Genomic DNA, 123,861 nt, shown 5'->3' with positions numbered 1-123,861 from the left:
TTTTGAAGCTAGCCACTAGAACATGGTGGGCTCCGCGGTGGGTACACAGTGAGAGACAGTGATTCCTCCGTCTCTTAGAATCTATCAATAGCAAATGGTTTCAGAAGTAAATGGTATGGGCCCCACGAGCCTCTCCGCCCACCTTGACTATTAATGAGGCCCATGTTAGATGGACCCAGTGCAGGTAACAAGATTTGAGTTAATAATTACAGTGATGTATCTAGTCTAAAAAATGTCATTTTGGAACCCCTCATCCCATCTTCCAGCTCTTAATAAATTTCTGTAATGCTTCATAAGCCTTGGAGGGCTGGTATAATTGTCTTCTTTAGGGCTGGGGGTCAGAACTGTGTCTTGGGAAGGCATGATTCTCTGTATTCACCATCATTCATTGCAAAGGGAGAATTCTGTGATTAAGGCTGGGAACCTTTTTGTTTGTGGGTGTAAGTATAGATATTTAAAAGCCTGTTTGCTGCTATGTCAATTTAGAGAACCATCAGTGTCAGTTTAACCACTAATAATAAGTTCTCCACATGGCCTTACTGCCCAGGTCTAGGTGGTTTGCAGGGCTTACAGTACCAGGAATGGTCCCTCAACACCCTTCCCTTCTTTATGGCGTGGACATGGAGCATATTTTGGATGGTACAAACCAATCACTGCTTTCCATTTACATCTAAACAAAAATTGTAAGGATAAGTTTATACAATAAAGTGGCATATTTTAAAGATTTTAAACATTTCATTCTACCTAAACATGAAAAACTATGATTAAACTTGTCAAATCACAACCATCTTATTTTACATAAATCCAGACATAAAAGATTTCCCTAATTGCATTGAATAACTTGGACACTTCAACAGGATACCCAGTAGAACATTATTTTAGAATTCTTGCCATTGAGGGATAATATTCAGATCAGCTATCAAAAACAAAAATCAACACGTTATTTAACATGTGGGGCTTAAAAATGGAATGTTTTCCTTAGGACAATAAACAAGGTTTAGGAAAATTTGAAGTGACCTTCAACTAGGAATCATATGGTTTATAATAAAGGAAGTAGATACAGATTCTCAAAATATGGATCTCTTACATGCTGTATGCTATATTACAGCAAGAGAAAAAATAAAAAGGCCTAACATGACAGTTCTCCAGAGGACAGTCCACAGTGACACCTGAGCAGCATGCTCAGCAGAAAGCACGGCCACACTGGAGGACAGCAGCAGAACCCAGCTAAATACTGCACAGTAAAAATGACTTGAGTCACGCAAGCCTTTAATCCCAGCACTTGGGAGGCAGAGGCAGGCGGATTTCTGAGTTCAAGGCCCAGCCTGGTCTACAGAGTGAGTTCCAGGACAGCCAGGGCTACACAGAGAAACCCTGTCTCAAAAACAAAAAAAAAAACAAAAAACAAACAAACAAAACAAAAAACCTTGAAACTATTGGATAAGTGGTGTTTACGGGGCAATGTAGAAGACAAGCCCATAGCTATTAGTTCAGGAAGAGCAATGTAAAAAATTTAGCCACACTAATGTCACTTTGCTCAGCATGCACAATGCTAAAAATGAGTTTGTGACAGATAATACTAGAGCACCTATATATGAGGAAATAAAGGTCGTATAGCCGCCTTTCCAGTCTATTGAGAGCAGAAGTAGCACTGTATTCAACAGTTTGAATGTGGGAGGCCTCTTCTCTAACTGTCAAAGACGGCTTTTATCTTAAGTCTTTTACAAATTTATTGCAATATCAAAATAATGGGTACCTCTTCCCCTTTTTTCCTCTTAGAACTGACTTTTACAAAGACATTAATTTGTGTTTGTCATGCTAGTATAAGGAGCTGAGTCAGACCTACAAACTCACACAAAAAGCCAGCATTCAACAGTGCATGCTGCCATCCCCGCATCAGAAAGGAGACAGGAGGTCTCCGGGGCTTAATGCCATCACGTATCACTTAACTGGCAAGTTATTGATTCAGTGAGAAATTGGCTCAAAAAATAATGCTGACCTCTGGCTGGTTTATATACATACACCTACACACACACACACACACACACACACACACACACACACACACACATATACTACTGCATATACCATACATATACACACACTTGGAGGGTGAGAATGGGGAGAAACTGGAGATACTGATTTTTATAATAAAAACACAACCCCGAAAGCAAGCAAGTGAAAATGCACACCGAAAACCCATTCTTTAATTTTAGGCAAAAGTGTATGTGCCAGTATTAGTTTAGAAAAATAAGTTATTCCTTTGGTCTAAACATTTTCACAGTTTGAAAAGGCAATCAGTTTTCACAGTGTCTTCCAGAGTATCCACAACACGATCATCAATCATCCTCAATCATCCTTCCGTACCCTGCTGCTCAGAAGTATACTTTCGGAGTGGCATCTGTTCCGAATCCGAATCCGTTTTCCTTTTCCTTTTCTTTTCTGAAGCAGGGGACTTTGTGTCCGTGTTTTCTTCTTTTTCTTCAGGCAGCTGAGAGGATTGGGGGCCCCCCCCCCACCTTCTTTTCTTCGCCCTTTCTCCTCAGTTCAGGGTTTCCTCACCAAGCCTTGCTCCTCCTTGAGTTGCTTGATACTTTGTTTCTCGTGCACTGAGACCAGCTGGCCTGCCTCCACCGCCTTCACAAAGGCTACTGTTCTGGGAGAAGGCTTGTCCAACACTATAGTGTTCTGAATTATGAACATTAGAGGAATCCGGAGTTTTCTTGACTTTCACAGCTAAGATTTTTTTACTGATCCTATAAAAAAGGAAAGGGATTTAATTCTCAATCAAATTTAGGAACATAGAATTAAGTTTCTATTAAAAACGGCTAGATGGGAAACAAAGACTACCATTTTCTTTCTCAGAATGATATGTTTTATTAATCAAAGTGTATCTTTATAGAGGAGAGAGCATAAAGACTAAGGTGAAGAATGGTATGCAACAGCAATCTGGGCTGGATCAGTCAATACTCTGGGCCCATGAATTAGCAATTAATGCAAAAAGTAAATACATTAGGAAGTTTCTCTTGCTTTGTCACTAAGATTTCTCACTAAACATTGACAAGGGTCAATAAGCTGATTCCAAAATCATTCTGAAAGTGTAGCTGAGCAAATCTGCAAGTGAGTGTTTTACTATCTACTCAGTCCTCTCCTTTTGCCTCCCAGTCTTTAAATACCGTCAACATTCCATGTTGTGTTAGGTTTTTTTTTTTTTTAAACGTTTTATTTATTTTTATATGTACAGAGGTTTGCACCATGCTCTTGAGAAACAGTCTGAACTTAGGAACATGCTAACAGTTACAAGAACAGAAGGCAGAGACTCTGCCTGACTTCTCCCTGCCTGAAGAAGCGTGAAGCAATCAACACACTACTGCAACAGCTCACTCAGCTTCTAGAAGGAAACTTCGGAAAGAAAAAAATCCCTGAATTTAAACTTTTCTCCTTATATGTTCAAGTAAGTGCCTTTATTGATTCCATTTTAAAATGTGCATTTTTAAAATTCCAAACAATGAAACATGGACTATAGCTAAGTGAATGGAATCTTTTCTAATACACCACAGTAAATAAACAAAACTTCAAACACTATATTATCTCTCCACTTTTTTTTTTTTTTTTTTTTTTTTTTTTTTTTAAAGAGAGTAGTTAAAAACTGCCTATAGTTTTGAAAGTCACATTACCTGTGTGGCCACAAAATAATGGTGAGGGTCCCCTCATCCACCATGGACAGGAGACATTCAGCAGATCACTCACTGCACTCTTGAAATGAGGACAGTTTCGAACCTGGCATTTCTGTGCAATCAGTTTTGCTCCATATAATTCCTTTCCCAGTGTTTCTAACTCCTTTAACACACATCTGAGGAGAAAAAAAGGCATTTGAAATCCAGAATCACAACTGATACATTCCTTCTGTTTATACAAAGCAAGCATAAACACAATACTCAAGTTTTTAAAGTGAAAAAAAAAAAAAAATACCATAAAAATTTAATTACAGTATGGCTGCCATTTTCTTCTTAATGAAGACTTGAAAAATACATACTCCAAGGAGAGGCAGGAAGAATGCCAATGTCAGAAGAATATACTAAGCACTTGTGTGTACAGGAAGCATGCAAGTTGCTTTTCACTATATTATTGCTTAACCTCAAATGACTGGTAAAGCTAGGTGATAGACTGAATACATTTCTAACTTATCCTCAAATCTGTACCTCTTAGAGGTACCAGATACAATGAGCTGTCCACCTACTGGGTTACCTCATCCTGTCTTGATGAGGGTTTGGAACCACTCTTATTTCATCTTGTTATATGCCATGTTCAGTTGATATCCCTGGAAGGCCTGCTCTTTTCTGAAGAGAAACGGAGGAAGAGTAGATCTTGTAGGATGAGGGGATGAGGGAACTGTAGTTGGGATGGACTGTATGAGAGAAGATTAAAAAAAAAAAAAAAAAAGGTTTTCCATAATAAACAGCAAAGAATTACAAGCAGGTGCTCTAACTCTGCCATAAGGAAGTAGGGAAGAGATGGGGTCCACAAGAATGAGCACTGTGGGACCTGCAAATGCTGGGTATCAGTGTCTCAAATTCTGTGTTGTTTGAAAAATTCCCAAAGTAGCTGGGTGGTGGTTGTGTACACCTTTAATCCCAGCACTTGGGGAGCAGAGACAGAAGCAAAAGCAGGTGGATCTCTGAGTTTAAAGTCAGCCTGGTCTATAGAGCATGTTTCAGAACAGTCAGGGCTACACCGAGAAACCCTGTTCAAAACAAACAAAAAACAAAAATAAAAGACCCAAACCAAATTACAAAACAAAACAAAAAAACAAACCTAAAAACAAAACACAAACAAACAAACAAACAAAAACCACACAACCCCCCCCCCCCCCCCCAGGATTCGAAAAGTAAAGGGTTGTTCTCTTTCTTCCTCCTCCTCCTCCTCCTCCTCCTTGAGACAGGCTCTTGTCAGGTCTACTTCAAATTCTTTATGGTGCTCCTCCTGACTCAGCCTCTCGGAGTATTTGTATTACAGGAGTAACTTACCTTGAGTGACTCAGAAGTTAAACTCCTTGGGGAAATATGACACGTGTGCATGTAGCACTTCTCAACAGCACGCATCACAGCACTGTACGATTAATATTTGTATGGCACATGGGAGTAAACAAACTACTTACATTCTGAAGCAACGAATTCAGGGGCATAGGCTGTTAAAAGCTGTACAGGCAGCTCTTAAGTCTAAAGGGATCAATTCAGACTATGGGATCCATACAACATTTAAAAGTTTGTATGTGTTGGGTGGAGTGATGGTGGACCCACCCACCTGTAATCCCAGATTTCAGGAGGAAGAGGCAGGCAAATCTGAGTTCAAGGACAACCTGGTCTACAGAGTGAGTTCTAGAACAGCCAGGGCTATACAGAAAAAAACCTGTCTTGAAACCACCACCCTACCTCCAAAAAGAAACAAACAAACAAACAAAAAACCATTTTTGTATGTATATGCAGTGGTCTGCTTCAGAGGCCAGAAGAGGGTGTTGGATCCCCTGGAGCTGGGGTTACCAGCAATTTTGAGACCCCTGACACAGACGCTAGGAACCCATCTTAAGTCCTCTGGAAGAACAGGAAGCATACTTAACCACTGAACCGTATTCCCAGCGTGAGATTAACGTTTTGAGGTTATCTGTAACTCAGAAAGGGCATTACTTAAGAAATTGTAAATGTGGAAGGCTGTTTACTGCAAGATAGAACATTAACAGCACACAGCACAGCTTGATTTGTTCGAATGTGTAAAGAACGCTCTAACTGGCTATTTATGCACAATAGTAGTTTAACTCATTTTAACTTATTTGCTTAAGCAAATAATCCACAATGCAAAAACTACTAAAATTCTTGTTCGTGGTCTAGCTTCAGTTCACCTTTTCCTTGCTCTCATGTCCCATAATATTAGATAAAATCTCTTCTTCAGGCATCAACCAACTCTATTTGTTCAAAAGTTCTCTCAAACAATAACATTACTATTTCTATCATTAAAAACTAACGTTTCCTCCTCAATCCCAAACAAGCCTCGGGGGGGGGGGGGTTCAAACATCGATTCTATTAAACCTTTTAAGTAACCACCACCCGCACCCAACCCCCCAACCACACCTGCTCCTGATGTTCTATCCCAAGAGTGCTCACTTACATGAAGTGAGGAGGCACAGATGTGTAATGAAAACAGCCATCAAGAGTTGACTTTACAGCCCATGTAGGCTAGGGCTTGCCCACTAAAGTATCCTCCGTGTCTGGAGCAATGCTTGCCATTTGGCTGGTTTTTTTTTTTGGGGGGGGGGGAGTTCGAGACAGGGTTTCTCTGTATAGCCCTGGCTATCCTGGAACTCACTCTGTAGACCAGGCTGGCCTCGAACTCAGAAATCCGCCTGCCTCTGCCTCCCAAGTGCTGGGATTAAAGGCGTGCGCCACCACCGCCCGGCTTGGCTGGTACTTAAAAGTGGCCATGGGCAAAGTTTTCAATCTCCTGCCTTGATTTCTTTTTCTAGGAATTGAAGATAAGACCTCATTGGCAGTTGAAAGGCTCGAAAACCTTTGGGTTAAACTTAAACGTAAAAACTGCTATAGAAAGGGTGTTAGCCTTTGGATGTTGAAAAATGTCCTATGTACATGATACCTCATCTGACCTTATATCAACTATGAAGAAGTTATGCTCTCTACTTCACAACTACGCCACTTCTTGCCAGAGACCACACAGCCGGTTTTGACTGGAACCAGGAGTCAAAGTCAGGTCTATCTGTTACAGAATCCCTGTTCTGATTTTTCGCAGAAACAACGGAATATTCACAGGGCACAAGACCATCTGCCTGACTTCTCGGTCAGTTACCGCCCATGGTAGCTTACTTTCTGATTGCACCTGGACGAATTCTAGGCCACACCCACGACCCCGCCCCGCAGGCCCACCTCGTGGTGCACAGCTGGGTCTCTCCCATGAGGTAGCGGGGCAGCTGGTCCCGCAGCTGGATGCGACCCCGCAGCGCCGCCTGGCAGAAAGTGCCGTCCAGAAGGATCTGGTAGGGCTCGCGGACTCCAAAATTGTTGCGGAAAAAGCCAAGATGCTTCTTGGCGTGTTTCTGCCTGGTGATCTTCATGCCTGCTTAAGCAAGCGGACCGACCGGCACCAGCCTCACTTCCGCACTCCTAGACGTCTAGTCCCCGGAAAAAAAAAAAAAAAAAGCGCCTTCGACCCGGAAGTACACGCCCTATGTCCACGGCCCCGCCTCTCTGGAGTCGGTGGTTCTCAGAGGAACGCCCACTTCCACCTCCAAGCACAAGCTTTAGGGGGCGGAGCTTAGGTCTGTGCCAAGGAGCCGCTGAGTAAGCAAATTCCGCTCAGGTTGGCACATGCGTGGTCTGTTTTGTGTAGCTCGTTGCCTGGCACTTAGCAAGTCTCTAAAAGACTAGTAAATATGAGATAACTAATGATGGTAACATTGACCCAGGCACTCTGTAATTTGCCACTCACCATGTATCATTCCCATGAATGTTTGTTATTTCCAAGTGAGGAAAATGAGCCAATGTTGGGACGTAGGAGGTTTTGCTGCTTGCTCATCTTCAAGGAAGCAAGGCACTTTTTGCTAAGGGCACTCAATTCCTAAGCGTCTGGAACTCGCATGACGCCCGATGTCAAGGTATTACAACACCTTATAAATGAATTTGACGCTATGGTAAATGTTACCCAACTTGACAGCACAGTCTCTAACCCATAAACCATCCTGGAGAACCCAATTGAAATACCCAAATTTGCTAGTTGTGGTGGCGCACACATCTTTACTCCCAGGAGGCAGAGGCAGGAAGATCTCTGTGAGTTCAAGGAGAGCCTGATTTACTGAGTGAATTCCAAGACGGCCAGAACTACATATTGAAATCCTCTCTTAGAAAACAAATAACTAAACAAAACAGCCAAATTAATAGTAAAAAGGATTTTGCTTAGTGTGGCCAAATGAAGGTGCCAGTCATTATGGCAGTCAATCTCTGAGGTTCTAAAGTGAAATTAACAGGCACATAGATAGCCAGGGATATGAATATCTAACTCAGTGGTTCTCGAACTTTCTAATACTATAGCCCTATAATATCATTCCTCATGTGTGGTGAGCGCCAATCATAAATTCAATTTCATTGCTACTTCATATCTGTAAAGTGCTACTGTTAAGAATCATAATGTAAATATCTTTGTTTTCTGATAATATTAGACGACCCTTGTGAAACCTCAAGGGGTTGGGACCCACAGGTTAAGGAATGCTGAATTCTAACCACTCTTGGTTAATATGTGGTAATGTCCACATTGACCCATCATTTTCTGGACTTCAGTCCTAATCCTGGAAGGTGTTCTAACAAGGCATTAAGACTGTGAAATCTCTTTCCCCAGAAGACAAATTGAGTTCCCCCTTGGTGTCAGGCCCTGAGCCTTTTCCTTCTTCCAGCATGAAATTCCCATTTCTTAGGGTCAGTTGTTTCAATTGAGGAGCAGGAATGAATATCTTCTATTTCTGCCAGGCCAGTTATAGAGTCATTATTTGTATCTCTTCATCCTAACACCAAGCCCGAGTGACTCAGTGTTTTATAAGAACTTCCAAGAGTTTCATTTTCCGAATGTCTGTTGAGTTAGAGGCCTGATCCCAATTTTATAGAGGTTTTTCTGTCCATAGTTTCTGACATAGGAAAAATGCATACTGGGTTGAAAATAGGAAGACACACACATACACACAGACACACACACACACACACACACACACACACCTAATTTAAATACTTTAGGAATTACTTAATCAATTTAGTTAAATGAAGAGAATGAACCAGGAGTTTCAAATTTGATTAACTGTGTAGGGTATCCATTTTAAGGTAAAAGAATCAAAGACTAAAGAGTATGGAGTTTACATTTTTGTCTCTGGCTGGAATCTGTCCCAGATCTACTTTTGGCCAATTTGACCAAAGATTGAAGGAACCATTTTTTTTTAATGACTTATAATGTGATTGAAATGTATTGCTTGCATTTGGCCTTTTATTTCAAGGTGTAGGTTTATGGAATTGAACTAAGGTACTCTGTAACATTAGTCCTGACCTGAAACCCAGTACTATCATGAGATGGCTGCTTTCATTTAACAGAAAATAAAATTAGGGGTTTGAAATCATGAGACGCTGTAATAGGACTGGTTTGATAGTCTTTAAGCAAAATTGCCCACTATTTTTTCCTCCAATTCTTTCTTTATCCCTGTATGCACACTCCCTGTCCTGAATGTACTCTCATGACAAATATCATCCCAACCTCATAAAACAATAAAAAGCTTTAAAGAAATAGACTCAAGTCTTTCCACTAGAACTAACTTATAGTCACATGTGGGATGCTAATTTGAATCATGTTCTAGGGTGTTTTGTTGTTGTTGTTTTTAATTTTAATTTACTGAACTACAACATAATCTTTTTTGAATTCTATGTTTGACTGCCAATTTGCACACTTATTCTTCTTATGAAGTACAAAAGAGTTTTATACAGTGATCATCAAGTTTGAAATCCTTTTCTATTGATTTAAAAAACATCGTCTCTGGGTATGGAGAAAAAGTCTTGGGTGCTAACCAGAACAAGGCTTGCTGGAGAAATTCTAGGGCAGGTTTGCGTTCTTAGACTCTCCCAGGTAGCACCTGAAGTATGCATAGTAGTGAAGTCTATAGAGACTGGGTTTTTTCTAATAGATACAGCCTGTGATAAATTTTAACTCATAAATTAATCATAGCAGGAAACTGGCAACACCGATAAAACAAAGCAGCTAACTCTGGAATAAGACTTATGTGGAGGTCTCTTGTCCATGCCTCTCTGTGTACGATCAGATTTTTAGTTTCAACTTCCAGCTACCACCTACGTGACTAACAGGTAGGTAGTATTCAGACAGAAAGGCACATTTATTATGAAAATTTCTCCAAGTCATTGCTATGTTTTTAGTGTTCCTGACTGACCTTTTACAGGGAAACACTACTGTTTATCCAATATAATATTTTCATTAAGCGGTCTACCAAAAATATTTTTGCACAGATGCCAAATGACCTAGTATTAATGGCAAGTCAATATTTGGTTACAGCCAAGGCAGAAGCTCAATATTGCCACTATTCAATAACGTATTAGGATATAGGTTTAGTACTTTAAAAAATAAAAAAAAAACTAAGTAATTCTTTTGAAGAAATATTGTGACATCATTTTAAGAACTACAATAGTCTTTGAAAGATATGATCTTATAGTGCAAAAACAATAATGCTTTATCATTGCTATCCATTGGCTTTGATTTGGAGTGCTGGACTGGGTCCTTTCTATGCCAGACATTTACATTCATCTGAGGTGGGTGGAAAATTGGTTTAATTTTCTTTACTGTTAAAATACTCTTGATATTCATTATTGTGCCTGGATCGAATATAATTTATAATGTGACATTATTGTACATGGTCTTGGAGGTTTTTTCTTCATGAAAGTTTGATGAAGTCAAGGTGACATGAGAATGATTTATTTTTGGAAGGTGTGACTAATACCCAAATAGGACTGTTTCATGAAAAATTCATGGTCCAAATGGAATTAAATAGGTAAACATTAAGTTCAGTTTATAAAAGTTATTTTGTTTCCCTCATGAATGTTGGTATAATTTTATTTAACTTCATGGACAACAAGGGGTCCATGTAACATATCTATTGTAATATTATCTCCCTTATGTTCATATTTAAATATTTATAAACTTTTGTTAACATGGCATTAACTCAAAAAGAATTTTACTTTTCTCCTAAATTATGCCTGACATTCTATCTAAATAAACAATTTAGCTAAATAAATTGCATTTTAAAACAAGTTAGGTAAACTGCCACATAGTGAGGTCCTATTAAGACCTTCACTGTATAGAGAGGTAGAAATATTTCATTCTGTAGTATAGAATCCATGTGGGCTACCTGACTGTGGAATTTCCTACCTGTCTGAAGGTGTTATTAAGATTAAATATAAAGGTGAGACTTTTTTTTTTTTTTTTTTGGGTTTTTCGAGACAGGGTTTCTCTGAGTAGCCCTGGCTGTCCTGGAACTCACTCTGTAGACTAGGTTGGCCTCAAACTCAGAAATTCGCCTGCCTCTGCCTCTGCCTCTCAAGTGCTGGGATTAAAGGCGTGCGCCACCAGCCTTCAAAATTACTCATGTTAGCCATAACAAGTACAACAATAAATATAAGATGTTAACTCCCATTGTGTGGCAAAACTTTTCTTGGGGAGACACAACATACATCTACTCACCCAGATAGGAAACCCAGGACAGACCAAAATATGGATACTATCAAAGTCCAGCTTTATTGATGAACCAATAAGTTTTATTGCTGTTATAGAAATATAGATGAGGGTTTACTTACAGGAGGAGAAATGATTCAAAAACAAGTACATCACCAAAAGTCCACCCCAGCCTTGGTGACAGCTCACAAAAGCTGGGAACCTGGAGCACACTACACAGCCTGTAGGCAGCTCTACTGGCTTGAAAGTGACCTTTCCAGGTGCCCCAGTTGGTCTAAATCAATTCTGGACAGCACTTGTCTGAGAGTCTTCTTTGCAGCTGGCCTCTGTTTACTCTAGCAGGGAGGAACCTGGTGAAACTAGTCAACTTCATGGAGTCCTTGAATGTAGACTTAAGTTTTTCACAACCTACTTTAATAAGGGTTCTTAAATGCTTTAACCTCCCTTCTAGCCCACCACCCACCAGAGGTAGTAAAAAGAATAGGTTAATAGGACAAGACCTGTTTAGAAATAGTTCTTTGGGGGTGATTCCAATCTTCTTTGTCAGAATATTGACAAGTCAGTTCACGTGATTCAGCAGTGGTAGCTCAATCCACTCACAAACACCATTCACAAATCAGCAGCAGCAGTTTGATCCAGAAGAAACCACGAGGCTCTGTCAAATGGCCCAAGTCTGTGTAGAATGAACAAGAGCCACCAGAACACCACCAGTTCTTTGGTGCATTTCCCTCTACGAAGTCAGGACAAACGATGATCAGCAAAGAAGGCAAGGTGAACCAATGTAACAGCATCATCATCGAAGATCAGTGTCAGCAAAGCCCAACAAAGACCAGCCAAGAGCGTCAAGGTGAACCAATACCACAGTGTTGTCCACTGTCTGTTGGGTTATATTTATATCTTTTCCAAACATCATGTGTCCACTCAAGTGTCTGCTATAGCAAAATACCATATGGTCTTTTTCCAGGCAGTTTCCAGAAAAACACCGCTTGTATGTTCTCAGCAAAATATCCTCCTACACGTCTGCTTCAGCCAAAACATCATCTTATAAGAAACATAATGTGACACAACTGAGTCTCTGAAGAAACCAGAAATTTCCACTTCTCTTGGAAGCTATGATCATCATAACAATTATCATTATTATTATTTGTTTTTTTTACCACCCTGCTTAAGGAGCTACCCTACAGGATGGAATGTTTTAATCCAGGAGGAGACTGTTACACAACAACACTTTTCCCCCTTATCTAGATAGCATACCAACAAACTAGCGTGAATTCTGCAATATTTCCATATAAATATGTGGAGCATGTGACCACCTCTTCATGATAATGAGGCATCTCAATATCTTAGCTTTCAGTCAATGATTTTTTTCCGCCCTGGATATTCTCACCCTCAAAACTACATAACCCTTGGTTCACTCCAATGAAGTGTATGCATTCAAACTCACCTCCAATAAGGAAATACAAGTAAGCTAAGTGGCTCAGAGAGCTGCTTCATTAAAGACCATCAGAGAAGGCCTTCACCAGGCAGTAGTGACTGACACCCCAAACACCTGTCCTCTCCAAGCCAATGAAACGATATATCCACAGCTCCCAGACACCCCAGAGGAGAGGCAGAACGTACATATATTCATCTATCACTTGCATTTGTTTTCATATGCCTATGTAGTCTCCACAAAACTAAAATCACATTTTACCCCTTCTATAGACTTTCTTTTCTCTTTCTTTCTTTCTTTCTTTCTTTCTTTTTTTTTTTTTTTTTGAAATAGGACCTTGGTCTCACCATGGTTAGCCTGAAACATGCTATGTAGACCAAGCTGACTGTGAGCTTACAGAAATCTGCATGCTTCCACCTTCTAAATGCTGGGATTGAAGGTGGGACTACATTTGTTTTTCTTGCTTAACAATCTTGAAGAAATGACCTTGACCTGAGGGAGGTACACAGAGATCTAGTTTATTATTTTCAGTGATTGTATGCCATCTCCCACAAAACCAAGGCTAATATAGTAGATGTAGCATAGGCTGACTTTCCACCTAATACTTCTCTTTTTATAGTTTTTAGGGTTTTTTTGTTTGTTGTTGTTGTTTTCAAAACAGGGTTTCTCTGTCCTGGAACTCACTCTGTAGACCAGGCTGGCTTCGAACTCAGAAATCTGCCTGCCTCTGCCTCCCAAGCGCTGGGATTAAAGGCGTGTACCACCACTGCCCTATAGTTTTTAAATTTTATTTGTTTTTTTGTTTTATGTGCATTGATGTTTTTCCTGCATGGATGTCTGTGTGAGGGTGTTGAATCTGAATTTACAGACTACACAGGTGGTGAGATGTTGTGAGCTGCCATGTGGGTGTTAGTAACTGGCCCCTGGGTCCTCTGGAAGAGCAGTCAGTGCTCACGACCACTGAGCCATGTCTCCAGCCCCTCTTTCTTATAATTTTAGAATTCTGGCATTACTTTAGACAGTAATGTACTGGAAAAGAGATGGATTTAACTAAAGATACATGTGTGTAAAGTAATATTAGGACAGTAGAGAAGGCTGACAAAGGAAGTTGACAAAGCTTGGCAATAGACACCTGTGTTTTCCCCTCCTTTCTTTCTATGGAATGTATATGTGATGGATGCCATCCCAGCAGCCTAAATTAAGCTGTGATGTCACCGCCAAGAGAGAAGCCATGAACTAAGCTGGGAGAGCAAAAAGAGCAAGCTTATGTAGCTTGCAGCAATGGAAATAACTCCCAAACCTAGACTTCTATTTTTTATTTTATTTTATTTTTTATTATTATTTTTGTTTGTTTGTTTTTCGAGACAGGGTTTCTCTGTGTAGCCTTGGCTGTCCTGGAACTCACTCTGTAGACCAGGTTGGCCTTGAACTCAGAAATCTGCCTGCCTGGGCCTCCCAAGTGCTGGGATTAAAGGCATGTGCCACCACTGCCCAGCCAAACCTAGACTTCTAGGATCAGTCCTCAAACAACTCTTGTCTCAAGACTATAAAATTAGATCAGAGAGTTTAGTTGAACAAAGTCATACGATATTACTGCCCACTTGACTAAACTGAGTGTAATTCAGTTTTCCACTGTAGTTTGGAGGGTTTTCTTCATTGGAATCGCACTACAGAATCTTTAATTTTACTCTATAAAGGTATGGGGTGGGGGGAGAAGAGAGAAAAGAAGAAACAAAAGATTTCATAGAGAAGAGTGAAAGGTTCAGAAGTAGCAGCCATTTTTAGTTTTTCCTGTTAAAAATGAAGCAGCTGCAATAAGAAAAAGGTTTGCCTTGATGGAAACACATTGCCATTTGAAATTTAATTACATGATAACTAAAATGGATCAAAAAATTTCACATTGTAAGTGAGGTATCATTTTTAAACCATCAAAGCATTTTAGAGATTAATGAATCCCTTAGAAATTACTCTAGGTAGGCAAATATTAGTCCTGTTACTTAAATGACCTTCAAGATCGAAAATTATCTCAGATTACAACTTTAAAAGGATTTTCTAGCACCCTTATTTATTTATATAGAGCAGAATGTTGGAGACAACTTTTTCTCTCAGGGTTCTGTGTATATTTTTAAGCAGCAAGAAAACTTGAACTCCTGGAGGCAAGAAAAATAAGTGTGCTTTATTAATCCAGTAGAATATTATTACAAAGTCTAGTAATTATAATTGAGTTACACCAATATGAGGTATTAATTACAGAATATTATACAAAATAAGTTAAGTCTTGGAATCTTTGATATTTTCTCAATGTGAGCTCAATTTGTTTTAATACTAGTCAGTAAGTCATAAATCAACATTCTGGGAGAGAAAGGCTGAAGGTCATTTAAAACATTATTATTTTAGCAAACTTATAGAAAATAGCCACATTCTGAGTCTCGTGGAAGTGAATATCATTTTCTTTTTAATGGTTCTTACTTTACCCTTCACCTACCTCTTCAAAGCATAATCTCCCATGGTGGTGCACAGGGGACAAAAAAGGAGGAATGTGGGTTAAGTTAATAACAAGCAGAGAGCAGAGAAAGCCTTTTCCTGTGGTTGGCGTTGCGGTTTGAATATGAAGTGTCCCCCATACACTTGGGTGTTTGAATACTTAGTCTCCAGCTGGTGGTACTGCTTTGGAAGGTTCTGGAACCTTTAGATGGTAGAGCTGAAGGAAACGGGTCACCGCTGCAGGACTTCGAGTGTTTTGTTTGTTTGTTTGCTTGTTTGCTTGTTTGTTTGTTTAGTTTGGCTCCTGTCTTGTCAACTTCCTGCCCCACTGGGATGTAAGGAATTTAGGAATCCCACATCAGCCTTTTGCCATCAGGGAACTGCCTGTCGCCACGCCTTCTGTTACAGATGGACTGTATTCTGCCCGACTGTGAGCCAAGCTCTTTACCCTTCAGTTATCTTTCATTTTTAAAAGACAGAAGCCTTTTGGAGAGATGTTTTATGCTCTTACGTTTCTAAAAATCTTTTAAGGAGCTAGGATTCTCTCTCTCTCTCTCTCTCTCTCTCTCTCTCTCTCTCTCTCTCTCTCTCTTCCCAAGGAAACAAGTGAAGATTATAAACTGTTGTTTTTTTCTTCATCTCACAAACTGAAATAAAAATGTAAAAAGCCAGAAAAGGGATGCCTTTTTCCTCACAGCGTGATTGGCACAGATGAGAAAATAATATAAAACCCTGAGATTATATCTTGTTAGACATTTCATTGTCTGGCAACAGTGCTCCTTCACCTCAGCTTGTACTTGGCAGTATAAAACACAGTCCACCTCAGAACTATGGCAGTGTCTTTGGGAATAGGAGTAGGACATGGAGTGTCTGATCGCAACATGCCCGGTTCCATCACACCAAGGCTAAGTTGGTGCTATAAAGGTTGGCCTGGAGCCGCAGGCAGACGCATCCCTTATCTTTCTGCCCCATCACCAAACGTGTTGCTTAGAACCAAGCTGGCAGGATTCCAGGGACAAAGGCATGGTGACCTTGTCCTGCTCTCAAGGAAAGCAGCCACAACCAAACAGGAACATGCTAGAAGAACGTTCCTATAGTGAAGTAACATGCAGTGATGTTTAACAAGGCATAGTTGGTCCATCTTCAGTATTTTCTATTCTTTCATTTTATTGGTTTGAAAGGGGTCTCAGTGAAGTCTTAGAAAGGAAGGGAAAGCAAGTAGGACCGTAAGGCTGGCACTCACTGGGTTGTGCTTTCCTGCTGGTGAGAACTGTTCTGCAAAACCAGTCAGACTTTTTGTTGTTATTTTGTTTTGTTTCACTTTTTTTTTGCTCAGCCTTTCTGTGATTCCTGTCCCCAGGCAGGACTCACCCATCTGCAGGGTCCCTGGGTTAGAAGACTCTCAGTGCTCACCCTCATCCTCCACTTCTTCCTCTCTCTCTTCCCTTCCCCATACGTGTAATTAAATCTGCAATATTTCAGCAAATAGAGAAGTTTTTTTTTTTTTTTAAATTTCTATATTTGAGTACTGGCAAGGAAGTCAGTGTCTGCAATAGTAAACTGTCTCCTAGGGGCAAGGGAAATATAATGCGACTATTGTGGCCAACCATGTTTGGGTGATGCTTTGTATTCCTGTTTAATTTATTATTCATCAGCAGGCTCAGACATTTAGCTATAACTTCCCTCTCAACACTAATATTTTCTACAAATGTCGATATTTTATATATCCTTTATTTATGTAGTATATATATAGTGTCTGTGTGTGTACATGAGTGTGCAGTTTTGTGTGGCTGCATGCTTGTGTGTGTGTACATGAGTGCCCAAGTATGTGTGCATTAGTTCAGGTGTGTGTGTGTGTGTGTATGTTAGTATGCAGGTATATGGATATGAGTGTACAGGTTGTGTGTATGTGTGTGTGCGTGTGTATTTGTGCGTGTGTTTATGACAGAGGGAAACCTCAGGAATTCTTCCTCAGGCACCCTTGCCTTTAAAAAAAAATTAAAATGATACTCATTTATCGTGGGGGTGTGTATGTCTGTGAGCATTATGGAGATCAGAGGACAACTTGCGGCAAGTTCTATGTGGATTTGGGGGACTGAATTCAGGGTGTCAGGATTAGCAACAGGTGCCTTTACCCCCATATCTATCTCACAGACCCCATTTTTTTCTGAGGCAGCATTTTTCACTGGCCTGGAACTGGGCAAGAAGGCCAAGCCAGTCTGGCTTGTCCAGCAGACCTCAAGAATCCATCTGTCTCTGCTTCCCTGATACTAGGATATGCTCCATTTTGAGGCTCAAATGCATGACTTCATGTTTGTGTGGCAAATACTTTATGAGCTGAGCAGTCTCTCTAGCCCCGCATTTTACTACCAACATGTTTAATCATTGTGTCTGAAGTGAGTGTCTTCTGGTCATTTATGATTAGGTTTTATGTTTATATATCTTATCTTTTGGTCTTGTAATTGATGTATCAAAGAACACTTATATTATTATAATTATATAATATTATAATTATATGTATAATTATATAATATTATAATATAATATTAATATATATATTATATGTAGCTACTTATACATTTAGCCTTAGGCCTGCCATTTAACTTCATAAGGAAAGCAACTCGATGCAGCTTGTCACTTTTTATTCCATTATTTATTTCCAATTTACTATCTCTATTTTAATTTCTTTTGTCCTTTCTGTGTTCTTCAGGATAATTTAAATATCTTTGAAACCTATTGTGAGATATTTTCTCATCGTGTAGGCCATCTTGACCTGCCTAGAACTTCCTATCTTGCTTTAGGTTCCGCAGTTCTAGACTTAGGTTTGTACAACCATACCTTATTCTGTCAGTACTTCATATTAATTACCTATGGTATTTTAGCTTATTGTTTTGTAAATCTTTTCAGTCCCTCCTCTAGGTTTTATAACTTATCACAGCATAATTAAGGTAACTAGCTTAAGTATTTGTAATATACATTTTAACTATAGTCACCAATTTTTAAATTTTTTTGCTTTAACCCTTAAACTATTTTAGAAATTTCCAAAGATAAGAAAAATCTTACTTTTATTTTTTATGTTTTTAATGAGCATGCTATTTCTTCCTTCATCAAGGTCCCAAATTTTTTCTTTTGTTCTTCTCTCTCTCTCTCTCTCTCTCTCTCTCTCTCTCTCTCTCTCTCTCTCTCTCCTCTCCATGGTTTCTTTGTGTAGCCCTGTCTGTCCTGTCTTAAAACTCACTCTGTAGACCAGGCTGGCCTCGAACTCAGAAATCCGCCTGCCTCTGCCTCCCAAGTGCTGGGATCAAAGGCATGTGCCACCACTGCCCAGCTTCATTTTCTTAATAGGGAACTTCTTTGATCATTCTTTTAAAATTGATCATGGGGAAGGGAGATGGGTTGAGGGAGGAAATGCTGGGAGAGACAGCTCAAATTGAGGGATATTTGAGGGGTGATATGGAAACCCAATGCAGTGGGAACTTCCTAAATATATGAAGGCAATCCTAATGACATCTCCAAATAATGGGAGACGCAGGTTCAATTGGCTATCTCTTGTTACCAAATAAATATTTGAGTTCTGGGACTGGGTTACATCCAATTGAGCTGTTCCAATTCCCAAACGACCCAGGCTTTTGCCAAGACAGTAGGTTGCTCTCCACAAACTGACACTGAAACCCCCATTGCCGAGGACAACACCCACACAACTCATTGACCATGGAGAGGTTGAGCGGGTGGCTATATAGAGCCTACATTCCTACATTCTTGTGTCTTTGGTATAGGAAGGTAAGTACTCTAGAGGCTACCAAAAGAGAAACACCAGCCCAGACACAACCCCTTTGGTCTATACTGTTGTCCTATCTGTAAAATATGCTAGGGCACTGGTAGTGTCTGATTTGGCTTAAGGGCTACTCAGATGGAACTCATAACAAACACTTCTTGGGTTACCAAGAACCAAAGACCAGAGAACCAGAGATCTAAAGTAAAACCAAATATTACTGGTCTTAGAAACAACAACAACAACACCCCAAAAACCAAAAGGAACGTTGGGAGTTGGTAGCACATGCCTATAATCCTTCCCCTCGGGAGGCAGAGGCAGGCAAATCTCTGTGAGTTCAAGGCCAGCTGGCCTACACATGCTTGAGGCTACACTGAGAAACCGTCTTGAAAAACAAAACAAAACAAAAAAAAAAAAACCAAACAGATTAATAAAATGACTCCTATGATATTCGGCTATACTCACAGATCGGTGTTTTATTCAGTCATTATCAGAGAAGCTTCCTCCTGCAGCAGATGGGAACAAATTCAGGAATCCACAGCCAGACATTACACAAAGACTCAGACACAGTATGTTGTAGGGGTAGAGGAGAGATAGAGGCAGCCAGGGATAGATCCTGGAATGCATAGCTTTAAAAGAGGTGTCTTCATTAAATACCTCCAATAGGAGCTAAGGGAAATCCCATGGAACAGGAAGCAGAAAAAAATAAGAGTCAGAGTTAGAGACTTCTCTGAAGGCACTCTAATCAGCCCCAGCACTGCAGGCATGGATCTATCAGGCCTTGCCCTTCTTCCCCCATTCCCTCTGCCTTGCTAAACCAAACTAAACTGAACCGAACCAAACCGAACTGAAACATTAGATTCCATTCCTAAAGCTAGCCAACAAGGTCATTCCCTTATTAGTTCACTTTCTCCTCCTGAGGGTTACTATCAAAGTCCAGCTATCATAAAGTATTGAATTCCAGTACTCAACCCCTCCCTCTTGGCTCACCTAATTAACATGCCCAATTAAAATTAAGCACTTTGTCCTAATATGGGGTTTCCCCCTTTATGTTTATAAACTGCCATTTTCCTATAGACCATATATATCTCCTTTTAATCCAGAGGTAATGTCGTGTCAAACTATGTACGTTGTAGGATTAGCTAGTTGATTTTATTCTTTATAAATGCCACAGTTTTAACTCCCATTTAATCCCTTTGAGAGTTTTATTTCTGTTTTTTAACATCGTGTTGCTGGTTTCTAGTGTGAGATTTTCTCTGTGAGCCCTGATGTTAATATTCCTTACAGAGTCGAAGAAGTGGACATTGAATCATTAGTGACATTGTAATCTATGCTGTCGGATTGATGTATAACAGACCCCAAATAATAGCAACAACAAAAATTAAAACATCAGCACACAATATTTTCTGCCATAGCGGGACCATTTCATTACTTTTAAATACAGAGCAAGGAATACTTATTGTAAAAATAAGGACTGGGGGAAAAAGTCACTCTAAAGCAGAGAATTACATACAATAGCTTCCTACAAGAGACGCAGGGTTTTGCAGGCATGATAGTATGCATTTCAGAGCTCATGTTATAGGTCAACATTACTTGTAGAGACTGCATTCTGAATACTTACCATAACATCAACTTCAACACTACAACACTACAGAAAAGAACTTCTCCAGTATTTTACTCTGGCAAATCTTTCATTCTGGAGACTGACCAGAGTTAACCTTTATTTAAGTATTTTCTGTATATTCGGAGTAGTTATAGAATAATGGCTCTTGCTTCTAAGATCTTTCTCTGGAGTCAGTGTGATCCTCATGAATTACTGAATTTTTTGTTGTTTTTGTTTGTGTTTGTTTTTTGATACAGGGCTTTTCTGTGTAGCCCTGGTCATTCCTGAAACTAACTCTGTAGACCAGGATGAACTTGAACTCACCTGCTTCTGCCTCCTGAGTGCTGGGATTAAGACTTAAAATATTTTCTGAGTGTTGAAATGGTACTTCTACAAGTCTACCCACTGACTAATTTACAATCTTTAAACAGGTATTATTCATTCCTAAAGGCACCTGCCTCAAAAAGCCATTGAAGCTCAAACTGTCAGCTAAGTAAACAAGGTAACATTGCTTTTTCAAAGTGTTGTGCAAATGATATTTAGGTGGTGGGTTAGAGCTTCCCAAACTTAAGCACTTCCCTGCATCTTTCAAACTCTGACATCCACATTGACATTGACATTGCAGTCAATAATAAGCACAGCTTACAGTCTCACATCCTCAGCACAGTCACCACATAAAGGTTTGTCTCATAATCCAAAAGAAACACCAACGTGTAACTTTCTCACTCCCTTTTGAACACATGAAGTAATTGAGGCTGATAATTTAAAACTGTAATCTAAAACGTCATAAGGAAAGCAACTCGATGCAGCTTGTCACTTTTTAACGGTGTCACGTTGTCTCAGGCTCCTTGACGGTGAGAAGAGTTGGAATTAAATTAGCAGCAAAGGCATTTTTCATTCTAATGCTCTCCCAAGTGAACTAATTAGGTCCTGCCCAAGTGAAGACATTTTTACACGGGAGACGCTACAGAAATAAGATAGCAGTCTGCCTATTGGAGAGCAAGTCCATATTTAAAAGGCACACTTGGGTTTCAAGTAATGAACGACTGACCCCATAACACGAACGCTACTGGCTAGACAAACCACGCACGCGCGCAGAGGATTCCAGCAAACGCTGGAAGGGGCTGGGCCAGGAACACCAACTGGGGAGGCGTGGCCCTACCCCGGCGGCACTTCCAGACCCCGCCCCTCAGCCTTACGACATTGTCGCGGAACTTCGTAGTTCCGCTTCCGGTACCACACGCTTCTCTTTCTTCCTGTCTGGCTGGAAACATGGCGTCGCGCAAGGAAGGCACCGGCTCCACCGCCACCTCTTCCAGCTCCGCTGGCGTTGCGGTGGGGAAGGGCAAAGGCAAAGGCGGCTCTGGAGATTCGGCCGTGAAGCAGGTGCAGATCGACGGCCTGGTGAGTGCGGGTCGCGGCCACCGGCCCACTCCGGGCGCTGGTCCCTGCCGGGCGCGCTTCCTGCCGCTTTCCTCATGAGCAGGCTGACCGCGCTCTCCCCTCAGCGCCCTTGCCCTTCATCTTCACTTTTGCTCGAAAGACACCACAGCCGTCCCTGTTTTCCGATGAGAGAGCTAGGGGCTGAGAAAAGGAGCCGGAATAGGGGTCTGAGACAGGTTTTAGATGCTCAGGAGAGGACTGCTTACAACCAGATGACAGTTGTGGGGACAGGGATTTAGGGTTCTGTTTGGGGTTCTAGGAAGGGGAGAGAGGGGAAAGGATACACCTTGGCTTCCCGGAGAGGCTTTTTGAAGTGCATTCTCGAGATATTTATTTACTGCCATGCTTTAAAGCACCACTTTACCTAAAAATGCAAAACTGGGGTAAACTCTAAGGCAGAGTTCAGTGTGAACCACAAGAAGCCATAGAAAATAGCCGTAAGTATATTTCTGGATAAGGTCCGTGATCTAGGTTATCTGTGGAAGCTCAGTATAAGGAAATGGACTGAAGAGAAAAGATGCGAAGCTAAAATGATGTGAGATTTCAAGCTTTAGGAACATAACCCCTGGAGGTTGTGGTGGCAAATGTCTTTACTCCCAGCACAGGTGAGGCACAGGCAGGCAGAGCTCCACGAGTTTGAGACCATTTGGGACTGAGATCCTGTCTCAAAAAGAAAAGCAGAGAGAACAGAAAAGGGCATTCTTTGTTTTGTTTGTTTGTTTGTTTTGTTTTTTCAAAAGCATCCTTTTCTCTCAAACCAGTTTTTAGGTATTTTCTGTAAGCAAAGACCCTTGTAGTGGGGATTTTTCAATTCATGTGGAAATTGTCATTGCAACAGGCGTTGTATAAGTGGAAATCATTAGTAATTTCACGTTGGAATATAGTTGTTTGTTAGATTGACATGAGATTTTTTGCTTTTGTTTTTTAAATATAACCTGATGTTTATAGGCTCAGCTTTTTCAGTTCTGTCATATGTCAACAGTGTGGTCCTAAGAAATTTTTCCTTAACCAGCTTAATTCCCTCATATGTTCAGATGAGAGTGAGAAGTAGTTACACGTTGGTGTTTCTTTTGGATTATGAGACAAACCTTTATGTGGTGACTGTGGTGAGGATGTGAGACTGTAAGCTGTGCTTATTATTGACTGCAATGTCAATGTGGATGTCAGAGTTTGAAAGATGCAGGGAAGTGCTTAAGTTTGGGAAGCTCTAACCCACCACTTAAATATCATTTGCACAACACTTTGAAAAAGCAATGTTACCTTGTTTACTTAGCTGACAGTTTGAGCTTCAATGGCTTTTTGAGGCAGGTGCCTTTAGGAATGAATAATACCTGTTTAAAGATTGTAAATTAGTCGGTGGGTAGACTTGTAGAAGTACCATTTCAACACTTGGAAAGTATTTGAAGTCTTAAGAACTTATGCCTTACTGAATTTTTGTATAATTTGAAACCACTCTTTGAATTACTTGGTTTCTAGAGTTGTAAAAGTCAACAGGTAGGTGTTATAAATCTGTTTGGTAGATGTAATTACAAGTAAGTATTTTAGGGCTGGGATTGGGCATGGTTGTAATCCCAGCACTTGGGAAAGTACAGCAGGATTGTGCAGAGTTGTCTATCAGCCTGGGTTACACAGTGAGACTGTCAAACAAGACACTGTGAAACATACTTTTAGCACAGTTTAGAGCAGTCTTGTAACTGCCGAGCTGTCTAACAAGGGCCAGGGCTATAATCTCAGCAGGAATAGTGTTAGGGTGTCTTAAGATACTTGAAGCAATGAGATTGCTGCAGGTGGGAACAGATGGGGTCATTTGAGTTCAACAAGCAGGCAGTAGGCCTAGGAAAATCAAGACATTCTCAATTTCTGGATTCATGTATCACTGTTTTCTTTTATCTGGGGACTGATTACTGCTCTGAGGTGTTGATAATTTACTATGAAGATACACTTTTCAGTGATAAAGTACTCAGGTCTTCAGTCAAAAGGGCCTCTTAAGTATCAGGTGTCCTGGCAAATCATATGTGACTCAGAAGCTTCTGAGTGACCCTAATGACCTATAAAAGGGGGCACTCAAAATGTAAAACACCTTTACTTGTTGAGCCATCATGCTATGGTGGCCCTTAGTTCAAATCTTGATATCTCTTTAATTTTTTCTCATTTAAATTTTAAAATTTAAAAGTTCAGATCCTGACTCTCTGTTCATTAGATGTCTTCAGTGAATTCCAGGTCTACTGAGGAGTAGTTTTTGCTTCTTGTGTTCTTGGTTGTGTTCAGGTCATTTTCCTGTTTTTTCTTCACTTTGTCCAGAAGGATGTTCAGTTACCTGTGACCAGTTAGCTATTCCCTCACTAGGTCCTGCCGGGTGTCTTTTTTTTTTTTTGTCTGTGGCAATCCTCTTTTCCTCCTTGTCATGTAAAATATTACCACATGTGGCTTAATATAGCTATAGTTTTAATTTATAGTTTAATTTGAATCTGTATACTTCAGATATGTTCTGTTCTTGATTTGTTTAGAATTCATAGACTATCCTTTTTGTTTGTTTGTTTGTTTGCTTTTTTTGTGACAGGGTCTCTCTGTGTAGTTTTGGCTGTCCTAGAACTATGTATGTAGACCAGTCTGGCCTTGAATTCTGAAAGCTCCACCTGCCTCCGCCTCCCCTACCGTGCCCAAGTCAGCCGTGGGTTACCTATCTTTAGTTACATCTAGCTCTCCCAGATGCTGACAGTCTTGGTGAGTAATGTAGACATGCTCCAATCCTACCGCCATGACTGTAGTCATGTCTATAGCCATGCATAGCATGGGTGAACCCAGATAGTAATTTCATACTGGTTATGTTTGTTTCTGGAACATGGCTAGTGGCTACAACCAGTTAGTATTATCCCTAGGAATATAAGCTCCTGATTCATATTGGAGGATAGTTTTTAAGAATGCCTTGAGGTATTTTATAATCGATGTATTCAATTTTATAATCAGTGTTATCAATAAATACATGGAATTTAGGTGCCTTGAATAGTTTTATCTTCCTAGTTGTCTTTTTGCTGTTGGATTTATCTGCTTCTTATCTCTTGGAGCTCTAACTTTATTTTGTGAATGAAAGACCATTTAAAGAGTCTTATTAGAATTATCTCTAACCTTTTAGAGTAAGTGTATCTGAATGAAGATTAAGAATGCAGTCAGATAGACTGCTTAGATTTTTTTTTTTCCTCCACCAAGACAAGGTGTTATTGCTTGCATTAATGTTTGTAGTAGGGAAAAAAAAAAGCTTTCGAAAGTAACCCCAGCTTTCGAGTGCTGGTGACTGTGATAGCCAGGACATGGACGGTAATTTGCAGCACTCCTTCCCATCGTTTGCCACTTCAGTTCTTTCTTCCTTCCTCCTCTGTGATGTTCCCTGAGCCTCAGTGGTAGTGGGGTTCCGTTCAGAGCTGAACATTCAGTCTTGAAGTCTCACACACTAACCAGTTATGTATTTCTCTATTGACCAGGCTACTACCAAAAAAGCTTTAAATACCAGCTTGAGAGCAGCTCAAGTCTGTGGGTATACACATAGCTTTACTTTTTACCTTGTGACAGGCTCTTATTATACTAGCCTTTGGCTGTCCAGAGACTCACTCTGTAGATCGGTGATCTGCCTTCTGTCTCCTAGTGTTGTGATTAAAGGTGTATGTCACCATTCCTGGCCAAGCATAAATTGTTGGAAGGCAAATTGACCATGTCCATTCAGCAAAATGTCAAGAGCAGATTCTATTTTAGGCTTTTGATCAAGATTCTAGTATCGGTCATTAAGTTTGTGCCTGTGAAGCAGGCCTCTAATCCAGTCGGAAGACAGTTAGGTCCCCCGTAGAAGGTATGCTACTTACCAGTAGGCACATCTTGTCTGTCAGGTTGGCATTGCAGCATGTAGAGTGTAGTCTTGGATAAGCCTGTCCATTTAAAGCAGGGACTTGCTGATTAAGTTGGGGTGATTGATGGGCCAGAGTTACAGGAATGCAGTGCTCTTTTCTCCCTAGGACTAGAATGTTGGATACAGGCACCAAGCCTGACCTTTTAGGGTGAATACTGAAGCTTGAATTCAGGTCCTCAGCTTGTGTGGCAAAGCACTTTGTTTAGCAGTTGAGCTCTCCTCCCTAGCTCCTGTTACTAAGAGTAGTATACACATGCTCCTTAACAGCAGAGTTACGTCCCCATTAACCTATGGTAAACTGAGAATGTTGTTAATAGAATTACATTTCAGCTGAGAATGGTAGCATTCCAGCATTTGGGGTGCAGGTAGAAGGATCAGGAGTTCAAAGTCATTCTTAGTTATATAGCAGTTTGAAAGCAGATGGGCTACGTGAGATTCCTCCTCACTAGCTGGCTCACTTGCAGGCGGGAGTTGGAGTGCCTGCTACTGACTATTATTCGGAAGTACCTTACTGCAAGCCATTAGCCCATGAGAAGTCCAAAATTCGGAATTACATGCTTGAATTTTGATTGCTTTCATACCAGGTGGGGTAAGGTAAAAAAAAAAAAATTAAGAACATTTTATGGTCATCTTTATGATTATAGTGTGAAGTAGATTTGCTCCTAGGCAGTAGACAGAACTAAGGTGGGAGCTGTAGGAAAACGGGGCTTGGTCATACAAGCTTGTAACCCCAGTACTTGGGAAGCAGCACTGAAGCTAGGGAGAAGCTGAATAAATTTGTCACAGTCTCACAGAAGTAGTAGAGCCAAGGCTTAAACCCTTTCTAGTCAGTGCCTTGTTAATATTAGTACTGCCCTTTGAGGCAAGGTGAACATGTGATTGGATTGAAGAGAAAAAGCTCTGGTCGGCTCAGGAACTTTTTGGTAACTACATTAGCTAATATTTCAACACTGCACACACCTCTTAACAAGGGCACTTCCTCAGCCTTCCCAGGAACCAACAGATGTCTTCCAGGTTTCCTGTTTGATGCCATCCAGTGGACCTGCTTTGAGGTCTAGATGCAGCAGAGCCATTGGATAATTAGTGATGGAAGAAAAAGCTAAAAGAACAGCAGCCAGTACCGCACTTCACCAACTGCCCCACAGTGGCGACCATGGTGTTTTTACCAGCTAGAGGCAAGACCTACATCTCTGTGAAGCTATCTTGCTATCTTAACTGGATAGACAAAGCAACTCAAGTGCTTAATTTAGTATTGATGAGAGGCAGTGAGCTACAGGAACTATGAATTCTTTCCCCCAGACAACATGAAGGTCCAACTTATCAGGAAGCAGTATGCTGCAGCAGCCTTAAAGGATATCTCAGCCCTGAGGAAGGTTACTTTGTGGTTTTTGATGCTGCCAACAGTTCCAGAAAACAGTGATCCCTGATTCTGCAGTTTGCTAAAGAACATGGCCACAGGGTCTTTAGTGAGTCTGTTTGTAATGTCCTGGACATCCCTGCAGAAAACAAAGATGGGGGAACAGGAGAGAAATACTGGAGATTAGCTGGTGCCACAGGCTGGGGCAGGCAGAGCAAGCCTGAGACAACCCCCAGTTCAGTTGTGGGGCCCAGGCAGTCAGCCCACCTGAGATCATCTCCCCTATGGGACCTGGGTGGGCAGACTACGCCCCAGACGACCTAGACACTCAGTGGCCCCAGGTTGCCACTAAGATGAACAAGTAAGCAGTGGAGAGATGGAAGAGAACGAGAAGCAGAATGATGTGTGCACAGTGAAGAGAAGCGGAAATGGAGACTTTTAAGGGAGTGAGAAACAGCCTGGTGTGAGTAGCCAGCATTAGAGTGGGAGAGCTGAGGAGAGCTGCCCCTGCCCCCTCCCTGTCAGCTCCAGTATTGCATGAGCTATCAGGGCAGTACTGGTGTTTGTTTTGGTGGTGTGGTTACAGGGGAGCAGGCAGGCTGTCTACCCAGGCCCAGATCCAGGACTTTGAGTTTGCCCACCCCAGAATCTACCCCAGCTATGAGTTGCTGGAAGGTGTGAAGAGGCAGGTCCTACAGATCCAAAGCTGCAGAATCTCCATGACACAAGGCATCCAAGAGGAGGCCCAGTGAGGATCCAGTGTTGATAGGTTAGGATAAACCAGAGGACTTGAATCAGACCAGTGACTCATTATAGTGAACATTTATAAGTAAAGAAGTGTGGACAAAGGGCATGCTGTGGGATCCCCATGACGTCACAGCTTCCACTGCGAGATCCCCCCCCTACCCCGTTGGTAAGGAGCTTGCAAGGCAGCGGGCAGGCACAAAGGGAGTAGATTCAGTAGCTCTCAGGTAGAAGTGGTGATACTATCCTCATATAAACCAGGAAACTAAACGCAGATCATGGCTCTTGATATATGCTAAGGTAGGGAAATAAATTCTGTTTACAACAGTGGTTCTCAACCTGTGGGGTGTGACCCCTTTAGGGTTCAAACAGGCATTTCACAGGGTGACGTAAGGCCATAGGAAAACACAGATATTTATATTATGATTCATAACAGTAGCAAAATGATAGTTATGAAGTAGCAACAAAAGTAATTTTATGGTTGGTGGTCACTACAACATGAGGAACTGCATTAAAAGTTTGCGGCATTAGGAAGGTTAGACCCACTGATTTAGAAATTATATACAAAATAATGTATTCCTTGTTCAGTTGTTAGAAAACAGTTTCCAAAAATTTGGTCTCTTATGTGTGAGATTTTTCTGACTTCTTTTTCATATACCTTAGATTGTTCTTAGATGAATGTCTGATTTCCGCAGTTATGTGAGAGCTGATTGTGTTTTTTTTTTTTTTTTCAAAAGTAGTTCATAGTTATTTCTTTGTATGTTTTTTAGTCGGTAGTACTTGGACGTATCTCATTTGGCAAGGTTTGTGGTGGTATATTTAAGACCTGTTTCTGTAAGCTGCTATTAGATGGTCCCTCTCTAAAGGGGCTGCATCTAGTGGCGATGGAAAGATGAAAGTGAAGAGGTCGGAAAGGGATACTTACATATGCCAGCGTAGTAGTCTGTATTAGTACCAAGACCAAGCATATAAAAATTTATATCCAGAAAAATAGTGGTAATTCAGCTTAACATAGAAAAATAGTAGTAATTCAGCTTAACGTAGTCAAAATATGAAGCTTCTACCACTTGAGTTGGAATATCAGCTACATAGTTATTATAAAATTTTATTTTCTTCCCAGGTAAAGTTTCTAAATATCACTAGTACTCACTGGATCCTGACGATTGTGTGAGGTTTTGTTTTGGACTTCTTGTGCCTTCTCTTATCCCTGTCTACAACTAGCTTCATATGTAAGCGACAGATGCTCCCTGTGACACGTTCCATAAAGTACAGTTTTTAAGAGAGAAGCTCCGAACAGTCATTGTAAGGGAGGTTTGGAAAAAATCACAAGGAAGAAAATTAATTTGGGTTGGGGCTTATTAATGAAAAGTTGGGGATTATTCTAGTGTTTTTACTATTTTTTTAAAACAGATATGTAGGGTGGACGTCAGTGGAGTCTGAGGCTCTTGTGTTTGTAATGGCTGAGCGTCTGCCCCATTGCCTTCCTCAGTGGTCCTGTAGTGAGTGCCGTTGCCTCTCCCACCTGCAGAGAATTCCAGTCTCATTTTTGGCTCCACTGTCTACTGAACGTTACTATCTTTAAAAAATTTTCTCCACTTTTAAAATGAGGTGTTCTTGTTAGTATGTGTGTTGCAGTGATTCAGTTGATTTCTGTTATTAGTGAGTCCACTCCGCCTAAGTGACTCAAGCTTGGGGACCATCTTTGATGATTCCTAGAGGTGTCATTGGAACCTCTGAAGATCACGTCTTAGAGCTCTGAGTTACAGCTGTATTGCCCTTGTTTGCATTGGCTGTTGTTTTTTGTCTGTCCCAGACAATGCTGTTGAATAAACTTTCTTATAGGACACCTGTAGCACTAAAACTCAAAAACCCTGTGGGAAAATCACTGCTATATCCAAAGTATACGCCCTTCACTGTGTGGCGTTTAATTCCTCTTTCTGATTTGGAGAGAGACTCACCTCACATTCTATGCGGGCATACAGAATCATCAGCTCACTGAGCGTAACCCCGGGCAGGAAGATGAGCAGCTGCCTTAGGAGCTTACTATAGTATTCTCCCCACCCTACAGGACAGGCTCTCTTCATGTAGCAGCACTGGCTGCACTGGGACTCTCTTATACTAGACTAAATTCAGATCCAGTCGATTTTCCTCTGCTTACGGAGTGCTGGGATAAAAGGTGTGCACCACCTTGTTTAATTCATAGTTTGTTTTAATGTTGAAAGCAGAAGGTCTGTTAATCTGCACACCCATTGCACTGAGTGACTAATATGTGCACATAGAACACAGACCATGAGAAAAATGAGCAAGTAAAGAAACTGAGCCACCCCGAGTTCCATCCATCTTTCCCAGACAGCCATAATTAACTACTCTTTGACTGTCAGGGTTACCTACCCTGTTTTCTGTGCCTTGCTTAGCAAGTACCAAAGCACTTGATAATCCTAGTGCCCCCAAATTCCAGAATGGCTTTTTAAGTAGTAGTCAAGCGCATTTGAATGTACTGCAGTAGTTTAAGGAATAGACATTTTGTTACATTTCTGGAATTTTATTTATTATTGCTTTGTATGAGAGAAGAAATAAGCTGGGCAGTAGTGGTGCACACCTTTAATCCCAGCACTTGAGGGGCAGAGGCAGGCGGATTTCTGAGTTTGAGGCCAGCCTGGTCTACAGAGTGAGTTCCAGGACAGCCAGGGCTACACAGAGAAACCCTGTGGAGAGGGGGAGGGGGAGGGGGAGGGGGAGGGGGAGGGGAGAGAGAGAGAGAGAGAGAGAGAGAGATTTTGAGAGATTGATTTTGTTCCAGATAAGCCTTTCTATCACTAATCTTACTTTCGAATAATTATCTTCCAGCTATACCTGGGAAAAGTTCCAGGTTAGTGTTCCGTATGATATTATAAAAGCTTGTGAATTAAGCATGCTCATTGGTTAACATTTACTTTTGCTTGTATACGTGAACATTTGGTTGTACCTTTGTGTTCCCTGTAGGATTAATGGTAGAACGAGAGAACTGTGACTCAGAAGAGTTTCATGAAGCTGTGCTTCCGGTCTGCTTTTGACAGCAATTAGTTGATTTAACTTTAACAGTGTGAATCGTCAGTAAGCATAGATCAAGAGCATGATGATGAATCGGGCTCTTTTTAAATGAAATCTCATAGGGGTGATATTGATGAGCTAGAGTGGAGGTTGTAACCAGTCTCATGTGTCAGGCCGAATAGCTTCCCTCACCATTGAAGTCACCGAGGTTTATTCACATCAAGCCTTAACAGCAATGATTTAAATCCCATTTCTTCTTCTGACTCAGCCAGTTGTGAAATTGTGAAATGGAACTTCTATCCCACTTGAGCTGTAAAATGTGTTAAATTTAAGACTAATGCAGCTTTCTGCTTTTTGAGTTTACATTTTGGCAATAACTACCTTCTTTGTTCGGTGTTAGAAAAAAATGGTCTAGGCTTAACCAAATAAGAAAACTGCCAAGTCCACAGATCTGGCAGTGAAAGAAGCCAGATTAAATGAAAGTCTAGATATTGACTTTACAGAATATGCTAAGGGGAGATTTTGTGACATTACACTTTCCTTGAGCATAAAGTTCTTCTACAGTAATAGCTGTTCTTTGACGGAGATTGATGTGAGAAGTTCAGGCTGTGGGCCTTACCTCCCAGTAGCTACAGAACCCAGGAGAGCCAGCTAGGGATTGTGTATGTCGCTTGAGCTCTTCAGCAGCCAGTGCCTGGGGCAGCTTAGGCCTGCTGCTTTGCTTTGAACTTTTAAAGAATAGAGTGAACATCACCATGGTTTGTAGCTAGGAAAAGTGATCTCTTAAATGAGACTGTGTATAACAAATACAGAATATTTTGAGTAAAGTGGCTTAACACTCCTATTTATTTTTCTGAGATGGTGTAATGGAGACCAGGCTGATTCCAACCAAGCTTGCTGTGTAGCCAAGGCTGGCCTTGTGCTCCTGATCCTCCTGCCTCCTCCTTCCTAAGTGCTGGGGTTATTCACCTACACCCTCATCCCTGGCTTAGGTGCCCTCTAAATTTTTAAATTCAGATTTTAAATAAGGACGTTTATGGTAATGGGCATTATAAGAGCTTTCACAGACCACCCCCTCTCCTGAGCAGTGCTGCTTCAGTGTGCTGTCAGGCAGTTTTTGTTGTTGGTTGTTGTTTCATTTTTTGGTAGGTTTTTTGTTTTTTTGTTTTTTGGTTTATTTTTGGGTTTTGTTTTTTTGAGACCAGGTTTCTCTGCATAACTGAGCTCTGGCTGTCCTGGAATGCAATCTGTAGGCCAGGCTAGCTGTGAACCCACGTAGATCCATCCATCCCCCTCTGCTGGCATTAAAGACAAACACCACCACCTTCCAGCTCAAGTAGATGATTTTTAATAGCTACAATTTACATTTTGTCATACTTGAAGAAAAGCTCTGGGGAATGTGAGCATTTTAGAGGCATAGCAGATCTTACATGCTTCTCAGTGACTGACTGCTTGCTGGGTACAGACGAATAAGAATAGGTGGGCTATTTATTGTGGTGTAGCCATTGTAATGTTGCTAGTGCTTATGAAGGACTCCTTGGTGTGTGCTGTGTGATAGGCAGTTAGGGTGGAGTAGGTGAGCCCTGAGTGTCTCAGGCCCTCATTACAGCAGCTGAAGAGAGTGCTTAGATTTGGAAATGCTGAGCTTCCAGCTGGGTTTATTTTATTTATTGGATGAATATGGCACTGTCTTACCTCTGTGGTAGAGAACTTGGAACTCAAGGAGGGACCTTGCTGTGGAAGGAGATTTATTTTCACTCCTTGTACAAATACACTGTGCAGACCAGCTGAGGGAATAATGGGAATGACCTCAGTGGAAGAGAATGCATTTATAAGCAGCCGTGGGACTGGTAGAGAAAACCGGGAGCTTGGTAGTCACGCAGTTGGAAGTTCACACCTATTGAGTTGCTGGCGGTATTTTGAGAAACTTTATTTTTGTGAAATAAAGTGTTTGATTCTAAATAGCTAAGTGTGGGGGTCTGGAGTAATGGCTGAATGGTTAAGAGCTTCCATTGATGTTGCAGAAGACTGTAGTTCGGTTCGAAGCACACACATTGGGTAGTTCACAGCCGCATGTAACTCCTTGTCCAGGGGATCCAACACCTCTGGTCTCTGGACAGCTGCACGTTCTCTCTTCACTCTCTTAAAAAAGCCAAAAAAGCTAGGACTGATGTATGATCTTGTAATCTCAGCACTTTGGAGACAGAGGCAGGGACGAAGGCAGCTGGGGTTGTTTATATGGAGAAGACTCTTTTCTCAAAAGCTCCAACCAGAATCACGTAGAAGGTGAAGAACACACTGCTCAGCTTTGGGGTGTGGTCTGCGAGGCTGGTCTGTGTGAGCTGAGTGAGTGTTAAGGACCTTCTGTAGGTAGCTGTTTGGCCCTGCTGTGCAGTTGAAGTGTGTCATCCCTGGGCTTGTGCTTTCTCTTTCTGAAGGGAAGTATCCCCCCACCCCCATTTCCCTAAAGTGCCAGGCTGTGGTAAACAGTGGGAATGTATTCTTCACAGACTGCTCCAGGTGTACTGTAAGAAACTATTTTCATACCTAGTTCAGGGTGTAGTTTCTTTTTCTAACCACCAGTGTAGCATTATTTAATATAAGTATGATGTAATAAAATAATGTGATCATTTAATACCACCAGATATACTTTTTAAGTTAGTTTGGGTGGTTAAAATACCTTAACAATTTTAGTGTGTGTGTGTGTGTGTGGGGGGGTGCTGTTTTACACTGTTGCCTGAATGAGTATTTCCATGTTTGTTTACTCTAGCTACACAGGGCGGGTTACCCAGCACTCCCCATGAGCTCTGCCCTGTAAAGGATGTAGCACAACAGATGCTCTCTTAGTTAGGGTTTTACTGCTGTGAACAGACACCATGACCACGGCAAGTCTTATAAAGGACAACATTTAATTGGGACTGGCTTACAGGTTCAGAGGTTCAGTCCATTATCATCATGGCAGGAACGTGGCAGCATCCAGGTAGGCATGGTGCAGGAGGATGTGAGAGTCCTACATCTCCTTGTGAAGGCTGCTAGCAGAATACTGGCTCCCAGGCAGCTAGGACAAGGGTATCAAAGCCCACACCCACAGGGCCACACCTACTCCAACAAGGCCACACCTTCCAACAGTGCCATTCCCTGGCCAAGCATATTCAAATCATCACAGATGCTATAGGTTAACAACTAACCACTTAGGCGTCAACAGTTTCTTTGTAAGAACAGTCAGAACCTGTTTTTTCTGGTGTTATTACTTATTTTTAGCTTACTTGCTAATCAGTTTAGTTCTTTGTGCTGCTAGCAGAGATGGGACCTTGGGCTATGTGTGTGCTAGGCAAGTGCTATACCTCTATCTACCACCCTACTTCCTTTTGAATATTGTAGTACAAAGTCAAATGGCTAGTTTGCAGAATCATACTTGACTCAGGTTAGATTTCTCTTAAACAGGTCACCCTGCTATTGGAAGCCAGTCTCTGTATTCCGAAGATTTTTGTGCATGACATTTGAATAGGATTGTAAAACAATCACATGAAAAAGAGGTGTCCTATACAAAGCAGTATAGACAACCAAGGAATGCTGAGAGTGGGAGAAATACTTGTTTCTCCTTGGGGAAGAGCACACCAAATGGTCATCCTATACCACATTGTCAGCCCTGAAAACATACATTGAAGTAGTATGCGTAGAGAGCAGATTACAGTGTTAGGTATTTAGGAATCGCTCTGTGTACATGTGGGTGGGTAAGGATAGAGGGTTCTATGGGAGGGAAGGGAAGGAAGGGAGAATGATTTATATAATCTCGAAAAAGAAATTCCAAGAAAAGGGTAGAATTTAGTCAAATATAATTTTGGCTTTAGTATTGTGGATTATTTTTCATTCTTTTAGGACTAGGACTACTTAATTGTACTTTTATTTAATTGATATTTTACTAGCAAACTATGGTGGTTTGAATAAAAATGGCCCGCATTGGCCCATAGGGAGTGGCATTATTAGGAGGTGTGGCCTTGTTGGAGTAGTTGTGGCTTTCTTGGAGGAAGTCACTAGACTTTGCAGACTCTACCTCAAGCAAGGCCTAGGGTCCCAGTCTCTTATGTTGCCTGTGGATCCCGATGTAGAACTCAGCTCCTTCTCCAGCACCGTGTCTGCCTGTGTGCCACCATACTTCCCTCTATGATAATGGACTAAACCTGAACCTGTAAGTCAGCCCCAGTTAAATGCTTTCCTTTATAAGAGGTGACGTAGTTCAGGTCTTGTCTTGTCTTGTCTTGTCTTTTCTTTTCTTAAGCTCTGTGTATCCTTGGCTGTCCTGGGACTTGCTCTGTAAGCCAGGCTGGCCTCCAGCTCACAGAAATCCCATTGCCTCCTAGTGCTGGGACTAAAGGTGTGCACACCTATTGCCCAGATACTAACAAACTTTTATTTAGCTGATACGTTACTAACAACAGAACTGGTTAATTTGATGTCAACTTGACACAAGCTAGAAGGAATCTTAGTTGAGAAACTGTCCTACCAGACTGGTCTGTAGACAAATCTATAGGTCATTTTCTTGGTTGATGATTGATGTGGGAGGACTCAGCTCACCATGGATGGTCTGTGTCCGGGGCAAGTTGTCTTTGAAGGTATAGGAAGACAGGCTGAGCAAGCCAGTAAGGAGCACTCCTCCATGGTCTCTGCATCAGCCTCTGAGCCCACGTTTCTGCCTTGAGCTCATGCTGTGATTTTCCTGGATAATGGACTGTAAGCTGTAAGGCAAAATAAAACCCTATCTTCCCCCAACTTGCCTTAAAGTAGCAATAAAAACCCATGACACCTCAAAGGTGTTGAAGATGTCCCATGCACATCTTACTCTGTCAGCTCGGCACTGTCCAGAAAGGAAATTGAATTTGTTCTGTTTCGTGAAGCTTCAAGTAACAAGTCACAGTAACTGCTGTATTTTAAAATCCCCCTCTTCACTTTTCATATTTGCTATCTTTTGAGTAGAAAACAAACATATGCTTATTATAATTAATGATACAGATATCCTAAAAGGATTCTTATTCATCAAAGCACATAGCTACATTCACATAATAGGTGTTTTACTTTTTAAACTTTCTGTTTTAGATGTCATGGGCATTCTCTTTTGGGTATTCATCGAATGTCTGAGATATTTTGGTTTATGATTTTTTTGTGTTTTGTGTATCACATGCTAGGCAAGTGTACTCACCCTATCTAATACCCCGTCTTTTTTTTTTTATATATATATATATACTTCTTATTTATTTACCTATTTGTTTATACTAGGAACTGAACTTGGCATCCCCAACCCCACCTCCCTTCTTCCCTCCCTTCCTTTCTTCCTTCCTTTCTTTATTTGTGCTAGGAATTGAACTTGCGGAAGCTTTCTATCACCGAGGTGTAGTTCTAGCCTTTTGCTTAATTTCATACAATCTCACTAAATTACTTACGCTGGCCTCTAATTTGTGATCCTTGTGTTTCAGATTCCTGACTATCTGGGGTTGTAGGCATTAAATTCCATCATCTCTAGGTGGTTTTTGATGTCTTTAAAATACACTTTACAGGGGCTGGATAGATGACTCAGTAAGTAGTTAAGAAGACTGGTTGCTTTTTGCAGAGGACTCAGACTTGGTTTCTAGCGCCCACATGGCAGTTCACAACCATCTGTAGTCCATTTCCAGGGGCTCCAACATCCTCTTCTGACCTCCACAGGCCTCAAGCACACATGTTGTGTATAGGCATAGCTGCAGGCAAATACTTGATACATGTACATTTTAAAAAATAAAAATAAAAAATCCAACTTACATATTTTATGAAAAGCAGATGTAGGCAATTTAAGCAGGGTCCCAAAGGGTGCAGTGCTGTGTTCTATGTCCTCAGGTTTTCCCTGGGTGATTGCTTCTTCAGCTCGTTTTGCATGTGGTCTTTCTGCACCCCCTAGTGAAGCCCACTTTCTTGTCTCTCATTGCACCACCTGCTTTCTGTAATTATTTTTTCACAAACTAATCATGATCTGTTTTCCTTATTGTCATTAACGTCTTGTTTTAAAAAGTCTCCAGGGTCAAACTTTTCATAATACATAACCTTCCTTTGCCAGCTTGCTCTGGAGTCCTTCCTGAGTATTCAGCAGAGGTCCCAGATGCTCAGTGATAAGCGATAGAAAAAAGAGTGAATACAAAGGCAGGCATAATCCAACTGCTTTCTACAAAAATAAAGCATTAAAAAGATTTATGAAATGTAAAAACAGTGTGATTTTCCTTTTCTGAATAAAATATTTTTTTAAAATTAACTTTTTCCCCAAAGTCTAAAAAGTGTCATTTTTTTGACCTGTGAGTAAATATTTTTGTTTTGGAAAAGCTATTTTTCATAAGTATATAGTTTATTCATTATTGTTTTAAAATAATGAATATAGTATATTCACTATTGTTTTTTAAAGAGAAATGTCAGAATTTCTCAGTTTCATTTTCTGACATGAAATTATCAGTACTAAAGTTTTGGGTTCCTCAATTTTAAGACCTTAGAGGTTTAGAAGAGGACTTTGGAACCTGAGTGAGTTTAGTTTTTGTTCTCATTTTCTGTCCCAGAGCTTCTCCAACTCTTAGGGCTTTGTTCATACTCAGTGCTCTGATGACATAGGAGTTTGTGTTAATGAGGTGATTTAGGATGAGGCTGGTCTCCATAAAGAGGTCTCAGTGCTTGGACTTGGCTCCACTGACTTCTGGGAAGGAGTTGGGTCAGCTGGAGATGAGTCTAATCTACTAAAAGATCAGTGAAAACAAGACAAAACAACCCCCCACCCCCAAAGCTGCAAGCCTTGCTGAATGTAGGAATCTAATGGTTAGAGTCCTGGGAGAGTGGGTGGCTCAGAGCCCCACCGCTCCTGCTTCTGGCCCTTGCCCTGACTATTTCTTTGACTTTTGTTTTTTAAAAATGAACCAGGAAACCTTAAGCAATATGCTTTGTTTTTTGTTTTTTTTTTTTTTTCTGTAAACCTTTTTAAACAGGTGGTTAAACCTGAGAGGGATATTGTAGGAACCCCTGACTTATAGTTGATGGTCAGAAGTGCCTGAGGTCTGAAGTGAGGATGGTGGTGTGGGATGGAGCTCTTACCTGTTGGGATCTGATACTAACTTCAGGTAGAATTGCCTTAAAGTCACACATACTAAGGTGCTGGGGAGAGAACTGGAGACTTGCTTGGTGTGGGACATCTCACATTTCCAGTGAGAACAAAGGGAACCTGTATTTGAGACATTCTGTTCTAAAAATTGGAACTTCATGAAAGCATAGACTTTATTCATTTGGCTTCATTTTATATTCCCAGGGTATTAAAGAGGTGTCTTGGCTCTAGAACTAAGTCAGTAAATATCTGAGCAGATAAATTAATGAGGGAGTGATACAAGCCTGGTAAGTCTATGCAGAAGAAGCAAGTCCTCTCTAGGTAGTGTTCTTCAAAGACCTGAATTTGATGGAAAACAGTTATTTGTCCAAAAGCGTTATCAGTGTTTTGGTAAGATTTAAAGTCTTCCCTCTTAGGACATTAAAAAAACCCATCCTTACCCCTGTTTTCAGATAAGGTCTTATGTAGCCTAGGTTGATGACTGACTTTATGTAGATGACCTAGAATTCCTAGTATTACACATTCCCTGGGAAAGCTTCGAATATATTTACAGGGAGGTCTTAGGGAATCATGGGAAATTTATTCATCTTTGTTAACACATTAAATTTAAGCATTATTGATTGCTAGTGTAATAACTTACTTAGCTATTTTTCAGTGGTATATATATTTCCCCCTATATGTTTTAAACATTTTGTTTGCATGTATGTATGTATGTATGTATGTATGTATGTATGTATTTATGGGACTTTTATGTAGTTCTGGCTGTCTTGGAACTCACTATGTAGACCAGCCTGACCTCGAATTTACAAAGATCTGCCTGCCTCTGCCTCCTAAGCACTGGGACTAAAGGTGTGTGCCACCACTGCCTAGCTTGTTTTTGACATTTTATTGAAAAAAATATTTTGTACAATTTGTTTTGATTATGTTTCCCTCACCCTGGTCCCCAGATCTTTGTTACCTCCCTACTCACCCAGCTCTTTCTTGCTGTGTTTTAAAAGAAAACAAAAACAAGAACCAGACTACAAAACACAAAAATGGAAATCAAAAGATCAGTAAGACAGAAAAGCCCAAAGCAAAACAAGACAGAAAAACTAAGACTGCTGCTGAGTTGGTTTTCACTGCTCCTGGAGACAGGGCCTGCACTGAAGGGCGGTTAGTTAATGTACTCAGTGAGACTGTGAGTTCAAATGTGTATCAGTCCTGTTGTGTCTAGAAGACACTGTCCTTGGAGTCCTCCATCACTCCTGGCTCTTACAGTCTTTCCACTTCCTCTTCTGCATAGATCCCTGAGCTTTGAGGGCACCCATACTTTTGAGAATACTGCTATCTTAAATGAAATCATTTGTAGTTTTTAGAATTTGAATGCTTGTGTTCTGTTTCTTTCTTTTTTTTTTTTTTTTTTTTTTTTTTTTTCTTTTGTTTTTTGTTTTTTCGAGACAGGGTTTCTCTGTGTAGTCCTGGCTATCCTGGAACTCACTCTTCAGACCAAACTGGCCTCGAACTCAGAAATCCGCCTGCCTCTGCCTCCCAAGTGCTGGGATTAAAGGCGTGTGCCACCACCGCCTGGCTCTGTTTCATTTTTAAAGCCAGGCAGCTTGTTAAATGTTCCTCTTAGGTTCCTTGAAGATTAGTTGATAGCCTGCCTGTTTTGTTCTTTTACAGTGTGCATTAGTGATAGAGACAAAAGTGTTTCCTTTAGGGTTGTCTGAGCAGTACCTTGCTGGTAGGATTCCTTGCCTTAGTTTATATCATGCAAACCTCAGAAGTCTTCAAGATGGTTCTAGAGACAACTCAATAATTCTGAGAATAGCAGTTGGACACTTGGTGGGCAGGGTTAACCATTCAGACTCTGAGCATGATGACATTTCAAAGTCTTAGAAGACTGTTGTGCATAGTTTCTCTAGTTTATCTCTCCCAGGCAGAGTTTATAGCAGAATGTCCATCGTGCTCATTAAAGGATTCTAGTCAGCACTGGTTCTTGTCTTGGTCAGCTCGTAGCCCCGAGACTTACTGACCAGAGAAAACTAGTGTCTCTGCTGTTCTCATCCCTCTTCTGTACTGTAATGATATTCCAAGGAGACCTGAGCTGCTTTATTAAGCTAAGGGTGATATTTTTGCTTTTATAAATAAAACATTCACATTTGATTGCTATTTTTCACTGTCTGCACTTTTTTTGGAAAAAAATGAAGCCGGGCAGTGGTGGCGCATGCCTTTAATCCCAGCACTTGGGAGCCAGAGGCAGGTGGATTTCTGAGTTCCAGGGCAGCCTGGTCTACAGAGTGAGTTCCAGGACAGCCAGGGCTACACAGAGAAACCCTGTCTGGGGGTTGGGGGGTGGGGGGAGACAATGAAAAGTCTTAGACAAAAGAAAGCTCATGAGATTACAGTCTTTTGAAGAGTTAAAACAAAATAAAGACAAAGGAAAGCTGGATCATGTTCATTAAAAGTTAGACTAGGACTGGAGGAGAGATGGTGTAGCTGCTAAGAGCACTCACTGCTCTTGCAGAGGACCCAAGTTTTGTTCCCAGCACCCACAGCAGGTGGCTCACAACCACATGTAACTCCAGGTCTGGGGGATCCAGTGACTTCTGGCATTCACACTCATGGGCAGATACCTACACACAGACACATACACCTACATAAAAGTTAAATTATAATTAACATATTAGAGTAAAGTCAGACATATGGAGAATCTAAATGCAAAAACTCCCCCAAAAGTATATACCTCTAGCTCAGATCAGTTAATTCTGAAATCAGATTAGGATTGGACACAAGTGTATGTTACAGCTCCCTAAAAGCTCTTAGTAAGAACTTAGTATGGAGGCATTTATTTATTCTGGAAAAGTTGGTTTCGTTTATTTGTTAAGCTACGAGTGATGTAGGGCTCCAGCGTGAGTGGGGTCATTTGTGACACATTAAAACCAAAATATATTATGGGAGTATGTTTTGTTTTAGAGACTTCCATGCATCAGTTTTGAAAGTAAGAACAGGGAGCCTTGACATTGATAAATAGGATTAATTAAATATATCATCACGGTTTTTTGGAAAGAAACATGGGTGGTTCAAGGCAAAGAAAGTGAGCACTTGAACCTGGATGAAAATGGGATTATTGTGGGTGGACATTCCCAACTCGCAACTGCTGAGGCTGCTGCCTGGAGATTACAGCTGCCTCGCATGCCTAGAACAGTGGAACACTTGTTCAGGGACCAGGGCATCATTTGATCATCATTACTATGTCTACACAGATTTCTGCTGCCTGACCTTGTCAGCCTGCCCTCCATTCGTCAGCCCCTTAGTGTGTAGCCCTAGTTACAGGGACACCTCCTAGAGATGCCGACGTTGCATCATAACTGTCTAGCCTTGTTATAAACACGGATAGCACACCTACACTTTCTCAGTTACTGTGAAGTACCTTAAAGTGCCAAGGCTTACCTAAACAATCATTTTAGGTCAGCTTACCTGTTTCTTAGAGAAGATAGGAAAATAGTATAATTGGCTTTAAAAAAAGGTAGCTATAAGGATTAAGTCATTCATTGCATGTAAGACACTAAGCAGAGGGCTGGTGCATCAAAAATTACTGATAATATTTATTATCCATTTCTTGAGCAAACTACATTTGGAGTAGCTTTCATGTGTCAGTGTCTGTGGTAGTGTTGAAGGTATAACTGAGTAAAATAGCCCTCCGTTTGTATGAGCCTTTAAGAGGGACTGCAGTAAGCAGAATGGTGGTACTTCCAGATCCCATGTATATATAAAAGTTTTAAACACATGTATATGACATATTCTTGGTTTTGTAGAATTATAAAATATGTGCTCCAATTTGTTATAGTCAGGAATTTCTGGTTTTTTTTTTTTTCCTTTTGTTCATTCAATTGTTCTTTTTCTTTTTTTCCAGTTTTTTCAAATAATTTAGAGGGGCTGGAGAAATGACTCAGCCGTTAAGAGGGCTTATTGCTCTTGCAAAGGACCTGTGCTTGGTTTCCAACACCTACAAGGGGGCTCACACTAGTTGCTGGGGATCTGCTGCTCTCCGTGGTTACTCTCCATTAGTTACTGTCACCATGGGCTCCTGTGTACACATATGATGCACATAAAATCACAAAGACACACATAAAATAATAAATATTAAAATACAATTTACAGATAAGACAATGTAAGAAATTGGGACGAAATAGGTTTCTCATGAAAGAAATACTTTTTTTTAATCCCCTTTTTTTCTTTTTGTTTCTTTTTTTTTTTTTTTTTTTTTGTTTGTATTCTAATTTCAAGTTTGCGAAGGATTTCTACTATACTACTTGAATAAAACATTTGATAGTTCAATACTCTTATCGTTTAGGTATGAAGTGTCTTTCCAAAAGCTTTCATGGTCAAAGTTGAATTGCCCCCCTGATGGAGCTTTGGGATATGATTGGGTCACGAGGGTTCTGGCTTAATCAGTTAATCTTCTTTTGGATTCATTGATGGTGTTGTTGAGAAGAAGTGGAGACCACGAGGTGGGACTTGGCTAGAGAACATAACTATCTGAGGGCCTGCTTTTTCTTTTTCTATTTGCTGCCACGGAGACATTAGCTCAGGCAGCTCCACTATGCTATCCAGATGATGCTCTGCCTCACTCTCTGGAACATGTGTTGGAAACTCTGAAACTGTGAACTGAAATCAGCTATCCTTCAAAGTTGTTTATCAGGCAGCTTGCCACAGCAACACAAAATTTTGTGCAGGTGTATTACCTTGCATTGATCTGACAAATACCAGAGAAAAACAACTTAGAGGAGGAAGTTCTTGGCTTCAGAGGTTCAGTTTGTGATTGCATGGCCCTGAGTGTTCGAATAGAGCACCATCATGGTGGCATGTTCACCTCATGAAGGAAGAGAAACCCTGTAAGGAAGGGACTGGGGACCAGGTCTACATTTCATTCTCTCTGGAACCTGTATCTTCCAGTTAAGTCCAACCTCTAGAACCTTCAGAAATTCCCATCACTGATGGAGGCACAGCGTTAGCACAGGAGTCTGGGGCCATTCATACACCACAGCAGTAAGGAAACAGGAAGACCATACAGTTTCAGATGATGCTCAGGGTTGACAAGGATTGGTTTTGATTTGTCTTTGAATGCTTTATTTCATGAGATTGAAATGGCAAGATCATATACATTTATTACTTTGGTGATAGAGTCTTTTTATTCTGGCAAGTTCTTGAATGCTGTAGGTAATATATTCTTAAATTTGAAATAGTAGTATTTATTGAAATGAACACTAGAGATTCCCAGCCTTATCTTTATGGAGACTAATGGTCTGTTACCTGGTAATCCTTTGCTACTCAACAGATACTCTTTGTGAGTACTTCACCAATTTACTGAGCCCAATTAGTCCTCATCAAGACTTTTAAGCTTTCTCTCCTTGTCCTTGGTCTTTTTAAAGAAACAAGTTGAGGTGGTTCAGGAATGGTAGAGAGAGTGTGAGGTAGTCTTTTGATGCTTCACCTGCAACTGCTTGTTTAAATACTTTAATAGCCTTCTTCAGCCTTACTTGTTCTATGAAAGGAAATAAGGTTATTCTGACCTGGCTTTTTGGTGAAAATACAGTGGATTCTGGGCACTAACACGCACCTTTCACATATGTAGATACTGGCTTCTAAGGAATTCATTGTAAACTTTCTTCTAAAAAATCTACATTAACTTCCCCTGTCTCCTGATATCTGTTTTAACAAAGGTCTAGTGATCTCATTAATAGGGTTAAGTATCTAAGAACCTCATGTGAGCTTTATTTAAGTAAGGCTAAAGGAAATGATTTGCACAAGTATGTATTTTTGTGGTTGTGCAAACTTACTAGTGGCTTTTATTTTTCCTTTAGAAATAAATAAAACACAAAATAGTATTTTTTAAGTTCTCTTGTGTATTTTCTTCTAGGTAGTATTAAAGATAATCAAACATTATCAAGAAGAAGGACAAGGAACTGAGGTTGTTCAAGGAGTGCTCCTGGGTCTGGTTGTAGAAGATCGACTAGAGATTACCAATTGTTTCCCATTTCCCCAGCACACAGAAGATGATGCTGACTTTGATGAAGGTAAGGCTAGGAACCGCTGCTGAGTGTGTCTTTGCAGTGTATACAAATAATGTTAGCTCATTTGCCAGTGTAACTTTAATCTCTTACTGGTTAACTTACCATGTTTTTTAAGTTTCTGGGAAAAATGACATGTCTGTACAATGAGAATTTGTATAAAAAAGTTTATTACTTTGTCCTGTTTGGCATCCATGGTTTTCTGTTTTTAGGTGTTTAAGAAGAGGTATATATTGCTAGCTGTTTTAGGAAGATTATCCTTGTAGTTTAAAGATTATACCAGACACAAACACTTAGGAGGCAGAGGCAGAGGCAGGTAGATCTTTGTGAGTTTGAGGCCAGCCTGGTCTATAGATCAGTCTGTAAAACTGATCTATAGGTATAGACATAAGTATTTAGAAGGCAGTTTGACAGTATGTTCATTTAGCCACAGTTGTAGGTTCCCACTAGCTCTATAGTCTCCAGAGCCTTGGGCTTTTGACCAGGTTTCTAGAACTAGTGGTGAGTTCCTTTCTGTCATAAAGTTTTTGCCTCTTCCCACACTCATGCATCTATTACACCAGCAGGCACATCCTGCCTGGAAAATTGGTATTGTAGAATTCAGGGTCCAGCCCTGAGGAATGCTGTGTTTTCTCTCAGTGGCCTGCACCGCACCTTTTGATAAACACTAATGCTAAACTACTTTCTGTATCTAACAATTCCTTGCTTTCTATTAGGGATTGGTTTTAGGATACCCCCTTAAATATAAAATTTCTTGGATCCTCAACTCCTTTTATGTCAAGCAGTATAGTATTTACATGCCACCTATGAACATCCTTCTGTACTTGAAATCATTGCTTTACTCAGTTGCCTAATATGTGAGTGGTTGTTTACAGTACATTACTGAAAGAATAATGAACAGGAAAAGTCTATAAATGTACATTGTAGACACAAACTCTTTCCCACATACTTCTGATCTGAGATAGGTTGAATTCCTAGTTGTGAGTCCTGTAGATATGGAGGCTTATTCTATTTGATGGCTTAACCTTTTCCCATTTTAAAGTTAAATATTTAAAATCAATTTGCAACTCTATAGTTATTAGAGAGACAATCACTGCACATATCATTTGTTTTGTGGGGTGCCTTTTCTCTCTGTTGATTGTTTCCCCCTTTGCTCTCTATGCTTGTAACGTTTGATATAAGTTTGTCTGTTTTCACTTTTGAGGACTGTTTATTTAGTTACATTGTAGAAACTATTGACAAATTTAATATGAAACTTTTTTCCTGTTTTGTTTTAGGAATTTTATGGTTTTAAATATTAAATTAAGCTATTTGTATGATTAGTGTTAACATTTGCCTGTATGTAAAGTAAGGGTGCAGATTTGGTCTTTTTGAAGAAGACACTCCTTTTTCCATTGAGTGGTCTTGGTATCATGGCTGATCATTTGACCATCTCTAAGGCTAGGACTCGACTTTCAGACTGTTTTCTGTTGACCTGTTTTAGATGTCCTCATGCTACTAATCTCACCGAACACAAGTAAAGATCATTCATTACTTAAGTTATCTCACCAAATTATGCAAGCTTTATTCTCTGTCAGGTGAAGTTATCTCCCTAAAGTGGGGTTGGAAAAATTAGCATTGAACACAGTAACCAGTGGGGCTTGTATAACCCCTCCAAAACTGCAAGACTAGGGGTTTCAAGGGTTGTGGGATTTCCACGGAGTTTTGTTTACATAGGAACTTGCTGACCACTTGGAATTGTTGGACACAGCACCTGATCAGGATGGAGGTGTAGGTGGAGGACAGGGTTAGGATGTGGGACATAAAATTCCAGGAAATGGGTCAAGACCTGCTCAAATCCAAGATTTACAGGAAACAGGACTGGATTTATTTTGACCTTGTAATAAGATGGCTTCTATTCTTGAAATGGAGTCAGGCTGGTCCAGCAATACAAACACTTTAGGTTACTTAGTTTTGTGATGTCTTTTTGTTTTGCTTTATTGTTTTTTGAGACAAGGTTTCTCTGCTGTGTAGCCTTAGCTATCCTGAAACTCTCTGTAGTCCAGGCTGACCTTGAATTCACAGAAATTGGTCCTCTGCCTCCTGTGTGCTGGGATTAAAGGTGTGTGCCACACCTAAAAACTAAAATTTTGATAGGGATTACATTGAACACATAAGGTCATTGAGTAGTGATGGCAAATCTTTTGTCTCCTTGGTTAAATTTATTCGTAAATATATTTATGATGAGGTGAAGTGGATAGATCTTTTTAGTTTTCTTACAAATTTTTAAAAATGGGACTTAAAAAAAAAATAACTATTATCGGGAGGCACACATGCCACAGAATGAGTGTCAGAGGTCAGTTTTGCCTGTCCACCCCCATGGACTCTGGAGATCACTTCAGGCTGTTGGGCCTGCATGGTGAGCCATTGGTTTCTCTCTCAGACTGTTTATATAACTTTTAGCTGGTTGCTTTTAACTTAACTGTCACTATTTTACTTAGAGGAGCAGCTTGAACATACAAATATAAGGGGTCTTTTTGCAGAGGCTGAATCACTCTATAGTCCCATCGTTCTCTGGAAATCAGTTTTCATTAAGTTAGTATCTCTGGAAAAATGACGGACCTGCTTTTGTTTCAGATACGCAACTGCTTAGGTGTCATTTTTAAATTTCTGTATAAAATGCATTTTTTTTTTTCTGTTTTAAACAGGCCAGTTTTCATCTGGATTACTGTAAACTTAAACACCTTTGCTAGGATTAATGTTGGGGTTTGTGTGTAGTCTGTACTAGCATTACCAGAGAGATCAATCTCTCTATTTGGCATACCTGGAAATAATTATAATTTAATATTCACTATTTCAGGACTGGGGGCCAAGTGGTTGGTTGTTGACACAGTTGTTTTCTCTCACAAATGAGTTGTAGAGTTTTGTAAAAGCAGTGTGGCTGGTGAGAGCACAAACCATCTCAGAATATACAATGCTGCCACCTGGGTTTGATGGGTGGTTGTTATTTTTTAAGTAAAATTCTTTAGAGTATAAAGAAATGATGCTTAGTACAATTATGCTGTGTAGTATTTTAATAATTATTTTTAGAATTTGATCACTTATGAGTTTGAGATAGTTAGCTAGTGAACGTGTTCTTTAAGAAGCTTGTTTAAGGTTTTAACAGCTTTAAGTCAAGAAGAGACCTTATTTATTAGCATTTAGTAAAACTAATAATGCTTAAATCCTGGACATTACATCCTGTTCTGCTCAGTTTAAGATTTCTATCAGTCCTATTTTCTGCATTAGGAAACTGAAGTATGTGTCAGAGATTAAAATATATTAAATATAAAACAGCATAATTCCATATCTAAAGTCTAGGTTTCAATTGCTTGGTTTACTCTTAAGAGCTAATAAGGGGGCTGGGAAGTTGGCTCAGTCTGGTAAGTGCCTGTCACACAGCGTTGAGAACCCAAGTTTAGATCTCTGGCACTCACATAAAAGCTTGGCTCCGTGTGTGTGTGTGTGTGTGTGTGTGTGTGTGTGTGTGTGTGTGTGTGTGTGTGTGTGTGTGTAATCCTAAATCTCAGCAAGGGCCCAGGGCCGAGAGAGAAGGATCCGGACACTGCATTGAGCACCAGTGAAGCTCAATTGATGAGCTTCAGGCTCAGTGAGAGAGACCCCAAAACATACGGGTGAACCCACCTGCCATTGACACACACACACACACACACACACACACACACACACACACCCAGTGAGATTCATCACTTTCGTTATACAAGTGAAAGTATAACATAACACTCTGTATTTCTTCATAGCCTTAGGTGAGACATTTGAATTTCAGTTCAGTTATCTAAACTCATTTATTTTTTTAATAATCATCAGAATGTGGTCACCATTAGATTTTAAAATCAAACGTGTGCTTGAGTATGTTAGGATAGTCCTAGATGTCTATTATTTTGTGTCATGTTACAGGCATCTTGTTTTACTCATGTGCTGTCCATTGTTCAGTGCCTCCTCAAATCAGTATTTATTAAGATAAACGTCTTTTCTCTGGCCACCAACCTTATGAAACTGAAATATCAAGTTTTTCATAGTTATGGCATTATGTAACTTGAGTTTCTTAAGAGCTTTTGTGTTGGAATATGGGCTTGATTTTTTTTTTTTTTTTTGGTGCCTTTTGTAAAGTGAGGAATTTTAATCTGCTACAAATGAAATATTAGTAAATTCTTTAAACTGGGTTGACAAACTGATTCCTATACCTGCTGTTGTAAACAAAGTTTTATTGGAAAGCTGTCTTATTTGTTTCTGTATTATTAGCTATATCCCTGCTACAGTTGTTAGGTCTATACAGGTAGCCATGTTGGTCTCTAGCCTAAACGTTATGTTTGGGCTCTTTGAAAACTTGTGACTGGTAATAGAACTTTATTACTTTTTGTTCTCTTCCTTTTGTTTGGATACAGAATATGATGATGGTTTATATATTTTAAATTTGTGCTTAGCTGTAGTTGTTCAGTGCTTATGTCTTCTGGATGTTGCACTTAGTGTTGCCCAAGTTCCGAATGTAGTGTGTTCAGAATACCAAAGTGAAAGTTCTAGTACTGTTGGGTTCACTTCTCTGACAACCCTGGAAAGTATCACAGTAGGTAGCTCTTGCTTTAATATCATGTCTTTTCTTTTAAAGAAAACAACACGCACTGAGTTGTTGTTTAGGGGAACTAACTGTAGAAAATAGTTTAGGGCGACATGATTCATAGGTGTCAACTTGTGACTGTGTTGTGAAAGGGTTGTGCTGGAGCTCCTGCAATGGTAAATAACCCACAAGCCAGTTCCTGTCACATTCTATAATGTCTTTCATTTGGCAGATGCTGATTGCTCCTTTAGTGAGTACCAGAAACATGGTGAAGACAGTGTCCTTGGGATAAAACTGCTTGCCTAGTGGTTTCTTGGATTATGTGTTAGAGGACAATATAAAACCTAGAAATGTGTCTTTGGTTCTGTTATTCCCAGGGTTTTGTTTTTTTAATTCAACATAGGTAGCTTTTTGAATGGTCCACTTTTGCTAAACTTATGTTCTAGAATTTGCTTTTTGGTTATAGTAAGGTAACCTTACTCAGAGAATATATGGCTTTTTAAAAAATGTGAGTTAAAAACCCTCAAGTTAAAATTCCCATTAGGGGGCACTATTATCAAGCTTAGAAGAACTGGAGACTAATTTGTTTTCTCAGACATACAACCCGAGGCTTGCTAACAGCAAAAAATATTTTCATCTGATAAGATTCAGATCCTGTTTTATACAACTGAATTCTTTAAATATGTTATAAAGTGTACTGGATTAAACATAGATTCAATAACTCACTGTCTTGTTTTTTAGCAGACTTAATCAATTTAATATTGCAGGTGTTATAAAAAACTTATCTTTTTTGCATCAGAGCCAAATTAATAATTTTTATATTTGGAACAGACAAACTTAATGTTGCTTGCCTTAGGTTAGTCACAGAGAGTGGTCATTGGCCTCCAAAATCTGCCTCCTTACAGAGGAAGTAGGGAAATGTGGAAGGGAATCGACTTAGATTGTTCTACTGTGTGTAGTCAGTCTGCAATTACAGCATCAGCATAGCAAGTCCATGCGATGCCTGAGACCCTCACTGAGCTTTTTGGTCAGTTTTCATTGTAGCAAAATTGTTTTCTTTTGCTAAAAGTTTAAATGTTAACTTAAGTACAGAATTATCTCAAAATAAAAGCTAAAACAGAAAGTGTTACCAGGTCTCTTGAAAGGATTAAAAATCAGTTTAATGAGTAAGAGGCTTTCAGAGGAATTTCTTGACTCTGGTGCTGCTTGTGTCACTGGGTTGGGAGAGGGCGACCTGTGGCTGTGAGACTTGCAGTATAAGATGTGAGAGTCCGCGCTGGATGGGAGAGGCAGGCTTGCTCTAATTACTTGTTGCCTGCTTACCTCCCTTCCTTGGTTGTCTGAAGCCAGAACTGTTAGAAACCTACCCAGCCACTCTTCCTTCACTTTTGTGCTGCCTCAGAATTCAGAGCATGGTTGGGGCAAAACGTGTCCTGTTCATAATTTTCAGACATATGGAGACATTTTATGGAAAGATGTGATATTCTCTTAATGTTTCATTGCCTATCTGCAGTTAGTAATTATTATGGTCTGTTTAATACATCTATTCTAAAAAAAAATCTATCTTTTTTTTTTTTAAATAAAGAACCTTTTGGGTAGAAATATTAGACAATTTTCTTGGTAGAACTATTAGACACTTTGAGGGGTATGCTTGAAGCTTGTTGGAAAGATAAAGTGAAAGTATGATAAAACGCTTCATATATTCCAGGGGAAAAAGATTACCCACAGTAATTTATTTCAGCATTTATGCAGAAATGACATTGAACAGATAGTGAAAAAAAACAGAAAGATAGCAAATCCTAGTTATAGCTGTGAAAGGGTTTAAGTGGGAGAGACAAGTGTGTAAATAAAGTGTGAAGTGTACTTGATACATCTGAGATGAGGTGGAGAGAAGGGTAGGAGCGAGTGGATGTCAGGATGCTTTCTTATTTGTGATGACCTCACAGAAGTGATGCTTAAGCAATTGTCGGGGTTGTATGTTCTTTACGTATTCTAACTGTCCACATTTCTGGGACATAGTAAGTAATGTATACATCTCAAGAAATGAAGAGCAATCTGCTGTGATTATTTGACTTGGCATTTATTCGGAGAAAGTTCGAGTCCTTGGCTTGAGATGTGGCTGCTCCTGTAGTATGTAGGCCTCAAAGCTCTGGAGGGGTGTGCCTGTGACAAGCCGGTCTTAGTGCTGTGCCAGTCTCAGCTTTGTGGACATTTAGGCCATAGTACTGATAGCTCTATTTAAAACATCTAGTAAAATGTTGGGTACATTTAACTATTGAATAAATAGTTCATTTTACAAGTTGTCTAGGCAGCAGACCATGACACAATTTATAGTTCTGGTTTTGTTGTTACTCACGGTACTGTTGGAAATGTTAAAACAAGCATCTGATGATTTTGTGGTGACCATTGAGAGCAATGAGCTAATTTAGATTAATGCCTAACCAAATTATTTTTGATCACTCAGACTGTGAGTAAAACTTCAAAATGATACATTTTGTTTTTGGTTTGTGAGGTGGTTAGAAAATAAGACATAAAATCTAAATGTGAAACTGAAATCTCAGTATATTCAGATCTTTCTGTTCTTGAGTATTTTTTTAAGGAGTACCTATAAAAGTGTGGGCAAAAATCTGGCTTCATTTTAAAACTTTCAACAGTGTCATTGTGTTTATTTCATGTCTTAAATTTCACTTTTTAAAAATGAGTTGAGAAACTCCATTGCGTGGAAAACGCACTGTTGAAAATTCAGTCCATGTGAAAGGGTTCTCTGCTTAAAGGAACGAAAGCGCTCTACGCTGTCCTCCCGCCGTCCCCAAGGGTAAGTGCTATGGTTTGGAAAGAGGCCAAGCAAAACCTGTTTGAATTTTGTGCAGACTTAAAGTAATACGGTAAGATTTGAAAATTACAGGTGGATATAGTACTTAAATAGTATTTAAAATTCCTAAGTTTCCCAAGTCTAAAAACGTAATCCTTAAATTACCATTCCCAGTGGTTTACATTTTAATTAAATAAAAACTGTTTTACTTTTGACCCACAACAACTTTAGGTGAAGATATTTGAATTTTTTACTAAGGTTCAAGCTGATAACCATTAAGAATGAACTATTTAACACTAATTAAAATGTCAAAAAGCCACAATTAGACCACGCAAGCAAAGGCCCTTGTTTCTGTTTTTCTATAAACCGTTTCCTAAGAAGCAAGTTTAAACTCAGTTTCTATTTCGCCTAGAAGTGTTGGCTAATTTCAGTCCTCCAACTGACTGTATTACTTTATCTGTTAAGTTTTATGTATATAGCTAGATTAATTATAATTAGGTTTGATGTTTTTGATGCTGGTGTTGCATTTTCCAAAGAGACATAAAATTTGTTTGTAGATTAACCTTTCTGCTTGAGTTTGCTCCGAGTGAGCTTTTCACACCTTTACCACTTTCTAACTCGAGTCTTATTACCTGTGTAGAAATCAGTAAGCTTCATTGGTACGTTTTATCTGCTTTCTGATGTAGTGAAACACAAAAGCAGTGTTTATTTTGACCTAATATTGTATAGACTTATATACCTTGGATCACTTCCTGGCCATGCCCCTGTGTACATTTACCCTTGTTTTCTCCACCATCTAACCTTTAGACATTGTTTAATATGTAGGCAGCCTGTGCTTGAGTAAGGAGAGGGTTGCATGTTCATTTCAGCAGTCTTTGCAGAAGTCTGTCCACATTATTTCTATTTGACAGAACTAGATAGGTGCTGATGCTGTACAGGCATGTTTTGTAGCAGGGCATGGCAGCAGGAGTCTGGCTGCAGAGCTAGTTGGAACTCTTGGGATTTGTGACCTGCCATTAGCCTGAGCAGGCGGCAAGGATAACAGCAGTAGCTCCAGCTGGACCTCTGCCAGTTGTCCTTACTGAGGCTTGAGAGCTTTCAAACTGCATTTGTATTCTCATCCCCCCATCTCTCATTAAATTGATATTTGAGTGAAAACTATATACCTGGGAGTTTTGATGGCCATAGCTTACCACATCTTACTATGAGTTGTTTTGGGGAAGAGGAGGATTGCAGGGTCTGTTACTTAAGGAACTTAGCTGTTTGAGCAGCACATTTGGCTTGAAGCACTAGGACGCATAAGAGATGATGTTAGTTAGGTGTTATATGATGTTAGAGGACAAAGTGAAGACTCTAGATTCATATATTCATATTCTCTCTCTCCTCTCTCCTCTCTCCTCTCTTCTCTCTCCTCTCTCCTCCCTCCCTCCCTCCCTCCCTCCCTCCCTCTCTCTCTCTCTTCCCCCCCATTTAAAGTAGAATGATGAATCTGCAAAGCTGTACACTAATTCTGTATTTTAAAATGACAATATATAACAAAATAGTTTATTCTTGAAACTTTAAAAATTGGATCACTCTTGCATTGTATTATTAAACATGTATTTTATTTCTTCTTCTCACCTCATTTGTTAACAACTCCCAGTGCTTTAAATGTGCTTTGTGGGTTGTTGTTTGTTTTTTTGAGACAGGACCTAATGTAGCCGAGGATCTCCTCAAACTTGTCATCCTCCTGTCTACTTCCTCGGTGCTAGGACTGCAAACAGGAGATGTAACACCAGCTGTATTCACATAGTTTTTAAGTGTATTACTAAGGTTCCTAGTATTGTGAATTATTTCTCCTTACAATTTTATATTTTGCTTCATCATATTTCTATCAACTCACCTTGAGCTCAGTTCCACCTCCAAACATTGCTAAAAACAAAACAGTAGAAAGATTTTGCTGCTAGAATAGTGTGAAGGATTAGGTGAATGAAGAATAGTGATGCCGTGCCTTGATAGCTACTAGTCTTTTTCCTCTGGTGCTTCAGTAAGGAAAGGGATATAGTACAGACAAGGTGTGGCATACTAAGACCTTAATGAGTCCAGGTGCTTCCTACTGCTTCACAGATACTGGGTGTGAGTGGCAGGCGAGACTGCTGCTGTTTCTTCAGAGTCGTGCTTTGTTTCTTTTCAGATTGTCTCCTACAGGGCATTGACTAGGAAAAACACTAGTAGCTAATTATGGGAGCCGTACAGATAGACTTAGAGGTCTCACTTGGGAACTATGCATTCCCATTGCCAGCGTTTGAGAGGCACGGAAAGGAAGGAGGTCCAGACTGAGCGTCTCAGTAGTTCTGGTTTTCCCCTGCTGGTTTGCACATTTGTGATATGGATCATGATTTGGAGTTTTGTGACTCTTTATTAAGTAGGGAATTGAGGAAAGAAACACAAGGTTAAGTTAGTAGCAGATCTAGAGATGGGAGCTCCAGCTAACGTGCATGCACACCGAGATCAGTTTAAGAGAGCTGGAGTGATCCTGCTAGTTTGTCAGAGTTGCTGTCAGTGAGTGATACAGACCCAGAAATCAGCCTACAGCATTCACTTAAAACACTGCTTGGTGTTATCACTTACTGTTGGCACAGCTGAAGTCCATGTTGTTGAGATTAACCTAGATTTCAGAAAATTTAGTAAGTTTATATTATGTGTACTGTACACATTAAAGATCCAGGGCGGCTCTAAGCTTTACATGAACCATAAATTAGTGGTGGTTGAATGAAGTCAGCTCAGGCATTCTGAGCATGGTTGCTGGAAGTCAACATAGCCTCTGGTATTGCTACACAGAATGGAGAAACTAATGGACGTATAGATTGAGCGGAGTCGGCCACGTTCTTATTAAATGCCACTGGCTGCATCTGCAAATAGCCCCGATAGATGGTTTCGTTTAACGGAAGAAGTCGGTGGCTGACTGATGGCACAGGCTTTCTAGAATACATTGCTCTGCAGATGACTTAAACAGACAGTACTGATAAAGCCTGTCGTGTGAATTTCCTTCTTTACTGAGTACACAGTATGGTTAAGTGATATGTTGTGCAATGCTTCCAATCTGCTGCTTCTGCCATCTGGGCAAACAGGATGAAAGAAAGGAAAGCAGGGAGAGAAATGGATCCCTCTGCTGTAAGGAGTCTGTGCGAACACTGGGTGCCACTCGTGGCACACTGAGCTTTGGCAACTGTCTTTGTGACCAGTGTAGGAAGCTATGTGCAAAAATGGAGGTCTGTAACATAACCAGCTCTCACTGTCCCTTTGGATGGCCTGGAACCCGTGGTTAAGACACAGCAGAGCAGCAACTAAAGCATTCACACCCAGAGGAAAAGATAGACATCGGCGCATAACATCACTGTTTTCAGCCAATCCTTCACCCTATTCTATCCTAGCTTCCTAATGATTGGTTTTACCCATGTTTTAGGGGGGTAGGGTTGAGCTGGTGAAAGAAGGCAGATAAATTAAAATAATGTCTTCTTTTTTAAAATCCAGTCCTTGGAACAAATGTTGAGGTAGGTGTAATATCCACTGGCACTTTAGCTTCACCTTTGTGCAGTCTTTATGGAAGCAAATTATGCTCTAAAGTAAATTCCCTAAGACGTTTAGTTCCCATTTTAAAAGGCAGCAGTACCTACAGATGGGAAAATTGCTCCAAACCTTATAAGTTGTACTGATGTGGAACCTTTGAATGATGGGGTTGTATTTGGAGCAAGTGTACACTTTGTCAGCGGCAACGTCTCTTATTTGAATCTTTAGGGTTGTAAAGCAGGTTTTTGTGCTTATGCTTTTCATGCTTCTGCCTCTTGTTATCATAAACATGTGAGCCCTTACTATTCTGTACTAACCGTGGTCTTCTGGTGCCTCCTCAGGAGTTAGCATGGCCTTGAAGAGATGGCTAATAGTACAAAGCCACTGTGGTTTTTGAGGCTTGCCAGTCATGGCTTCAGTTATAAAACATTCAAAAGAAAACCCATTCTTTCTTTTTACTTTTTTACTTTTTTTTTTTTTTTTTTGAAAAAGAGCTGTCTTATCAGAAAACATGGAAACTTCAGCAGATCCATAATGGGGAGGAATTAATAACAGAAAGTGGTTGTTGATACCAGGAAGTAGGTTAAATAGTGCAGTGTGGTAATGAGGACCATATATGATAAGGCTAAGCCACCTGGGTTTTATTAGGCTGCTTGATACTTTGATCACAATATTATTTCAAGGCTTGTCTATTTAAATTGCTAAGGTTTCTTGTCATCATCATGATTTAGACCACAATTTCTTTCATTGCAAAGAGCTTTCTGGCCAAGCCAAAATTTGGAGGGAGTGCAAGTTCAACAGCTAGAAGAACTTTTGAACAAGAAAGCCATTACATAGAGACTTGAAAGCCACCGGATACCAGGTCCATCTGACCTCTCCATAGTTTTTGCTTAGACCATAATTATACTTCATATGGTAGGGAATGCTATAAAGATGACTGGTATAATTCAATTAATTATTGTTTGATATAAATATACACATTTGAGACTTATTTCGTGTTTTGAGACGGCACTGGGGCTCTCAACTTTCACTCCCAACTGCTTACTAGTTTGATGAACACTTCAAGAACGTATGGAATTATTTTTAACTGCTTCAGCCATAATGACTGAATTATAGTAATCACAGAACTTAACTTGCTTGATAAATTGTCTTGCCTTTGAACCTGGAATCTTTAAACTTTAGTTAGCTTAATGTCAGTAAATGAAGTTTTTGCTCATCGGAATCATCAGAATTTCCTTCCACTAATTTTCTTTATCATAGAAATAGTCTTTCACTAATATTTAATGGTTGGTTTGTTATGTGTTACAGCAAATGCCTTAGCTTGAAGAAACATTTATTTTGAGTAGTGAACAGAGGACAGGGAAGATTTAATAATTTAAGATACTGTTGTTATTAGCTTAGTAGTAACTATGGTCATTCAGCAATGTTTAAGCATTTATATGTAATATGCTTTGTGCATTTATTCACATTCCCACTAATTATCATTGTTTTGATATTTGAGTACCCTGTTAAAACTGCTATAATTTTACTTCGGTGTTTCCATTTCCCTGTGTAACTTAAGCCTTGTTAAAAGCATTTAAGAATTTAAGTATTCTTTGATTTGCCCTTGGTATGTGGAATTGACATTCAGTATTATTCTTTTCTTAATGAGAATTAAAAAAGAGGAAAAAGTAAAATAAGTAAAAGACTTGAGTATTGGAAAGATTGCTTACCAAGAGCTATGATATTCTTGTTTTGAAAGTAGGGCCCTATTTTAACTTGTCATGTACAACTTGTTGAGTCAGGAAAGATGAACTTGAACAAAGGATAGAGGCAGAGATTAGGGACATACATGTGATACAAGCATAGAATGGGAAGATCTGTCAGTGGAAGCAGTGATTTATTTACCTTGGAAATGGGCTGAAAAAAAAAATAGTAGGTAGAGTCAGCTTCTGGGATGCTTGAAAACACAGTAGTCAGTCTGCATCCTCTGGCAGGGTGTGCAGGGTAGACCAGCATTCTGTGGCTTAGGGAGGGACACCAGAAAGGAAAGGAAAGCTTGAACAAAATAGCTAACAACCATAGGCGAATAGCAGGAGACAGAGGAGCAGATGGTGGACTGGAGGTTTGCTACCAAGTAACTCCAGGGTCCAGAGTTCCAGAAGAGTTAAATTTGTGTTCATTATCTCCTTTTAAGATATTTCCTGTAAAACACCTACCCAGTGATAATGGTGTGTGTTAAAGATCAGATATGTAATAAATGTAAGCTGGTGGTGACAGGACAGGAGGGTCATATATTTCTTACTAACTGTCATCTTTACTGAAATGAGGTATTTTAAATTCAGTAATTGTAGAGAGTTGTTTAGGTAATTTAAAATACGTAGAGAATGTGGGATAGTCAGTGTGGTGTGGATGAGAGGTGATATTTTTAAGGCTATCTCATCTTCTAGGAAGATGATTATTAAACTTCAAGCAGAGCTCAGACCTACTAAACAGAGGGGTGATGCTACTCCTCAGTTGTGCCCCCTCAGGTGCAGTGTTCACAACTTGTTGCCCTGACTGAGGTGTCGAATGGGTGTTTTAGTATGCCATCCATCTTAAAACCTTTTCGATGTTGGGGGATTCCACAGTCAAGTGGAAGGGAAAACATAACATTTACAAGATTGCCTAAATAATACTGGAGATGCTTTCCTTAAAGTGGACGGTTTTCATGAGTAGTTGAAACTTTTCAGTCAGCTGTCTTTCAGTTAAAAAATAGGAAAGGCAATTAGAATCACTCTTTTGATTTCCCTTTCTCTTTTGATTTCTTCAATATTTGTTTAGCTGTTGATTCCAGGGATCTCCTCATTTGTTAATTTGTAAGATAGAGGTAAGATTTAATTAGGAAAAATTAAGGTAAATAACCACGATAGAAGGCAGCTCAGGTTGACCATTAGTTTGAACTGTGTAGTACTTCTCCTCTGAGAAGTACTCTGGATCTTGGAGGTGTGTGTTTTGTTTTGTGAATGTATGAATAGATGCTACAGAATTCAAAATCTGAAATGTTCCTAAAGCATTTGAGCACTGATAAGACCCTCTTATTGGTAGTGTTTGACCTACATGCATCTGAGTCGTGAGCTTGATCCCTAGTGCAACTGCCACAACCAGGAGGGGTGGGGCAGTTTCACATTTTATAGTATTTCTAATGCTGGACTGTTGGGTGAGATGCTCTCAGTACATGGTTGTGATGAAGTGACAGGCTTGAGAGACACAATTGAGTAAAGGTGGTCATTTCAGCAGAAGGGTGGTGTGTTTGGTCTACCTAGGATTTCATTGAGCTGGGTCTTGCAGACAGGTGGTTCCTGTTCTTACCTCATTTCTCTCCTTATTCTGCCAGTTGTACTGAAGCATTTGTTTACCCTACAAGTCCAGAGTCTACCTTGTTCCTAGACAGTGATTACCTTAGCCCCTCTACCCCCAGCTAATTAACTCCTGTTTCTATTTCAGGACTCCGTTTAGATATTATCCCTAGACCCCACACACATAACCTCGAGGCAAGTTTGGGCTACATGCTCACAGATCATATGCTTACCCCACAGTGGTGCTTAACTCCTTACATATACTGAAAGCCTTTATTCTGAAATTGGATTTACAGAGGTTGCAAAGATGGTATGTACACTCCTGGCATACCCTTTAGTCAGCACATGGAGATGCTCTTTATTTCTGACTCCTCTAATTTGGGGATGGAGGTGTTGAAGAATAGCACAGGCTGGCTTTGAACTTGATATTCCTGCCTGAATCTCCAGAGTCCTAAAGTTGCAGGTCGTGATGACATCGAAAGGTCCATGCTCCTAAAATGACCCAGTTATCATTGGGTTCCTGATGACATGGTCAGCAAATTAATATGTGCCCACCCAAGTAAGAGATTATTGGTGTATTACCAGAAACTAAACTATAACTTTTATGTAGATTTCCCCAGATTTTCTCCCTCAAGTTTTCCCTGTCCTTTAGCTGTTACAGAGTACTGTCTAAGATACTGTGTGGTATTTTGTATTTAGTCATTATGTTTCTTGTGTGCTCCAGTCTGTGCATTCTTCCTTTTCCTGAACTTGCCACATTTTGAGGAGTACTTGTCAGCTCTGTAGTATGTTGTAGTATCGGCAGTTTGGGTTTGTCTGTTTTCTCCTAGTTAGTGTCGATACGGATTTGGTGGAGAGAGTGATGAAGTGCTCCTCCTCATTGCTCACATCCTTGGTGATACTTCTCAGCACAGATTGACGTTAAGTCACTCAGTCACGTGGTTTTGGCCTGACTCTTAGGTTTCTGCACTGAACAGTGGTTTTCTTTGTTCATACCCAGGACGAGGTTTACATTCCGTGTTTTGTGGGAGGAATATCAGAGACCTAGAGATCCATGAAAAGCGCTCCATAATTAATAAACATTATGAGGACTGTCAGATCCTATCTCTTCAGTTATTTCTCAGTTCTGCTAGACCAGGTTCTCATTGAACTCATGGGTCAACACTTATTTACTGTGTGCAGAACAGTAGAATGAACTAAATGCAAATAAAATAGCTGCTGAGTGGAAAGCTGGCGACTGTGAGTTGCGGACACGCAAAGGTGTGGAACTTGACACACAGGTAGGTGATAGGTGCCGTGGCTGATCTGCCCTCTGACATACATGGACTCCTTGGTTTGACTTGAGCAGTTTTCCTATTCTGTAGTTTTTTTGTGATTGATTGATTGATTGATTGATTGGAGACAGGATTTCTCTGTGTAGCCCTGGTTGCCCTACAACTTGTTCTGTAGACCAGCCTGGCCTTGAACTCAGAGATTCCCCTGCTTCTGCCTCCCTAGTGCTGGGAGTAAAGGTGCATGCCACCACTGCCCTGCTGTTCTCTAATTTTAATATACTCTTTTTTTTTTTCTCAGTTTTCAAGGACAACTGAGTAAAGCCTTTTGACACTATAAGTAGGCTAAAAAATCTGATGATTAAACACTGCTGGTTGAATGATTTGAGAATACCATGTGTTTTAGAAGGGTGGGTTAAACATTGGAAAGCTCATAATTTGTAAGTAATTAGCAGTGATAGAAAATTTTCTCTCTGCATCCCCCACCCCCCAAGTGTTTAAAAGTATCAGTGCTGTGTTTAGCCCAGCTTTTACAATATAAATGGACTCCCTGGACCTCAGGTCCACTAAATTTAACTTCTCTGGTAGATGCTAGCTTTCCTTGTGGGTGCTGTCTGGCTTCTTTTCAAACTGCACTTATCTTTTTGGTTTTCTTTCTTTCTTTTGGAAAAGCCTGTTGGTTGACCCACTAGGAACAGAAACAATAAACCATGTTTGTATGTAACATTTGTTTTGTTTTGTTTGTTTGTTTGTTTTCTTCAACTAAGCAGCAACTAAAACCTAAAGAGAATTTCCTTAAGAACATGACTGGAGCCAGGCAATGTTGGGCAAGGGTTTAATCCCAGCACTTGGGGAGGTGGAGATAGAGACAAATGAATCTTTGAGTTTGAGGCCAGCTTGTTCTGTATAGCTAATCCCAGGGCTACATAGTTCTAAAAAAAAAACAAAAAACAAAGCACATGAAAACTGCAGGTGTTTGCTAAGTGGTTGTAGTCTTTTGTTTTGGCAGCCATTTTCTTTTCTGTCTACTTTCCTTCAATGGGAGTTAAACTGCAGTTAATGCTTGGAGTCATCAGTAGTCATGAGTGGTGGCCACTGAAGACTGGTCAGATACGTTACCTTCTGTTTCATTGTTTCCATTGAAGGATTCTTCATTGTCATCTGCTTTTAAACACCCTACCCTTAGAGAATTATCAGAGATCCACATGTCTATTTAAATTAGCTGCTATAATGTTGGGCATGGTGGTGCACAACTCTAATCCCAGCCCTCTGCAGTCTGAGACTGGCAGATGGCCAGCCTGGTCTACATAGTGAGTTCCAGGACAGCCTCCCAGTTCTCAGCATCTCAGTTGCTTTTCAGGGTATCAGTCACCCCTGCACACATGCGTGCATATAATGAATATATTGATACAATTTAACATATACACATAATTTAACCCTAGTGTACTTTGACCTGTATTGTTAACGTCTTCATGGTGTTTACTTGGTAAATTACTGCTTAGCATCAGTCTTCAACACTGACTTTCTTAGTATTGGTTAAACCGCAGTATTTTGAGCCTTAGTCTTGAGAGGAGGTTTTAAAAGATGAAACATTCTATATTAAAGACATATCTATAAATTTCTATTTACACGACAGCTAAGTTGTGACAGTGAAGATTTATTCTTATGTTCAGATTGGGATTAGTGAAGTGTTAGCGAATTGGCCTCACGGGCTGCTCTGCTCAGCATTCACTGTCCACTTGCAATGCAGCACTGGTTTTGCTGCTCATCATCATTGTGTGTGGTGCCATTTGAAAGTGTTTTCAACTTCATTTCTAGGGGAAAAATCGGCTGCCAAAAAATGGCAGCCCCTAGTCTGAGGGAAGATTATGTTAAACTATACTCAAGTCATGAAGAGGCAAATAACTAAAGTTTCCAACATAAAAATGATTAGGGTTAAAAATACAGTTTTCTTCAAATTAAGCATTGTGGTTTTGGGTTTACTTTAACTGTATTTGGTTATGTAGTGCAAGTAAATTTAGTATTTTGGTTTCCTTAGATATTACTCCATCAATGTCATATCAAGTCCTAACACCTTAGTTCTCATGAGACATCATTTCTGCGTAATTGTGTGCTTTCTAAACACAAGCCCTCAGTATTTAAAGACTACAAAGTTATTTGAACATATAGATCATCTCCATTTTATTCCTAAGCAGAAATAGGCACATAGGAAATACTTTATTGCTACATAGTTAACTTAAGTTTTCTGCTTGATTGAAGAATTTTGAGTTTTATGAAGAAGATACATTCCCTATAGGTTATAAAGACCAGTTGAAGGCCCGATGTTCTGTTTGTATCTCTCAAATGATATTAAAACTGCCAAAATTAAACCAACCAAGAATTAAAATCCACCTGTTTCAGAACAAAGGCAGTTACATTTATTTGGAGCTGATTGGCATTTGCAGTCTAGTGCAACTCAGATCGTCACAATGTGCTCCATGGTTTTATAGACTGGTGGTGAAGAAAGTGTAAACCTTCAGCTGTGTGCTGCTCCGTGTACATTTACCTCCTGGAGTTGGCAGAATCAAGCTGTCTTAGAAGAAAAGGATTGGGTCTTAACTGCTTCGGTCTCTAGGTACTTAGAGAATTGTAATTGGTTAAGGAAAGCTAGGGGGTTGGGTGTAGCTCAGGCTGACGGTCTTTGTGCACATTTCCATGTGTACAGTGATCTGGTGATGTGACTGAAGGCTAGCTTTGCAGTAAGTAGCCTCTTGATTCTCTTTCAGTGTCCGAACCAGTGACACCGCTAATTTGGTTTTCTTCCGTGACACTGGTATTTTAGTTTTTGAATGAATTCACTAAGTGTAATTATATGAACATGGTCTTTTAAATAAATGTTTTAGTGCCATAGTGTGAGATGTAAATAGAAAGAGGCTATGAGAAATAGGTTTTCTTTTTTTCTTTCTTTCTTTCTTTCTTTCTTTTTTTTTTTTTTTTTTTTTTTTTTTTTTTTTGGTTTTTCGAGACAGGGTTTCTCTGTGTAGCCCTGGCTGTCCTGGAACTCACTCTGTAGACCAGGCTGGCCTCGAACTCAGAAATCCGCCTGCCTCTGCCTCCCAAGTGCTGGGATTAAAGGCGTGCGCCACCACTGCCTGGCAGGTTTTCTTTTTCAAAGACAGCTTTTACTTTTCCTGATTTCGCCTTAATTGTTCTACAGAATCCAGTTTTAATATGTCCTAGTCACTTTTCTCTCCACGTGTGCTAAGTTCTAGTTAGGTTGGACTATAAAACAATATTTACTTTTTTTTTTAATATAATAGGGTAGTTTGTCCTTTTTTTGTATTATAATATTTATTTGGTCCTTGCCATATCACTGCTTTTTCTTTGGTATTTGAAAATATATGTAGTTAGTAATCTTGTCATCCAAAGGACTCTTGGGGAAGTGTTTATAATATGTAGGTGAATGGCTCTTTTCTCCTGATTTTATATATTTCATGTTACGGGAATTGTATAAAACTTTTCCTGAATTTAGGTAGTTTGCATGTGATACACACGATACTTTTTTATCTGAGGAGGATACATGCCAATACTTTTATCCATATCTGAAACCAGGCTTAGTGTTGACTGTATATACTTGTCTTAATGTCTGCGCTTGTGATGAACTAGGCACAGTAAGAGATAACAAGCAACAATGAAGAAGAACATCTGTTGCTATGTACTGTTATCAGTGACAGTCATCTGGTAACTGAAAAGGCTGAAGTTCCCAGAAAACATAAAACACATCTATTTTAAGAGTCTACAATGCTGATTCACCCACTGGGACATGGTCGTAGACTTGTAGTATTACAGAGTCAGAGCCAAAGTTATCTTGGGCTGTCTTTATTTTCCTTCAGAGAATCTGGTGCTTACATTCAGCATTTAACCTAATGCCATCGATTCTGCAAACTCCAAAGTAAAGAATGTTATCACAGTCCCTGAAACCCCGGCTACTTTGCTGTAGCCCATCTGCCTATCCCCACTGCTGTGTTTGGAGACAGTGTTGACACATAGCCTTTTGTTCTGTAACTGTAAAGTGTTCATGGAAGCCCAGCAGGGAATGCACCGTAACCCGTAGTCAGTTACAGCAGATATATCAGTGTACAGATGTGTGACAGTCATTCTTTAACATGATGAACCAGAATTTCTGGACCACAGTCACTCATATTTGTTTCAGAAAAAATTCTTTCTTACCTGTAGGTGAGAGCTACATTTGGGCTTGTTGATAGTTGTTCCACACAGTGGGATGGTTCCTACACAGAAAGGCATGAAAATTAAAATGTAAATGATTTCGGGGCTTTTTCATTTAATATTTTATACAGACGGGGATTATTATGTCTTTGCTTATACCATTGTCATGTACTTTTTCAACAGGTAAGGGGGGGTAGTACTAGGAAGGATTTATGGGGAGGTTGTAAGAAGTACAGCTGTATGAAGTCATGAAAAAGAAGAGATTTTATGTTAGTGTTTGCACCAGATGTTGACACATCTCTCTGCTCAGAGTGGGGTAATGTGCACGGTCATCGTGTATAATCTGTCGGACCTTAAAAATCAGAGTAGAAACTGAAGATATCTTCTGTCCTCTTTCAGGTAGGAAGGACATTGCTTTTGGAGTATTTTCCTCCTTTTTTGAGATAGTTCTGATTACTGAGAATATAGCATGTGATGGAAAGGATTAGCCTATGCTAAAAGACCAAAAGGACAGGCACTTACTCCTTACATTTGGGGTTTCTTAGAGTGTCCTTAGCACTTGTCAAGAAGCTTCCATCCCCACACTCACTTCATTGAGGGCTTGGGGGAGGGAATATAAGTCAACAGGTGGCACTTTGAGTTATTAACACTGTGGTGTCTCTGTTGGCGGACGGGTGGACACAGTCTACAAGGACACAGTCTACAAATGGTGGTTGTTTATGGGAAGACAAGGAAAGCCATTCTTTTTCTGAGTGCTTCTGCTTGCTCTCCTTATGAATCTCCCACTCTGCATGATCGCAGTGAGGCAGAGATGCTGCTTAGATCTGGAACAGCAGGACAGTTTATGTGGGTGATCAGGTTGAGGCTGAGAGACACACTGGTGTCAGTCATTTACATGGGATTGGACTCAGCTGGGATGTGCGACTCATTCACTTGCTTATCAGGCTCTTCACTGTGGAGAGAAGTGGACTTCTTATTCATTTACATAATGTAACATTCTTAAATTATTTCCTACCTGTTTCTGCTGTCTCTGTTCTATTTAAAATGATTATAAGAATTGAATATTTGCTGAGTCTGATTATATAGACTTTTCCATCTACTGAGACTAAGAAATATAGCTCATTAGAATTTACTGTAATTCAAACCTAGAAATGGTAGTAAGGATCAAAGTAATATTGCAGCAACTTGGAAGGATTGATAAAACCAGCTCTTCCTTTCTTAGGCTTAATTCTCACAGAGCAGCCTTTTCAGAGTGCACCTCAGCCTAGAACATTACATCCTCATGGGATTTTCTGAGTTTATTTCTGGGTGTGTTGGGTGGTATTGGGTAAAGGAATTGAGAGAGATGAAGGAAGGGATAAAGGGTTAAAGGGATAAAGGAAGAGTAGTTTTCCTTTAACTGCACCAACTGTTCGTGTTCACTCTTTCATGTGGCTTGTATCCGTAACAGACCCTGTGATTCCTGTGATAGCTGTTGGTGGTTCGTCAGAGTTCTGTTCTAGGTCAGCCCTTTCTGTTTACTCCAGGCAAATAGAATATTAGGAGACAAAAGAATGAATGGAGGTCCATCATAGAGAAAGACCTGGGCTTGGGATCTTCAAAGTCTGATTTAATTTCTCTTGCTGTGAATTTGCTTTTATTTCATGTGTGGGCACTCATGTAACGTTGGTCCGAGTATGCTTTGCTTCTCTGATTTTTCATGGTTTGTCCTGTGGCAGAGTCTCAAAAAGAACTCAGATGCCTGAGCAGAGTTTATGTCATGTAATCTGTTCGTTCATCACTTGTTTGGTGAATGTGGATGTTGGCAGCAGTGTAGCTAGCTGTAAGCACTTGTTAGAGGAAGATTGTGTGGATATTGTGCTTTCATTTCCCTTTAGTATATCTCTAAGATACATGTACCTGTAACTAAGGAACTACTAGGTTGTCTCCTAGAGTAACTGTACCATTTACACATTGTAAAACTGAGATAGACTTTTGTCCATTAGTTTTTGATCTGCCTGCCTGCCTGCCTGCCTGCCTGCCTGCCTGCCTGCCTGCCTGCCTGCCTGCCTGCCTGCCTGCCTGCCTGCCTGCCTGCCTGCCTGCCTGCCTTCCTTCCTTCCTTCCTTCCTTCCTTCCTTCCTTCCTTCCTTCCTTCCTTCCTTCCTTCCTTCCTTCCTTCCTGAGTCAGGGTTTCTCTGTGTAGCCCTGGCTGTCCTGGAACTCACTCTGTGGACTAGGCTGGCCTCAAACTCAGAAATCCGCCTGCCTCTGCCTCCCAAGTGCTGGGATTAAAAGCGTACGCCACCACTGCCTGGCTAGTTTTTGACCTTCTTGACACAACTTCCTTGCTGATGTTATAGTATACATAGTTTCTGTGGTATTGAATCTCAGTTCCAGAACCTCATGTTTTCTAGGTAGGCAGCAGGCCAGCCGAGCTACATCCAGGCCCCAACTTCCATGTTTCAGGTCATAACACTTGATTTCAGAAGCTAGATTCCAAAATATGCTGAGGTTTGTATAGACTAGGGCTTTTCCCCTATTGTTCATCCGAGTAGTAGAAGGATGGGAGTGCTGTGCTCAGTAGTGATTCCATGCATATGGTGGTTGTGTTCTCTTTACTGTCAGTGAAGCTTGCTGCACCAAATGCAAGGGAATCCCTTTTCTTTCTCCTGAGGAGCATGGGCAAGTGGCTGGTGGCAGGAGGCGATGGAGACTGTTCTGAGTAGTTTCTAATCTGGGCTTGGTTTCTCTTACTCTATGAGACAGGTCCTTCATAGCTGTCAGGAAATCTAAGTGGGTTCCTCTCCTGCTGTGCAGATCATTACTTGTTGAGGAACCTTTCATGGCACAGCTGGGGCTCTTAAAAGTGCCTTACAGAAATGTAAGGCAGTATATTCTGCAGCAAGCATATATATTTTTTGTTGTTGCTGTTTATGGCACAAAATTGAAAGCTAGAGTTAAATGGAGAAGTGCTGTGAGCATAGTTGGCCTTCTGTGAGTTAATAATGAATGCCATCTCTTCTGGTCATCTGGACTTTCTCACTTTTGCTTTGCTGTTTTTCCCCCAACCTAGATTCTTTTATTTATAAGTTACAGAACAACAAAAAGAGCAAGGTATATTGAATCACAGACAAGATGCAGCATACATTCAGCTTGATTGGTGCCTAGATTGATGGACATGGCGTAGGGATGTAGTCAGCAGCCATGGAGTAGCAGAAGCAGTGTTTGAACACCTACATGCCTGGAAGGACTTTGCAGGAGTATTGCTCCAAGTTCTCTCTGAGCCTCAGTTGTTAGCACATTGCCAAGGGGGTGGGAAAGAAAGACAGTACACTATGGCTGAAGAGAGTCTTCCTCACACGTGTTTATTTTTCATTGTGCTTTTACTGTCTTGCATGGAGTTGCAACTGTTACTGGACTCTAACTGCAGCAGATGTGATCCTTGGGCATGTATCATGCTTCACCAGATGCTCTGCTTCACCCTACTGCTGCCCCCTGGTCAGTTGCTCTCATCACACACTGCTTAGAACACAGGGTTTCCACTTTATTTCAAACAGGTAAGAGGAGTTCTGTGATACGACTGATAACAAAAATGTGCTGCAGTCACGTCTTGTCACTATCTTCCTGACATAGCTATATTCTGCATGAAAGAGCTTGAGAAAATGTATTTCAGGAGTGTCCTCAATGAGTGTATGACAGAGTATGAATTACATACCCTTCTGAAAAAGGAAATAAATATTTCTTGTTAATTTAAAAACTTAAAACATTTTATAATTGAGCAAATTTTGAATTTGCTTTATCCTAGCAGCTGCAGGATGCTGATTTATAACCCTGTCAAGCGCGGTGTGGCTTTCATGCTATGCATATTCTGCAGTGTGTATTTACAGTTCAAAGGAATTCTTTTCTTATCTGTGTCCTCCAATCTTGGAATTTTAGCACCGATCATAATTCAGAGTGTGGAAAAGATTGAAAGCATTACAAATTTCCCTGATTTTTCTTCCATTGGGAATAGTGTAACTATTGTTTTATTAAGGACTCATGCCTTAAAAAAATATGTAGCTAAGAATGCAGAAGTGCATCACTTTATTGGTAATAATAGGAATAAGTTAGCTACAAGATAATCTAAAGGTTCCCCCTGGAAACATTGCTTTAAAATTGTGCTTCTCCTTGATATCTGTTTCAAAGGGGCCAGCAGGAGCAGCCTGCTCATGGGTGTACTGTAGAGTGTAATGGAGAGTGTACTGTAGAGTGTAATGTTTCTGCTAGTTTGAATCAGAGTTTGGGAGAAAGGCCCGTGTCTGGAAGTTTTCATCTGGGGAGAACTCCATCCACCTCTGCCTTGTTTCAACTTGGTCCTCCAGTGGTTGTACTGGAACAGTTTCTCTTTGGAATTAAAATACCTGACAGGGATGACTAGATGACTGGCCTGGTAAAAGGCGCTTGTTATGTAAACCTGGAGACCGTAGTTCTGTCCCTGGAGTCCATGAAAAGAGCCAAGTACAGGAAGTTGTCTTCTGATTACCACATGAGCGCTGCGGTGTGTGGACCCTGTCCCTCACACACACACACATGCATCTACAAAAATAAAAATGAAACTCACATACACAGGGAGGCTCCACCCTTTTTTGTTAGTAGTCAAATGAAGGTCTTTGGATCCTTTCTAGATGCTGAAGTTGTTCATGTAGACTAGTTAGGTAGCACTTCATCTTTTTCTTCTGAAAAGTGGGAGCAGTAACTATTTGTCAGACTTGGATCTGTTTGGAGGATCAGCATAAATATATGGCAAGTGCCTGATACTTTTACTATCTTCTTACTAAACTAAGAATAAATGTAGGGTATTGTTGATCATTCTGTGTCTTTATATATAGTTAAGGAGGAATTGAGCATCTCCAACTTGCCTTGGAAATCTCCATGTGATGCTGTGACATTTAGACTTTATTGAGTGTCGATAAACAGAGATGGTATTTTTACTTTCCCAACTCGTACTATTTCTAATAACGTCTTTTCTATGAATATCGATATTGTCATCTTATAGTAATTATGATTTAAATAAGATTAATTGATGTCAGTCACCACATATCTACATAGTAGCTTAGAGAAAATTGAATTTGGAAGTTGCAGACTAAATGTTTATGTCTTCCTCAGTACCTACCCTCCACAGTGTTGAACTTTTAACTTGCAATACAGTCATTTGTGGGAATGGGCCTTTGGAGGGCCATCGGGGTTAGATGAGATTATGAGGGGGACTAAGTCATACATCCGTGTGTAAATTCTGAGCATGATTAGAAGGCCACCTTCTGAAAGCCAAAAGAGTCATGTTTTCATGTTTTAATCTTGATCTTTCCAGGATCCAGTTCTGTGAAAAAATAAACACCCATTATTTAAGCTGCCTGATTCGTGGTGGTTTGTAATGATAGCCTAAGAAGATCAATGAACAAGTGAAGTTCATAATTGGAGTACATAGATCGGCCAGCTATATGATACAATGGAATTAAATTTGTCATGAGACATTGCAATAATGAAGTTCTTCTACTCAGTGTGTGGGATGTGTCGTTATTTAGGCACCATTCTTGATAGCACATATGTTTGTTGAAGGTTCTGTTTTATGAAGCCATCTGTAAAATGTTACTGTAGGTGGTAGGTACCCTAGATGTTTTGATCTTTAACTTTTGTGTAACTTTAATTGATTTTTCTCTGGACTTGCACTGAGTGTACTAGGCATAATTTAGTGTCAGATGATTATCTTCTAAGCAGAGTTTTTTTAGGAAAAACTTCATGGGTTACAACCATAGCAAGGCCATCCATGTATTACAGCCTTGTACTATGTATGTTCTCTTGATTAGGGTGCTGGATAGACGAAAAAGGGGTAGTACTCTAGATACTAGTAATATAGATATTACTTTATATTAATAAACTCATTTTAATTTTGTGTGAAAAGTAAGTGTTTTTGGTACAGAGCAGAGCAAACTAGTTTTTATTTGTGTTTTGAGTCTTTCATCTGGCGTTTAAGTGTCTGTATGTGCATGGGTGTGGTGTGTGGATGTCTAGAGGCCAGAAGGTACACTTGGTCTTCCCAGTATAGTTCTTCCACAGTATCATTTTTGAGCTGCCTAGTGAGTTCCAGGGGTCTTCCTGTCTTCCCAGCCCTGAGATCATACACACGCACCAAAGTGCCCTGCTTTTGACGTGGTTGGTTAAGACCAGAATTCGGGTCCTCATGGTTTGCATAGCAAGACACCCTCCCTTATAGACTGAGCCACTTCCCCACCCTCCTTACATGACTCTCTTGGTCTCAGCCTTGACCTGCTTGCCAGTCTTCATTGCTCCATGAAGTACTTGAGAAAACAGTCTTCTCATATTGCCAGTGCTTTCTTTTAATCAGCCTTCAACTGATATTAATTTGACTTTTGCTGAAAGTGTAGCGTGGCTGTATCCTCCCTGGATGGGCAGTTCTGTAGTGGGTGGACCTTACTTTTATGCCTTTTTTATGCATACTTTTTTTTTTTTAATCTAAACATAGCCTTTGACCGTCTGAATTTCTGTCTTCGGAATCATCTGCTGAAGCTCCATAGGGATATCTGCTTTATTTACCTCTCGTTCTGTTTGCATCTCTCTTGCTCTTCTATTCTTACCTTATTTGTTCCTTTAAACTTTGCTAGGGTAGGGTAGGGTAGAAGGTAGCACTGCAGTACATTCACTTAGAGCATGGACTGTAGTTAAACTTTTAAGTCCTTGCTGTAAGTTTTATTTGTAGATACCTTTCGAATGATACAATTAGAAAATATTTTAGAGAATTTTTGAAAAAGAAACTATATCTTATATTATCTTAGATTGTTTTATTTCATGTGTATATGTGTTTTATCAGGATGTATGTGTTTACCATGTGTGTAGTGTACATGTGCTTGTGTTCATGGAAGCTAGAAAAGGACATGGAATCTCCTGGGATTGGAGTACAGATGATTGTGAGACTCTGTGGGTGCTAGTAGGTGAACCTAGTTGTTCTGGAAGAGTAGGCACTGTTCTTAACTGCTGAGCCGTCTCTCCAGAGTATTTCTTATGTTATCTTGACTACAGCAGTTATTAGTTTGGTGCATTTTATCTGAACTTTAAAAATATATTACATTTTACCTGTTTAACCTTTTGTATATGTTTTAAATAAACCCCACATTCTTCTGTAAATGAAATCTTCATCACTGTCATTATTACAGTGATACTAAAAACTCTTGAAGGTATGCATACATTATAGTTTATTGACATTATTGTCATTAGACATTAGTTTGTGGGTGGGGCTATTCACGTAGATTCATATACGTACATTTGAATATATGTGAAGGCTAAGCATTGATGTTGGGTGACTGCCTGGATTTTCTCTACCTTATGTTTTCAGATAGTTTTTCTCCCTCCCTAGAGCTCATTGTGTTACAGGCACACACTGCCACACTACACTGCCTGTTTCTTATGCTTCCACACCAGACTTTTTACTTCATTGCTGGAAGTCTGAACTCATGTTTGAACAGCAGGCCCTTTATGAACAAAGACATCTCCTCAGCTGCTGGGTTTTTGTTTGTTTGTTTTTTGTTATAAACACTTACTGTTTTTACACAAGGTTAAGATCAAGGCTCTTGCTCTAGTAGGAGTACTTATGCTTTTGTCCATAGAGGAAAAACACTTTCATAACTGGATACGATGTAAAGATCAGAAGATCGTGGGAGCTCAGCCCCAGTGGATACATCTTTGCCACAGCTCTTGCATCTGTGGCTCAGGGGACATACTGGAAGAGGGGACCAAAAGACTGTAAGAGCCTGAATGCCAGAAGATCTGCTGTGAGACAGCGACCTAAAATAGCTACATCAGAAGATTAGAATAGCAGTATCAGTGGGCATGTTATCATGGAAGGGGAACTTTCATGGGGTCCTACCCCTAGACAAAGAACTATCAGCCACTAACTGCCATAAGAATTACCCTCTTCCAGAGATCAGCACCTTTATTGGTTGTTCAGTGCAGAGTGGTCAGCCTTGAAACCTTATACACACAAACAACAAAAACAGTCTCATGATTGTGTGTTGTTTATCATTGTACGTAGGTTAATGTTAAGTTTGTTAAGTTTTCATGACAATGGACATAGTTTTTTCTCTCTCAGATTTTGAGTTATAGCTTACTCTGTATCCCTATCAAAGATCAGTCACTGGATGTAAACATTATAGTGTATTGAAAATAACTGAGTCTTGGGAGTTTGGAAACTCTAGCCTTGAGTTGTAGTTGTTGGGCAGGTTATTCTTGAGTTAATTGAAGAAATGAATACCTGTCTTACATAGGAAAAATATCTGATTGAGTGACTGAAATACAGGAATACAGTATTAGTGCCAGCATCTTTCCTTGAGCCTGTTGCTCTCAGTATGTGGGAGTTGTGTTTAACTGTGTACATATAATTTACCATGCAGTACCACTTCAGGCAGGTAAGTGCCAAACCCTGGACTTTAGGAGAGAAAGTAGAGAAACCTAGCCGCTCTAGAACATGTGTCCTCTTGTGATTAAACTACATTTTAACTGCCATTGAGTGTTCCCTCACCCTTCCCACAGTTTTGGGTGAGAATTATATACTATTTTAGTTTATTTCAGTTGTGGATAATGTTGGTAGTAGGTGATGCTGATTTGAATAAATTCGATGGGTCAAAATTCTGGACTTACACATACCTGAAACCTTAATTTTTCACAATGTACTTTTCTGAAGCACATAGGGAGAACTGGCTTTATGATCCTCTTCATCTGTTCTAAATGTAGAAAGTTTCCTGTCTAGTCCTTAGCGATATCTGTGAAACCTTGATGTCTTCATAGCATTTGAGGTTGCATTTAGGAATTTTCTCTCTTGCCCTGATAGTCTTAATCACTCTGAATAAGTTTGTAAATGTTATTATTGTTATTGGGGATCACAAAGACAGCTACTCCAGAATTCATCAGATTCCTTTTAGCAAGGTCTTGGTAAAGAATCCATTGTTTCTGGTGGCCATCTATTTAGGGTTGAGGACATAGTAATTTGTATGGAAAAATAAAAGGCAAAGCAGAAGTTAGAGCATTGTGAAACAGCTTTCCCAAAGCATGGGGTACACAGATTGGAGAAGTGGGATTTTTTTCCAGAGAGAAGGAACCTTAGAAGCAAAGACACGAGAGTTGAACGGCTCGTGGCTAGCTTTTCTGCTGCCTGTGTAGATGTTAGCATTGCCATGCTTGTCCAGGCTTGTGGTCTACTGACCCCGCTGTGCTTTATTTGGAGATGTGATTAGAAAGACTGCATCTACTTACATTCTTTGTTGTCTTTATCTTTGTATTCTGTTGTGTTCATAGTCCCATGGGCACTTCAGTGCCTAAATTATTGTCCTTTGGACAACCGAGGCTTACTTTTCTTGAGAGAGTGGAAACATGTTGATGCTTACAGCTGAAGAACTGTGTTCAGATCTTACCCCATCCCTATCCCCCCAGCCAAGAATTATCCAAACAAAATGTCATTATTGCCCAAGTTGTGAAACCTGTCCAAAATAGTATGGCTCTGCAGCTGCTGCGCATGAGGGTGGAGGTGTGTGGCTGTAACTGAAAAGAGGCATGAACAGGAGTGACGGACACACAGGTCTGCAAGGTGACGGACACACAGGTCTGCAAGTAGGCTTTGTAGGCTCCTGTAGCCATTCGCTCTTCCCCAGAGCTTTGGTCTGGCTGTGAAATGTTAAGTTGTGGCATAGTGCCATCAAAATGTTTGTATGGCTTTAAAGTAAGTTGTGGTGACATTTGACATTTATAAATCAAGCAGGTTTTCTTACATGTTCTGAAGAATTATTTCCTAAAAAATGCATCTTCTAAAGATAAGCAATCTCTTCTGCCAAAACAGCATTCTGAGCAGGACTTCTGCACACACAAGCCGTGTTATGGCAGAGAACAGTTTAAATTGGTTACAAAGGCAATTGAAATTATGTTTTGAGAAAAAGCAGTGTAACCTTTATAAACTAGTGATCGAATAATGTTGCCTAATATGCAAAAAGCATTTACTCATAAATATATACACACACAAGCCCACAGCCAGTCTGAACACGCATGTTATTTCTGTGCAGAGTAGTGCTAGGTTTCTTGGGTTCATCAGGAAAAATGCGTGATTTCAGAGACGAGTTTTTATTCTGTAATTGTTAATGTGAGCGGGGACATGTGCCTGTTTACTGTTGTCCCCATCACAGTGTAAAAGCATCAAGCCAAATCATATTTTCATTGTATAAATCGAATGGAGATGATTTAAAACCGTGTTTTAGGGAGAGCCCAACCTTTTGGCCATTTTTTTCTGTCCAACGCAGTGTTGTAGCATACGCCTCTGGTTTGCTTAGAGCACAGCTATTTTCTGACATTGTATTAACTTTGCCAGGGCTGCGGCCAAGCTGTTGACTTCTAAGCCTTGGTTCCTGGTTGCTCCTGACAGTAGTTTGTTCACTCCTGGCCTGGAGAACTGTGTCCAGCAGGAGTTTGAGGAGACCTTCGCTGCTGGCTGCCACCCCCTGTGCATGCTTGGTCCCCTTGTTTGACTGTGTCTTGGCTACTCTGTTTCTCAGTACCTACCCGGCCTCCACATTCAAGCCCAGGGTGAATACATGAAAGAATAAATGTATGGGCCTCATTTCATTTTCTTTTCTTTTTTTTTTTCTCTTTTAATTCTTATTCACATATATAGGGAGGAGGCATAGGAACCCCTCAGTGGCTAAGCAATGTAGTCCTTTGGTGGAAAAAAAAAAAAAAGATACCTATCCCTTTAAGAAGAGGCTAGTTTGGGAATGCGGATCCTGTAGTCTCAGTCCTTATTCCTGCACTGCTTGCTCTGTATCTGGTGTATCTTCTCTATGTGATTGTGATAAATTGCCCACTGTGGAACTGGGGAGGAATAACCCTGCTCAGTGGTAAATTATGCTTATTTGTTTGTATTTGTGGTTTTCAGTTATTCCCATCATAGTAACAGAAATGAATTCCTTTCTGAACGTCATGCAGGGACACCGAACAGAGAGAGCTTGGTCTGTTTTGTAGCTTCCAATGCAGTCTTCCAGTCATTTCCTTGCCTTTCAATAGCATTTGCTACTGAAACACTGTATATTTCTGTAACCAAAGTGGCCTTCTATAGAAAAGCACCTTCATGAGCTTCAGATTATATAAAGACAAGTCTCACTAATGACTTAGACGTCTATGTAAAAATGCTCCAGGTTCAGATCAGTGAGTTCCTTGAGAATGCTCTTTTGGTTGTGAGACTGTAATGTTATGTTCTAAAGTACATCCATGCAGCAGAATAAGAAACATGTTTACATTTCTCCTAGAGGCAGTGCACTCAAACTCTGCCTGTGCATCTTTTCTGCCTAGGCCTTCACAACAAACAGCCCTAGTATCCCATCACTGGTCTTAGCACTTACCAAGAGGTGTAGGGTTTCGTCCCTGTCCACCATGGGCAGTGCTCATCTGGATCATGGGATAGTCGAGTGAAGCCTCCATTCGGCTTGTCTTAGTGTTTTGTTTCCTTCCTGCTCTCGGTTGGAGGAAAGTAAGGAATGTCCTGGTGGGTCTCCTGCCGACAGCTGGTATTCTCTCTGAACCTCTGGCCTGTCTTTCCATAAAGGCATCTCTTTGGTGCTCAGTGCTGATCTGTGTTATCCTATAGCTGTCCATTAACTGGACTGATTACTGCCTCACCCCTAGGCTCCATCCAGCCTCCTGCCCACACAGGGGTCAGCCTTGTTGTTAGTACCTGTGAACCTCTTTTGGATCTTAAGCTTCTCTTTGAGAATTTGGTGAGAGCTTTAAGTCCTCTTTCATATGTCATTTGGGGAAAATGACCCCAATATTCTAGCCCAAAGAGTTGGGTACTGTCTAAACAGTATCTATTTAGTATCTAAATTTAGTATCTGTTTAGTATCTAAACAGGGAATGAAACATAACGTTAAAGTAAGCCATGCATTCTTGCCTCCAGAGTTATTGTGAGTTGCCCTGAAAGATTTCGATGTGGCCATTTTTCTCAGCATGAAGTTCTATGTTTTCTATCCCATAAAAATATTCAGAAGAAGCAAAGTATGCAGGGAAGGAGGTGATGAGTAGTGGGCTGTATGATTATGAAGACATAAACTTCTTTCTTATATAAGGGACCCACAGGAGATTATTTCTTCTTCTCCTCATAGTTTAACAGCAGTACTGTCACTTTGCAGGTTGCCAGCTTCTTTGTCTTGAGGCTGCAGTTGAGGAAACTCTACAAAAATTATAGTCCATACTCGTTTTCTTCATACTTAGTGGGGTTTGTTTGTTTTCTTCCAAGACAGGGTTGCTCTGTGTGGCTCTGGCTGTCGTGGAACTTGCCCTATAGACCAGGCTGTCCTTGAACCCAGATCTGCCTTCAGATCTGCCTGTCTCTTCTTCCTGTGTGATTAAAGGCGTGCTCCACCGCTGCCTGCCCAAATCTAGTACTGACTTTAAAGTACAAGTGTTAATGTTTAAGGGAAAAGCGAACTTACTTTTGAACAATTAGGATTGTAGAAATGGACCATGCTTCTTCAGCAGAACGTGGTGCATTATAATGTTTTTTGCTTTTTCTAGTAGAGTTAGTACTCTGCTTGGATGGTCAGTATTTCCAAGTGCCCCTGTCCAGGCCTCTGAACAGGCTCCAGACTTGAGTGTGCTGGCACTACTTGCCCCTTCCTTAAGAGGTTTTGTTTTGGTTACCTCTTGAGGGCAGGGGTTTATTTCCTTTGTTTTAAAGACATAAAATGGAATCAGGAGATAGAAACCTGTATAGTACAATGTAATTATATTGTTACATGCACAGTAATAATAGAACACTCAAGGTTACCTATTCCTGAAATCTAATTTCTGTAGCTTGTCTCTCTCTTTATTGAATCTGTTCTTTATTGTACAGAATATAATTAGCTTATAATCTTAGTACCTACAAGTATTTTTCCGTTTGTAATCCTTCTCATGGTAGATTGTATTTTGGCCACATTCATATTATACTCGTAAGTTTAGTTTCTTGAGATGAATGTTAATGAAGTCATACTCTATCTTTTCTGGTTAGGTACAGTCTCCTTTGTCTTTTCATTTTCTGTATTCCCAATATAGAAATGATAAGTGTGGAATTTATCCAATGCCTAGTCATCAAATTAACCAAACCCAATTTTCCAAAACAATTAATTTTGAGCCAAGGTAAGTGCTGTTTCATTGAGATTCGAGATACTTCTGAGCACCAGGTGATGGGGGCAAGCTATTCTCCATGAGGTGATGTGTCATAGCAGACTTGGAATTATCCTATTTAACCCTCTTTATCACTTCAAGGAGGACAGTGTCCTGCTTTGTTACTAGTGCTGCCAAAATAGTCAGAAGGAAATGATAGTAAATAATTAGTAAGAAGGCAAAACCACCCCCCACCCCCCATGGGAGAGACAGTAGCATTGCCGTTTCAGCTGTTTGTTTATGACATTTCTTTTTAGGCAGCAGGCATAACCTTTGCTTTCCATACTGGTATTTGTACCTAACAGATTCAGACTCTACATTGGTTCACTTTAGTGCCTCTCGAATGAGTGTCCCCCGTGCCATTAATTTCCCCCTAAATATTTCAGTGATTTTAACTGTGGAAAAAAAATGACTTCTCATTCAAATGCATCTGACTGTAAGCTGAGTAAAGGAGTGGTAGGCTGCTAGCTCACAGTGTTGCTGCACTGAGGAAGCTGGAAGCAGATTGCAGGCTGGGAGTTATGGTCGTTGTGGACTACCTGTTTCTTCTCACAGGGTTGGTTCATCAAAGGGCCGATTTGCATAGGAAGTTCACCTTCTGAAAATGCTGACAATATCATGTTTTTTGGAAGTTGAAATCATTATTTTCTAGTTGGTGAAGTTAAGATACTAAAAGACAGATTGCATGCTATCCATCGTTAGTTTACTGGGCATTCCAAGTGAGGAGGACACTTTCCAAAAGATAGCCCTAGTTAAGACTGTGCGTTGTTAGGGCTTCCAGCTATGGTAAGTGAGTCTGTGAGTCAACTGTCACCAACCTTCTGTAAACTGCAAGCTTTCTTCCTAATATTTAGTGTGTTCAGCATTGGTGTGTCTCACTCTGATTTTTGGGGTGTTTTTAGAATTGGAGATCCATATAGGATGAAATTTGATTCATTTTGACAGTCGTTTCTTCTCATGTTTATCCCCCACCCTCAGTGTACTATTTTAGTTGTTGTTTTGAAAAGTACTCATGACCCCATTTTCCCCTCCAAAGTTAGAGGATTGTCAAGTCAAATATTGTTTATTGTAGAAATAAAAGTCCATTTCTTAAAACTGCACAGTCATTTTTATGGAAGCTTCATGTGGAAACTGTATTTAAGGCCAGATGCTAAGGAAAGTCTCTCCTACTTGAAATATCTCTCTCCTGTTGGGCAGTGTAAATGATGATATTTGCCTTTTTGTTTTGATAGCTGGAACGCCACGAACCAGAAGTTACCTGTGGTCTGATTCACTCTGCTCTTCTAGTTTCTGTGTTCTTTCTGCTAATGAATACTTTTCCTGACCTGATATGATTAGTTATTTTATATAATTTGGCAAAAGCTACTTCAACCTTTGTAGATTGTGAACACACAGATAATTTTCTGATAATTGTTGCCTTTTTAAGTATATTATCAACATTCCATTCCTTCAGAGTATTTGTAGCATCTAGTTTTATAATCACACTAACCTCATAGAAGTACCTAATAGATGGCTATAAATATAAAGAGATGTTTTATGCCTTATGAAAAGGCCTTATGAAACATTTTGTTCACACCCAGGATTCTCATCTGCTTTGCCTGTCATATACTATGCTAGAGTGGTCAGAAAGTCATTTTGTGACAGTTTTTCATGTAGTGAAGAGTCTGTCTTTGATCCTACACAGGTAAATTAATTTGTGGTACACAAGTGTCAGATGACACACAGTTAACTTCCCAGGAAATTTCTTAACTGTATTTTATGACCTGATTAAAGACCTTGGGTGTTATAGGAAAAAGATGTGCTTTTTCTCTCACTTTCTTCTGTGTCATGGGCAACTCCTTAGACATACCAACAAGCTCTCCAAATATTCCAATAATTGCCAAAGGCTCTTAATAGTTTTAGAGGATAAACTAGTGGCCACCCTCTCGCCTTACTTCTAGTTCCTTGTTCCCAGCCTGACATTCAAAAGAAATTATTTTGCCAGAATTCATATTCAGTTGAAGGACTATATTTAACCACTCAGGACAAAGGCAGTATTTTGCCATTTCTTTTAAATAAGTACTTTCTAGGTAAAGAAGAACTTATGTTGGACACTTTATTGTGAAAAATTGAGCCACTACCAAAATTCGAAGCCATCCCAGGAGTGGCATTAATAACAGATGTGTTAATTGAAACAAGGGATGAATACATGGTACAGACGGGGTGAAGAGAATATGGAACTTTTGAGAAATCTGTGTATTCCATAATTCTCTCCACCCAAAGTAGACTGTATTTAATTCTTTTTTCAAATGCACATTCTGTTTGCTTAAATCTACATCTGCTACTAGCTTTGAACATTGCCCGGAACGTATGTGCGGCTTGGCAGCAAGTCTCAATATGAAAAGGAAAGCACAGAATAAAGTTTGTCTTGCTAAATAGTCACAGACTGAGTGCTCCTTGACATCCCATGGTGCTGCAGGGAAAGAGGCTTGTAATTGTTTTCTTTAAAGTCCTCTCTGGGCTGCAGCCCCTGAACAGATAGAGTTTTATGCATTACACTTTGACACTATGAAAATATTTGTTGAAATCATTAGTTTGTTTCAGGCCCATTGTATAGTTTTGCTTGTTTTTAAAGCCATTTGCATCTTCTGATTGGGTTTTTTTTTCCTTTGCTATGAACTGTGTGCTCCATCACTATGTCTGCTTGCTTGATCTGAGCCAGCATTTAATGACAACTCGGTCTTGACCCAAGTTTCAAGTAGTAACATAAAATGTAATGTCTCAGGAGTCTGACTTCACATTTACTCTGGCACCTAAAAGCCTTTGGTAGTAGTCTTACCACCTAATGTCTTCCTGGTAGTGCTTTGTTACAGCTCTGGAGCATGAGAAGCCACGGTGACTCCTCACTGTAGCTTCTGGTGTATGTCTGCTGCACTTTATGAGTCAGATGCCATTACTCCACATCCCCAGCAAGGTTCTATGAAGGCCCTAGGCTTTCGAGTCAGAGTCTAAAGGCAAATTGAAGTCACAACTGTGGTAGATGGTTTTTCTAAAAGCATTCCCATAATTGTGATTAGCTTGTTGGAGTTATTGTGAGCTGGATAATGTGCAGGCCATTTGGGAAGTAGGACTTTAGTCTTAGTCTGGACTTTAGTCGGACTAGTAGACGATCAGTAAGGGCCAGTTTTCTTGTGCCTAGACATGGTTTTATTTTATAGAATATTGTCATTAAATGAGTAGGCCTTTCGTTTTTAAAATTCGGGTTATTTTAGTCCTGAATGGTAGAGGGAGAGAGCCAGCTCCTTGGCTTCTACAATGCAACATACGAAAGATGGGTACCTGAAGATGCAAGGAGATGGTTAATTCTAGAGTGACAGTTCTCTGGTCTGTATGGTAGGCTGCCAGAGTAACTCCAGACACTGCAGTTCAATGTAAAAGATCATTTTGTTTTCTGGGTTCTTTGATTTAAAAAGGAAACTCTGGGAACGTGGGCTTTTGAAGGAGTAGTTCCTGAGCAGTGTGCCGCAGGGCATTTGTAGCTCTGGGCACTTGAATTCAACTCTAGCAGAAAAGGTACCTACAAAAGTGGAGGTGAGTATACTGGGGCCAGACCTGGACGGATGCTGGTGGTGTCACTAGCTCCCTGGTGCCTGGGAAGGCCTAGTGAGTTAAGGCCTTGGTAGAGTTGAAGGGATTTCTTTCAACTTGTACAATAATAAGCCTTCTCATATTTTGGCAGCACTTCCTTTGTATCTGAGTGTAGCTTTTATATTAGTAATTTGAGTTGGCTTAGTGATAACTACCAGTTTGTCTGCAAAATTTTTATTTGCTGCTTCTCAGTTGGTTAGGTGTTTGCCTTTAAAATGTTAATTGCATTTTATTTATTGTGTGGAGGAGCTAGGATTGTGTGAGTGTTCATCTGTGGAGATCAGAGCACAACTTGGGTCTCTACTTCCACCCTCTGGGTCCCAGGGATAGAACTCAGATGCCATCAGGTTTGGCAGCAGGTGCCCTTATTTGCTGAGCCAACTCAGAACTGCTAAGCTTTACCTGCTGAGTGTTTTTTAAGCTAAGATAGAGTACTTTACGGGTTCTTCCTCAAACTGTTGGAATGCAGTTCTGAATAATTCTGTTAGACACTATTATCAGTTTAAAAGTAGTTCCTCATCACAAGGACTTTTTCTTTGCCATGTTTCCCTGGGAAATTCCCAGCTACACAGGGCTTTTAATTTAGAAGTGAATACAATACCACGGAATGACTGCTTCCATAGGGAAACTTGGCACCCAATGTGGATGTGCCTAACCAAGGTCCAGCTTTGAGAAATTGCCAGCCTGTTGCTTCACTGGTCTGAATTAGTGCAGCAATGGCGAGTTGTAGCTCTAGGGCCTTTATTTCTTTTCTTTTCTTTTCTTTTCTTTTCTTTTCTTTTCTTTTCTTTTCTTTTCTTTTCTTTTCTTTCTATCTATCTTTCTTCTTCTTCTTCTTCTTCTTCTGCTTCTTCTTCTTCTTCTTCTTCTTCTTCTTCTTCTTTTTTTTTTTTGTTTGTTTGTTTCTTTGGACTTTGCTTTTCTTCCTTCTGTTGTGAGCCACTGTCTTCATAGGAATGGCTAGGTATGAGGTGGTACACCTCATGTTTCCCAAAGCTGTGGGCTCTAACATGGCCCACATACCCTGAGGCTTCTCTGTTTATCTGTGGCTTATAGCTTAAATGGATTCTGTTCTCACCATATCTGCTCACTGTTGAGGATGAGCAGAGCCACAAAAGCAGTGGTGTTAACCTAGCGATCAAAATCTGAAATGGCCATTCTTGTTAACTATAAAACTTACTGTACTGGTCACATCAGCATTTGATGGTCTTTTTTTCTTTGTGCCTACAGTAAGTCCTTAGAAGTAAATGGCTACCTCCTGGTATGTCACCTTAACTGAGTTGACTGGTTGACTGATAGTGACTGCTGGGAGTGTTGCTTTGGTCTAGAAAGTTTAATGGTGCTGTGTGCTGTTTGCGTCTATTTGGCTTTCCAGCAAGACTCTTGAAAGATTGGATGGGTGGACACAAAGCTAAGTGGGGAGATAATGAGCACTCTGGCCACATTAGAACAAGGACAGTCTTTAAGCGTCTGCAGAGATTCTAAGTTCACATGGCTGTTGTGAGCTCTGTCCGTTCCGTAGCTTGCACATGGCAGAAGCATTGCTTTCTAAGTTGGATCCATGTGACCGCCCAGACAGCATGTGCTTTGGTCTGGGCCTCTCTCATCTTCACATTAGAGCTCCAGCCTCACATTTAAAGACCAAGTTTTATTATTTCTGTGTTACTGTCTTTGTTCTTAGCCCTTTCATTTTTATATTCATTTAAGGTAGGTAGGTAGGTGATTAGTGAAAGAGTGTGTTAAACCTTCCAGAATCTTAGTCATTCTCTACGGTGATGAAGAGGGACTAGTGTTCCCTTGTTCCTTCCCATGATAATCAGGTCATCTACTCTTAGTTTCCAAGTTTATTTATACACCACCAGCCGTGGGGTTTGTGTCTCTGACTCTTCTAGTTTACAGAAGAGCTTTATCTTCATTAGTCTTATTGGAGGTGCTATGGATTAAGGAAAAGTTTAGAGAGCTGGACGTTAGATCTTGGAATGTTCTAAACCTCTGCGAGGTAGTCTGAAAATGCTTTTATAAAGTCCACCTTATCCAAGCTATGTGAGGGGAGTCTTAGCAAGCTTATATATAGACTGTCTTCCCCCCACCCAAAGTATTTTAAGTCGTAATGCGTGCTTGCTTTAGCTAATAGACAAGTCATTGTTTGTAATTAGCATATCCAATGAACAATGTGGAGTCCTAGCATTTTGACTGGGATGAGTTCTCAGATGTCTTTAGAAATAGGGAAACCGAAGATCAGAGAGCATAAGAACCCTACAGCGAAAATGTCAGTGTTCCAGCTGTTTTTTTCCACTGTTCCCAGTTGGCAGATGGCACTAAGGTTTAGCTGCTCACTAGCAGATGTGTGGTACATGCTGGCCTTCTTAGACTAAGGCTCAGTTACTCAAAATACATTGTTTGTTTTTAATGGTATTTGTTTTGTTGGTTTGTCTCTTTACTTTGGATTTAAAACAGCCTAGCAAATTTAGTTTTAGTTCCCATTGTACTGATAGCATTGGGGCTTTTATTTGTAAGTTAAATTTGATTAAAATTAGTCAAATAAGTTTACATTAACTTAAGAGTATCATAGAGACTGCTTCCTCCAGGGGATTGCTATCTGCTATCTGTAAACTTAGATAATCTGAGTTGTGGCTTGCTTACTTACTTTAGGTTAAGTAGGTAGGACTTGAACTAAGGGCCTTCCATGTTCTAGGAAGGTACTTCACCACCTCCAGCCTTGTTGTGGTGTTTTAAACTATGGTTTAAAATGTAACATGAGTTATAAGGCCTCGTTTTCACATATTTATAAAATTGCAAAAGTAACAGGATTTATAAAAGTGCATAGCATATTAATGTCACCCTCTCCTGTACCTTTTAACTTCTTATTTTATATGTATGAGTGTTTTGAGTGATCCACACCACCTGCATGCATGATGCTCACAGAGGTCAGAAAGGGTACCAGGTCCCGTGGAAATGGAGTTATGGATGGTTTTTAAACCACCTTGTGGTGCTGGAAACTGAACCCAGTTTCTCTGCATGAATAGCAAGTGCTTTAAACTGCTGAGCCATTTCCCAAGCCTCTCCACCATACCCTGTAAAAAGAAAAGAAAGGACAAAAGAAGTAACATAGCCCAAGGATAGTGATTGAATGCATCCACATTAAAGAGAGTTACTTGCATTTGTGTGCGCCTTGACAGTACACAGTATCCACCTCTTGCACATTTACTGTGGAATTGAAATGTAGTTCTTCCAGATAGTGATAAGAGCACTTTGGGGATTTAGACGACTTTTCAATAGGTGAAGAATTTTCAGTGATCTTCTAGTCCTTGAAATAAAATCTGTAATTTTTTTGCCCAATAACATGTTAAAAAACATTCTAATCTGAGTCTTGTTTGATTTTGAAACCATAACGCTATGGCCAAAGGAATAGCAGTAATAAATTTTTCATAAAACTTGATCAAATTTTTAAAATACTTGTATTTAAAAAAAAAGTTATCAGATCTAGTTAAGTTGTGTGGTTACTCTATGCAGCCCTGTGTTCATTCTTCATTATAGAACTAGCTGGGGAGTGGGTTGACTATACAACTCTCCTCTTTATTTTGTATTTGATATGCATTGTTAGCCTATGATGCTTATTTTAAAAGATTCATTTACTTGTGTGTGTGCACACGTGCCAGATGAGGGTGTCTAGTCCTGAAAAAGTGGAGTTGTAGGTAGTTGAGGGCTAGCTGACATAGATACTGGGAACTAAACTCAGTTCCCTTAACCTTTGAGCCATTTCTCCAGCCCTGTTTTGCTTTTTCATGTCATTTATTATTTTATAAATGTATACTTTTTTCTAGTAATACTGCTTTAAATGAATAATATAGTCATTAATTCAATCAGAGGAAACATCAAACCTTTCAATTGTATACATGGTGATTAATACAACCAGTGTAGCTTTAAAATATCATCTGTTAACACAACCAAATGCAAAGAGAAGAGAATCCCCCCCCCCCTTTTTTTTTAAATATAGTTTATGCAGTAGGGGGCACTAGATGAAGGCAAAAATGGATTCTTCCATTGAATTAGCTGTAGCCTGTGTCTGGTTCATATGTAAGCGATGTGGTCATTGTTTCCCTTTAGTTTTCTTGATGGATTTAGTTCTTAGTTCCAAAAACTATGTGTGAAGGAGACAGTGAATGATAACTAATTACAAACAGTCCAATAATTGTACACCTTTTCCTTACACACTTACTTTTTTTTTTTTTTTTTTTTTTGAGTTTTAGGAAAGAGAAGTATGGACAACAATTAATAATTCCTTATTTAGAACAAGACATTAAAATTGCGTTTCTAACACCTTTTAAAAACAAAATGGGATTTTTGTTAATGAGAAAATGGAAAAGACCGATTATTTGAAGTGACTTGAAAACTTTATTGTGTTTTTGTGTAAAATGGATAATTTTAAATTTGGAAACCTATTATAATTAGCCAGATAGCTAATGTTGGTGGCATTATTACATGCTTAAGTTTTTGGTTTTTCCTTTTTTAATTCCTCTCTGTTGTCTCATCCAGTGCAGTATCAGATGGAGATGATGCGCAGCCTCCGCCACGTGAACATTGACCACCTCCACGTGGGCTGGTACCAGTCCACGTATTACGGCTCCTTCGTTACTCGGGCGCTTCTGGATTCTCAGTTCAGTTACCAGCACGCCATTGAGGAGTCTGTCGTTCTCATTTACGGTTAGGAGGAGGCTCCTTTGTTATTCTTTTCCTCCCTTAATATTATTACTTCTATTTTTGCTTTCTGTCTTTCTGCCTCTTGGAGCAGCCTGGCAGGCCTCCTCAAGTAAACATCAGTCCCGCTCTGCAGCAGCCTCAGCAGCAGCTAAGTCTAGACAGGGTTTCCTTCTTTCTGTTTATTTTTCTTGCTATCAGAGCCCTGATGTGTACGTTTTGGAATGCTGGAGTAGCTGCTTCATTTTTTTCCCCTCCTCTCCCTCCCTCCTTGCAGGAGCTGGTGGAATGAGACCAGATGTCTAACAAACTCCCATTGCTGGAGTGTCTGGTTCTGTACATGACTGACCAATCATAATGCAGCATGCCAAGTTTTCCTTCTCTCTCTCTCTCTCTCTCTCTCTCTCTCTCTCCTCCCTCCCTCCCTCCCTCCCTCCCTCCCTCCCTCCCTCCCTCCCTCCCTCTCTCTTTCCCTTTTCTTCTTCTTCTTTTTTTTAAACCTCTGACAGCAGCATACAAAACCTGGACTGTTTCTTAGTACAAAGATTTTTTTCTTTTCGGCCTATTTAATGGTGTTTCCTCAAGCTCTCCAGACCAGATGTTCTGTGCTGTATCAGAACTGTAGGCAATTTAACAGCTTTATAGCCTCCCCCTCCCCAAACACTCACAGTTTGCCATATCTGGCAGTCTCGCATATAGTTTCCAGCTGAGAAGTAAATGTAACGTCCTGAGTATCTGTCAGAAAAAATACTAATGAATACGATCAATCTTATGAGCTGCCCTGAAATTGTTTCAGTGTGTTAGCAATTGGATTACAGAGAGAACAAGTTGTTAAAGTGCACTTATATTGGCTGGAAACATTGCATCATCAGACCTTGATGAATTTTCCACTTGCTTCAATCTATTTTGGTTTTCATTTTATCACCTATTGCTAAAAGTTTCACTGTGTTGAATTTCAGACAACATGAATGTTAACACAGGTTTTAGGCGAACATTGGCTCACCAGAGCCGTTATCATGCAGCAAGTGCTAAGCTCCCTTCCTTGTGGAGTGTTTAAGCAGTCAGTTTTGACAAACCTTATTTCCCTAAAACTAAAACGACACTTTGCGATAGCACTTTGACTTAGTGGTTTGGTTTTTACAATCTGCTTTAATGAAGAACTGTGAACAGTGCTCACTGGAATGGATACATTTTGTTCCCAGGGCTGTTTATTTTAAATTTATTGATTGAAGGGCTATAGAAGTATACAAAGATTTTTCTATGCTTAATATTCATGAGTATTTTTCTCCTGTTTATACAAGATCCATAACACTGAGCATATATTTAATTTTCAACAAGTTGACTGGTTCTACTTGAGGGATGGATTTGAAGGTATCCTAGCTAGATTTTGACTCTGTTCTGGTTTTAATCAGCTTCAGATTATGTCCTGATTATTTATTTTGGTCTTAATATTTCAGAGCTGTGTGATTAGTAGCAGTGTGTCCGGAACTAGTACTATATGAGCACTTGTGGTGACAACATTCTCAGTAAAAGCTTTCTCTCTTCCTTTTTTGAGATCCCATAAAAACTGCCCAAGGATCCCTCTCACTGAAGGCATACAGACTGACTCCTAAACTGATGGAGGTTTGCAAAGACAAGGACTTTTCCCCTGAAGCGTAAGTCTTCCAGGCCCATGAGACATATGGTAAACGGCTTAGGTGGTTTTTTTTTTTGTTTTTTTTTTAAAAAAAGGCTTTCAGTTTGCCACGTGTATTGAGTCCATGGTTGGGCTATAGTAATGCTGTGTGGGTGGTGGAAGTTTTCTGCATCGGGCAAGTGCCACTTGATTTCTCCTTCTCCGTGTTTAAGCTATTCTGTATGGAAAGTCTCGTCTGCTGTCTTCATTATGGGAATTCAGTTAATGGGAATTAACTAGCCTGTGTATGAAACGTGTCCTAAGTGGTAGAGTAAAGGGAGGTAAGAAGAGTAGTTAGCCACTACCAGACTGCAAGCTATAGCCTACTCCCGCCTCTTGTTTCCTTTGTATGACAAAGTGGGATAGATACAAACAGTTCAGGGATTCAGGGGAAAAAGTGGCTTATTGGAAATTTAAGGGGTAACTGTTCTGTGTTCTGGCTTCATGGCCTGGGAGTATTCAGAATTCTTTTATTATTGTCAGGTTTTTTTACTTCCTATGAAACTTTATGTTAAGACAGTTCCTCACTAGTTTCTCATTGGCTCCTATAAATGTGTAGATCCTCAGAAGACAAGCTGAGTCACAGAGGGTTCTAAGTGTGGAGCTGTAGCTAGGCTAGGAGCGGCTGTGCTCCGCCTCTGTGAAGCTCCTGTGACTGCTCTCCCGGAAGCACCTTTCTGAGGCATAGAGAGCACTGCGCTTTCCAGCTGATTTAAGTGTACACGTAAACCTCAGCGACAGTTCAGTGTCACTGAAAATTTAAGAATTCCTGACCGTAAAGAATAAGCAGGGGTTGTTTTGTTTTGTTTTGTTTTGTCTGTTTGTTGTATTTTGCCAAGGACTTTTATTTTCTGGGCTTACAGCTTGTATTCATACCATTTTCAAAGTTACTCAAATCATTGGTTTGGCAATTACTCCCCACGCCCAAGCTGTTAAGAGAATTAATGAAACAGCCTATGGAGGGTGCCTGTAATTAGGTAAAATGTATGGACTGCTTAATTTAGCGTTCAGTTCTGACCACTGGCCTCAAGTTTTTTTTTTTTAACACGCTTCACAGATTGAAGAAGGCAAGCATCACCTTTGAGCACATGTTTGAAGAAGTGCCGATTGTAATTAAAAATTCACATCTGATCAATGTCCTGATGTGGGAGCTTGAGAAGAAGTCAGCGGTGGCGGATAAGCATGAGTTGCTCAGTCTTGCCAGCAGGTAAGTGGCCCTGCCAACAAAAGTCTTCCACCCCTCTGGTTTTGTTTTTGTTTTGTTTGTTTGTTTTTTTAATAATCCACTTTGCAAACTTTTTTTGCATACTTATGAACTAAGGAAAAGTTACTGACAAACACTTTGAGGTTAGTAAAATCAATGTAACAGCATGTACTGCTAATCCAGCCCCATGAAGATCCCTGTTGAAACCTGTCAGGATAATCATGTTCTCAGGACGCTCGGCTGCCTTCCTCACTGTATCATTTGGACGGTGATAGGGTAAATGCCCTGGAGAGGTTGCTGAGATTTAGTTTAACTTTGCTTACTGTACTGAATCCCAAGAGACTTGTTCAGAAGCAGAAAAAGGTGCTTGGTTTACTGGCTGGCCCTTCTTGTTCAGATGGAGACGTCCTAAATAGTAAACTTCAGTTATCAGAATTTCCTTTAGTGTTACTGTTTTAGTTGAGAAACTGGCAAGATCACATTTCTATTTTTGCTTTAATACTGATTGAAGTGTCCCAGAACAAATCGCTGCCTCTGGGGTTACTGTTGATCTGTCTCCCTGACTTCACAGGGATGGGGCCCAGGACCTCACACATGCTAGGCCTGGCACTGAGTGACTACCAGTCCTGTCTCCTTTCAGTAGAGGTGTCCCAGACAGCTAGCTTCTCTTACGTTCCTTTTAAATCTTATTTTTCTTTTTTGATGGAAAGAGGTACCAGCAGACTTGTACTGTAAAACGACCCAACAGAGTAGATAATCACTTGGCTGAAACAATGTCCCTCCCAACACTTAGGCATCTCACTGTGTAGCGTAGGTACTCAAATCTGCCTCAGACTTCCGGGTGCTAGGTTTATGGGTGTATGCCACCATTCCTAGCTAAGGTTTATTTTCTTAAGCAATTAGTTTTGAGCAGAACTTCAGTTATTTATCAGATTCGTAGTTATCATTCAATATGAACCAGTAAGGACAATGAAAAACTTTGTAATTATGAGAGGAGCCAAAGACTGGAAACCAGTGTTCTACATGTTTTGCATGAATAACACCATGAATCAGGTAACATCGTATCCCATTAATCCATCAAGATAGAAACCTAAGGGTGACCAGAACGCTAAATGATGTGGCCAGATTTCACAGAACCAAAGAGTGAACTGTTTAGATGCAAAAGTACTTCCATAGCAGTCCTTATATTTGTCTGTTTGAGAAGATGAGTTTCTTCCTTTTGGTTTTACAAAGGTACTTGGCACACCTGTATTTAAAGTATAAACTAAGGACCCTCTTTAACATCATGGAAGGTTACAATTTGATGGATTTGGTATTCAGCTGTGCAGTAATTTTAAATTTACTACACAAAACCATTTCCTTATATAATTCATGTCTTCACTTCTACCCTGGCTTTCTGCGTTGAGCATACAGAACAATACAGCCTTTGTGTATCTTCCAGGTCACCTGTGAGCCTGTCTATAATTTCTGTCTTTCTAGAGCAACAATTGTAATAGCTAAGAATATTATCCTAGCTTGCCCTATCACTAAACATCCTCAGATACTATTTCATTGTGGCTTTATCCTCTATTGTTGAGACTCTGAAAGAGAGGCTCTCTGCCTTTCCTATGAAATGGTTTAAAGGGTAAATCAGTGTTTTTGTGGGGACAGGGTATGACCAGTGCCTGCTGTTGTCTGTCTACCTGTGGACTCTTGTTTGGAGCCAGGTGTCACACATCCTCATTCCTCTCTCTGATTAGCAGCACAACAGGATGATACCTGGCTTCTCGTCTCGTCTCGTCTCGTCTCGTCTCGTCTCTTCTCTCTCTCTCTTTCTTTTTTTTTAAAAACAGTTTCTTCCTTAGATACTAGGTTTATTTTCTGTTTTATAACCCCTATGTGTGTACCAGTTCTTTTATTTAAAATTAATTTGTTTTACACAGGCCTAAGATATACAGTTCCTTTTGTTCAGAGTCTTAATTTTTTTTACATTTTACTAAAGGGGTCTTCTACATCATTCTTTATTAGTTTTAACATTTTCAGGGCACGGGCCTTGAGCTGTTCACACATGAAAAACAATTCTATTTTCTTCTTTTAGATAGTAAACTAGAGGTGAGTATCCATGTTAAGGATAATAAGCATGAACTGATATTGGGGCAAGAGCTGACTTCACACTTTCTGGGCTCACATCTGATTAAGTTACCTGTTTAAGTTAAGTTTCAGTACTTTGTTTCTTGGCAATAAAAGGCAGAGCTGTATGAAAGAGACTTCTCACAGGAACTCCTGTTTCCATATACTGCCTAAACCAATACTGAAAAGACTTCCCCAGAATGGCTCCTGGTGATGGATCTGATTTTTCTGTGAGTGGATTGTTAATTCCTGATGCTCATACACTGTGTGTCTTTTTGACTGTTTCTGACTGGTTGTGTTTCTAAAGACCATTATTGTAGTATACATGTTGCAGTATCTTTGAAGTCTGCATACCCATGGTAAGGTAGTCTTCTTTTACTATAATTGGATATACTTTTCAGAACACTTGAAAGACAACAGTGGAAAGGAGGATTTAAAAATTTGGGAGGGTGATTTTTCTTCCCTTTTCCTACACACACACACACACACACACACACACACACACACACACACACACTCACACACACACACACACACACTCACACTCACTCTTGGCAGTCAGGCCAGAGATGTCACATCTCCCTAGAACTTGAGATGCAGGTCATTGTGAGCCACCCAAGATGGGTGCTGTTCTTAACAGTTGAGCTAACGCTGCAGTCCCAGAAAGGTCCGTTTTAACTTTCTTGCTAAAGTGAGTGTAACAGGTCTCCGGGATTGAAGGTCCAGCTACAAATGGTAGATAGTATCTCTATGTTTAGCAGTGGCTCTCTGGCTCTTTGTCACCTCTCAGCTGTGGGATTGATGGACTTTTTTTTCCCTGTGCCCTGCAATTAGGAGTGTAAGTATATTACTTAACAACCGGCCCTGTGATGGTATTTCATACACTTGACATAGCTCTGTTCTTTCACTGTTAAAATGTTTGTCCCTCAGGCTGTTGTACTGTCCCCCAACCTTCATGACCTTATGAGCTGAAGGACACCGAGTGTCTGTTTTCTGCATAGATTTTTCATTTTCTATCACTTCTAGCGGAACATCATTGCCGGGCTTTCCCTGCTGCGGAAAGAGGAGCCGTGACTTTATGCTGCTGATCCCCAACTTCCCACTGTTGATTGTGTTCATGCCTCTTTTTCCCATCAATTTATTTATTCACTTTACACCCTATGGCAGCCGCCCTGCCTGTCCCACCCTTACAAGTCCCTCTCCCCATTACACGAGAAGCCCGTCTTGAGTAGCACCCTGCCCTGGGATATCAGGTCACAGCAGGGCATGCTTTTCCACTGAGGCCTAGTCAGGATGTTCAGCTGATCCAGTGGCGGGCACCAGAGTCAGAGACAGCCTGGCTTTGTTAGGGGATGTCTAAGTTTCCTCACGTCCCACCATCCCCACTGTCGTCAGTGTTCCATTCATTGAACGTTGTTGGAGTTCTAAGAACTTGTCACTGTGTCTCTGGACATGCTCTGTGCTGAGGACTGCTGCAGTTCTCTGTGGAGCTCTTCCTTTGGGTTCCGTTAATGTAAGGTTACTAGTGAACTCTCTTGCTTTCTGTCCATTGTCAGTTCGTCTGGATCCATCCGCCCCATGTACACTGAGGGTTGAGTTCATCTTACTGCCATGAACTTCTACTTCAAGCTAAAACGTCGTTATCTTCTCTGACTTTTAAGTTTTTGCTGGGTCCCATTGTCTTTAGACGGAGTCCGAAATTGCAAAGTTCTGAGGCATGACCACTGCTTACCTCAGGACTGTCACAGTGCTTGCCCAGAGGTCTTTGTAGAATGACTCTTGCCTGTCTCTGCACTGCCATGATGCTCATGTCCTCAGTTCTGAGCGTATTCGTCTGTCCTGCTCAGCTAATCACGACTCTTTAGTGCATCTTTGTCACACTGGGGTCCCAGCACACTGCTTTTGCCCAGTATCTACAGTATGCCTTTCCACTCTCCTTACTGCCTGCCACCATCCTCTTTTCCAAAGCCCAAAGGAGTTGTCAGATAATCTGGGAGGGTCACACTTGATCCCATCAAGCCATCTTTTGTAGGCACCTGTTGTACATCTGCTACAGCATGTCACCAGCTCATGTGCCTATCACTTTACTCTCTTCTCTGCAGTGTATTAGCGCAGTGGTATCTCACAGTTTGATCCTATTGTCTAGGGTGTGGCTGCCAGTGAGAGGATGATGTCAGTGCAAGCGGAAAGACGGGTGTGAGCAGCAATACTACTGGATTAATGCTGAAGATATTGGGAGAAACGAGACTGATCTCTGGTTCTGGACGTTTGCTTGGCTGCTAGGAAAAACCCTTTTTTCTCATCCTGCACCATATGCCCAGACACTTGAGTCTGGATGCGTTGAAATCAAACTATTAAGACATTGGAGAACAGCAACACATACCCGATTCTCAAATATTTTTCAAGTTAAAAAATGGTTCAAAAATTCCAATGGAATCCTATAAATATAAATTGAGTATTAGTGTTAAAGGAGCACTTGAAGCCAGGTGGTGAGCCATGCCTAAAATGCCAGCACTAGGGAGATAGAGGCAGGAGGATGGGAGACGGCGGCTGGGTTAACAAGGCCAGCTCAGGCTCCATGGGACAGCTCTTGTCCTCTGGGACAAGAGGCAAAAGGCAGTGGGAGGACTGGAGACAGTAGATTAGGTAGTTGGAATTGTTGAGTCAGAGTCATCTGAGAACTGCTTGATGAGATTGAAAGGCAGCTTTATTCACACACACACACACACACACACACACACACACACCTCATTCTATTACAATACCATTTAGGAAAAAAACCCTAATTTTCTGATTCCCAATAGAATCCACAATTTAGTTACATTTACTTTGATTTGGTTCCGTGCTTCCCAGCCTATTTCTTCCTTAACTGGTTGACTGCTCAAACCAGGACACCCAGCCAACAGCACCCTGCTCCTCTGTAATGCCCCATATGTGTAACTGCAGCAAAGTTCTGTTCACATTGCTGTATGCTCACTGCTGCTCTGCTTGGTCAGGCTAATGGTCTTTCTCTGGAACAGCATATCACTCTGTGTGTGTGTGTGTGTGTGTGTGTGTGTGTGTGTGTGTGTGTGTGTACGTACATGTTCAGTGACTTTGTTTTGTATTTGGTTTTTTGAGACTGTCTTTCTCTGAGTATTCATGGCTGTCCTGGAACTCGCTCTGTAGACCAGGCTGGCCTCAAACTCAAGAGATCCATCTGTCTCTGCCTCCCAAGCTCTGAGGTTAAAGGTGTGTACACTCAGTGTTTTTAAAAAAGACATAATTTCATGATGATATCCTTTGTAAAGGAAGCAGGTTAGTCTGTAGTTGGTCAGAACACTTTCCTGTTGTAGTGGCAGGATTGGAGGGAGCTTTGACACTGGGCTCCTTGGGTGGTTTTTATTTTTACATCAGATGGATTTGAAATGCCTATTTCTTGCCTGTCTCAGGCCTTCATCACTTGTACTTATCTTTTCTCTAGAGCGTTTGTTGGCATTGCTGACTCCTAATGCTCTGTTTTCAACCTGTCATCTCCTCAGAGAGATTCTGACGTGCTATCTAAAGCATGTCCTCAGCTCTCCACGGTTGTAGGTCCAGTGAAGATAGAGATGCGTGTGTCTCATTTAGTGCTGTCTCCCTGTTGCCTCTAGCTGAGACTGGCAAGTAATAAACTTTAGCAAATATCTGTCTGTCTGAAGTTAGTGATTGGGAGTACTGGTTGTCAGCCGCGGCTGTTGGAGTGTGTCTGTCAGTTGTGCAGGCTTCCTTGACGCCGCAGATGATTGCAGGCAGCAGTGGTGTAGATGAGGTCATCCTGTCAATCATTAGCACCCGGTTTGAACTCATAGGAGTATAAGAGATCACCTGCTTGACATCTAGGAATGGAGAGAGACAGATCATCTGCTCTGCAGAGCAAATGTGTTCAGAACCTGTTGGATAAGAAGTGCAGTTTGAGGAGCTTTAATTGTTCACATGTTCTTTGTGGTGACTGCTAATTTAAAGTTTCTGGGACATGAGGGAAAGGTTTTTAGAAAAAAAAGTTGAGGAATATAGAATTTAAATTAAACTTACTAGTTTGTTGTAATGCCCATTATAAATTGTCACTAGATTGCTGAAAAGTTCTTGGCCCTCACCCCTGTAGTTTGAGAAGCAATGGAGCTAGTACAGGCACTCCTGGGTTATGATTGAGGCTGACTAGGAAGCCTGTTAACAAGCTCTCCCTGTTGGCTACCCTTGTTCTACATATGTGTAGGCTCATCCTGCTGACAAAAGGCAAGTTCAGCTACCATCTCGAACTGTCGAGTGCCTGCCATGCAGTAACCTGGAGAATGACATGCTGATGTACTTACTTTTCAGCAATCATTTGGGGAAGAATCTCCAGTTGCTGATGGACCGGGTGGATGAAATGAGCCAGGACATAATCAAGTACAACACATACATGAGGAACACCAGTAAACAGCAGCAGCAGAAGCACCAGGTTGGTATGGAGAGCTTGCCAGTCACCCGTGTCTAGGTGCAGTGCTCCAGGAGTCTCCTTCAGAATTGCTGGGAAACCATTGACTGCTAGCCTAATCTAATGACTGTCATGTTTGAAAAGAATATTCTTTGTGTAGTATTATTTATTTACACTTTGTACGTAAAAATACCTGCCTTACAGAGAACTGATCTATTAAGCTCAGAATGGAATGCCAAGGTTATGCAGATAGGTGATACTTTATTGAGAAGATGTGAGACAGAAGAGCTCACAGTGTCACAGCTCATCTCCTCACTCAGTGTAATGGGTTTGGTAGTGGCTTGTCACGGCATACTTACTGATCTTCAGTTCATTTAAAACTGAGCAGTTGTGATTAAGAGCAAGCAGTTTTGATAGGAAATAATAGACCAACTGCTGTGAAATAGATAGTATAGTGCAGATAAAGTCTAAGATTACCTGAAGATTCTCATATACACATGCATAGTCTTTTTGTGCCTTTAACCTTTTCTTCATTTGTGTTACCCGACAACAACGTGGCTTTCACAGTATCTTGTAATACTATTTTCATTACTCAAAAAGTTGACTTCAGAATGTTTATCTATGAAAATGGTGTTTCCATATGACCACTGTGTTAAAAGGTGCTATAAAGGAGATCTGTTAAACACTGCTTCAGCATAGCTAGGTAGTTCTGAGAGGATCGTATTTAAAAAGTCTTAGCACCAGTTGCCATATATAGTAAACTTAAAGTACATGCTTTTGCCATTTTTGAAAGAAGATATGTATGTATGTATATATATACCTGTACAGTGGTTTTGTTTTGTTCTGTTAACTGAACACGTTGCAGATAGTCTCAGACAAACTGTGGAGCAGAGGATGGGACCCCGGCTTGGTTTCACTCTCTTGCTTGATCTCGGTAGAGAAAGGACTCACATGGGCTATCGAATTTAGGAAGAGTCTTACGCATAGTTTTCAAGAACTTCAGTGTATCTTACATTGGTGTTTGTGCTTAATGGCACTGCTCAGAATCCCTTTGGATCAGTGTCCCTCGTCCTATAGGATGGCAGCAAGTTAGGCTTCTTTAGAACAGTCATTCCCACTGCTTAAACATGTATCAGTCTGTGGTGGTTTCTTGTTACCCAGCCTTATAATCTGCTGCTGTGACAAGCCATCTGCAGGCCGCTTGCTTCATTGCAATCATTGTAATTGGCACGTGGTTTCATGGTTAATCAATGTCCGAGTGTGTCCCTGCCCCCTTGTCACACAGAGGCATCCAGAATGTGTACGTTTTGGAAGTCTTGTGTGAACACTAGAACAGTAACATAACAAGAAAGGCAGTGGTAGCAACATTGGCAGAGGTACCATACTGGTGGTCTTGTTGTTGAAAGGATTTTAGGCCAGTAGAATAATTTTTACTTAGTTGTTAATGTTAGGATGAATAACCTTCCCCTTTGTCCAAAGTGTTAACATGTCATTGGCAAATCATGTCCCTCTAAAGCCCTTTGTTGTCAAGCCTGTCTTCTGAAGATAGATGTAGACTCGTTGAGAGTACAGTGAAACCGAAATTGATGAAAAATAAGATGTCTTTATTGGCTGCCATTATTGAGTGTCACAGTAGCCAGTTACCAGACACTGTAATTTGTGGAAACTCCTTCTGGAATTCAGAGCTGTGGGATTTGCTGGGGGCGGGGGGGGGGGGTGTTGGGTGTTGGGAGTTGGGAGTACACTCGCACACGTGCTCATTTCTCAATTGAGAAAAATAATCAAATGATTTTTCCCTTTAATTGTAGTATCAGCAGCGTCGCCAACAGGAGAATATGCAGCGGCAGAGCCGAGGCGAGCCCCCGCTCCCTGAGGAGGACCTCTCCAAACTCTTCAAGCCCCACCAGGCCCCTGCCAGGATGGACTCGCTGCTCATTGCAGGTATTACTTGCTGCAGGGACACCCGTGGCTTCTTGTCTTCTTCAGGGAGCAGTAGATAGTGAAAACTTCAAATAACATCATGGGTCATAGACACAAGTGTTTTATAAGTGGTAAGAGTTTACTCTGAGTCTTGCACGTCTAGCCTTTTGTGTCTTGGATTCTTAGGGCTTCTTGGTATGTGCATGTCTAAACATGCATGGCTTGGCACTGTGCTTTCTCAAGGAGGTTCCATGTGAGATGTCTTTCGTGGACACCTAGAATTGAAGTCCCTTTCAGATCTCTTCTCAGAAGACAGATTCTTTGCAAAAGATGTATTTTTTATCTCTTGTAGAAAAAAATATCAATGGATTTTTTAAAGTAAATTCTTGGTTTAAAAACAAAATACAAATGATTTTGATTTTGACATTCTAGGTCATTTTTCAGTTTTTGAACATTAATTATGATTTCTCTTTCTCAAATATGCAGGTCAGATTAACACTTACTGCCAGAACATCAAGGAGTTCACAGCCCAAAACTTAGGCAAACTCTTCATGGCCCAGGCTCTTCAAGAATACAATAATTAAGAAAAGGAAGCTTCCAGAGAAGAAGCTGAGTAGACAGACTGTTGAGACTCCACCAGAGTGACTCTTGGAAACATGTATTTCTGTACTGCAGCGTGGAGAGGCATACTGTGCTGTTACTGCTCTAGTGATTTTCTAGCCACTAATAAAACTTTCATTGGTTGTTCAGTTGCCTTTGCTTGTGTTCATTTTGTTTCAATTTCTTCATTTCAAAAAGCTGGAAAAAGTCTTGAGCACACGTCAGCACTCAGCTCGCACTCGCTGCATGCTCCCGTGCCAGTCCGCTGTCCTCTCCCTTCCCCGCCCTGTCTGGGCTGCTCGGCCTGTGTTCATCCTCTCTGCTCTGGAGGCCTGTGGGTGCATTCTGCACTTGCAGAGCTGTCCTTCATTCCCGGGCTTGGGATAATTGGCCTTCATTTGACTTTACTCCACTCCTGCTGTGCTCTCTGAGAGCAGTCAGGGATATGGGCAGCATTTTACTGTCCCTCCTCTGACTTGGGAACCCACACTTACCTGCAAGATGGAGATAGACAAATGGATGGATGGATGGACCATCCCCCAGTGTCATACTTCCTCCAACAAGCCATACTGCCTGATCTTTCTATAAGGTCTTACTACTGGAAACCAAACATTCAAATATGTGAACCTGTGTGGCCACTCTGACTGAAACCACCATAGGGAGTTTGGCCACTCCAAAGCATCTGACTTACCGCAGATACTAATTTCTGAGTACCTTAGTCAATGATGGTTCTTGGATGCAGAGTTAAATAATCCTTGTTTCAGTTGTTATGCGGCAGGTTTGTTATAATCACAGTTCATTGCATGGAACTAGATGTTGAAGTCAATTATATATTCTTACAATTTAGCTCTTTGCTCTTTTCATTGAATTAATAGCCAGCAGTCTGTCAAAGAGCAAATGTGGCCTCAGTCTTGTTAAAGCAGCTGTTACTGCCTGCAACCATCATACATTTGGGAGAAGGACAAAGTGCTGAATGTCTCTCATCCTACAAGTTCTTTCCTTGTTTTCAGATACATGAGTTTCCTTATGTGCATTTCCCTAATTCTCCAAGGAGGAGCCGTGAAGCAAAGATGGGTTCCTCTGTCAGTTCACAGATTACCATTTTTACGTTGAACAAGAAAGACAGCCATTTCAATAATGCAGACTGATCTACTTCCAAATGTCCTGATTCCAGGAGAAAAACACTGCTTCCAGCATGTGACTCAATCTCAGAACACAAACTTGGGAGTCACCCTTTTTTTCAGTAGCAGTTGGTTTAGAGACTTCATGGCACAGCCATTTCTATTGTCTTCTGCCTTCCCCTGTGGACACAGGCAAGGATTTAACTCTCAGCCTCGTCACTGTCGATGGCAGTACATGCCATCTTCTCTCAGACTGTAGTCTCTGCACAGCATCCTCCTTTGTGTGAAGTGGAAAAATAACTCCTTTGGTGTTATTTTGTCAAACACCCTGGGTAATCTTTCCTTGCCATTAGCTTATTATCCGGCTTTCAAGGGCCCAACTAATTACTAATTTCAATCTGCCTGTGATTCTTCCATTTTGATTCTTGTCCTTCTCCATGTTGGGATTTTAAAATTGTGTGTGCGTGCGTGCATACATGTGCACGCACACACCTTTTAAAAACAGTCACAAAGATTTTAATTTGTTCCTTGATCTAACCATGCATCTCAGAATGCCATAATTCTCCCATCAGGCAGGCGTCCCAATAACCTCATCGAGATCACAATGGTGAGTGCTGTCTTTCTCTGTGAGGCGTACGGCTCCCATTATTGCTAATGCAAGGTCTTCATGTGCATTTAAGGGGAAACTGGGCCTCTAATGAGATACAGGGAAGAATGGAAGCTGATGTCGTCCACTTCTAGCCTACTGCACTAGAAGAGAAGTGCACTCTCCTGAGGCAATGGGCCAAAGAAATATGACGCGCATGTGCTACCTACATAAACTACCTCTTCTGATGGCAGGGTTGCTTTGGCTTGTAGTCTGTGACAGTTCATACATCCTGAGGGGAACTTTCTGGAGACAGAAGAGCCAAGGATGGAGAAGAAAATACAGACATAGGCTACATTATATGTGAGATAGTTTTAGGTTCTATTATTCCCTTCGTTAATATATTACTTGATGACTTGCAACGTAGTTGTTCATATATCGTCTTCTGTTCAGATGCAGTGGGAGGCAAATGTCCTCCGTACAGAGAATACTGAGGGACAGAGACACCAGTCACAGACGATGGAACTGCTTTAAGCAGATTGTGATGAGTCCTCCCCAGATTGCTACACCCAGACTGGGAACTGGGAATAACGGGTGCTTTCTGGTTCACCCTAACACTTGGCTTTCTGTTTCCCTTTTGTTTGTGTCCTCAGATCTCAGAAAAGTGTTTTTGAATCTTCTTAGTAACTTTTTGCCCCTGCAGTAACTTAGTTGGTTTCTTACTTTCAGCGTCAAAACAACATCCTCGTGTTGTTTCAAGGCTTATTTGCCATCAGGTAGACTCCAACAGATTTGAGAAAATAGATTTGTAAGAGTGAGTGGGTTAATAGAATGAGATATTGGGAGGCCTGGTCCAGTCTTTGCCATCATTAACACCCTTTCAAAGGCAAAAAACAGGTCCCTAGAGCTCTGCTGCGAGTCCTGAAACATCCCAGGTCCTGCATCCTTTCAGATGAGCCTGTGACTCAGCGTGTCTCTAAGCCCAAATGGTGTCCCTTCTGTGATTGAGCTTTTCTATGTGCAAGTTCCTCTCCGATGCATCCTGCCTGGACTTGGAACACAAATACTGCATATTTAAAGGGGAGGGAGGCTTTAGTTGGAATTTAGAGCTCGGTTTCCCCATCACCTTGACTCTTCCAGCGGGGAAGTGGATGGGAGAGGTGAGCTTAGCTGCTTTTGCTGGAGACTGGTGGTATAAACAGGTGGCAGGGGATTCTAAATTTGGTCTGAGCTGAAAACATTTCCAGCAAACAAAATTCAGCTACGTTCTCTTGACAGTGAAGTATTTCTTCCGAGATGCAGATGTCAGTTTTCGTGAAGTACGAATCAGCTTCGGGAAGAAAACACTCGGGGGCGTTTGTGTGTGTTTAAGAGCAGCTGCTTGTCATAGAGTTCTGCCGAGCTGGGCACCCCTTTGCCCTCGCTCCTGAGCTTAAGGTGATTTTGCAGAGAGCCTTCCCTAACACAGAGGAGAGAAACTGGCATGATTTGTTAGCAACAAAGACATTTGCATTTCTGATGTTCCTGTCATTCTGTTCATGCCTCTGTGAATTCACAAATGTACAGAGATTCAGAACTCATCTGGGGTAGAAGAGGGAGAAAGGGAAGGTGTTGATTTTGCATGTTAATAGAGCCCCAATGTGGTAAATCTCAGATGACAATCTCCTGTCTTGTCCTGATGGACTGGAAAATTTGGGGGGCTCTGCTGAGGAGTGCTTAGAGGCGGCAGCTGACAAGGCAGCAACTGCCTGAGCCCTGACAATAATCATTGTTAGCAGTAAGTCACTGCGACCGAAGCACGCTTGGACAAAAGATTGTCTTCTTTCTTTTTGATCTTCCATGTGCTACAACTTGCTCTGAGGAAAACAGCCCTACTGGCCAAACCACCACTAAGAAATCACCTGTCAATTCAGTACCTTTGTCTCTTGCCACAAATCTGGCTTTACTTTTGAAAGTATGGACAGAAAGTATGACTACAAACTCACCCTTTCAAGGGTGGTGTCATCCTCAGATCTGTACCAGGCTTTGAGTACTTTAGGTGCCTATATAGTAGCAAACACATGGACCAGACTCCGCTCAGTGCTCCGGGTGGCGGGGACCATGCATGGTTGGTTGAGCCAAAGATGTGGCTCTCAAAGTACTGTCCTATGAGCATCTCCTGCAAGCCTGTTAGGGCAGTGAGTTCCCTCAGCCCAGACTCACTGAGTGAGGAGGATCCCCCTGAAGGTGGGGAGCCTAGCTAAACTCCGTAGGGGCTGGGCATAGTTTGGCCTGGAATCTGGTTATGTCGCTTCCTGGGAAGGTTTCTTGTTTTTGTTCTTTATCAAGTCTGAAATAAGAACGTAAGGTTTATAAATCCTCCCTGCCCCCATTGTTAAGTTGCCAGATGATAACAGGAAGACTTTACATAATAATAACAACTCACTGTAACCCCTAGGGGTGAAGAAGGGTGATTGTTACAGGTCTTAGAGGAGGAAAGACCGAAATGGGAGGGATAAATAAAGGAGAAGGGGACTGGAAGAATCTCATGTCCACGCAGACTTCCAGTTGTAAGGCAGAGTAGCAGGGTGTCATGGACACGTCTGTATTTGGAGTGTAGTGCCCAAAATGAGTGACATTTTACAACCGTGCAATGAAAAAATCCTGAGACTTTACTTGTGCTCTGGGATAGATGTTGACGAGGTGGGGAAGAAGTGGGAGACTCTATTCCCTACTCTCATTCTTAGCTCCCCAACGTTAGGGTCAAGAAGTCAGAAAAAAGGTGAGAACAAAGATTAGAAAATGTAGAGGAAGCCCTTTAATTCCAGCCCTTGAGAGATAGAGGCAGGCAGATTTCTGTGAGTTCCACGCCAGCCTGGTCTACAGAATATTATGGTTTGGTTTTGTTGTTCGTTTTTTTGTTGTTGTTTTTGTTTGTTTGTTTGTTTGTTTGTTTTTGTTTTGTTTGCATCTGAAATGCCTCCAAAATATTGCCTATTGAGTCTTCTGAGGGGATTCTTGTGTAGTTAAGTATCAATAGAGTGTGACACCAAGAGCAAGCAAAACTGACATTTGAAGGGATCACCTTTATAAAACTGCAGGGACATGTAGTTTTTAGCTAGCTGCAAATCCTTAAAACGATCTTATTCAGGATGGGACACCGGAGCACAGTGGGGCTAGGCTGCCTGCAAACCTGCATAGCTTATGGCCATGAAACAAATCAGCCAGGTGCAGGGAATCTCTCTCTCTCTCTGTCTCTCTCTTTCTCTCTCTCTCTCTCCTGGCATCCCTTTATACTTATCCAACTTTGGTTTTTGCAGTGCTCTCTGATAATGATTTTTTTTTTTAAAGAGCATATAGGAGTTTTAGATTTAATTTGTTACAGCTTGCATTTAAGACTCCGGAAAAATGAGAAGTAATTGGAAGATAACAGTAGCAGCTGCTTAGCCAGTTGTTTCAAAATATGGCAATAAAATCTCTTCAACTTGAGACTCGCTATTTTTGCACACACTTGTCTGTCATGGGCTGTGATAGATTTTGAACCTCCTCACCAAGTAAATGCTTTAGGAGGAGCAGTGGAGAATGCTTCTGACAGGTTATATTTCATAAACTTTACATATACAAAAAATTGTGCTTCCCTTAGAAAAGGAGAGGGGCAGGTGCTAATTATATGCCAACCTGCACAACTGACCCAGACTAGAAGGCAGCTTCAGTTTTCCCTACCACTGTTGGTAAAAGCAGCCCGCACTGATTGGACGCATACTTAGAAGAAGAGGGGCAGTTTTGATGGAAGATACAGTTTATTTGCATCACTGATTTGAGGTGTGGGACAGGCAAAGTGTAAAGAAATGCCCCTCACCATCCTAGGCTACAGCTTTTTTTTTTTTATTCTTGTAAATGGAATTAGCCCACAGCAAGAGCGTGGACTACACAGGTTATTTCAGTGAAAATGAGGTTTCATTTGCCTGTGGAGGGAGGGGCACCAGTGGATCTTAAACTGGTCATGCCCCCCCTCCCCCAACTCTCCCAGAGTGCTTGCTCTTCAGGGTGAGTCTTCAGGGTGGCAAGGCTGACTGTGGCCCTGGAGCTTGATGGCAGAACCTCAGTGCTGTGGGTTATTTGATGGGGAGGAGGAGAGAGCCCTTATGCAGGTCTAAGAAGCATCGGTTTTTATTTCCTATGCCTAAATGCTACTTTTGTGGGGATGAGTGGGAATTTTCCTGCTAAACACATTTGGGGGAGGGGGGTAAAGGTTTGTTTAAATGGTATTAGATTGTGATCTTTAAAATTTCCAAACTTTTTTTTTCCCCCATAAAGTGAAGCATGACAGATTAGCAGTGGCATCGTAGTAACAGGCAGATGACCTTACATTCACCAGTGGTTCTCAATCTGTGGGTTTTGACCCCTTTGGCAAACAAACCTCTATCTCCAAAAATATTTACACCATCATTCATAACAGTAGCAAAATTATACTTATGAAATGGGAACAAGAATAATTTTATGGTTGAAGTCACCACAACATGTATCAAAGGGTTGCAGCATTAGGAAGGTTGAGAACCAACCACTGTCCTAGTCATGGAGGTGGCTGGGACCTGAGTGTCTTCACCGTTTAACTGTTTGCTGCTGGCCACAGCCCCTCCTGCTCCCTCCTCTGCTGCAGTTCTCCAGCTCAGAAACAATGCCACTTGTTCGACTTCAATGAAATTGTTGTGTATGCTTTATAAAAAGATGACGCTTTCCCTTGGCTGGGGCCAGTCCTCTTACCATGTTATATACTAACAATTATTTGTGCAGTAACCCAGGCCTTATAGAATTAAATTAAATCAAAGTACCCATTGAAGGGTGGACTCTGGCCCAGTAACTACAGAACCCTGTTGCTACCAGTAGCACCCAGGGATGGTGGGAGAGTCTTGGGAAAGGGGCTGCAGAGAAGGGATCAGCCATCGTTGCTCTGTAAGGACTTAGCCTTATGGTATTTTAGGCTTTGTGGACCATATGCTCAGTACAGCGATTGCTCTGCCCCGATGCAGTCAGAAGTCTCAGCCCCGATGACTGCTGGAGAAGTCTGCTGGGGACCGTGTAGAAATGACCAGTGTGCCTGTATGATCTAGAGAAATGTCCGTTATAGACTCAGGAGCTGGTCTAGCGTGGGCCTGCTGTAGTTGCCTGGCCTTCCTTCAAGGCAAAGGAAAATCAGTGAGAAAGTACATAAGTTAACCAAATGTTTGGAGAGCCCCCCCCCCCCACGCCACTTTCGTTCCAATTTGGGGACTGACCATATCAAGAGAACCTCTTTGAAGCATAATTAACTGCTTACCAGGAGGTTTAGCCCAAACTCATGAGAGAGCGTAGAGAAAGATGCATTTACTGAGCCTATGTAAATATACAGTTTTATTTATCGGGGTTTATTACGTTTTATAGCAGGAATTACTACCGCGATGGTCCTTGGGAATACGGTAATAAATAAGACCAGTTTCTCCTTGTCTGTACAGAGCCGTTATTCTGGGGGCGATTTACTTTTGGGGGGTTGTGTGATTTAAATGGAAAGTGGATCTGTGGCTCCGCAAACACGGCTCCTTCCTTTTTTTCTACTCTGAGTGGGATGGTAAAAGCAGTCTAAGAGGAGCGAAGAACTTGACTTGGTCTTCCTGACAGCCTAGGGGCTCAGCGCAAAGTGAGGCTGCAGCTTTGGAAGAATCCTCCGTGCTGTTTCTGCAGCGGGCTGCTTCCAGCGGCAGCTGTTTCCGGCACCTGGTTAATTAATCCAGGAAAGGCCAGTGCTCATTAAGATTCCCTGGTCCCAGAGCTGCGTTTTATGGGTGGGGAAACTGAGGTACTGCAAGGGTTATGGGTTTGGCTCGGCTCACAGCCTGCTGGAAGCTGAAGGCAGGATTGAGGCCAGCACAGCCGGTGGGCCCTAGGAACTGAACCAAAGCCTCTCTCCCAGGATGTCTTCGTCTCAAGGGCAGCTGAGACTTCTCAGACCCACGACTCCAATTAAGCTTAAGAAAGATTCAGAAGACTGGAGGCCCCCGCTGCGGGAAGGGGGGCGCAGGGGTTTCGTGGTGCTGCTTTGACAAAGGGGGGGGGGGGGCTCCAATCGGGAAACCAGATGCTGCTTCCGGACCAAAAAACGCTTAAGAACTTTGGCAGGCTCAAGAGCTCAGAGCTGGAGGCTGCAATGTATGGACAGTCACTGTGTCACCCCTTCCCCTGCAGGAGCAGGTTACTGCTGTGGCTTAGCGGCTCATGGTACTGTTATATCTATAGAGAATTGTCCTGGAACCAAAACGGATTGCTGGCTTGCGGGCTCTGGTCCCCTGCTTATCCCAGGTTCCAGAGTTGGAACAAACTCTCCATCTTCCTTTCCAGCCAACAGCAGGGGTTGCCACCCTGAAGTGAAAGGTGTGTTGTCCCCTCCAAAAATAGCAGGGAGCTGGGAGGAGCGGCAGTTCGAGTAGTGTGTGAACCAGCCTACTTACCATGCTTTTGTGTTCTGCAAATCCAATCCCCTTTTTGTTTTGCAATTTTCTCCCATCTACCCAGAATCAGGGCCCCGATGATGTTTCTTATTTATCTGTGAAAAAAATCAGTGAGTTTAAAAAACTGTTGGGAAATTAGATAATTTTAGTGTTTATTGAAAAGGGATATAGAAAAAGGAGGGTGGTGGGGGTCCCAGCTTAGAGTAGACAACTGGGGACAGACTCACACTGATAAGATGAAGGCCAAAACTAATCAAATGGGTACATCTTTGGAAGCCAGCTGTCGTCAGAGACAGCAGTGGGTCAGCGAGAGGGCTTTCCACCGCTCCAGAAGCCAACTGATCAGCCTTTGCCAAACTGGTAAGGAAGGTAAATCTTATGTCCAGAAAAAAAAAAAGTGATATGTGTTCTGGAAAACCTGACTGGAGCCTCCCCATCTGGAGATCTGAGACTTCCCAATGTGTGTGCTGACCAATCTGCTTCTTTCTGTGGAGGCAGGATGATGGGGAAAGTATTTTATATTTGCATACAATAGGGTTTTTTGCTTGTTTGTTTGTTTGTTTTGAGACAAGGTCTTTCTACATATCTCTGACTGTCCTGGAACTCGCTAGGTCAACCAGGCTGGCCCTCAGGAGAAAAAGGGATGGTGGGTGGAGTGGGCAAATCCTGCAGATGGTCGGTCACATGATTCTATCCCTGTGCAGGAGATTAGGCAGGAAGGTGAGGTAGGAAGAGAGGGTCTTGGTCCAAAACCCAGATCTAAAGAAGTTGTGGCCAGTGAGGAGGGAGGCCCTAAGGCAAGTAGTCAGGGCCCACGGGGCCTGTATTCACTGCAGTACTGGAGACTGGAAAGCTCCTGAGGGGCACTGCCTTATACAGGCTGTTATGGATTCAAAGCCAGGTTGGGGCCAGCTATCTCCACAGCAGAGGACAACGCAGCACAGTTCTGAAGGCTGCCACTTTGCTTACCTAGAGCTAGCAGTCTGGAGTGGAGACAGGCATTCAGTAATGCCATTGGTGTTCCCTGATGTGCAGTTGTCACCAGCACCAAGAAGCAGAGTAGGTCCTGTCTGTAACACTACAGAAGGCCGACTGATGGCCACGTTCAGAGGAGCTTCACTGAAGAGGTCTGAAAGGCATGCTGGACTCAGGAGAGACAGGCAGCATACAGGACAGAGAGAATGGGAGATGGGGACCAAGGGATGAGCTGGAGAAGAAACAAGAGAGGAAAGAGGGAGAGAGAGAGAGAGAGAGAGAGAGAGAGAGAGAGAGAGAGAGAGAGAGAGAGAGAGGTGGGGGAGGAAGGGTGTGTGGGTGGTGTTGATATCTGCTCTTTAGCTCAGTCTAAGATTCCAAAACATAGAATGGTACTGCCTGTACCTCAGTTAACCTAATCTAGAAAATCCAAAAACATGCCCAGAGGTTTGTTTCCATGGAGACTCTAAATCCCATCACGTTAGCAATTATTATCAACCATCATGATATCTAACACATTGTCCTTGGGATGCTGGGGGCTTCTAAAACTTATTTTCCCTGTTGCTGTTTTTTTTTTTTTTTTTTCTGGGGTGGGTACAAAGCTCACCATAGAACAGCAGGGCCTTTGTTCAATCCTCAGCGCTGTGAACAGAAATAGAACCATGGTTAGAGACAGAGCCCAGAGGCAGAGCATCTGACTATCAGGTACAAAGCACAAGGTTCAGTTCCCAGTAATGTAAAAGCAAGCAAAGAAACTAGAAAGCCCCAGTAAAAGAAAAACAAAACAAGTTTTGTCTTGCCCTCCAACACATACATTTTAAGGAAATGCAACGGAGACCTTGTGCATAAAAATCAGAGCCATCAAGAGTTGCTTCTTGGAGAGTAGAATGTACTAACCTTATTGATTAGCATTTTCTTTCCCATGTCATTTATATTAAGGGACTCTCAGATTTGAGGAAGATACCAATCCTTTCCACTGTGTTAGAAAATGGTGACATGTCAAAAAATGGGTTATCAAGCTAGTTTTGAGAGTGTGTCTTTTTTACACTATGTCACTGGAAGTCTTAGAGAATAGCCACAAGACTTGTTCATGCTACCTTCCACCCGAGGGCCCTGTGCAGCCCCAAGTGTGTAGGTGGTTTTCCTGGGGCACTGTACAAAGGTTCATAGTGCATTGATAGCAGTGCATGAGGGGCCAGGGGAGAAACGGCTTCTGATCATCTTCCTGGGCCTTGTTCTGAAATCACAGCTTTTTGTACACACTAAGAAACATAGTTACTTTGACAACTGGGTCAGGGTCCTTAAAACCTGGTTCTTTCTCCAAAACTTCCCAGCTAGAGAGCCTGTGGTCAGGATAATAAAGCAACTGACCACAAAGTTCTCAGTTGGTGAATCCACACCTTGAGCTCTGAAATCTGTTTCCTTTGAGTTTCCTGTGTGGGTAGGAGTCATTTCTTCTTCAACCCTGAGCATATTAACAATGTTATGTAAATGTGGGCAGTAGTCTTTTGATGGAGAATTGGTCCTAATCTTACCTGAAGAGTTCAGTTCTGTGTGATGAAACATCCAGTTCTGCTTCTGTTCCTCTCTGCACCTGAAATGTGGTTCTTACTAGACTCTACTCAACCTTAGTCTGCATGAGCATCTAGATATAGGCCTGTTCCTTCTTGGAGAGCCCTGTCTCCCACACATACCAGTGTGTCTGAGGTTGTTCTGCCCAGCCTTGGGGCATTACAGACAGTGATAAACAGGAAAGTGCTGCCAAGAATATTTAAAGAAAAAAAAAAAGGAATTGGTTGAGCATTTGCCTAGCATTCATGAAACCCTAAGTTGTGTCCCCAACACCAAATAAAAGTAGGCATGGTGACACATGCCTGAAACCCCAACACTAGACACAAAGGTAGACACAGGAGAATCAGAAGCCTCCCTTCTAAATAGTGCATATATATGACGGACAGATAAAGAGACAAATGATAGACACAGAGGTGATAAATACAGAGATGATGATAGAGGGATGGATAGATAAGGAGGAGGGGAGAGAAGAGAAAGAAGAAGAAAAGAAAAAGCAGGCTGGACTGGTGACTTAGAGATGAAAAGCACTGGCTGTTCTTCCCGAGGTCCTGAGTTCCCAGCAACCACATGGTAGCTCATAACCATTCATAATGGGATCTGGTGTCCTCTTCTGGCCGGCGGGCATACATGCAGAGAAAACATTGTATACATAATGAGTAAATAAATAAATCTCTAAAAATAAATGAATAAATAAATAAATAAATAAGGCCCTGACTGTCTTCTATGATTAGCCACATGACTGATAGGCTTTTTCTTTGAATGACAACTATCAGCTGGCATCTGCTGTAGCATCCAATGATGCCTTTATTTGGACCTGATAACGCTGTATTGAAATGCTGGTTGCTGCCACGTGTTCCCTTAGCCTTTAATGGCCACCACTCAGGCTTTACAAAGGGAACGGTAGAGATGTGGCACTAGTTTTGAGAGTGTAAGCCACTGTGCATATTGTGGCCTAAATACAATTGAGGAGCCACAGTCTTTAGGTCTAAAGACCGAGTGCCACTTCTCCCAGTCCACTCTCCATGGTCTCTTCCCTTGCTACTAATATTCCTTTTGAAAGAAAAAAAAAAAATGCAACTGTCTTCCCCGCATTAGAGAAACCTTGTGGAAATTGAAAGTCAGATGCTATGAAGAGCTGCTTTCAGTGACTTGGTCTTTGTAAACAGGAACCTGGCTCCCCACTGCCCTCTAGAGCATTCAAACCCTACAGTTTGATGGGTGAGGATCTCAGTTAGCAGCCCCTGGTGTCCTTCAACCTCTTCCTACCCTGATTCCTTTATATAGCTCAGGTTCCAGGTGAGGGGGTCAGGAAGCACTGGGCCATGTATGTGTACAGAACTCAGGCAAGTGCTTATATGGTAGACTTAAATGCGGATGCAGGGAACTAGCTGTAAAGATTCTACAGAGCTGGGAAACCAGCAGGAGATGTGGTGGCCACTTGTGGTCTAGCCATGCCTCAAGTCAATGGCTAAAGATGTAGCCATGGTTACTTGGCAGAAGTAGGGGGAACATGTGGGCCTGTCCAGTAGGAGCAGAAGCCACTGGAGGGACATTCACTGGGCAAAGAGTGATGGAGAGGAGGAGAGAAAGATGGAGAGAGAAGGAGAATATGAATCCGGTCGTTCACCTTCTATCACTTACCCGGTTAGTTAAGGCCACAGAGTTGGGTTCCCCTGACAAAACCTGGTGTCATTCCAATTATTGGTCATTTTCAGAATTCACAACCCATTTGAATTTTTTATCATCCCTTACGGGAGTATAAGCTTCCTTCACCAGTAACAGTGCTTCCTTATTTGGGTCTCTTCCCCTCTAATTATAAACCCCTTGACTGCAAAGGTGGAGATTGTTTTTACTGTTTACTTCCTGGTCCTGTTGGAGAGTAAGATCTTCAAAGAAACACAGTATCCTACAAAACAAAACCAAAGCAAAGCAAAGCAAAGCAAAGCAAAACAAAACAAAACAAAACAAAACAAAACAAAACAAAAACAACAAAAAGACCTGGTTTTCAGAAAACTTCCCTCTGGGTAGATTAATGGCCCTGGGGTCACCTGATGGCCTGGAAAGTGGTCTCCTCTCATATTTAATCTGTCTATCTGTTGTCTAGATTGTGGACTGGGCAAAGTGCATGCTGGGAAGGAACATGTTCTCTGACTTTCAGAGCTCTGAGCTGGAGCTGGGGTTATGCTGAGTCTGGTTAGGTGTCCTGCACAATGTGGTGGTGAACTTTGTGTGGAAGTGGTTAGGGCACACTACTGTTGCATGGAAGTCAAAGGGTTCTGGGCTGCCACTTCCTTAAAACGTTGTGTTGCTCAGTTCCACTGTCATTGTGAGCCCAGATGTCATGGTAACGGGGGAAGTTGCCAGAACTCCTACAAGTCTACAGATATGCTCTCTGTTATTCTTCCTATTATGCCCTTTGTCACATGACTTTGCACTTCTGGAATCAAAAAGTAGACTTTATGTTCTTTTCCTGGGCTGGCCTGCAGGCTTGCTTCTGGTCTTTGGAATGCATCTAAAGTTCTTTTGTGCCAATCTCAGTCTTTAACTTGACAGTTCTTGCATGTGTCAACCTGCTGCTGGCCAGGACCAGCTGCCACAGAAAATGCCACCACTGAAGCCATCTTAAACCAACCAGATCTCTGCCCACCTGGCAGGTGGCCTGACAGCTAGCTGGGCAGAGAACAGAAGAGCTAACCATCATGGCCTGGCCCAAATTACAGAAGCACAGAATCCTGCATCAAGTAAATGGTTGTTATTTTAAAACTTCATGATGGGGGTTATTTATTATGTATCACAAGCTAGATGATAGTCAAGAAGAAAAAGGACTTTATAGAAAAGCACATCTGGAACATCCTAGATCACACGAATAAATTTTCTTTGCAGTAACACTCCACAGTCTTCTGATGCCAACCTGCACTGAGAAATTCTGGGGGCGGGGAGGGGGTCAGCAAGTCATACTAGGCTTGCAAATGTGTGTGCCTTGGGGGTGCTGCCTTCCCACCTTTTTGATGGATCAAGGTATAAAGAAAAAAAAAAAAGCTATGCTTTAGATTGCATAAAGAGTTTTGAAACTTTTTTACTTTGTCACCAGTATTGAAAAACTCACAAAAACAGGGCTGGGTTGGGCATGGAACAGTATACCTCTAATTCTCATGCAGGTTTTTGAGTTGAAGGCCAGTCTGGTCTGTAGACACTGTCTCAAAAACAAACAAACACCCCCAAAACCCAAACTCAAGAACCAGCTAAATAAACAAAAAAGAAAACCAAGATTTAAAAATGAAAGCCAACCATTTCTTAAATTTGAGTTTTGGTTAGCATTCACACACACACACAAATAGTTTTCACAGTGTATTTTCATACAACTAGATCAATATCGTTCATTCTTATTTGGCCCCATGATGGGTTCCCTTTCCTCTCTCCCCACAAATAATCCCTCTTTAGACATTCATGTCACAAATACTCTATTCTCTTCATATTCTCCTTCTTCCTTTCAGACTTTTTCCTCCTTTTACAGGTTCCTAACTACTCTTTCTCTCCTCTCTCTCTCTCTCTCTCTCTCTCTCTCTCTCTCTCTCTCTCTCTCTCTCTCACACACACACACACACACACATGTATAAAGCCCGATTTCACATGCCAGATGACCTGGGATATTTGTCTTTTTGAGTCTAGTTTACTTAGTTTTACACACTGATCTCCACTTCATCAGTTTTCTGATAAATGTTATAATTTCATTCTTCTTTACAGATGAATAAATTCCATGTGTATATATATACACACCATATATATATATTTTTAATTCATTAGCCTGTTGATGGACATCTAGGCTGGTTCTAATTCCTTGCTCTTGTGAATGGTGCAGCAGCAATAAACATGGTTATGCAAGTATCTCGGTGGGAACTTGACTTAGAGCCCTACGTGTCTATAACCAGGCCTGGCAAACCTAGGTTCTATGGTGGCTCTATTAGCTTTTAAGCAACCTCTGCACTGTTTTCTATACGGGCTCTATCAGTTCCATTCTTAGCATAGTGTTTGAAGGATTCTTTCTCCACATCCTTGCCAGCATTTGTTGTCATTTGCTGTCTTTACTGTTTTTTAGAAGCAGCCAAATGACTTTACTCAGGGCAAAGCTTTAGTGCAGGCTAGAGAGGACTGCACTGTGAAGCTGAGACTGACAGCAGGCCACATGAGTGAGTGTTTTCAATGGCTTCCTTTGTTTGCTTGACAACTGCCATGCTGAGTGGGCGAGAGAAAATGTCAGTGTCATTTCAGTTTTCATCTCTCTGATATGGAAGCTGGGCACTGGGTCTGCATTCCTCAGAGGCAGGAGCATTTCTGTTGTACACTTCTGCTGTATCCCTAGTGCTTAGTATTGGGTACCCAAAAGTGAAAAATAAGTCTGTGAACAAGGTTAAATAGAATGGATGAGCTTGCTGTCTGGGATAAGACAGTGTGCCACAGGGCAGCCAAGAGATATTTACGTAGACCAAATGAAGTAAAGTCCCAGGTTGCTATGTGATTCCTATTCTTGCTTTCTTCTTGCTTTCTCACAGATGTTTTAGAGCACTTGCCTCATATATGGTTCTATATCCAGCTACAATAACACACTTACCTACGGAGAAAGAGAGAGAGAGAGAGAGAGAGAGAGAGAGAGAGAGAGAGAGAGACAGACAGACAGACAGACAGGGACAGAGACAGAGACAGAAAGGGAGAGGAGGAGAAGAAGGAAGAGGAGGAGGAGGAGGAAGATGACGATGACGATGTCGATGGTGTTGATGGTGAGGATAGCAATGACATGGGAGTTTTTAAGTACTTCACTGAAATCTAACTGGCAAGACAAACATAAAATAACATACTTGGAGAACTGCATGAAAATACCAGCCATGATTTCCAGGGCTTTCCCTAAATGCATCTTTGTGTCTTTGTATTTTTGTATGGTAACATACGTGTTTCTTACAACAGCCTGAAGAGCTAGCCCTGGATATTACTTTATTGGATGCAGAATAAAGGACTTGAGTTGCTAATCGATATGCAGCCCTGGGGGATTTGAAAGATGATGCTGGAGGAGTGAGGGTAAGCGATGTGGTAAAGGCACGGAGGGAGCCTCATGCCCTCAGTTTCATCCATGCGCTCCATGTGGTGGAAGGAAATAATCAACCCCCTTAGGTTGTTCTCCATGGCATGTGTCTCCCCACAACTATGCACAATTAAAAAGAAATTGTTGAGGCAAATGAGAAGTCTTTTGCTTTGAGGAGGTGAAAATCATCTATGCTCACATTCTGTGGACCAAAAAAAAGTCAAATAGTCGCCCTCGAAGTCAGTGGAGTGGGCACTGTACTTTACAGATAAATCCATGTAAACAGTCTACCACAGCAAGGGTGGGTACTGGTGCTGAGTCAGGGAAAAGGGTGCTATGAATCAGTGCACGGTCTGTCACATATGTCACGAAGCTCACAGGAGCCCAGCCTTTCCCTTTAGCCACTTCTGATCTAGCTACCTTTTGCCTGAACCGCACTAGGAGCCAAACGCATGGGAGATTATTCTGTGGTCCTTAAATGCCGGTTCCCTGGGACAAGAAACAGGATGGGAAAGGACAGCGAATTCACTGCACAGACACATAGAAGATTGGCTTGGTTGTTGTCCGAGTCGTAATAAGGCCATTAAAGCTGCAGAAAATGCAACACAAAGCATTTCTTAAAACACAGCAACTCTTCATTTCTAAATGACCAAGGAAAAATTCCAGGCTGACTGTTCATAAAGTTAAAATGGGGGGGGGGGTGAATTAAGATGGCAATAAATCTTCCATGAGATCACACTATAAATCTAGGGAGAAACCCTTTTGGGTGACATAAGGCGTAACCTTTAACAGCTAATAGTCTTGAAACTGTTTGTGTCTGACCGTGCCGAGTCCCTAAGTGGACTCCATTCCAACATTGTCATTTATCTTGTGATATTTACTTTATTGTGGTAGGTTCCAGTGGTTTCTTTCTCTCTTTTTTTTTCCTCAGTGAGTCTGTGATAAAATAAACTCACCAGAGTAAGATGAATGCTGTCATATTAACAAGCTTCACTTAGAAGGGAATGGAGCTGAGGGGGCCCAGCATGAGACAGGGGGGTTTGCATTTTTCATTGGGTATACCAGATGGATATCTCCTGCTTGTGTTCCTCTGTTGCTACAGTCAGTGAAATAGAAGATTTCTGAATTCTAAAAAATTCTTAAGCAAAACAGTAGAAGGGTGACAAAGGTTTCTATGGTATTCTGCATCTTGCTAATATCTTTTTGCTTCTGTAACTCTTTGTCTTCCCATACAAGAGAGGAACTGCTCGTTGGAATTCGAGAGACATCATGAAGCTGTTCCCATTCTTTCTCTGCTTGCTCCCACATGAGCTGGGAGTTTTCTGAGGGCTCTACTCTATGTAGTCATTGTTTTATTAGAGAGAGTTAAGGATGAGTGGGATCTCGTCAGTGACTTGGCTTGGGGTTTGCCATGCAAGTTTCATCATTTCTGTTACAATGAGGAGAAGCTTGGGAGCTTCATGTTACACACTAGACTACCTCAGAAGCCCTACTTCACGGAGCGATGAGGGGCTTGATTTACACTTTGAAAGAATCTGTCTTTTTGTCTATCTCTGTCTGTCTGTCTATCTATCTATCATTTATCTAGTTATCATCTTTCTGTCTGCCATATATCTATCACCTACTTATATGTCTATCTATCTATCTATCTATCTATCTATCTATCTATCTATCTATCTATCTATCTATCTATTCTTCTACCTATCATATATCATTTACACTGTATTTAATACTTGCTCATTTGATACTTTCTAAGACAAGAATCCTAGAGGATTCTAGAGGGAGTAACTGAGGAGTAAGACTGGACACTGAGCTTTTTTCTGTCCCCGAGACATTTTCTTTAGGCATGGCATCATTTGCTCTGCCCACAGCTGTCATTCCTGTACAGATGTCATGAGAAGGTACCGCTTTCATTCTTGCCACCTATTCAACTCTGAGATGCAAATTGGGCAAGTCATTTAATGTCCCCAAGTACCTGTTTTTCATTATAAATGAGATCTGGTTTCAGCTAGTATACATTATTTTCACTATTTTTAATCAATAAGGGCCTTTGGTACCCAGAACATCCTTATATGCTGGGGGAATGGACTAGGTATTCAGGAATACACCCAGAGCAATACCTCAGAATCATCCCACAGGGTTTGTCATTCCTACTGCTATCATTGAATTAGGAAAGGGACAAAGAGGCTGATAGTCCAGGGATGAGGAACAGGCCACAGTATCCAGTGCCTCAGAAGCATGCTGCAGTTTGCAGATCCGTGCTTCTACTATGTCTAATGCTCCCAGGAAGAGAGCACTGGACATGAGGACTCTGCACAGTTCTTACAGTGAGGCCCTTAGTGACAGCATCGGAAGAACAGGCCATGAAGCTTATATCTTCATCATGCTTTTCAAATCTTATGTCTTCGCTTGGCTAACCTAAATTCTACTTAAAAATTAATTCTAAGAGGTTATGGAAGCCACCATTGCTATTTTTCTAATCCCTGAAGTTTTGGAGGATATGCGAGGATGGACAGCATGCTAGAATACTGGAGGTTTTGCTTAGAACTCAACCCCCAAATAAATGTAAACCCGCACTCAGGCTGTAGGCATATGTGAGAGTACATATATATGTATGCATGGACTCATAAGGTTTTGTGAGCCAAGGCTAAGTCTGTTGTGTACAATAAACAATATTTTTTCTTTTGAGACAAGGTCTCACTATGTAGCTTTGGCTGGCCAGGAACTCATCATGTGATCAGGATGGTCTGAAACTTATAAAGATCTACCTGATCCTGAGTGCTGGGATTAAAAGCAAATGCCACTATACCCAGTTAAAATACAATTTTTTTATACTTCATTTTATTGTCTGAGTTTCAGTCTATCTTTTCCCATTTTATTTGATTTCTCTATAAAGTCAGATGTCATCATTGGCTTTTAGACCTCCCATGTGATCTGCAACACCAAGTTGACAAAGCCTAGAGCAGAGGAAGGGCAAATGCTGGGCCCTGGTGAACCATGGGCCACTCACCACGGTCTGCTCTGGAAAGGCCTTTGTATCTTACAGGATTCTGGGGGCTACAAGATGCTGTCCTTCTGAATCCTATTTCTTCTACTCTCACACATTGTTTTGATTCATTACTATATGTCTTTTAGTTGCTTGAAATGTCACTGTTTTTAAGAGGCATCCATGACTTTCATGCATGCCTCTTTCCTTTGATTCTTTATTCTAATTCAGTGTTCTGGGCTTGGGAAATGTCAGGAGCATTGATTTTGCTTGAGACGAGGCCAGCTGTACATTCTCACAAAGGACCCTTCTCTCTTGCTGCCAGGTTAGTGGTTGGGCTTGGCTCTGAATTGGAACTCTTGACACCTGTAGCAGGGAGAAGTTTGAATTGTCTTTTCTTGCTTTCTTTTTTGTATGAATTACACATTTTTATTGAGAATTTCATAGGAGCATATAATGTGTTTTGATCAGAACCACCACATTCCTTCCCTCCATGTTTTTCCTCAACTCCCCCAACATGATGTTCCTCTGAACTTCATGTGCTATCTTTCCCCCTCTCTCCGTTCAGCACCTCATCCCTGCCGCCTTAAAATCTACAGATTCCTCTTAATGCTGCCTGTAAGTGCATAGGTGTTGCATCTGGAGCCTGGGTAGCCTTTCAGAGGTTGCATCCCTGAAGAGAATGTATTCTCTGTCCTCCAGGAGCCGTCATTGCCAATAGCATCTCTGCTCTGGATAGGACTTGATAAATACCTCCATTACCTATGCTGGGGCTTTGGCTGGCTTGATCTTGTGCACAACCACAACCACTGCTATTTCATGCATGCGATAGCCCTGTCATGTCTAGCAAATAACGTTTCACTGCAGACATCTACGACGTCTCACTCTTACAATCTTTCTGACTCCCGTGTCCTCAATTGTCCCTAAGACATGAGAGGAAGGGGTGCCATATCGATGTCCCTTTCAAGTCTTTTCTTCACAATGGCTTTCTCACTTTACAAGGACACACTAAGCTTGCACATACTCTAATTCAGTTCCTGTGGTATGTCTAACAATAGTGGAGACCAGAAACAATGGCAGGCAGGCTTCCGAGAACACTTGTCACAAATAGGACTTAGTGGTGGGTGTTTCACAAATGTTCTTGTTAATTGTCACTACAGCCCATCCTGTAGGAGATATGTAGGCATTTGCAGGTGAAGAACAGAGGACCAGAGAGTCTAGATGACTCAGCATTTTACACACTGGCAGCAGGCCGTAGGAGTAGTACTGAAGGTTTAGAGAGAAGCAGGGTGTGCCTCTAATGCTCCCTACATCACACTGCCCAGAGAAAACGTTAAAACTGCCTGAATCTAAGCATCATACAGAACAGGACTTGAATTAACCACATATATTGCACAGCATGTGTAGTATTTTTAGAGAGTGAAAAATATTGCTACTTCTTTGTCTTCCAGTGGTAAACCTGATTCCGTGCACGGTGGATGATCGATCATTTCCATGTCTGCTCCACTGCTGTCTCTCTTTCACTCCCTCAGGTATGTTTTCCCCTCTAAGTATCTGTGGTGGAGACTGCCAGTTTTTCAAATATCTGGCTCTTTTCCTCTCATGGCAATTAGAACCCGATTTTTTCTTTTTTCAGCTGAGCACATTATTATTAGTTCTGATTCCATTCTCCAGCCTTCTTGTAGAGAGATGATCCTGAGACTGTATTGTGGGTAATGAAATAGAGGGATGGAGAAGCATTGATAGAAAATGTAGGCAACATTCTCTAGGGGGAGGAAGTGGCCCCTTTTCTTCATCATATAGCCTGGAGCACAGGTATGGCTGCAGGAGCTCTAGCAGCCATCTTGGGCCAGAGAGTGGAGTGGAAAGGCAGATGGATCGTGGGTCATGCATGACTTTGTGCTAGTCTCCAGATAAATCTGTCTATACAGTTAATTTAATCACTATGAGAAAATAGTATCTAGAGGTTTCAAGGTACTCTTAATTTGGATTTTCTCTCTCACATTATCTTGCTATACCCAAAGAATGAGGCCTTTCACTGGTTTAGCGGTAGTTTTGACTTGACAGGTTATCAGACACTGAGGTGTTTGTGAAGTGAATGTTCTGGGTACTGAGGGCCTAAGTAGAACCTGAAGCAGAGACTTAGAGGCTTAACAGGTGAGACATTTCACATTTCTTGCTGGAGATGGTAGGATATCTTCATTCTGGCTTGTGAGGTTTGCCCCTGTCCTTGATTCTAAGTTGAGCAACTTAGATGTGTTTTCCTCTCTTTCATTTCCCTGGCAGCCACAGGTTATGGTTAACTCCCTGCTGAGAGCTTGGCTGCTTCTTAGCTTTCTCTCAACCAAGAAGAATACCTGAGAATGTGACTCCTCACCTGAGGTATCCAGGCATGGGCAAAGGGTTTCCTTGAATGTTGGTTATTCTGTATCATGGGAGCTATGCAATCCAAGATGTAGAACTGGTTCGAGAAGTTAGAGATGTCTAATCAGACAATTCATTCACAAACTGAAGAGAATCAAATTTTAGGAATAAGTTGAAAAAACGAGAAAGGGACAGATCTTGTATAATTACCTGGGTTGCTATTTATCAGAATTATGCTATTTCTTGATCAAGACTACCAGGAGATGCCTGTGTTTTCATCCATGATCCCTAAAAGACAGACAGCAAAAACAGAACAGCACATGCAAAGACATCCACAGGGGCAATGCCCGTGTCAGAGAAAAGCAAGACGGAATCGCAGTATCTTGAAGTGGTTGGCAGACTGTGACACTGGTTTGATCCCAACTGCATGAGAGAGGGAAGAGGGGTTGGATGGAGTAACTGATGTGAGCCTGGAAAGATGCCTAGAACCTTGTTCCCACTCTAAAGTAGCTCACAGGGATGTGAGCTTTTTGGATGCCTAAGCAGAAAACCAAATCCAGTGAAACAAGGCAGTCAAGGTGAGGGGAGTGAAAAGGAGCATGCCTTTGCAGAGGCCCCAGGACAAGCATCTAACTCAGCTGTAGGACTCAGGCAATGCTGGCTGAAGGAAGCAGTGGTCCAGTTCTGAGGGGAAAAACAGAAATTCACCAGTTAAGGGGTGGGAGAGCTCGAAGGAAAGCAGCCCTGTGCGTGAGGTTAAATTGCAGACAGTTTGTGGCACCCGAGAGACCTTTTCCGAGATTCATAGGGTCTCATTCTCTCGTGGGTTTAAAATGGGCTTTTCTGAATGTTATATGAAGTGTGATACCAGAGCAGATGAAATGCAGAGCCCGATGAAAATCTAGCTGTCTGCTGTCTAGCCAGACATTGCAGAGGCTGGCAAAGAGGTAAAACAATGCTACTCTTTTATGCTGTTCATTTATTTTGGTTTGGAAACTATAGCTACCTTTCACGATCTATAGGTTATTGATTTAACATGTGTTAGGTTTATTGTTGTTAGTTTAAAATTTAAAAAAAATTAAATTTCTAATATGGTAAAAATGACGGTTATGGTTCAAATAAACAATAGCTTCTTGGATTTCTCAGTATTCTTTTTTTTTTTTCTGTTTTTTTTTTTTTTTTTTTTTTTTTTTTTTTTTTTTTTTTTTTTTGAGAATGGAAAGCATTGCATGCCTAGTCCTTTTGGGACTTTGATATGTGATTGGAAGATACTCCTTGGTTATACAGATGGACCCATGGTAATCCTTAAGTTTTTTATAAGAGGGAGATCAACTCAAAATGAGACAAGAGATGGGACAATGAAAGATGAAGTCTGAGTGCTTTGGGGATGCAAGTGAGGCAAGTGATGCTCAGAAGGCCTGGGAAGCTGAATGGAGCCAAGAAGACAAACGTTCCTTGCAAACTGTCTGCAAAGGACATAGGTAGCCTGGGTGACTTTGGGTTTAGCCCATGTCCAGACTAACAAAATCACATTTTATTTTGTTTTGTTTTGTTTTGAATCTTTAAACTTGTAGTAATTTGTTATGGTGGAAACTAATATGCTATCTCCCAACCCAGTCTGGAGTTGAATTCCTCTCAACAATGCATACTTGCCAACCCCTTCATGAAATCTGCTAGAAAAGACTTTTATATTGCATGCATTTATCAGTTGTAATAACCAAAGACATCAGATTCTGTATACCCCAAATGTTTTTCTACAGTTCTCAGAGTTGCTTGAATGTCTTTTTCAAGCTTACTTCCTTTTAAAGAGGGATGATTACTGGGGTTATTAGTAGACACGCGTATGCATTTATTTAAGTTATTAATTGAGCACCTAGTATATGACTAGCCCAGCTCTTTCTTGATCCTGAGGATAGTATCATGTCAGACTTCTATGAAGTTCTGTGAAGAAAGCAAGTCTAATGATGAAGGATGATTCAGGATTTCATTGTCATCAAGGTGGCCAGGAAATACCTTTCTGAGAAGGTAACATTTATATCAAGACTGGCAAAGAATTGGTTAACTGAAGAGCTAAAGAGAACTTGTATCAACTGTCTTGGTAGAGGGAATAACAATAAAAACAAAAGAAAAGAAAGAAAAGAAAAGAAAAGGAAAGGAAAGGAAAGGAAAGGAAAGGAAAGGAAAGGAAAGAAAACCCCTAAGAGCTGGAAAGGAGACTAATCTGCCTGGAATGAGATACTGGTGCTTAGATGATACAAACACAGAACAGTAAGTATGGATTTTGAGTGCTGTGAGAAGCTTTTGGGTTTTTCCTGTATGTATGTGTGTGTGTGTGTGTGTGTGTGTGTGTGTGTGTGTGTGCGCGCGCGCATACCTTTGGGTTGAGGGGAACAAGAGGGAGGGGGAGGAGGAGGAGGACAGAGAAGGGAAAGGAGAGGGAGGGAGGGAGGGAGGGAGGGAGGGAGGGAGGGAGGATTTGAGGATGAGTTTTGTTTTAAGATATCAGTCTGGCTGCTTGGTGGAAAATGGATCACGGGAAGGAAGGAATGGGAGCAGGGAGACCAATTCAACTTGTTTATTACAGTCTAGGGAGATATAATGGTGGTCCGGATTAGGAGAGTAACCAGAGAGATGGACATAAATTAACTAGCTCATGATGTACATTGGAGAATGTGCTGATGGGTCTAAAAGACAAATTAGATGTGTGTATGAAAAGACTAGGGGGGGCGGTGAGAAAAATTAGATGTGTGCACTGGGGTTCCTTTTACTGGGATTGAAGAGGGACAGATTTTTGGACTCAGAACAGGAAATCCCAATCTTCCACCTGGAAACCTTGAGTTTGGAGCTGTCTCTCTATAAGTAGAGATGCCGCCATTGAATAAATGACTCTCCAACACAGAGGAAGCCAGGGCTAGAGAGTGAATTCAGGAGTCATACACTGAGACCACTGAGTGGGGATAAGAAGCTACTGGTGTCCTTCTCCCCATATGAGATCACCAATCAGTTTTGATAGGGACAAAGAAGGGAGGCTGGAACAGAGCTGGGTAGACCTACACTTAACAACAGGCAGCCATGTTGGAAATGCTAGGCACTGTGCTGGTGTGTGTCCCAGATGGCTTTTTTTCTTCTTCACTATTTACTGCCATTTTGTCTCCTATTATTGATAGTCATATCTCTGCTTTGCTTCTCAAACTTGACCATAGTTGGGAAACCTGGCCCACAGGTCTCCAAACCTGTGGATTCACCTGCACAACGAAAGTGTCTCTTATAACTGAGTTTTGGCACTCGACAACTGCATCTTACTGCATCTTACTGTGACTTACTATGAGAAGTAAGGGAGCCAGTTAAGGGAAGACTGGTGTATTGGGCTAGGAAGAAGCCTTCTCATTTCACCTGATGGGGTGATTGGCTATGAACTCACCTCATGCAAATTGATTGCCAGGACCCTTGCTGCCACCAGAGGTCTTTGGGGGCCTGCTGCTGTCTCCTGAATGTGTAGTTAGCCCAGGCACTAGACCAGTGGTTCTCAACCTTCCTAATGCTGCAACCTTTTAGTACAATATAGTTCCTCGTGTTATGACTTCCAACCATAAAGATATTTTGTTGCTACTTCATAACTGTAATTTTGCTACTGTTATGAACTGTCATGTAAATATCTGACACACAGGATATCAGATATGTTATCCACAGGTGGAGGCCAACTTAGTAACTAAGCTTCTATCTATAAAGAGAGAAAGGATCCTCCTTTGGGTTGGTGTTGCAGATCAAATAGGAGGGACATTTTATCTCTTCTTATCTTATCCCAAGTTTCTACCTGCCAGTCAAGGTGGCATCTATGTCTACAGATGAGTAACTCGGATCTCCAGGTAATTCCACAGATGAGATATTACGATGCAAGTGCCCTTGGAATCCATTTGAGAGGAACAGTGCAAATACAACATGCAAAGCATGATGACAGAGTCTTAGTCCAGCAGACGTGCCATGTGCTTATGTTACAGGATGTTAGAGAAGAGCAGTTGGCACTTTGGGACAAACTTAATGATATAAAATTGCTGATAGTAAATACTGGGCCTTCTCTACTGTTCTTATATAAAATAACATTTGTGTGCATTCAATTTTAAGGGGAGACATGTGTTCTATAATCTAGGCCAAGGACTTCTGAATTCTGCATGCATTCCTTCCAGCAAATCCCAGACTCATATATAGAAGAGTTGTGTCCTAGCCTCCCATCCCCTCTCAAACAGATGACCTTGGACAAGTCCTTAGCTTGGCTGAGTCTCAGTTTATCAGTTAAACAGAAGGAAGAACTGATGAGGGAGGTTGGATGCAAAAACTAACAAATATTCCAGGATGCTGCAGAGATGCTGGGAACTTCGCATCCATAAATGACTCACTGGAAATATTTAGGAAAACAGAGCCACCTGGAAGGCTTAGAGATCAAGTTGTTCTGTCTTCTCACTCAGAATAATCTACTAATGAGTTGGTTTCATTTGCAGGCTATAAGCCATCTTTACAGACAGCAAATTACGAGATGCTTTCAAATCAATTCTTCTATTGAAATAACAGAGAAACAGCAAACTTTGCAAAAAGTTCTGAGCTATTTCCATAGCGATGTCCAGAGTTAGCTAGTGATTTATTTTCTTGCAGTCTTTGGGCTGCCGCAAGGAGTGACACATTTGGAGCACTGAGTGCCACTGTGCCTGAGGTGAGAAGCTAGGCACGATCTTGGTCCTCATAAATTCATGAACTGGTGGGAGACACAGTCAGGAGCGAATATTTGTAACATGTGGGACATGTTGTCAAAGGAGGACACCTATTACTGATATGTTAAGAAATGTGCCAAGGGTGGTATTTTGTTTGGTTGGCTGCGTGACAAAATGCCACAGACTGGGAGCTTAAGGAATAGGTAGTCAGTCTCCCACAGTTCCAGAGGTAACCAACACACAGCTAGAGGCATTAGGTCAATCTGACAGAAGACTCAGTTTATGCTGAGGATTCCAATTTGGCTTTTAGACAATGGAAGCCTGCCTTCCTTCCTTCCTTCCTTCCTTCCTTCCTTCCTTCCTTCCTTCCTTCCTTCCTTCCTCCCTCCCTCCCTCCCTCCCTTCCTTCCTTCCTTCCTTCCTTCCTTTCTCTTTTCTTTCAACTTTTTATTTGTTGTGAATTTTACATCATGCATCCTAATCACACTCGTCTCCCCATTCCTTCATTTCTGCCCTTGGTCCTTGCAATCTCCCCTACCCAAAACAAAACAAAAACAAACAAACAAACAAACATCTCCCTGTGGAAGCTGCAGTG

General features: G+C 41.1%; 2 protein-coding genes across 2 annotated transcripts; one reads left to right on the top strand and one right to left on the bottom strand.

The window, feature by feature from the left end:
- Nucleotides 1-2,210: 2,210 nt before the first annotated feature.
- Utp23 (UTP23 small subunit processome component) lies at nucleotides 2,211-7,194 on the bottom strand. The gene is given in 7 exon segments (XM_076911350.1): nucleotides 2,211-2,466; nucleotides 2,469-2,711; nucleotides 2,714-2,756; nucleotides 3,678-3,706; nucleotides 3,709-3,742; nucleotides 3,745-3,853; nucleotides 6,933-7,194. Coding segments are annotated over 7 exon segments (759 nt in total). The 5' UTR covers nucleotides 7,121-7,194; the 3' UTR covers nucleotides 2,211-2,353.
- A 14,601-nt stretch (nucleotides 7,195-21,795) lies between these two features.
- On the top strand, nucleotides 21,796-97,573 carry Eif3h (eukaryotic translation initiation factor 3 subunit H). The gene is made up of 8 exons (XM_034517360.2): nucleotides 21,796-21,969; nucleotides 44,045-44,201; nucleotides 85,320-85,487; nucleotides 87,037-87,136; nucleotides 88,214-88,363; nucleotides 94,808-94,928; nucleotides 96,713-96,845; nucleotides 97,311-97,573. The coding sequence occupies exons 1-8, from the start codon at nucleotides 21,838-21,840 to the stop codon at nucleotides 97,406-97,408; spliced, it is 1,059 nt and encodes a 352-aa protein (XP_034373251.1). The 5' UTR covers nucleotides 21,796-21,837; the 3' UTR covers nucleotides 97,409-97,573.
- Nucleotides 97,574-123,861: the final 26,288 nt, after the last annotated feature.

Source organism: Arvicanthis niloticus, chromosome 13 (genome assembly GCF_011762505.2).
Source record: "Arvicanthis niloticus isolate mArvNil1 chromosome 13, mArvNil1.pat.X, whole genome shotgun sequence".
NCBI lineage: Eukaryota > Metazoa > Chordata > Mammalia > Rodentia > Muridae > Arvicanthis > Arvicanthis niloticus.
This window is presented reverse-complemented; position numbering and strand designations above follow the sequence as displayed.

Bases quoted from the DNA above. Each gene is read 5' to 3' on its own strand.
- Eif3h (XM_034517360.2), top strand. From the start codon at position 21,838: ATGGCGTCGCGCAAGGAAGGCACCGGCTCCACCGCCACCTCTTCCAGC. The intron at 85,488-87,036 runs GTTAGGAGGAGG...TCCTTTTTTGAG, and splicing joins GTCTGTCGTTCTCATTTACG to ATCCCATAAAAACTGCCCAA. The intron at 88,364-94,807 runs GTAAGTGGCCCT...CTTACTTTTCAG, and splicing joins TTGCTCAGTCTTGCCAGCAG to CAATCATTTGGGGAAGAATC.